This window comes from Eulemur rufifrons, chromosome 8 (genome assembly GCF_041146395.1).
Source record: "Eulemur rufifrons isolate Redbay chromosome 8, OSU_ERuf_1, whole genome shotgun sequence".
Classification (NCBI taxonomy): Eukaryota; Metazoa; Chordata; class Mammalia; order Primates; family Lemuridae; genus Eulemur; species Eulemur rufifrons.
In genome coordinates, this window is record NC_090990.1 from 71,966,743 (window position 1) to 72,110,921 (window position 144,179).

The following is a 144,179-nucleotide window of genomic DNA, read 5'->3' on the forward strand; positions in this document are numbered from 1 at the left end:
CCTCCAGGTGGTTTCCCCTTGTTTAATTTTGAATGCAGAACAGAGGCCAAATTGATTAAAACATTGCTTATAGTTGTAAATATCTTTTCAGATAATGTATTTGGGTTTTAAAAACCTGGGAGAGGGGAATTAACTCGTTAAAGGTTTGGTCTCTTTCCATACTTAGGGATCCTCATTAACACTCCATTTCTCAAAAAGCCTGAAAATAAATAGCAACAAAGAAGTGAGTTGTGATGAGTAAAAGTAAGATCTTCTGCGTAGGGTCTCCCTGGTTTGTGGCCATAGTTCTGTCTTGTATTATACGCGCAGTTTGGGAAAGTCAGTTCAATCCAACTAAAATGATACGAATGTAGCTCTGTGCCATGAGCCCAAAGGTGTTGTATTAGTTTCTATTTGTGCTGTAACAAATTTAGCAGCATAACACATCACAAATTTATTACCTTACGACACAAATTTATTATCTTACGGGGATCAGAAGTCCAAAAGATCAGTGTCACTGAGGTAAAATCAAGGTTGCTTGATTTTAAAATTCAGGGCAACATTCCCTCCTGAACTTTTGGTCCTTACTCCATTTTCAAGGCCAGTAATATAGCATCTTCAAACCTATCCCCCTTTCTCTTTCTCTGTCTCTCTCTGACCTCTTCCCCTATGGTTACATCTCCTTCTCTGACTCTGACTCTCCTGCCTCCTTCCTTCACTTAAAAGGACCCCTGTGATTACATGGAGCCCATCCACATAATCCAGGATAATCTCTTCATCTTGAGATCTTTCACCTGCACAAAGTCCTCTTTGCCATGTAAGCTAACATATTCATGAAATTTTGAGGATTAGAACATGGACATCTTTGGGAGTCATTATTTTGTCTATGACAGGTATGGACTATACATTCTTTTCTTAGTCATAGGGCCCAGATACTATCAGTCCCAGTTTATATTTTGCAGCGAAGAGTTCTAATGGGACAAGTTGGCATTCAGAGAAGCTGAAGTTAATCAAATAAAAAGCAGGTATCAGCATGCACTTTATCACATCACCAAGAGAATCAAAACAGTATGATAGTAAATTTGACTTCTTGTCATGTTGAATTCTTCTTTTGGTGCTACATTATCAGAAAGAGGCAGTATTGTTATAATGTGATTTATATAGTGCCTTCCCCTGAGTGATGAACAGAATATGCCTTGGTATCCTCAGAGAATTTAGTCTCTCTATCTCTTTTTATCCCAGCTCAGCCACTCCAGCAATATAATATCCAGCAATATAATATCTGTATGCAAGAAATAAACTAGACTCACTAAATTTAAGGATGTTCACTTAAAGAAATTCCTTTTGGAGTTTCTTTTTTTCCCCCCTCTCATTTGAAAATGCTCTTCCTTGGGTACTATAGAACCATTGACCCATATTAGATTAATTAGGTCAATTAGCCCTTATATAGTAATTACACTCTGATGGCTTTGAATAATATCGTTTTAATAAAGATATGACTTAAAAAGAGATTATTGATTTAAATTCTTGCCACATAGTAGCATTAAGAAAACATGCATTTAGCAATTTTTTCTGCAATGTGGCTTTGGGTATAGCAATGATAGTGTGTCGATAAAACTTAAGGACTTTGCTTTGATGAGTTGACTATTCACATTTACACATTGTAAAAAGCCACACAGGTATTTTCCACTTGGAGAAGCTGTTGATAACCCAGAATGCCAAGCCTAATTCAGAGCAACTACCTGTCTTCCTCTAACCTGTCAATATTAATTCCTATGTTTTAGATTCACACTAGACCCAGCACCTAACCTCGGAATCCCACCATTAGGACAATTTGAACTTTTTTGCTATCTGCTTCTCTCCAACAACATCCGCATATTTTATCGTAATAATGACAATAACTCCCAGTTAATGAGTATTTGCTAGGTTCTAGGCGTTTCACATTCATTATTCCTATTTGTTACCTTGAGTTAACTCACTAACAAATATTTGTTGAAATATTTGCTCTAAACACTAGAGATAGAGTCAAGTGGATATCCTAATCCCAATGTAATAGTTGAAGAAAGTGAGACTTAGAGGAGTTAATTGAGTAGCCCAAGGCTCTACAGTGCCTGGGTATGGCTCAGCCCACCCCATCAGGCCACTCCAGCTGCAGTATTGGAACTACTGTCTGATTTGTTTGCTATGTTTAAAAACCTACCCAACTGTTTGGGGCATAAGAATACCAGTGAAGTCAGAACCTATAAGAAAATTTAAATTGCACTTGAGGAATGAGGTTGAAAAACAGAAAACTCACAATTACTCAGAACATTGGTCCCCCTATTAGTAATTAAAGGCTTTAATTTTTTTTTTTTTTTAACTTCAGGATTCTGATGAACACACAAAACTTAGCAAAAAAAGTAGATGTACTACTGAAGAAAATACATATAAATGGAATGAGAGGTAGTTCTAGGTACAACCCTTCTGCTTCTTTCAGTCCCTAATGTTTAGATCAGATGAAGGCAATGCTAAATTGTCAGTGTGCACTGACATTAACATGTTTCATAATCTTTCATCCCTTGCATGAATAGAATAGAAAGGCTCTGTAAGTAAATTTACTCTATTGCTGAGAGCTGGACCTTTGGATGGTCTGGAATATGGAGATAGTTTTGGTTTTGTTTGCTGGTTTTTCTTTTTTTTTTAACAAGTGTTTTAAGTTTTAGGAACTTTGTAGGAATCAGAAAGTTTCATATTGGGAATATAAAAATGGTTCATTTCTGGAGAGCAGTTTGATAATTTTTTTCAATAATTTAAACGCACATTTCCAACAAAAGGCAAATAGATAAAACTGTATGTATAAGAATGCTCATTACAACATTAGTTATAACAAAAACCTGGAAATAATCTAAATATATATCAATATAATCAATAACTAAATTATGCACATCCGTGAAATAAGTTATACATAATCATGAACATTTATACTGTAGTGTTAAGTAAAAATAAAGATTAAAAAACAGATTATAATCCCACTATAAAGTGTGTGTGTGTGCGTGTGTGTGTCTGGATAGCTACATGCTAAAACATGTTAACTGTGATCACCAAGTAGTGGGATTCAGAGTGATTTTAACTTCTGTATACATTTCTGTATTATCTGAAATTTCTTCTTTTATGCTTCTTTATCCTCATCTCCTATTCAGATCACTTAATACCCCACCCCCAAACACACACATTGACAATTATTCTAATGTATTTTTTGTTAAATCTTTTTGTTTGTATGCATTCCTACAAAATGTATTTTTCTTTTTTGTACTGGTATTTTAATCTACTTAGTATCATATCCTGTTGTTTATATTTTTTCACCTAGTACTATGTTTTTCAGTTCTATGTTTCTATGTGTACACCTAGTCTATTGCATAAAACAGCTGAATTTTTTTTATAATATAGATATTGTAAACTCTAAGAATAAGCATGTGCTACTGGCATAATCAGAAAAAATACAATAAAGTTATTTTTATTGTGAAAAAAGAAAATCTTTCTTCTCATCTAAAAGCATAAAGTTGTTAATTATTATACATAATTTTATCAATGGAATTATCCAAATACGCAAATGAAGAAATATTTATTATACTGGAGAGTCCATTTTACTAAGCATCTCTACATTAAATAAGTGTTTGGATAGATGGAACTCTTTTCTATAAATATAGAAAATTCAAAGAGAAAAGAGAATATTTCTTTATGCAGACTCTAAAATGCTTGCCTTATTTTAGAAGGCAAAAATTTCAAAAGACAAAGTTATTTTGAAAGTGAAAAGCAGTGAAATGAAATTATTACAGTGTGCTCTCACTATATATTAAAAATGAAATTAAAATCATTTAAAATAAAAGAAATATGACATTGTAATGCAAACAGAAATTAAGAAAAATCCCAAAAGGATAGGAAACGGATGATGGACAGCACAGGAAAATGAAAAGACAGAGGAAGCAATAAAGCCTATTGGGAAAAACTTGAAATTTATATATTGAAAGTTCATAATTTTTAACATAAAAATCTAATAATAACTGCTAATCCCTTCCCTTTCTTTAAACTTTAATTTAAGGATAAAAATAGAACTTTACGAGTAACTTTATTCAGTCATATTTTTATAAGATAGATATCAAATACTCTCAGTAAAGATTTGTGTTTAACTATCAAACTTTTCTTCAAAACAATATTATATTCCTACATGAGAAATGTGAAAAAAAATCACATATGAGTATATATTATCGGTGAAAATGAGAGTCATATTTCAAAGCAGATGTTCCTGAAGTACTATTCCAGTGAAGAACACAAAGAACTGTTTCTTTTCTTTCTTTCTCAGGCTAGCTTTCACTGATAACGGCACAGAACCTTTATAACACAGCTCTGGAAGACAAAACCAAGTTACCCTTACTAAGAGTATTTTGTTGCAAATAGGGCCACCGTCCCACCCCCCACCCCCCAACCTCCTTTAGAATATTGGGTTTCAGAATGAAGTCATTGACCTAGGAAAAATAAACAAATAGTCTTCAGGGACCAGAGGCAGGTCAGAGAAGAAACTTAATGTACAGAAGCTTAAGTGTTAAAGCAAATAAAACAAAATACTAATCTAGGGGTTCAGGGTCAGATGGGAAGAAGAGATGTATAGTAATATTGACATGTGACCTACAAAGGGGAAAGGCCCAGCACAGTGATCAGATTACCTAGGGAGAAGGTTATAGCAGTCTTGCTTTCTCTGGAAATTTTCTCTTTTAAACTAGAAACCAAGACTGTAGGATGTGTCTTGGCTAAGAGGCCTCTTGAATTTGCCTTGGATTTTCTATCAGAAAACTCTAAAGATTAGGAAAAACATTAATTTTTATGATTTGATGAAACTTTAAAGATGTCAGAATTTCATTCTTTTTTAGGCAGAGTGACATAATGGTTATGCTAAGGATTCTTGAATCCCACAAAGTTCAAGCTTTGCAACCTTGGGCAATTTATTTAGCTTCCTCATTTATAGGATACATATGTAATAAGAGAATACATCTTATAGGATTATTGAAAGGATTAAACTAAGCCTTCTAAGGGGCTTAGGACAAGTTCTGCCACATAGTACATATTCAGTAAATTTTAGCTGGTGCTGGTAGTAGTTGTGGTGGTGAGTTAGGGAAAAAAAAAAAAGATATGTTTATCATTTGAGCATCTATCTGCCTGAGACTCAGATCTGAACTTTGATGCTGATTAGTATGTTGTATTGTTTTTGATACATTACATTGAATATGAAGACATTATTTGCTACTAATATTAAGAAATGAGACTTTCTGGGCGAAGCTGTTGGGGGGGCCTGTTGGGTGGGAGGTCATGAGGGTGTGAGGGCTTGGGGTCAGAGTTGGGGTTGGTGTGGGGGTTGGGGGGCAATGAGACTTCTTGCAAAGATCTATCACTATTAATACAGTGGGTACAAATCTCAGTCCACAAACTTAAGCATGCAAAAAAGTGTTAAGTTTTAATTTCTATTTCAAGCCTTCATTCCACTAGATGTTGGAAAAACAATCTCAGTCAACTCAAGCAATGTTCCCACCCCCCAACTCTATTACACTGGGATTACATATATGTTCTGGGGAGCTATCATCTGTTGTCAGTTGTCATCATCTGGCCATGTTACTATTTGCTGAGGCATATGTTCTGGTGCTGGCTGCCAGTCTACAAAGTTTATAGTTGTGTCCTCCTTGTGTTGGACACTAGCTTCTGTGATTTTGGGGAGAGTGAGAAAATGAATGGAACACTAAAAGACTCTGCCTCATCCCTCTACTAGCCTCTGGCTCATGAGAAATGATTCTGCTGCTTCCCCCTGCTATGCTGGGGCACAAAGCTACTCTATAAGGTTATTTCAGTTCCCCTTTTTAAGTCTAACATACTACACTGCCATCTCTACCATATTGTTTCTGTGCTGTTAGCATAGGGTGACTCTGGAGTCTTGCCCCCTTCCCAGATTAAATGGAAAAAGTGACTTTCTTTCTGTTCTTGGATCCCCAAAATTATGCAAAGGGAGGTATTTTATTATTCCTTAAGCCTACCTATCTCCACCCTACTTCAGAATGAATCCAGGAGACATCTAGGCAAGGTCCTTTTTCAGGTCCCCAGAATCTGAGCTCTTTTTCTCTGCCTTCTTTCCTTTTACAAGTCTAGAAAATCTTCAGTCTTAGGGACAAGAAAACCTGGCTTTAACCCATCAGGTGTTTTTCTAATTCTATTGTCTCAAGTCTGGATCTTGGCTTTGGAAATTTAAAAAATCAAGGATTTGAATACTCTTCTATGAGGAACGTCTACTTCATAGTCTAGCTGCCTTGATGAATAAGTCCACAGGAAAAAACCCCAAAACAAAACAATCAGCAATATTGGTTAAAACATCAAAATATATCAAAGTAGGGATGTTTTTTTTCCTTTTTATCTAAAACTACATTTTAAATACATATAAGTAAAATACTTTAATTTTTCACAATGAATAAAGTCTTCTAAATAAAATATTTTCCTTTTTTAAAAACATGAATTACTCTATGTACTATTGAAAAAAATACTTGATTTTATAATTTGCTTTCCAAATTATAAATATAAAAGCTTACATTATATGCATATAGATGATCCTTAACACCAGCCTGCCAAATGAGGATGCCTCATTGTTTTCAGTTCTTTTCCTTGCCTCTTTTTCTCCTTTAATAATCTGTCAATCCGTTCCTCAGTGATCTCTTGTTCCTCTCCAAATTTACTCCCTCCTCTTTTTATAATCCACTATCCAAAAGAATGTGTAGTTTCCTTTTCATAAAATTTGACAGTGTTTGCATGTTAAGAAGTTCAGATACTGTAACTCTTCTGTGGAGTCTAGAAAAAAACCTGAAATCAGAAACATTTGGTAATATAATTGGATGGTGATAATAATTTTTAACGTTCTTGATAACTTCAGGGGCCATATATTCTTATTGCACTTTGATCACTATTATGTGGAACATCTATGAGCCCCTGGAAATACGACATGGTCCTATTTATCTTTCCAGGACTTGTTTATGATATAATGAGTAGCATATAGCGCTGTTCAATCACTATTGAATGAAAGAATAATAAGATAGTTGGCTGTCTTGCATAGCAAAACCATTCTAATCTACCATATACTACAATATATGCTATATTTCAAAAGTATAAGTGTAGTAACAATTATGGGTAAAATTGTGTTTAGAATGAGCTATTATAGTTCATAGCTAGAAAAGAATTCCTTAACACATTTAAGGAAGAAGAGAATGAAGTACATTTTACATTTCTGATCAAAAGATAAAAAGTTTATATAAGTGAGCATTCAGATATAACCATCAATATTAGGAACTGAAGTAGGAAAACAAAAAACCAAACTGGGTTCCAGTTATGGTTGTATAAATTTTTTGCTGAGAAACTATGGAGAAGTCACTTAATATTCTGGGGGGTTCAGTTTTCCCTTCTTTAAGTTGAAGTTTTCAACTAGAATCTCTAAGGTGCTTTCATTGTACCTTTCAATTATTTCCCTTGTTTAAAAATATATCAGATAACAGAAAGAAAAAAATTACAGAAACTTTTAAAAATAAAACTTATAGTAAATCAGTCATTAAAAAAGACTTAAAATTATTTTAACTTTTTCTGATTCTAAATGGTAAAAGGTTTAAGTTTCCAAACTGATCAATATAGAAACTAAAACAAAGATGACTTTATTATGTATGTTGTTTCTAAAGAATTGAAGCCATCTACTGTCATAAGTAGGTACTTCAAGGAAAATGCTGTCAGCTTAATTTTAATTCCTTTTTAAAATAAAAATTTTATAGCTACAATACATAATATGCAAGTTCAGGTTTACACACATTTTCCCAAACCTTTCACAATAGAATACTATGAGGGTTTTCTTGTTTCTGTTTTATTTTGTTGGAGTATGTAGGAATTTATAAAGCATATGTTAGTTTAGGGAAAGGTTTCCAAATTGAAACGAAGATAGCTCTTTTGAATTATCTGCTTTTATTATGTTAATTAAAACAAAACTTTATAGAGCAGCTAAATGCCTCTCAAGCTACATTAAAAATACCCAGTTGATGCATGAGAATTATAGAGATAACTTACACAGTTGGTGAAGAAAACAACCTATACTGAAAGGCAATTAAACAAGAGCTGTATCACCATATTATATTTAAAATAGGAAATATATGTGCAGAAAACCAAGTAATCATCATTACTCTTATACTTGTCTTCTAGATTAGATTCTCTTAAAATTCTGATATTGCCTCCTTTCCTTTCCACCTTAAACAAGTGTTTCTTACACTTTAATGTGCAGTGCACATCCATCATTACCTGGGGATCTTGTTAAAATGCAGATTCTGACTCAGAAGGCCTGGGGTGAGACCTGAGACACTGACCTTCTAACCAGCTCCCAGGAGGTTCCCATGTTACTATTCTTCAGATTGAGTGGCAAAACCTTTAACTATGGGCATCCAGGATTTGAAATGACAAAAGATAAAAAATAGGTTTTTCCCTTTTGTTTTGTTCCACTAACTAAACCCCAGATGAAATTCCTTAGCTTGCTTACTTAGCTTAATTCTAAGCTTAGCTTAGCGTACTCTTCCTTGCCCTGACTACCTCCTCACTGGTGCCTTCTCTATTCCCACAAAAGGAAAAGCTGTTAAATACAGACACCTGTTACCATCTAGGATGCGGTAAGTAAATATTACCCATGTGACTCATAGGCTAGGAGTCCTCTAAAAATAGTTCCCTCTGTGCTTGATGAGAATTCTTTTCTAGAAATAGGGTCATGGAAAAGAGGGTCTGCAAGACTCTACTAAGGAGTAAATTGTGCCAAAACTTAAAATAGTGAATAATTCAGCAATCATTTTGATTTGACTTTAGCATGTATTATAGTAGAAATTGCACAAGATTTTACATTTTACTTAAGGTAATAACAAAATAGATTTATATGCTCTGACCATACACCAACTAATAGTGTTGGTGAGGAAGAGATGGGGGTAGGGGGATCTGCTTGAAAGCATGAAGTAGTACATGTAAAGGGGAGGTCTAGGATGAAATTTTTTCTATGGATGATACACATATGGAAAGTCAAGAGTTCATGTGTCAAGTCCTTATACAACTCAATGCAACTCAGATAATACAAATGAATACTGTATTATTTTCCCTCTTTTCAATGTGTCATTTAAAGTGCTGTTAAGGACCTTTTCGGGGGGGGGTGCGGTATGAACAGGTACCACTTATTGAACACATACTATACTTCCATCCCTAAACTAAAAGCTTTCTATGCAGCATCTTATTAAATTCTTACTGTATATGTATTGGCCATTATGCCCATAAGATAAGAAAATACAGCCTATTGAGGAACTTTTTAATTGAGAAGCCTTTTGAAAAAATTTGACCCAACAGAGATTTTTGTGAAAAGCTCCATTTTACGTTTAATTCTATATGAATAAATAAATCTAATATATTAAAAACTTAACAAATAGGAAAACTTAGGGCCATTATTTACTTCATGAAAAGCACAGCTAGAGACTGGACTCCTTTAAATGGTTAGTATATGTAACAGGATTTTTTCTGAGTTACATATATTTAATTTATACATAATTTTCTAGGTAAACACTTGCATAAAGTGAGACAAATCTACAAAAACATTGTTAATTTACCATACATTTTGATTACTTAGGAGGTTGTCTTAGTCTGTTTTCTATTGCCATAACAGAATATCTGAGACTGGGTAATTTATAAAGGAAAGAGGTTTATTTAGGTCATAATTCTGGAGGCCAGGAAGTCCAAGATCAGCAACCTGCATCTGGCCAGCTTCCAGTAAGAACCTTATGCTTCATCGTAACATGGCAGAGAAACAGGCATGTGCCAAAAAACCAAACATAAGAGGCAGCCTTGCTTTATAGCTTTATATAACAACCTGCTCCTACAGTAACTAAATCCAGTCTGGGAGAGAGAGAATTCACTCCCACTAGAAAGACATTAATTCCTCTTAAAGACATCACCTCCCAACACCACCACATTGGGGGCCAAGCCTCAACGTGAGTTTTGGTGGGCACAAACCATATGCAAATTACAGAATTCTGCTCTTGTTCCCCAAAGACAAGAAAACTCATGTCTTTCTCACAATGCAAAATACAAACATTCCATCCCAATAGTCCCAAGTCTTTTGGGGGGGGGAAGATTTGTTCATTAGCTTGATTTAATCATTACACACTGTAAACATAGTTCAAAACATCACATTGTACCCTATAAATATATACAATTTTTATTTATAAATTAAAATCATATCTATTTCCAAAAGTCGTAACTCAGTCCAACACCAACTTAAAAGTCCAAAGTCTCATCTGTGAGCCTGTGAAATCAAAACAAGTAATCTACAGGGCAGACAAATCTTAAAGTTAGATAATAACCTCCCTTAACTATGTCAGCATCCTCTACACACTCTGGTGGGGGTTGGGCCTCCAAGGCTTAAGGCAGCCCCGCCCCTCTGGGTTTGCTGGGTGGAGCCCATGTGGCTGCTCTCATGGGTTGGAGTTCCGAGCCTATAGCTTTCCCAGGCCGTTGCTGCCCACTACTGATGGCTCTACAATTCTGGGGTCTTAAGAGCAGCCGCACCCTGCGACTCCACTAGCCATTACCCTCGTTGGAGATCTCAGCCGTGGCTGCACCCTTGCCACAAGTTACTGCCTGGGCCCCCAGGGTTTTTGATCATCCTCCGAAATCTAGGTGGAGGAAGCCACGCCTCCACAGTTCTTGCATTCTGCAGGCTCGCAGAGTTTGTGCCACGAGGATACTGCCAAGGCTTACGCCCTCTGCAGCTTGAGCACGAGCTGCATCTGAGCCTGTTTGAGCCAAGGTGAAGTGCCACCAAGATTACGGTTGTTACCTTTTAGAGTGATGGGTTGAGCTGCACCTGAGGCCACTTGAGCAACAGCTGGAGCAGCTGAGGAGGGTTGCTCCAGAAAGCAGGGAGCAGAAGAGCCCAGGCTCAGGGTAGTGAGCCCTTTCTGCGCTCAAGCTCCTAATGTTCTCTGACTGTGATGGGAGAGGCAGCCCCACAGATCTCTGAAATGCCTTCGGGCTCTTTCTCCCATTGCCCATGAGTAGTACCTGCTCCCTTCTAGCCATATTAATCTCTTTAGCAAATGGTCTCTGGGAACTGCTCCAATGTAGTCTATATTTTATTATTACTTTATTATATATCTTAACTTCTCTACCAGAATGTAAACTAACTCCACGAGAGCAAACCAATGTTTCCATTCTTTACAGTACCAAATACAATATTTTTCACAATAAGTCACATTGAATTAAATTGCTATTTCTTTAGGGTCAGTTTGTGTATGTAAGATGAGCAGACTGTAGTGCACCAATCTTTCATTTTAATGATGTTTAAGAACCTTTAAAGGTTGTAGCATGATTGATTCAGATGAAGAAACATACCAATTGTAAAGAGGATTAAAATAAAGGAACTGGTTGCCCTTATTTTTCAACACAGAGACAAAGCCTCTTGGTTTTGTTCTAAGCTTTTTATCTAAGTTTAATACATATGATGCCTCATAAATGTTTACTAATAATAGCCTTAACAATTTCATCTGGAAGTTTCTCTTCTTCCTTACTTATCTCGCCTCTAAGGTTTTTATGCTTAAAAATTTTTTTCTAAAATGTCTTAAGTAGGCTTCAATTTCACAGAGTATCTATAAATAAATTAGATAATAAGCATTGCTTAGGGTACCTATATACTACTTATCAATAAGTAAATTTGAAATATATTTCATTGGAAAATAATAAAACATCTTTTTGCTTGGTAAAAGTCAACGTAACAAAGTTTTAGAATTCACAACATTGAAAAACAAGCCACTGTAAAAGTGATTAATGTTTCATTTATTACTGCTCAAAGTTAGATAACAATAGGTTTAAACAGATATTGAATTCTTAAAAATCTTTAGTAAAACAAAATACATGAGAACAATATTAGTGAATAATCCATTTAATAAATAGAGTGACTAACTTAGCATTTTTCCCCATACTTTTAATATCTGGATAGCTTAGCATTATTTTACTTTCACAGAATACCTTTCTTCTTAAGAAAATATACAAAAATTTTAAATTGGTTCTTGCCAAAATCCAATTAATAACCAAATAATTATTTCTGAGTGCAACTTAATTATCAGTTTATTGAAACAAAGCCACTGTAAAAGTGTTTTTCAAGAAGTACAATATAATGGGAAAATAAGTCCATCTATTTTATTACAAGAAAAGTCAACAAAACTGATCAAATTCAAGAGAAGAAAATCTGAACAAACATAAATGACTTTTTAAAAATAAAAAGCATACTTTGTGATTAGGTGTCTTTATACTTTGTCTTATTAACATAAGAAGTATTTGTGGGGGGAGGTTTTTTTAGAAAATACCATCAAATATTCCCAGAAAAGACTTCATTTCATCAGCTTCATCATCAGGATGATACCTACTGGGAGGAAAAAAGCAAAAGGAAAAATTAAAAAAAATTTTTGTAACACAATTTATTTTAAAACACACAGTAAATAGTGTAATACTAACAAACAAGCTTAAAGATTTCTGTGAGGTTAATATATCAAATGACCTTCAGTATGCATAACTTTGTAGGAAATCTATGGGAAAAATTAGACTTCATAAATTGGAAAAGGTAAGGACTGTAAAGGTATTTCTTTAAACATATTAAAAGGTAATGCCATTTAATAAAAGGGTGAACAGGTTGGTCTGAGTGCAGTGGTGTTTACAATTAACTGACCACAACCAGTTATAGTTTTCTTTGTCCCTTCTTCACTCCCACTGCTTCACTTAACTAGCCAAAAAAAAAAAAAAAAAAAAGGTGTAAACAGGTCTCTAACTCTTTAAGAAGGAGAAACTGCTCCAGAGTCTCCCTTTCTAAAATGGCTACCTGTAGTAGGGGCGCTGATTAGATTTACTCTGACTGAAATTCACTGAACCTGTTGAATTGTGAAATAACTAGCTGGCTAAAATACAACTTGAACTTTTGAAAAATTAGCTTATCTCATTTGGATTTCTGAAGTGACTTTATACTTTACACAATTAACACACTGGGTTCAAATCAGTAAAAATAAGTTTATCAGTTCAATATGATGTGTGCATTAATAGCATTAAACATATAGGTTTCCAAAAATTAGATATCTGATATTGTGAAACATCTTATGGAGCTTAGCTCACCAGCGGTCTAAAATTTCAATGTCTTTAATAAATAAAAAGTTTACGCTCTGATCTTTAAAATGAACCAAGGAAAAAGGAATGCTGAAATTTCTTTGTAAAAGGTTTTTATTGGCATAATCTTGAAATGTCCTTAAAGAGTTCTTACCCAAAATCAATTTCCTTTTTACATTCACTGTTTCTAATAAAAACATCCACTGTCTTAAAATTTGAACAATTTGATTTTTTTTCAGAGTGAGTAAAGCATAGTTTCTCAATCTCTGGTGACAGACTTTGTTGTTTCCTTTCTTGGAAATGGACCTATATTTTGAGGTAAAAAAATATCAATCATTGAAAGTTTAAGCATTCGGGCAAAATTTAAAAGTAAAAAAGTGCTTTTTCTTACGATATTTTCATTTCCAGCTTGTTGAGGTAGTTTTGTCATGGAGGATGCACCAAACTTGGACATAGCAGCATTTGATAAATAAATATCTGGCTTCTCATGTGACGAAACAAAACTAAAAATTGAAATTAATTACTTGTAAAATATGACAAACAAGAGAAACAAACTATTCTAATATGGATCATAGTGATTTTTTTAAGAAATATGATTAAAGTTTAGCACACTTATCACAAAAAATTGATGATGTTTCTTATGCTCATGGAGAACTTGGTATATTTCCTTTCCTTTAGACCAAACCATAATTTATATATTCCAAATTAGGTAAGAATACTATTTTTAAGGGACTACAGAAATAATCATTCAACAATTTTCTTTAAAATTGAGTCTTATGCTTAATTGTCCACTACCTATAATCCTGTAAACCTTTTCTAAATGCTATTTGCTTAACTTTTAATTTCCTTCCCTATTCTGGGCTCACTGTAGATAGACATTTTTAGTTATATACTTATGTGAAACTGAATACTAAAATTCACACTTAACCTTCTGTGTTAATTCACTCATTAAAACCCATTTATTATTTATTACCATAAGCCAGATATTGTACTAGGAGCTAAGTTTAAAGTGGTAAAAAAAACAAAAACAAGAAACCCTCAAGGGGTTACCATCTAGCAGAGGAGCAGACAATGAATAAAAACAAATATATATACAATTATAGGTGTTGAAATCATACAAAGGAAATGAACTGGGTAATATCATGAGAAATAACAGTGTGTAGGCATAAACCCATTTTAAAAAGATGGTCATCAATGCATCTCTGAGGAGGTGACAATTTAAGCTGACAAAAGCTAAAATGTGAAGCCGTGAAGCCATGCAAGGAGCAATGAGCAGTCAGTGGGGGTAGGGAAGAATCAGATATACTGATAGGATTGGATCTTTTTGTCTTTGACTAATAAATATGTATGTGATCAAAAAAATTAAAATAGTAAAAAGCGTATAAAAAAAGCAAGTCACCCCAGATCCTCAGGTCCCTCAGGCCTTTTTCCCATCGGCAATTTCTGATACCAATTTCTGATACCTCTGATTCTCAAAGGCTTCTTATTTAGGATCCGTTTTTATTTTATTTTTTTCTAATTTCTTTTTTTTTCTTCCCTGCAGCTGCTACCTAACTGAGACTTACTATGATCCATTTTTAAACCCACTTATCTTCTGTTAGTCACTTCTAAAATCTTCCACAATTTATTTGTAGTTTTTTAAAGGTATGGTGCACAAAACTGTTCATGTGCCTTATTGTCTTCCTACTTATTTATCTATTTTTTGTTTCTCTACACCCACAGATCTGTTTTACTTTGATGCTTATAGCTGTTTATTCTATATGACTCAGAATTAGAACCAGTGAATAAAAGTGATAAAAAGACAAATTTTAGCCAAATAGTTTTAAAAGCTATTGAATGGTCTGAGAAATCCAAACCTGGAATAAGTGGTTTTGTAGTGAACGAGCTCCTGGGTAGAGATGGCATGATTACTTGCCAGTGATGTTGAATGATAATTCAAGGATCTACTGTGGGGGAGACTAAATGATATTTAAATTATGTCCCCTTAGCTTTGGAATTCTATGAAATCTATGATTCTGTGATTCTAATGCTAATGATCAGTAAAAAGACTAATAGCAAAAATTCCAAATGACACCACAAATTTAGTATCTTTTTTTAAAGCAGAGAAATAAATAATCTTTAAGTAGAAAACTGGAAGCTAGGCCGGGCGCGGTGTCTCACGCCTGTAATCCTAGCACTCTGGGAGGCCGAGGAGGGTGGATCGCTCGAGGTCAGGAGTTCGAGACCAGCCTGAGCAAGAGTGAGACCCCGTCTCTACTAAAAATAGAAAGAAATTATATGCACAACTAAAATATATATATACAAAAAATTAGCCGGGCATGGTGGCGCATGCCTGTAGTCCCAGCTACTCGGGAGGCTGAGGCGGTAGGATCGCTTAAGCCCAGGAGTTTGAGGTTGCTGTGAGCTAGACTGACGCCACGGCACTCACTCTAGCCCAGGCAACAGAGTGAGACTCTGTCTCAAAAAAAAAAAAAAAAAGAAAAAGAAAACTGGAAGCTAAATATAATAAAAAGTTGTCAATTTTTTTTGTTTGTTTTAGAAAGTTTTAGCTTTGGCCATAATTTCTCTCCCTTGATTTCTAATCAAGTCTAATATTTCCAAACGCATTTTGTATTTCTGCAAAGATACTTCAAATTGAACATTTCTAAAATTATTGTTTTCCATTCCAAAGCTCTTATGTTTCTTATATCCTCAAATTACATCTCCATTTACCCATTGCCATTTATTCTTCCCTCTTCCTCAGCTATCATATCTTCTCAATTGCCAAACTGAATCTGCTTTATTTCAGAAAGGTTTTAAAAATCCAACCCTACTTCTCTGTTTCTATCACCTCTGCCCTAGGTTAGAACTCATCATAATCTGGTTTTCTTATTGGCCACCTTGCCTCTGGTGGTTCCACTCTCTATAATTCACTCTACATATTGCTGCTCGAATGATTTTTTCCTAATCAAATTGTTTTTCCTGTGCTTAAATATTTTGGATGGCTTCTCACTGCCTACCATACAGATCAAAAAGTAGAGGCCACTTGGCTACATCTGGCCTACAGACATTATTATCATTATTATAATTATTATTATTTGGAGGGGATACTGCAGAGTCCATCACATATTTTTGAAATAGTTGCCAAAATTTAAAAATCATGAAATACCACATAAGATTTCAGATTCCTAGCTTTTCTTGAAAAATAAGAATATTTGACAACACTAGACTCACATTTTCTGCATAGCAACAACTGGAGAAGAGTAATAGTTGTTCCTTTTATTTTTTTTATTTTTATTTTTATTTTTTTGTTGTTGTTGCCTGGGCTAGAGTGAGTGCCGTGGCGTCAGTCTAGCTCACAGCAACCTCAAACTCCTCAGCTTAAGCGATCCTACCGCCTCAGCCTCCCGAGTAGCTGGGACTACAGGCATGTGCCACCATGCCCGGCTAATTTTTTCCATATATATTTTTAGTTGGCCAGATAATTTCTTTCTATTTTAGTAGAGATGGGGTCTCGCTCTTGCTCAGGCTGGTCTCAAACTCCTGACCTCGAGCGATCCACCCGCCTCAGCCTCCCAGAGTGCTAGGATTACAGGCGTGAGCCACCGCGCCCGGCCAGTTGTTCCCTTTAGATGGGAAACTCTACAGTTGGCTTTGGCCCACCAAATCCTGAAGGCATTTGGGTTTGTGACTCCTGATTGACTAGATCCAGTACAGAGTTTACACATGATATTCAAGGCCCTTACAATCAGACCTCAGTAATCTCAGCTTTAATGGTGTGGCCATATATACCTTTACTGATCCTTGATCATGGAATGCCTTTTTAAGCCTTATCCCTTTACAGATGCTTCTTTATACCTGGAATGCCTATCTGCCTCTTTTCTATTTGTTAAACTCCTATTTAGTTTTCGAGTTATATAAAAAATGAAGATTCCTGGGCTTCAGGCCCAGAAATAAAGATTCAATAGGTCTAATGTGAGCTCTGGAATGTGCATTTTTAATATGCACCCCTAGGTGGTGTGAAAACAGCATTTTGAGAAACAAACCTCTAAGAAGGTTTAGGTTGGCTAATATCTTATAGCTTTTCTCTGACATCTAATGACTTGATCCCTCCATCTTCAATTATGAATCAAGAGGCTATAAAGTTGTAAATATTACAAACCAAAGTTCTAAAACTTGCCTGTTTGATGTTTCTCCTTGGAATTTGCTCTTTGACTCTAGTAGCTTACTTCCCCAGGTAGTTGAACCCAAAGTGTTTCCAAGGCCTACGTAAAGAGATAACATTTTGAAATAAAATGCCAGGAAACAGCTGAATGAATTCTTTCACAAGTTCTACAAGGGCTCTTGCCAACAGATACAATCTAGTTACAGAAGGAATGAATAATCCTTCTCAATCATCAAATTTAATATTTTTATGTTTTTGTAAGCATTTATTTATTTTAGACATGAGGTCTTGCTATATTGCCCATGCTGGCCTCAAACTCCGGGGCTCATACAATCCTCCCTCAGCCTCCAGAGTAGCTTAGACTATGGATGCATGCCACCATACTGGCTAATCAAATTTAATTTGCATAGAAAAATAAGGGCACAAAGCTAAGGGAATAAAACTATACAACACACAGATTACCTTATTAGTCACTATGTTAAAAGGACCTCAAACCACTTGTGATGTTGTTAAATATATATTTGATCTTTGACTCCTGTTTCTTTCCCCAGGTAGATAGTGTCAGATTGAACTGGGTTGCGGGAACACAGCTGTTGTCCACTGCAGAATTGATTGCTTGCTTGGTGTGTGGGAGAAAAAAACCCACACATTTGGTCGCAGAAGCCTTCTGTTTTGATTGTGGTGTGAAAGCAGAGGAAAAACAGTTTGTGTTTTTCCACTCACCACCATTATTTATATATATTTATATTTTAATTCATGAAAATGATCAAGTCAAAGTTTAGTCAATATTTTCAATTGTGTGCACATTATCACTTAAAGTGCTTTATATATGGGGGAAATGGCATTTATTGAGACTGATTTTCCCAGAGACAAAGCTATGCCCTGATGATTAGGCTACCTCCAAAAGATCAATACACGTTGCCTATTAACTTGCAGTGCACAATGACATTTAAGCTTGAGGTAGGGATTGGTAGTTGTCCAGTGATATACAAAACTGTGCCTAATGACCCCATACGACAGAGATTTTCCTGGCCTAGTTTGTGAATGTGGTCAAATCCTGTTTTTTCTAGGAGTATTAGCTGTTTAGGTAACTCTTAGGGCCCTGAAACAATATTTCAACTTCTAACTATTCCCTTAGAAAGATTTTTTTTTAAGAGCATGAGATGGTACAGTAAGAGGCAACTATAATTGTGGGAATAAGAGTGCACTGAGAAGGCTGAGCAACTGATTTCCTTCCGTCAGTCCTCATAGGAGAGAGTATCTCAATTTGCTATCTTTTTATACTTTAAGAGATTTTCAATTCTTAGTTTTAGTGAAATAGCGTGAATTTACCTTTAACTCAAAGAACTAAGTCCCATCATTTTGGGGTTCTATATGACTTAAATTCAATTTCCAATACAGAGGAAACAAATAGTTTCTTATTTATTTATTTATACATGAAAACTCAATATTTTGACTAGAAATAAAAGTGATTTTATTTTATTTGCAAGCAGAAGAATATTTTTAAAAATAGAATATTTTTGTCCTTTACAAATATTAGCAGACCAGGTGTGATCTTAGAATGGAGAGCAGGATAGGCTGGTTTATGTCAGAAAATTCAGTAAATAATCTGAATTTAAATAGGGTCTTTCACAAGATAGGATCAATAGAATAGGAAAAGCTCACTTGCAATATCATTATCATGGAATCACCTGACCTCTGTCCACAGTGGGGGAAAATACTCTTTGTACAAGGATCACACTTTCAGTTTTGCTAAAATTATAATCTTAACAAACTAAATCAAATCTAATTAAACAAGCTCACAAAAAAGGCAAAGAAACATAGTTCTAGGAGCTGAAATAAATAATATTCCAGGAATTTCTAATAAAATTAATTCATGCTAAAATATAATTTTACCTGACGTTTTTGTCTTTGCAGTATCAGTTGAAAAGCTAGTAACTTCTATTAAGCTTTCATCATCAAAATCATCCCAAACTTCATCTCCCAATTCAAAGTTCACATTCAAAACTTCTGAAAATGGAGAGTTGCTTTTATCTGCATCTGTCAAATTTTGGTTTCCAGATACATTAAGATTTCCATTGAATAACACTGTTTGAGGGGTTTTCTCATTTGAAGTTGTAGAATAGTTCCATCCAGAAAAATCTGTTATGTATATGTATAAAAGAGTATAGGTACTTTTTTAACCACAAGTATCATAATCTATTGATAATATCAAACACATCTTTCAACTACTAAACAGAGCTCTTGAGTAGTAGTTTTCAAAAGCATTTAAGCACTGAATATTGTATTCGGCCAATTCTATTAATTGTATTATATGTATTGATACTTGCACTAAATTTAATTTTCAATAAATTTTTTTAGACAGAATTAATTTTTCCTCTTAATTCTTATGTAAGAATAACTCTACTCCATGATTGGATTATAATAACGTCTAAAATGGTCTTGCTCCTCTGGCTTTTCTCCCTGCAAATTAATTTTTGGTATTGTTATAAAATATATTTGTCTAAAATATGTATTTATTTTTTCCCTGATAAAAAAATTCTCAGTATTATTCATTGTTTATAGCATGGGTTGAGAGCCGGACTACCTGGGTGAAAATTCCACCTCTCATTTATTATTAATAGTTGTATGATCTTAGACAAATTGTTCAAATTTCATGACTCTGCTAATGGGTGTGATAATAGTACCAACCTCAAAAGATTGTCATGGAAACTAAATGTCTTTATTTGCAGTTTTGCATAGTAGTATAATAACAAATGTTTAATAACTGTCTCTTCAAAAAGTATATGCATATGTATACATACATGTTTATTATAAACTGTACTGATATATAGGATGTGTAGCACACAATTTGTAAGTAATAATAAAATATATAGTATGCTTAAATGTAAATATCATATATCTAATTGATTCTTGCTGAATGTTTTCATTGAATTTTGCTACTCTTCTATCTGTAGTCAACCTATGGTCGCAACCAACAAATGTAGTTCTCACATGAATGTTGTTTGATATTCTTGTTGACTTTAACAAATAAGATGAAAATAAAACAACAAAGACATATGTTGGGCCTTCACTCATACATCACTGACTTTAGCAACTTCTTTGCTGAATTTGATAGTAGTTATTAAATACTAGAAGAATATTCCCTCAATTTTTTGTGTTATTCACAATGTGATGGCTATATTAACAACACACTGTTAAGTTTAATCTACACTATTAACATTTTATCCATCACTTTCTTAAGTCTAAACAATTAACAAAACAATAAATCAAACCCTGATTGGTAGTGTTTGCTGATTACCATGATATAAATACTCCCCCATAACTGACGTCAAGCTACTGTGACATAATGAGAAGTTGGGAAGAAATGCACAGAAGCACTCTATTATACAGTATTTCCACCACATAGATAAATAACCTCAAGAACACAGATAACAGTAAAATGTGGTAGAACAATTAGGAAATGATGAAGGTTAAATATTTTTGCCTCTGTTTTTAACATAATTTATAAAATTAAATTTTTAATAATGGCTGAAAGATTCCTAAAAATTTAACAATCATCTCTCATAAGCCAGTAGAATCTTGCTCAAGTACACGACTACATTTCTTCCACTTTAAATATCCTCTATCATCTTCTTCACCTATCCAAATCCTACTTTATCCTTTAACTGTACCTACAACATTAGTCCACATTATTCTACTTTTGTATGTTGATACATACACTCACACAATATGGTATATAATGAAAATGGAAGTAGGTACAGAGTGCAATGGGAATGCAGAGGAAAGAGGAACTAAACCTGAAATGGGAGTGAGACAGACTCCTTTAGGGTGATAACACATGAAGGAACAGCAGTAGGAATTTGAGCTTGGTAGAGCCGTAGTTGTGGAGCAGGGCAAGAAAGAAAGGCAAGCTATTCCATAAGGGAGAATATCGTGTAAAATACATAGCAGTATGAGAGATCAGACATTGGGAAACTATAAGTTTTCAGGATTTCTGGAGCACAAAGTAGAAGAAGGCAGGGCCCATTGCAACTGCACAGGTAGTTAAGTGCCAGGTCATGTTCAACCTTGTTTGCCATATTAAGGAGATTTTTGGTTTTTTGTTACAGGCAAAGGGTAACTATTGCAGATGTCTTAGCAAAAGATTTACGTGACCACATATGCCTGTCAGATCACTCGAAATAGTTATGGATTGAAGGATAATGAGACTAGAAGCAGAGAGAAAAGTAAGAAAGTTATTGCAATAAATGAGAGATGAATTCTTAGGCTAGAGTATCAGTAGAAATGATTGAGAGGAAATAACAGATATGAGAGGTCTGTAGGAGGTAAAATAATTAAGATTTGGTGATTAATTATACATGGGGTGAGATATTTAGGATGACTCTTTTTCTGCCTTTAGCAGCTTAGAAAAGAAGAGAGTTTATTCATTGAGCTAAGGGAGAAAGAGAGGGAACAGAGTGAGGTATAAAGAACATAGAGTTCAGATGCTAACATGTTAACTTTTAGGTGGATATGCCCAGGAAGGTGATTATATAGTTGAATTTGGAGTTAGACAGAAAGATCTAGAAGGGAGACACAGATTTAGAAATCACCAGAACAGAGTTAGTGATTGAAGACATCAGCTTGGGTGATACTGTCTCAGAAAAGTTTTTGAAGTGAGAAGAATAAAGAAGCAAAAACACCACCACCAACAACAAAAGAAGCCTTTTGCAACATCAAGAAAAAGAAAAGCCCAAGCAGTGGAGAAGTAGTGGAAGAACCAATAGAATGGTTTAATTGAAACCAAAGGAGACATTTCCAAAAGGAAGGAAAGACCAGAAGTATCAAATACTATTAAATACAAAGGTCAAAGAGAATAAAAGTTGAAAATGGTTCACTGAATTCAGGACTTAAGAGCTCACTAAATGGCCAGAGCAAAAGCAGTTTCAAAGGAGTGATGGAGACAAAACCCAAATTTTAATGAAGAGTGTCTATGATGTAAGGAAGTGAGCATATTGAGTGCAAATTGCTCTTTCAAGAATTTTTGTTTTGATGAGAAAGCAAGAGATAGAGGATATAGGGACTCTAGAATTCTGTTTTTTGTCTGCCTGGCATGCTTTTCCTTCTTTTGGGAGGAGTACCCTCCTTTTCCTTTGGAGGAACTATGTCTACCATTCCATGTGATCTTGATGAGGCCATCATCCATAGCACTCTACCTTCCCTGGGGCTACAAGGATAAAATGACCCAATCCCCAAGCTATAAGGGATTGATTAAGGAATGAACTCATGACTAAAATGAGGCCAGTTTGAATGAATCCTGGTCTGCCAAAGTGAACAGGGAAGACTGCTTTTTTCCACTGAAGCTGCTAAACTGGGAAGAGGTAAGTTAGGGGTTATCGGGCATGTGAGAAAGCCTATTTAAAAAATAAAGCCAATTAGCAACAAGCACAGCTAAAAGATTAAGAGAAAGCCAGAGGCATGATGAGATTACTTGAATGCCTTGATCTAGCCAAGACTAAAGCCAGATACATGTCTGGACTTTTCAGTTTACATGAGACAATCAGTTTCCTTTTTTTGTGCTTAAGTCACTTTGAGTAGAATTTGTATCACTTATAATCATAAAGGTCATGACTAGCAAGATGGGAAGACAGAGCTGAAGAAAGAAGAGGCTTGAGCATGTTTATATGCTAAAGAGAAAGATACAATAGAGAGAAGAAAATGGAAATATGGGAAAGAGAAGAGGGATAACTGGTCTTCTAAAGTCCCAGGGAAGACAGGATTGGGTAGTATTAAGATTAAAGGGAGAGAGATAAACCTTGAATAGAAGAAAAGATAATTCTTCTTTTAAGACAAATAGAGGTTTAAGTGTGGATGGAGAGACAGAGAATTATATAGTTGGGGGTGGAAAGTTGAAAGAGTTCATATACTATTTGTTCAATTTTCAATTCTCTACTGATAACTAAAAGTCAATTTCTTTTTATAGAAATGGCTTTGGACTGGGAATCAAGAGATATGGAATCTATTTCTGGCCCTGCCATTAATTAGATATGTGATTTTTGGGCAAGTCATTTAATCTCTTGGAGTCTTAGCTTCTTTCACTATCAAATGAGAAATTGCACAAAGGTCCCTTCCAATTTAAATTTCATGATTCAACATATTTTCTCATATAATTTCTGACATTTTTTTCTTCCCCCCCTTCTTTAAACTGGAATAGAGATGATAAAAATTGCCATGTTTTTCTTAAAACATTCTCAAAAGTAGTATTTGAATATATTTCAAGTATGTTTTACCACCAAAGACTAATCCGTGAAAAGTATTATAAATATACCCAATTACTACTACTAACAGTACCAGATATTGTGCTGAGAGCTTCACATAAATTTTCTCATTTAATCCTAAAATCCTTAAAATATAACCAGATGAGAGAATTTAGACTACATGGTTAAGTATACTATGAACAAAGTTACAATAAATGGCAGAGGTAGGACTTGGATCTAGACAGATTGTTTCCAGATCCTGTGAACTTAACTGCTATACTATATGGCTCCTTTAAAAAAAAGCGGGGGAGCCCAGTCGGTAAAATAAGGATATAGTTATTTCTGGGGATTAAAGTAACTAGGTGGAACTTTACTATCATAATATAAATTGGTTTGGAATCGTGGGTGGAAAAGAAATAAAAGTTGGAAAACTATATAAAAACAACACAAAAGTAAACAGAGGGAAAGATAGTCTGATACGGAGAAGAACAGGGAATGGAGCAGTAGTATAAGGAAGGAATAAGTTAGAGGGCTACCGGTTGATGGGAGACAACAATAAGAGGGTTGACTGTTTTACTCCTATCTACTTCGTAATGATATTCAGGCTTTTAACAAGTTAAATAAATCCTCTGATTCTCCAGGTGAGATTAGGGAACTTTTTTTAATCTCACATGGGGCCATGGTATCATAAGAGGTGGTAGATACTCCAGTCTTTGTCTCCCTAAGATCTTAGATTATGACAAGAGGAAGCATAAAGTGACAGCATGAAGAAAAGAGTGGCAACAGAAGCCAATGCCAATAATATGAAATTATTTCTATACATAGCCACTTGAACAAACAACTCAATGGCCAGAATTATTTATCACATGTTTAACAGATTGGCTAGTAACAGTGTGATCCAGGGAAATGATGCTATTAATGGTAGGAACCAGAATAATGATAAACCAGGTACAGTGTTTAATTTACAGGCATTATCTCATTAATTTAATGACAGACACAAAAAGTAAATCTAGATGACACACTAGCTATATCCCACAACCTAGGTTATATTCTCATGTTGTCATAGAAATTATAAGAATCATAGGTTTAAGAACTAGAGAGATATTAAAGATCACTCAATTCAATCAATTCAATTCCTTCATTTTAAAGATAAGACTAAGGCCCAAAGAGGTTAAATAATTTGCCCAAAGTCACAAAGCTGTTTTGTAAAAATAGACGAATTTTATGAACATAAAATTATCTTAAATAATTCTAAAGATATATTAAAGTAATAGTTCAGCATTTTAACACTCTGTATACTCACGGATCCCTTATTTTCTCAGTTTTTCCTCATATTATCTTTAAATTAAAATAGTCAACACTATGTAAAAAATAGATTATTTAAAAAAAAAAAACTGTGACAGACATTGTGGGACCATCTAAAATAACAGACCCAAGAATTTAAAATTGGTTCAATAACCCAAGAGAAAAATGTTGCCAAGTTAATAATTATAATATTTTCAGATGTTGGTTTTTCAATCACATTACTCACCAATTCAAAGTAATAATAAACCATATTTTCTGTCAGGTCAATATCAATGGTAATTTACCTTTGTCTGGATATTCAGATGGTTCTTGTTGGACTTCTCCACAGATTTCATGTTGATCCCACTGGTCCATTATCGGCAATTCAGGTACATTTAAATATTGTGATCTTTATAAAGAAAAATAAGACCATAAAAATGTTAAAGAAAATATTAAAATTAATCTTGCCTTGAAAACTACTTATTAATATAAACAGAAGAAAGTGTTTTATCCATTCAACATTTCTATGATAAACTGTACCCAGCCTGGGTAACAAAGGGTAAAAATAAATGTTTAATGGAGGTGACCAATTCTTAGTCATCTTTACATGCCTCCAATAGATATCTGCTGTCTGTGTATAGCCTTTAAAAATTTATTGCTAATGCTACTCTCAGTTAGATATCAAAAGCTGGCATCTCTAGAAGCAGTGCTGGCATCCATTTTGACTGGTCAGTTCCTATTCTGTACTAGTTGTTAAATATATTGAACAGCATCTTTGCATATAGAATGCCCTTCTCTAGAAGGGAAATTATATATACTACTGTCTTCTAGGCAACATGATACAAGAAAAGAACACTGAGTTACCATCTAAGGCTTTCTGCTTGCTAACTCAGAATATGAACTTCAGTTTTTTTCACCTATAAAATAGGATAAAAATGTCTCATTTTATAAGCCAGGTTGTTGTTAAAGTCAAAAAAGATAATGCATAAAAGTATAATTTTTAAATTATAAATCTGAGGCATCAATAATATGGACTGAGCCCCCGAATGGAAAGGTTAGATTTTGTATACCAACATGATTTCCCTTTTGGAAGTATACTCTTATCACTTAGTTTACATTCTCTATCAAGACAGAACCTGAGAGAATAAACATATAAGTAGTTTCCTAGGAAAGAGATGATTTAATGAATGTTAAAGTATTCTGTAACTGTAGCGTTCTAAATAAATTGAGGGTGTCAAAGATACTGAAATCTTTATGATGTCATTGCTTCATTATGGAACTAAATGATAACTGTGATTTGAGGGTAGCCAGCGACCATCTTTCCCTGAATAAGTGATTATATGAAGGAAAAAAAAGTTTATAATGAATATTTTACTTTAGATATTAACATTATATTTGTACCTTGATATTCTTGGAAGGGAAGCTTTTGGAGTAAAACCAAACTCTTTAAGGTCCACATTTTGAGATTTATTCATTTGTATCTATTAATGAAAAAAAATAAGATCAACTATCAATTTCACATCAAGATTTTTTAACAAATGAGCCAAACAGCAAAATTCCTGCTGATACATAAAGTCAAAAACTCAGTGAATTAGGAGAAACTCAGGCTGGTTCTTAGATATTTTTCTCAGGTCCTTCTTCTTAAATGTTGGCATTCTTTATGGTTCTTGACTAGGCCTTCTTTCTCTTCTCACTCTACATGTTCTCAAAGATCTCATCTACTCCCATGGCTTCAATTATCAACAAAATGTGAAAGACTCTCAAATCTATTACTATATTTCTAGTTCAGATCTCTCTCCTGATTTTCAAACAATTATATCCAACTATCTGTGGATATAGACATCTTGCTGGCCTCCAAATTCAGTATTTCCCAAATTAAACTTAACCTGTCTACTCCTCCAAACTTGCTTTTCCTTCAGAGTTCCTACTCTAGTGAGGACCAGCTTTTCTCCCAGTTGCTCAAGCCAGAAAGCTGGGCATCATTTTTGATGACTTCTTCAACCTCGCCTCTCATAACCAATGAAGTACCAAGGTAGTTGATTCTACCTCTGAAAAATATTTTAAACCTAGTAACCAACCTCCATTGCTATTGCCACTACCCTACACTAGGCCATCATTCTGCTTGGATTATTGCAAAAACCACCTAATGAATCCCTATGTTCTTATTTTATCATCTTCTAATCCCTTCTCTACATTGCAGCCAGACTGAACTTTATAAAGTACAATTGTAATCATGTCACCGATTAAAGCCCTTCAGTGGCTTCCCAATACTTTCAGGATAGTCTAAATCCTTAAGACAGCAACAAGGTGTGCATGATCTAGCTCCTGCTTACCTCTTCAGCCTCATCTCTCTCTACTTCTGTACTTGTAACTGAACTCTAGACATATTCTATTACTTCAGTTCCCTTAAAGATATGCTCTCTCTCTCTCTGCACCCCCCCCCCAATTTCTCTCTATTTCTCTCCCTTTCTCTCTCTATCACCTCTGGACCTTTGCATAATCTCTATGTCTGGAATATTTTTCTATCCCTCCCCACCACCATTCTAGTGCCTGCCCTTCCATACATACTTGGTTTATACTTCAGGTCTCAGTCATATCTATTAGTAATCCTTTCTTGGCCCATCAAATGTGGATTGAGTACATTTTCTATCTAAACTCAAGTATCTTACACTTCTTTCGCAGAATCATTTATCACACTATATTGAAAAGGCCTGTTTACTTATTTGTATCTTTCACTAGACTATAAATTCTATGAGGATTGGGAATAAAACTGTTTTATTCATCACTATATCTTAGAACCTTGGCATATTCTCCGTGCTCTATGAATATGGAAAGACAGCAGGAAGAATATGGAAGCCAAAAAGGAAGGAAAGAAGGAAGGAAGGAAGGAAGGAAGGGAGGGAGGGAGGGAGGGAGGGAGGGAGGAAGGGAGGGGAGGGGAGGGGGAAAGGGAAAATTTGTGCTAGTAAAAAATTATCTCAGAGAAGGTGGTGATCATTTCAAATCTCATGCCTCACCCTGTTTCTCAACATTTCTTTTGTTTTGGCCTCATGACTTGGAATCTTCATTTCTTATAAAAGCCCTAGAAAGGGACAATTCTAGATATAATGACTTAGGCTTAAGATAAGTCTGCTTGTTTCTAGCCTATCAACTAGCAGGAACTCTCATTCCTTCAGCACTTGGAAGGAAGGCTCTTGGTCAGTACTTATCTAGGTGCAAGAATCAAAATCAACTTCAGATTTTCCAGCCAGTTCAGCACAGATGAAGCCAGGAAAGGGCAATAGGGTCTAGTTTCAGTTGCTGAACCAAACCAAGCAACATATCCCTCTCCTTTTCCCTCTTCTCTGGTTTAAAAAACAAACAAACAAACAAAAAAACCACAAAAAAACCCAAAGTCTAATGAGGGAGGGGCTGCATAACTATGTTCTAAAAGTAGATTAACAGATTGATTATGAATAATGGTCATATTCCTATTCAAGCCCACAAATAATTCTAAAGTACACTGTGGATATTTAACTAATTGATACATAGAACAAAGAATATTGATATACATTTAGTTACAGAACAAAGGGACAAATGTTATTAAAACTAACCCTCAGACGTTTAGCTGGAGGAAGAGCTGAAACAGCATTCCTGTTTCTTAAATCAGATAAATACGAAGAAATTGTTGACTCTTTAATTTCTGACTTCTGTGCAACTCCAGTTTTACCTATAAAAAGAAATTTTAGATATTTTAGGTTAAACTTTAGGTATTGTTCATATAAAGCCAAATTTCTTCAAAATTTCAAATCTAATATTTACTTTTTTTCAGACTACCCGCAAAAGAAAATTATTTGAGAGTTATACATTGCATAATATAAATCTCATACATATTATTGATAATTACGATGTCATCTCTATTCATGAGTTGAAAGACCTTTCAATTTTTAACACTTAAAATAAACTTATTTTATGGAACTCACAGCACTCATGTCCACATGTATGTTTATTTTTACAGTGATGATTGCAGTCTCGGTTCCCAGGTTTTTTGCAAGGAGTCATTCCTAAATTAACATAAGAAAAACAAACCTATTTGTTATGACATATATTATTGTGAATTTAATATAATTAATTTTATCTAGTCTCTTTTCTTTCAGATAGTACAAAAGGATTATGATTTTCAGACTTCCTCAAATGTTAACCCATGTAATTTTTTTTTGTTTTTTGAGACAGGATTTTGCTATGTTGCCTAGGTTAGAGTAGAGTGGCTATTCACAGGTGCTATCATCACACACTACAGCCTCAAACTCCTAGGCTCAAGTGATCCTCCTTCCTTAGCCTCCAAAGTGGCTGGGATTACAGGTGTGTTACACCATGCCCAGCTCTACCCATGTAATTTAAAAAAGATATTTCTGATAAGTTAGTCCCTGCCCCACTATTAGTCCCATCCACAGCTTTACACAAGGAACACCTAGCCACCTACAAGCTTCTCTTAACCTCTCTGGTATAAATAGAGACAAATATGGCCACATATCAGTAACTTTTGTCCTAAGTGAGGTACGAACGAAGGTAGAGTTTTAAAATTTTTATCCTGCTTTATACTTAAGCCTGAAAAATGTGGAAAGAAGCAAATCTCATGGTCCTTTGATTGTACTACTGATATGAGTTAGTAAATAGGATGCCATATATATTTAAGAAATGTTAGAAGTAAGTACCTTAGAGATCTAAAAAATTTGCTAAATGAATTCACAGAAGAGATTGTTTCTAGCTTGACTCTTTGAAGCTAGAATTAAAATATCCAAATATATAATTCTTCATTTATTATATATATATATTTTTTTTGATTGGCAAATAATAGTTGCCCATATTGATGGGGTACATAATTATGTTTCAACACATATATGGTATAGTGACTAGATCAGGGTAATTAGCATATCCATCATCTCAAATGTTTATCCCTCCTTTGTGTTGGGAACATTCAATATCCTCCTTCTAGTTATTTGAAACTGTATATTATTAACTATAGTCATCCTATAGTGGTATAGAACACTAGAACTTATTCCTCCTGTCTAGCTATAATTTTGTATCTTATCAAATCTCTCCCTCTCCCTTTCTTCCCCCTACCTTTCCCAGCCTCTTATAGCCTCTGTTCTACTTTTTACTTCCCTGAGATCAACTTTTTTTACCTTCCACAAATGAGTGAGAACATGTGGTGTTTAATTTTTAACTTTCTATTCCTGGTTTATTTCACTTAACAAAATGGCCTCCAGTTCCATCCATGTTGCTGTGAATGATAGGATTTCATCCTTTTTATGACTGCATAGTATTTCGTGGTGTATACATACCACATTTTCCTTATCCATTCATCTGTTGTTGGATACCTAGGTTGATTCCGTATCTTGGCTATTGTGAATAGTGCTGCAGTAAACCCTGGGGATGCAGATGTCTCTCTGATGTAATAATTTCCTTTCCTTTGAATAAATTCCCCAGTAGTGTGATTGCTCAATCATATGACAGTTCTATTTGTAGTTTTTTGAGGGACCTCCATATTGTTTTCCATAGTGGATATACTAGTTTGCATTCCCAGCAGAGTGTATGAGAGCTCCCTTTTCTCCACATCCTTGACAGCATTTGTTATTTTTTGTCTTTTTGATAATAGCCATCCTAACTATGGTGAGATAATGATACTTCATTGTGGTTTTGATTTGCATTTCCCTGATGATCAGTGATTTTGAGCATTTTTTTTCACATATTTCTTGGCCATTTGTATGCTTTCTTTTGAGAAATGTGTGTTCAGATCATTTGCCCATTTTTAAATCAGATTATTTGTTTCTTGCCCCTGTTGAGATATTTCAGTTCTGTATATATTCTGGATATTAATTTCTGGATGGATGAGTAGTTTGCAAATATTTTCTGCCATTTTGTAGTTGTCTTTTCACTCTGTTGATTATTTCCTTTGCTGTGCAGAAGCTTCTTAATTTTAGATGATACCATTTGTTTATATTTGCTTTTGTTACTTGTGCTTTTGAGGTCTTATTCCTAAAATCTTTTCCCAGTCCTGAAGCATTTCCACAACGTTTTCATTTAGTTGCTTGCTTTATCATCTCAGGTCTTACATTTAGGTCCTTGATCCATTTTGAGTTGATTTTTGTATAGGGTGAGAGGTGGGCATTTAGTTTCATTCTTCTGCATATGGATATCCATATTTTTCAGCACCATTTATTGAAGACTGTCTTTTCCCTACTGAGAGTTCTTGGCACCTTTGTAGAGATGTGGATGAATTTCTGGGTCCTCTGTTCAGTTCCATTGGTCTATCTAACTGTTTTTATGCCAGTACCATGCTATGTTGTTACTATAGCTTTGTAGTACATTTTGAGGTCTGGAAGTGTGAGATCTCCAACTTTGTTCTTTTTGCTCAAGATTGCTTTAGCTATTTAGGTCTTTTGTGGTTCCACACAAATTTTAAGATTTTTTTCTATTTCTGTAAGGAATGTCACTGGTATTTTGATAAGCAATGCACTAAATCTGTAAATTGCTTTGCATAGTACTGTCATTTTAACAATATTAATTCTGATCCATGAGCATGGGATGTCTTTCCATTTGTTTGCATTCTCTTCAATTTCTTTCATCAGTGTTTTCTAGTTTCCCTTGTAGATGTTTTTCACCTCCTTGACTAAATTTATTCCTAGGTTTTTTGTTTTGCTTCATTTTGTGTTTTTTTGTATTTTCTTTTCTTTTCTTTTTTTTTTTTTTTTTTTTGACTTTTGTAAATGGGATTGCCTTCCTGATATCTTTTTCAGCTAGTTTGTTGTTCATGTATAGAAACACTACTAGCTTTTTATATTAATTTTGTATCCTACAACTTTAATGTATTCATTTATCAATTCTAAGAGGATTTTTGTTATTTAGGTTTTTTAATAATATATAAGAGATCATGTCACCTGCAAATAGGGATAATTTGACTTCCTCTTTTCCAATTTGGATGCCCTTTATTTCTTTCTCTTACTTAATTGCTGTGGCTAAGACTTTCAGTACTATATCTTGAATAAGAGTGGTGAGACTAGGCATCCTTACTTACCTTGTTCCAGCTTTTAGATGTTAGCTGTGGGTTTGTCATATATGGCCTTCATTATGTTGAGGTACTTTCTGTACCTAATTTATTAAGAGTTTTTATCATGAAGTGATATTGAATTTTATCAAAAGCTTTTTCTGCATCTATTGAGATGATCATATGCTTTTTGCCCTTCGTTCTATTTACATGATATATGATGTTTATTGATTTGCGTATGTTGAACCATTCTTGAATTCCTGGCTTAAATACCACTTGATAATACCATATTATTTTTTTTGATGTGTTGTTGGATTATGTTTGCTAGTAATGTGTTGAGAATCTTAGTATCTATGTTCATCAAGGATATTGGCCAGTAGTTTTTTGTTTTTTTTTTTTTTTTTTTTGGTTGCATTCTTGTCTGGTTTTGGTTGCAAGGTAATGCTGGCCTCATAGAATGAGTTAGGAAGAACTTTCTCTGCCTCAATTTTTTGGAATAGTTTGAGAAGAACTAGCATTAATTCTTCTTTAAAAGTTCAGCAGAATTCAGCAGTAAAGCCATCAGTCCTAGGCTTTTCTTTGTTGGAAGACTTTTTATTGCTGATTCACTTTCATGATTTATTATTGATTTGTTCATATCTATTTCTTCTTGGTTTTCTATTTCTTCTTGGTTCAATCTTGGTAGGATGTGTCCAGGAATTTATCCATTTTCTCTAAGTTTTTGAATTTATTGGCACATAGTTGTTCATAGTAGTATCTAATAATCTTTTGTATTTCTGTGGTATCCACTGTGATGTCTTCTTTTTCATCTCTGATTTTACTTATTTGAGTCTTCTTTTTTCCTAGTCTAGCTAATGGCTTGTGGATTTTTTTTTTTTATCTTGTGAAAAAAACAACTTTTTGTTTCATTGATTTTTTGTATTCTTTTTGTCTCAATTTCACTTTTCTGCTCTAATCTTTATTATTGGTCCACTTCTACTAATTTTGGGTTTGGTTTGTTCTTGTTTTTCTAGTTCTTTCAGTTTTTAATTTTTCTGAGACTTGTTTTGTTTCCTAACATATGGTCAATCCTGGAGAATGTACCATGTGCTGATGAAAAGAATGCGTATTCTGTAGCAGTTGGGTGAAATGTTCTGTAAATGTTTGTTAGAATCATTTGATCTATAGTAAAGATTAAACCCAATGTTTCTTTGTTGATTGTCTCTCTAGATGATCTGTCCAATGCTAAGAGTGGGGTGTTGAAGTCTCTACCTTTATTATATTGGCATCTATCTCTCCCTGTAGATCTAATAAAATTTGCTCTATATATCTGGCTGTTCTGGTGTTGGGTGCATATATATTTGCAGTTGTTATATTCTCTTGCTGAATCGATCCCTTTATTATTATATAATGTCCTTCTTCATCTCTTTTTACAGATTTTAACTTGAAGTCTGTTCAAAGTATAGTTACTCCTGCTGCTTTGGGTTTCCATTTGCATGGAGTATCTTTTACCATCCTTTCACTATCAGTCTATGTGTATCTTTGAAAGTGAGGTGAATTTCTTATAGGCAGCATATAGTTGGGTATTTTTTAAAAATACATTCAGCCAATCTATATCTTTTAAATGATGAATTTAATCCATTTACATTCAAGGTTATTTTTGATAGGTGAGGACTTTTATTGATTGTTTCTGGTTGTTTTGCATATCTTCTGTTTCCTTATTTACTCTCTTATTTTTTATTTTTGCAGTTGGGTGGTTTTCTGTAGTGGTAAGGTTTGATTCCTTTCTCTTTCTCCTTTGTACCAATGAGGATTTTTCTTTGTTTTATTTTTATAAATAGGGTCTCACTGCCACCCAGGCTGGAGTGCAATGGTGGTGTGATCACAGCTCACTGTAGCCTCAAAGAGTGCAATGGTGTGATCATAGCTCACTGCAGCCTCAAACTCCTTGTACCAATTTTATAGTTTTGCATGTTTTCATGATGGTGATTATCATCTTTTCACTTCCTGATGTAAGACTCCTTTAAGTATTTCTTATAGGTCTAGTCTAGTAGTGATGAATTCCCTCAGATTTTCCTTGTTTGTGAAAGATTTTATTTCGCCTTCATTTATGAAAGACAGTTTTGCTGTGTAAATATTCTTGGCTGATGGTTTTTTTTCATTCAGCACTTTGAATATATCATCCAATACTCTCCTGGCTTATAATGTTTCTGCTGAGAAATCTGCTGTTACTCTAATGAGGATTCCCTTATATGTGACTTGGCACTTTTCTCTTGCTGCTTTTAAAATTCTTTCTTTGTCTTTGACTTTTGACAATTTGATTATTGTGTGCCACAGAGAGAACCTGTTTGGTTTGAATATATTTGGGTTTTTTGAGCTTTCTGGACCTGGATGTCCATCTCTCTCCCAAGACTTGGGAAGTTTTCTGCTATTATTTCCTTAAATATGTTTTCCTCACTTTTTCCCTTCTCTTCTCCTTCTTGAACACCAATAATGTGAATATTTGTTTGCTTAATGGTGTCCTATAAATCCAGTATGCTTTCTTCAGTCATTTTTGTTCTTTTTTCTTTCTTCTTCTGCTTTTTTTCTTTTTTGTCTGACTATGTTATTTCAAAAGGCCTGTCTTCAAGTTCAGAAACTTCAAAAATTCTTTCTTCTGCTTGGTCTAATATGTTGTTGTAGCCCTCAATTGCATTTTTTATTTCATTCATTGAATTCTGCAGCTATAGGATTTCTGTTTGGTTCTTTTTTTTTTTTTAATTAAGACATAACAATATATCACATTTATTTATTATTGTACATTAATTTTTATTAAAGCAATATAGTTTTTACTTTTTATTTTAATTATTATGGGCACTTAATAGTTGTATATATTTATGGAATACATGTGATGTTTTGATACAGGTATACAATGTGCAATAATCAAATCAGGGTATTGGAGTATCTATCATCTCAATTATTTATCATTTCTTTGTGTTAAGAACATTTTAATTCTACTCTCTTAGTCATTTAAAAATACACAATAAATTATTGTTGACTATAGTCACCCTGTTGTGCTATTAAATATTAGATGTTGTTCATTCTATCTAACTATATTTCTGCACCCATTAACCATCCCAATTTTATTCTTCCCTCCCACCACCCTTCCCAGCTTCTAGTAACCATCATTCTACTTTCTATCTCCATGAGATCAATTGTTTTAATTTTTAGCTCCCAGATATGACTGAGAACATGCATAATTTGTTTTTCTGTGCTTGGCTTATTTCACTTAACACAATGTTCTCCAGTTCCATCCAAGTTGTTGCAAATGACAGGATTTCATTTTTTTATGGCTAAATAATATTCTATAGTGTTGGCTCATGCCTGTGATCCAGCACTTTGGGAGGCCAAGGTGGGAGAACTGCTTGAAGCCAGAAATTTGAGACCAGCTTGGGCAACATAGTGAGATCCCATCTCTACAAAAAAAATTTTTAAAGTTAGCCAGGTGTGGCAGCACACTCCTATATTCCCAGGAGGCCGAGGTGGGAGGATCACTTCAGTGCAGGAGTTTGAGGTCATAGTGTGTTATGATTATGCCACTGCACTCCAGCGTGGGGGACAGAGCAAGACCTCCTCTCTTAAAAAAAAAAAAGTTTAATTATTCCATTGTGTAGATGTACATTTTTTATCCATTCATCTGTTGATGGACACTTAGGTTGACTCCAAATCTTGGCTGTTGTGAATAGTGCTGCAATAAATATGAGAGTGTAGATATCTGTTTGTTATACTGATTTCCTTTCTTTTGAATATATACCTAGCAGTAGGATTACTGGGTCATATGGTAGTCCTATTTTTAGTTTTGTGAAGAACCTCCATCCATACTGTTCTCCATAGTGGTTGTACTAATTTACATTCCTACCAACAGTGTATGAGGGTTCCCTTTTCTCCACATCCTCACAAGCATTTCTTATTGCCTGCCATTTGGATAAAAGCCATTTTAACTGGAGTGAGATGATATGTCATTGTAGTTTTGATTTGCATTTCTCTGATGACTAATGACATGGAACATTTTTTCATGTTCCTGTTGTCCATTTGTAGGTTTTTTTTTTTTTTATTTGAGAAAGATCTATTCAGATCTTTTGCTCATTTTTTAACTGGATTATTTGATTTTTTTTCTATTGAGTTGTTTGAACTCATTTTATATGCTATTTACTAATCTCTTGTCAAATGGGTAGTTTGTAAATATTTTCTCCCATTCTACGAGTTGTCTCTTCAGTTCATTGATTGTTTCCTTTGCTGTGCAGAAGCTGTTTAGCTTGATGTGATCTCATTTGTCCAATATTGCTTCAGTTGCCTGTGCTTTTGAGATATTACTAAAGAATACCTTTGCCCAAACCAATGTCCTGGAACATTTCCCCAATGTTTTCTTTTAGTAGTTTCATCATTTCAGGTCTTAGATTTAAGTCTTTAATCCATTTTTATTTCATTTTTGTATATGGCAAGAGATAGGGATCTAGTTTCATTCTTCTGCATACAGAGATCCAGTTTTTCCAGTATCATTTATTGAAAATACTGTCCTTTCCCCAATGTATGTTCTTGGCACCTTGAGTTCACTAAAGAAGTGTGGATTTTTTCTGGGTACTCTATGCTGTTACATCGGTCTATGGGTCTGTTTTTATGCCAGTATCATGCTGTTTTGATTACTATAGCTCTGTAGTATACTTCACAGTCAGGTAACGTGATTCCTCCAGTTTTATTCTTTTTGCTCAAGATTGCTTTGGCTATTCCTGGTCTTTTGTGTTTCTATATAAATTTTGGGATTATTTTTCCTATTTCTGTGAAAAATGTCATTGGTATGTTGATAGGGATTGCACTGAATCTGTAAATTGCTTTGGGTAGTATGGACATTTAAAAAATATTTATCCTTAGAATCCATGAGCATGGATTATCTTTCCTTATTTTTGTGTCCACTTCAATTTCTTTCATCAATGTTATATGGTTTTCATTGTGGAGATTTTTCACTTCTTTGGTTGAGTTTATTCCTCAGTATTTTATTTTATTTGTAGTTATTACAAATGGGATTATTTTCTTGGTTTCTTTTTCAGATTGTTTGCTGTTGACATTTAGAGATGCTACTGATTTTGGTATGTTGATTATTCAGCAACTCTACTTAATTTGTCTTTCAGTTCTAATAGTTTTTTGGTGGAGTCTTTAGGTTTTTCTAACTATAAGATCATACCATCTGCAAACAAGGATAATTTGTCTTCTTCCTTTCCAATTTGGATGCCCTTTATTTTTTCTCTTGTCTGACTATTCTAGCTAAAACTCCCAGTACTATATTGAATAAGAGTGGTGAAAATGAGCGTCCTTGTCTTGTTCTAGATCTTTAAGAAAAGGCTTTCAGTTTTTCTCCATTCAGTATGATACTAGCTGTGAGTCTGTCATATATGGCTTTTATTGTGCTGAGATATGTTCCTTCTATATCCACTTTTTTTTAAGTTTTTATCATGAAGGGATGTTGAATTTTATTAATGCTTTTTCAGGATCAATTGAAATGATCACATGGTTTTTGTCCTTCATTCAGTTGATATGATGTATCACACTGATTTATTTGCATATGTTGAAACATTTTCGCATTCCTGGGATGAATCCCACTTGATCATGATGAATAATCTTTTAAATGAGTTGTCGAATTTGGTTTTCTAGTATTTTGTTGAAGATTTTTGCATCTATGTTCATCAGAGATGTTTCCTATAGTTTTCTTTTTGTGTGTGTATCTCTGTCTGGTTTTGGTATCAGGGTGATACTGGCCTCATAGAATGAGTTTGGGAGTATTCCCTTCTCCTCAGTGTTTTGGAATAGTTTCAGTAGGATCAATATTAGTTCTTCTTTAAATGTTTGCTAGAATTAAGCTGGGAAGTCATCAGCTCCTGGGCTTTTCTTTGACGGGAGATTTTGTATTATTATTTCTATCTCATGAGATAGAAATTAGTCTATTCAGGTTTTGGATGTCTTCATGGTTCAATCTTGGTAGGTTGTATGTGTCTAGAAATTTATCCATTTCTTCTAGGTTTTCCAATATATTGGCATATAGTTGCTCATAGTTGTCTCTAATGATCCTTTGAATTTCTGTGGTAGCAATTGTAAGGTCTCCTTTTTCATCTCTCATTTTATTTATATGGGTCTTCTCTCTTTTTGCTTAGTCTGGCTAAAGGTCTGGCAATTTTGTTTATCTTTTCAGAAAATTACTTTCCATCTTGTTGATGTTTTGTATTTTTTTGTTACAATTTCATTCATTTCTTCTCTGATCTCTAATAAATATTTCTTTTCTTCTACTAATTTTGTGTTTGGTTTGCTCTTGTTTTTCTAGTTCTTTAAGATGCATCATTAGGTTGTTTATTTGAAGTTTTCCTACTTTTTGATGTTGCTATAAACTTGTTGCTATAAATCTTCCTGTTAGTACTGCTTTTTCTATACCCCACAGGTTTTAGTATGTGTTTTCATTTTCATTTGCTTCAAGAAATTTTTAAATTTTCTTCTTAATTGCTTCTTTGACCCACTGGTCATTCAGAAACATACTGTTTAATTTCCATGTGTTTGTATACTTTCCAAAGTTTCTCTTGTTATTGATATCTAGTTTTATTCCATGTGGTCAGAGAAAATACTTGATATGATTTCAGTTTTTTTTTTTTAATTGTTAAGACTTGTTTTGTGGCCTAACATATGGTCTATCCTTTTTTTTTTTTTTTTTTTTTTTTGAGACAGAGTCTCACTCTGTTGCCCAGGCTAGAGTGAGTGCCGTGGCGTCTGCCTAGCTCACAGCAACCTCAAACTCCTGAGCTCAAGCGATCCTCCTGTCTCAGCCTCCCGAGTAGCTGGGACTACAGGCATGCACCACCATGCCCGGCTAATTTTTTCTATATATATTTTTAGCTGTCCATATAATTTCTTTCTATTTTTAGTAGAGATGGGGTCTCACTCTTGCTCAGGCTGGTCTCGAACTCCTGAGCTCAAATGATCCGCCCACCTCGGCCTCCCAGAGTGCTGGGATTACAGGCGTGAGCCACCGCGCCCGGCCTCGTCTATCCTTGAGAATAATCAATGTACTGAGGAAAAGAATGTGTATTCTTCAGCTATTTAATGAAATGTTCTGTAAATATCTATTTGGTCCATTTGGTCTATAGTGCAGATTAAGTCTGATGTTTCTTTATTGATTTTTCTGTCTGATCTGTCCAATGCTGAAAGTGAGGTGTCAAGGTCTCTAGCTATTATTGGATTGGAGTCTATCTTTCTCTTTACTTCTAATAATACTTGCTTTGTATATCTGGGTGCTCCAGTGTTGGGTGCATATATATTTAGAAATGTTATATCCTCTTGTTGAATTGACCCCTTTATCATTATATAATGACTTTCCTTTTCTCTTTTACAGTTTTTGTCTTGAAAGTTATTTTATTTGATAGAAGTATAACTACTTTTGCTCTTTTTTTGGTTTCCATTTGCACGGAATATTTTTTTTCCATCCCTTTATTTTCAGTCTGTGTGTGTCTTTATAGGTGAAATGAGTTTCTTGTAGGCAGCATATATTTGAGTCTTGTTTTTTTAATCCATTCAGCCACTCTATCTATTTTGATTGGAGAGTTTAGTCTATTTATATTCAATGTTATTATTGATAGGTAAGGACTTTCTACTGCTATGTTGTTATTTTATTTCTGATTGTTTTTGTGGTCCTCTCTTCCTTCCTTCCTGTCTTCCTTTGTGTAAATGTGATTTTCTCTGGTAGTGTGTTTTAATTTCTTCCTTTTTTATTTTCTGTGTATATGTTGTAGAATTTTTTGATTTGAGGTTACCATGAGCTTGCAAAAAAGAAATCTTATAACCAATTATTTCAAACTGATGACAACTCTAATTAGGAAAAGCAAGCAAACAAGCAAGTAAAGAGAAAGCTATAAAAACTCTATATTTTTACTCCACCCCCACCCTGTTTTTTTACTTTTTGTTTCTATTTATACCTTTTTATACTATATATCTCTTAAAAAAATTGTTTCAGTTGTTACTTTTGGCAGGTTTGTTTTTTAGTCTTCCTAATCAAGATATGAGTGGTTTACACACTGTAATAACAGTGATACAATATTATGTATTTATCTGTGTACTTACTGTGAGCTTTATACCTTTGGATGATTTCTTATTGTTCATGAACATACTTTTATTTCAGATTGAAGAACTCCCTTTAGCATTTCTTATAGGGCAGGTCTGTTGTTGACAAAATCCCTCAGCTTTTGTTTGTCTGGGAAAGTCTTTATTTCTCCTTAATATTTGAAGGATTTTTTTTATTTTTGCGGATATATTATTCTAGGATTAAACATTTTTTCCCTCAGAACTTTGAATATCTTATGCCACTCTCCTGGCCTATAAGGTTTCCACTGAGAAGTCTGTTGCTAGAATGTATTGGAGCCCCTTTATATGTTGTTTTTCTCTTGCAGCTCTTAGGATCCTTTCTTCATATGTGTGACCGTTGAGAGTTTGATTATTAAATGCCTTGAGGTAGTCTTATTTGGGTTAAATCTGCTTGGCGTTCTATGACCTTCCTGTACCTGAATATTGATATCTTTCTCTAAGTTTGGAAAGTTCTCTGTTATTGTTTCTTTGAATAAACTTTCTACCCCAATCTCTTTCTACCTCCTCTTTATGACCAATGAATACCTCTTAGATTTGCTCTTTTGAGGATATTTTCTAGATCTTGTGGGCATGCTTCATTCTTGTTTATTCTTTTTTCTCTTCTGCCTGTATAATTTCACATAGCCTGTCTTCAAGCTTACTAATTCTTTCTTCTGCTTAATAAATTCTGCAGTTGACAGACTCTGACGCAATTTTCTATTTGTCAATTAAATTTTTCAGCTCCAGAATTCCTGCTTGATTTTTTTTTATTATTATTTCAATATCTTTTGTTAAATTTCTCTGATAGGATTCTGAATTCCTTCTCTGAGGTTGTCTCGAAGTTCATTGAGCTTCCTCAAAAGAGCTATTTTGAATTCTCTGTTTGAAAGGTCACATATCTCCATCACTCCAGGATTGGGCACTGATGCCTTATTTGGTTTGTTTGGTGAGGTCATGATTTTCTGGATGTTCTTGATGGTTGTGGATGTTCATCAATATCTGGGCATTGAAGAGTTAGGTATTTATTCTAATCTTCACAGTATGCGCTTGTTTGCACCCATCCTTCTTGAGAAATCTTTCCAAGCATTCAAAGGGAATCGAATGTTGTAATCTAAATCTTTGGTCACTGTAGTCATGTTAGCACTAGGAGGCACCCTAAGACCAATAACACTGCAATCTTGCTGACTCCTGGTGGTACTACCATATGGTGCTGATTTTTGGTTCTAATGAAGGTGCTTTCTTGCGTGGATGGTTGTTCAATTTGGTCTTCCTGCAATGGGATGATCATTGGAGGGTTCTATTTGGTCATGTTGCTCCCCCTGCACATGCCTTTTAAACTAGCAATTCTACTTCCACAAAATTCCATCCTCTCCCATCTGTTCAATGATTTGATGTGCAATTTCTTCTATGGTTGCCATGATCTAAATGCCAAAATGTCTGGCACCTCTCCACCACACTAACTCCTGCATCAGGCACCAACCTGACAGTCCCACTGCACCAGCTGCTGGATTGGGTAGGGGTGGCACTCTAGGAGAAGTTGGAGAAAGCTAAAGGGAGGAGGAATCAAGGATAAGGAGGGGAGGATGCCTTCTGGGTTTGTGAATTCATGACCCCTCCCCTGTTTGGTTCTTTTTTAATGATATCTATCTCTTCATTGAATTTCTCATTCAAATCATGAATTGTTTTCCTGATTTTGTTGAATTATCTATCTGCATACTCTTTTATCTCACTGAGTTTCCTTAAGATTATTATTTTGAATTCTTTTTCTGATGTTTCATATATTTCCTTATGATTGGGGTCTGTTACTGGAATTACTGTTTTCCTGCCTTTGTTGGTGACATTTCCTTGCTTTTTTATGGTTGATATGTCTCTACATTGATTTATACATATCTGGTAGAAAAGTCACCTCATTCAATTTTATGGAGTAAGTTTTGTAAGGCAAGACTTATTCATATGAATGGGTCTTGTTGTATTGGTCCAGTGGAGTATGTTGGCCTTGGTTCTAGGTGGACAAAATAGTGTAGAAATTCCATGTAGTTTCTTCAGCTGTGATCCACACTAGTGCCATGTGTGAGGCTTCTGAGTGGCCTAGGCTGAGAGAATTTGTGGTGACAGTGGTACAGCTTTGCGAAGGGTGGGCCCTCCAGGCCGTTTCTCAGGTTGGGGGTACATGTGTTTACACGGTGGGTCAGCAACTTGGGGTCTGGCTTGCTGGGGTTGGGGCCAGGAGGCTGTTACTCTGGCTGGAAGCATGGGCACATGGCTGCTCAGCTGGTGTGGGGGTGTACCCACCAGTGGCAACCCACAGGGCTGTTTCTCAGACTTGGCATGCAGGCACATGGCTGCTCAAGTGGCCTGGGGGCTTGTCAGTTGGGGGCGACCCACAGGAATGTTTCTTGGGTCTGGGACACAGCTGCATGGCTGCTTGGTTGACCTGGGGAGGCATTTGCTGAGGGTAGCCCACAGGCTGTTTCTCCAGCTCAGAAAATGAGCACACAGCTGCTCAGCTGACCTGGGAGTGTGTCTGCCAGGGGTGGCCCATAGGACTGTTTCTCAGGACTAGGATGCAGGCATATAGCTGCTCAGCTGGCCAGGGGTTGTGTCTACTCTGGGTGGCCCACTGGGCTATTTCTCGGGTCCAGGATGTGGGTGCACAGCTGCTCAGTCATCTTGGGGACATTTCTGTCAGGGGCAGCCCATGGAGCTGCTTTTCAGGCTCTGATTAAGAGCACAGGGTCATTAGGCCAGTCAGGGGCTTGTCTGCAGGGGATGGGGCACCTCAGGGTTGTTTCTTAGAACCTGGGTACAGGCATATAGATGCTCTGCCAGCCCAGAAGTATGTCAGGTGGTCGGTGGCTTGAGGGCTTCTTTCACTCAGGAGAGTGCATGTAGCAGTTTTGCTGGCTCAAGGGTAGGTTCACCCTGGGCAAGACTGCCAGACTGTTCCTCTGGCTGGAAGTGAGGGCAGCAGGAGTTGGTTTCCCTGCTGTGCAGGTCTAGTGTCACAACCATTCCTGGCTCCAGGCTCTGTGCTGCTGGGGTTCTGACACTCAGCCACAGGTATGGGCTTGGTGGAATGAAGATGCAGCCCTAGTGCTACAGAGGTGCAGTGGCTACTGGCTCCCAGAGGAGAGCACACTTCAGAGGTGGCTCTGGTCTCAAGATGGTGTTGTGCTGCAGCAGCTTGGCTCACAGAGGATGAGTAGCCAGTGGAGAATGCATACCTTCTGTTCCTAATCTAGGGCAATGCAGCTGAATGAATTCCTGGCAGCTCTCTAAACTGGGAGACTGTGGGTTTCAGGTTTCATAAGTGTTTACAGTGGCAATGGAGGCTGATGCATATCTTCTGTTTACCTTCCCCCACCCGCTGCCCTGCAACAGGAAGTCCCTCCTGACTCCTGGTAGATCTGATCTGAGTGGGGGAGATGGGGTTGCAGAAGCTGGTGCCTGCATGCTGCTCTCCTGAACTTATGATCACCAAAGGTGTGTCTCCACTCCCCTGCTGCATTCCAGCACTCCCCCTTTCTACACCCCAATCAAATTTTAGCTGTTTATTCATTACCTTGGTCCTTTTGTTTTCTTGGATTTTTTTTCACTTCTCTGTGGTCCTGGGAACTGTCTGATCTTCATATTTAAGTTACAAAATATTTCTGGTGATAGTCTCCAGCTGTATATTTGTTTGGGTTTTTTGGATGTGGGGAGCAATGAAGGTAGTTTGCTTCTATGTCACCATTTTGGAACTGGAATCTTCCATTCATTATATTTTTTACGTAGGTTTTTTCTTTTTTTTTTTTTTTTTTTTGAGACAGAGTCTCACTCTCTTGCCTGGGCTAGAGTGCCATGGCGTCAGCCTAGCTCACAGCAACCTCAAACTCCTGGGCTCAAGTGATCCTCCTGCCTCAGCCTCCCAAGTAGCTGGGACTACAGGCAAGCACCACCATGCCCGGCTAATTTTTTCTATTTTTAGTTGTTTGGCTAATTTCTTTCTATTCTTAGTAGAGATAGGGTGTCGCTCTTGCTCAGGCTGGTCTTGAACTCCTGACCTCAAGCGATCCTCCCGCCTCAGCCTCCCAGAGTGCTAAGATTACAGGGGTGAGCCACTGCGCCCAGTCCATAGGTTTTTTCTTGATCTAAGCTCTCACTAGTAACATGGGAGAGATGTTTGAACTGGCCTTTGAAGGACAGACAGACTCTGTATGAGAGTAAGACCAGGGAAGACATAACAGGTAGAGGGCATGATACCCAAAGGCAGCAAATTACAGATTGCAGAAGCTGAAATCAGCTTATTTTTGCTGAAGCATAGATACTAAGTGAAATAGAAATGTTGGAGACAGTGAAGAACTTTGAAAATCTTTGCATTTCTTGGTCCTTTACTCTTCATTTTCAGTGACATTGTTCAATCAACCTTTTCCAAATCATGGCACATTTAGACAATGATAATATCTGTGTAGCAGCCTGGGGTAAACGGATGAGGCTGCTCACCATATGAGGCAACTGGCTTGGTCCTTTTGAGGGCCAAGCAGATCAATGTATTGGATACTGATAAAGTAATAATAAAAAAAAAATCCCTGTCAACTGGAAGCTGACAGCTAAACCACAGTGTTTCCAACTAAACAAACAATTTTATAAACAATACCCAGATGAAGCCACTCTGTGACCATAGTAAAAGAAGACAGAGATAAGACTACCAAGTAATTATTTCTGAAACTAGTGAAAAGAACACACAAGAACCACAAAAATAATGAAATATCCCCCTCTTCTGGCTAATACAGATGACTACTATTTTTTAAATCCTCCTACCACCAAGATAAAATGTACTTTGCAAAATAACCAATATCTCACTTTCTGAGAGCACCCAATCTAGAATTGACCTCAGCTTTCCCTAAAACTTCCTAAGCGTCACCCAGCATAAGCTGAAATCCTATGATAAGCTCCTCTCAATTCCCTGAGATGACTCATAGTTCTGCTGGTATTGTGCTCTTTTTTGTTGCAGCACATTAAATAAACCTAACTTTCCTCAAATACAAGTGTGTTCCTAGTGGTCTTTGGCTGAAAGGCTTTGACATTATACTTTGTAAAATGGGCCATGACTTAGTAGTCGAGAAGTTTTGCCCGAAGTCATGACCTTAATAACCTCTTACTTAGACTCTAACTGGTTTCTTTGAATCCAGTCGTCTGTGCTACAATTTATTCTATACATTGTTAGTTAATCTTCTTAAAGTTTAATGCTGATCAAATCATTTGCTCACTTAGAAATTTCAGTTACATCCTACTGCCAGTAAAATTAATTCCATATTCAAGGTCCTCCAGAATCTAATTCTAGCCTTCCTTTCTAGTGCCCATATTAACCCTACACCCATCAAACCACATTCAATTGCCATTCTTCAAATAGTTTCATGCCTTGTTATGACCGGATCTTTGATATTACCTGACTTCTTAGAAGACTCTCAATTCTTTGTCTATCAGAGAGGACTGTCAACTTTCAAAGCCAACTCAAATGGCACCTCTACCCTGGAGATCTATCATGATCACCTCAACCGAAGTAATTTCTCTCTCCTTTGGGCCCTTATGGCATTTTCTCTGTGTCTTTTGCTTACTGTATGCTACCTTATATTTAATGTATTTACAGGAAAATACAGTGGAGAAGTATAGGGCACACTAGAGTAAGAAAACCTGAGTTCTAATATGGGCTCTTGTTTATCTGGAAAAAAAAAGATACCTGTTCTGTTTATCTCAAAGAAATGAAAAGATAAAATGAAATTAAGCACGTACAAACATTTTTAAAGTGTTAAGTGATAAAGTAATATATTAATGTATTATCTCTACTATATTAATTCAAGATTATACAGATAATTATAAAATTAAAATTGTTCTGAGTGCTATGATGGAGAGGTACACTATGCTATGCTATAACAGGGGGAAATGTCCTGATCAGGAATGTTGGGCTGAGGACTGAAGAAAGAGTAGGAGTTAACCTGGTAAAGAGGTAGGAGGAAGGATATTTCAGGCAGAGGGGATCGCATATGCTAAAGCTCTTTGACAAGAGAAAGCATGGCACATTGGAGAAACTAAAAGGTGGTCAGTGTGGCTGATGCTCAGTAAGACAGAGTGCATAACATGAGACTGTAGTGGCAATAAAGGCAGCCTCTGTCTGTAAGGAAACAGCTCCATTAAGGCACCATGGCAATTGCATGTCTCCACAGAGGCCATGTAAGTAAGGCTCAACTGTTGGCAGAATGCCCTGTGATCCTCCTTGAACATGGAAAGATAGGTAGTCTTGTGAGATACTTCAGAGGCCATTTCTCATTTGCCTCCTTACCTTGCAGGAGGCCCCCTATCTTGCATGAGGCTGCCATGAGACAGTTTCTAATCTGCTTACCTGATTCCAGTAAGGGACTTTCTACTTTGCCCCTTTCTCAAGTACAGCTGCAGGCAATAAAATTGCTTTGCTGTAGCCTACAGTTCACTGCTCAAAAACAAAGCAACCCACCACTCATGCTGTCTGTCATCTGTCCCCTCTAGTTTGGTGTCATGATGTGGAATTAGGGATGCAAGTAGCTGTACCATGCTGATCTTGCTCTGCTGTCTGTGTAAGTAATAAACTGTCTAAATCCATTTGGGTTTCTTGTGTCCTTACCAGCCAAATCTATGAAAGTAAGGCAAGACTACATAGCAGCTGCCACCACATTGCTGCTTAGGGACTGGCTGACCACGAGACAATGTGGAACCTTGTAGGGGATGCTAATGATTTAGAATCTAAGAGCCATGGGAAGCCACTGAAGTGTTTTAACCACAGAGGAGGCATAATCATATTTACATTTTGAAAAACATCACTCTATGGATTGTAATAAGGAGAATGGATTTGAGATAGAACAGAATGGATGCAAGAAAACTTATTAAGAGGCTACTCTAGCAGTTTAGGCAAGAAACTGATGGTAATTCAGATTAGAGTGATGGTGGTAATGCAGTTAGAAAGAATGTACTGATTTGGGAGATATATAGAAGGTAGAATTATTTTTAATGAAGAATCAAATGGAGTGCTTTTCTTTCCTGAGCAGCATTTTGCTTTCCCTGAAGTTTTATAGCCTTCCTTTTAGTCCAGCAATATCTACCTTAAGTTCCTTTAAGTTCATTCACTATTTCAAGGATAAAAGCAAATACATGGAAAAACCTCATTCATTTATTACCACCCCCCCTTCCTTAAACTCTCTATTCTTCCCCTAATGCCATCTAGGCCTGTCCTATAGCTGTCATCGCGGAACTTCCTTTCATTAAGTTCCTGGGCTGAATCTACAATACCTGGATTTCTTGACTTTTTCTTTCTTGGCTAACTCCCTTTGTTTTAGTGGTGCTCATCCTCCAGCAACTGCCTAAGAAGGGATGTTTGAGAGTAAAACTTTCTGAATCTTTGAATGTATTAAGATATCATTTTACCTTCACATTTACCTAATAGTTTGGCTGGGCATAAAACAAATCATTTATCTCCTGGAATTTTTAGTCCATTGACTTTTAGCATCCACTGTTGCTGATAAAAAGTCCATTGCAACTTTGATTTTTGTTCCTTATAAGCATTTATAATTTTCTCTCTATCCACAACGTTCTGAAATGTTGCAATTATGCCTTGTGTGTAGATCTTCTTTCACTCACCCTAACTAGCATTAAGTAAGCCTTTTTCATGTACAGATTTATGTCTCATTTCAGGTCTAGAAAATTTTATGAAATTATTTCTTCTGATTTGTTTATTCTTTCTGTTTTTTTTTTCTTTTTCTTTATTTTATTCTTTTCATCTCCTGTCCTAAAATAATGCAAGCATGTTCTTTCTTTCTGGAACATTTATTAGTCAGAGATCAGGCTCCTAAATTTCTCCCTTTGTCTCTTATATTCCCTGTCTTCTTGTCTTTTTGCTTTTATGTAGATGTACTTATTTTATATTCTAGCCCTCCAGTTATTTTTTTTTCCAATTATAGTTTTTACTTTCCTGTGCTTACTCTTGTTCTTTTTTTTTTTTTTTTTATGGCATCCTATTCTGTTTTATGGTTGCAATTTAATCTTTAATTTCTCTGAGGTTACTAATTAAAATTTTATATTAAGTTTTATTACATTCTTGAATTATCCTGTTGCTCTTTCATACACTTCTTGTTTACTTATTTTGGACTTTCACACATTCCACATTTTCCTCAAATATCTGGTAATCCTTGGTTATCTGAATATAAGGTAGTCCTATTATATCCTCATTTCACATATGAGAAAATTAATTTGTACAGAGGTTAAATTACATGCTCAAGACTATGCTGTTAATAAGCAGAAAATTTGAGATTTTAATTTAGGTAGTCTAATTCCAGAGCCTGGTCTCTCAACCATTCTGCCTCCCTAGTTATACTAGCTGCCTTACTTCTCCTGAAAGGATTCATTTCATTTATTTAGGGAAGGAATATATTGTTTTTGAGACTAGGAGGAAATCCTTTGCAAGTTGTTTTGCCATAAAGGATAAAGAGTTGCCTTCATGTCTCAAACCCACCAACTTCTAAAAAGATGCATTTCTAAGTGTTGCCACAAGATGGTGCACAATGACTATACACATTTGCTCCCAGTGGCGACAACTAACTAGGATCTGGTAATCTAACAGTAGAGATTCTGAAGCCTCCCCCAAAATTTCAAGGCAAAGTTGGCAAGTCTTGTCAGGAAATGAGAACTGTAAGTATGCAAGTTTGTTTAGGATACTAGCATATGGATATTAGCTAAGTGACAAGAACTTTTTCCTGTATTTCTGTTACAAATGGAACTTAGAAAATACAAGTGTTCCGCCTAGTCCACCCTACTCCCTACATCCTGAGAATTGTCTGAAATTGTCTTATTAGCAAATACAAGCTTACAGAGATTGATAATTATTAACAGAAGGATAAGGTTCTCAGAGAAAATTAACTTAAGCTGTATTCTTAGGGGTACTTTAAAGTTAGCAGATCCCATATCACTATCATAATCTGAGATGCATGTATTTTCATACTTTTGCCACATATTATATTAATTTACATGTTTATGAAGCCCCAAGTTCCAAGTATTTAAAGTAAATTTATTAAAGATACCAACTAGAAATATATTGAAAGAAAATATTTAAAATTATTTTAACAGGGTCCTCCATCTTTCTTCTTTTTTTTCAAGATTGATTTAGCCATTCTAGGCCCTTTGCCTTTCCATATGAATTTTAGCAGCAGCCTGTGAATTTCTGCAAAAAAACACAGCTGGAATTTGATAGGGATTGTGTTGAATTCGTGGGTTAATTTGTCATCTTAACAATATCAACTCTTTCAATCCAATACATGAACACAACATGTCTTTCCATTTATTTAGATCCTCTTTAATTTCTGTCAGTAGTATTTTATAATTTTCAGCATTCATTTCTTATGCTTTTTTTGTTAAATTTATTCCTAAATATTTTACTCTTTTTGATTCTATTGCACAATTGTTTTTTATATTGATTGTATTCAGTGATATTTCTGAATTTATATATTAATTCTAATAGTGTGTATAGAGTCTTTTGCATTTTCTAGGTACATAACCATGTTGCTTGCAAATGGTGACAATTTCTTTCTTCCCAATCCTATCTCTCTTTTCCTTTTTTTATATTATGGTATTGACTACAACTTCTAGCACAATGTTGAATAAAAGTAGTAGTAGAGAGGATTCTTGGATCATTCTCCATCAATAGGAAAGTTTTAAATATTTTACTATTGAGTATGACATTTGTCATAGGTTTTTATGGACACACTATAATATTTAACAAGTTTCCTTCCATTTCTAGTTTTCTACGAGTTTTTAAAAAATAATAAGTATTGAATTTTGTCAAACATTTTTGACATCTATCAGGAGGATCACATGGTTTTCTCCTCATTTTTTCTGTTAATGTAGTAAATTATATTGAATTTCTGAATGCTAAGCCACTTTGCATACATGGAATAAGTCACACTTAATTGTGCTATATTGTGCTTTTTAAATATATGGCTGGATTCAGCTTGCTAATATTTTGTTAATGACTTTTGGCTCTATGTCCATTAGATATAGATTGCTGAATAATTTCCCATTCTTTTAATGCCCTTCTCAGGTTTTGAAATCAAGGTCATACTGGCCTCATTAAAAAAATAAGAACATTAGAAAATATTCATTCTTTTTCTATTCTCCAGAAAAGTTTGGGTAAGTTTGATATTATTTCTTCCTAATTGTTTGAGAAAATTTACAAATGAAGTCATCCAAACCTTGGGTTTTCATTGTGGAAAGATTTTTAATACTTGCTTCAATTTTATAACCAGTATCAGACTAGTCAGATTTTCATTTCTTCTGTCAGTTTTGGTAAAGTTTTGCTTCTCAAGAAATTTTTTTATTTTAACCCTAAACATGTCAAATTTATTGTTGTAAAGTTGTTAATGTTTTTAGTAACTTTTTGACATCTGTACAATCTGTAGTGATAGCCCCTTTTTCATTCTTGATATTGTTAATTTGTGTTTTCTCTTTTTCTCAATCAGTCTTCACAGGGGTTTCTTAATTTTTCTTTTCAAAGAACCAAATCTTAGCTTTGTTGATTTTTCTCTGTTGTACATTTATAGTCTATATTTCATTGATTTCTGCTTTTATCTTTATTTTTTCTTTCTTGCTAAATTCTTTATGTTTGATATGGTATAATCTTGAGATGAAAGCTTCTTCTTTATGCTTTTTGCATTTACTTTCAAATATATTTTAAACCCTGTAAGTAATTTCAATTATTGTTTTACATAGTCAATTTATATTTAGCCATGTATATTTACCCTTTCTACTGTTCTTCATTCCCTCCGTGATTCCCATGTGTTTATCTGGGATCATCTTCCTCTAAGGAACTCCCTTTAGTATTTATATTAATGCAGGCTGATAAATTTACTAGTAGTGATAAAGTTAGTTATTTTTCTTCTGTCTTTATTTTACTTTCTTTTTTTTATTTATTGAGGTAAAATATACATATATAATATACCATCTGTACCATTTTACAGTTCAGTATTAATAAATACATTTATATTCTTTTTTCTTGCATTCATCTCCTCCTCCTTCCTCCCCTTTCTGGCCTCTGGTAACCACCAATCTACTCTCTATCTTCATGATATTCATTTTCTAGCTCCCAAATATGAGCAAGATTTAACATAATGGCTTCCAGTTCCATCCATGTTGCTGCAAATGACAGGATTTCATTGTTTTTAAGGCTGAATAATATTCCATTTGTATATATACCACATTTTCTTTATCTGTTCATCTGTTGATGGGTGCTTAAGTTGATTCCACATTTTGGCTATTGTGAATGGTGCTGCAATAAACAGGGGAGTACAGATATCTCTTTGATATATTGATTTCCTTTGTTTTGGATACATACTCAATAGTGGAAATGCAGGATCATATGGTAGTTCTACTTTTAGTTTTTTGAGGAACCTCATACTCTTCTCCATAATGGCTATACTAATTTACATTTTCAGCAACAGTATATGAGGGTTTCCCTTTCTCTACATTCTATCCAGCATCTGCTACTGCCTGTCTTTTTGATATAAGCCATTCTAACTGGTGTGAAATTGTATCTCATTGTATTTTTGATTTTCATTTCTCTGATGACTAATGATGTTGAGTGCTTTTTCATACACCTATTGCCCATTTGTATGGCTTCTTTTGAGAAATATCTGTTCAGATCTTTTTAAAATCAGACTATTATTATTTGCTATTGATCTGTTTGAGCTCCTTATATACTTTGGTTATTAATCTCTTGTCAAATGGATAGTTTGCAAATATTTTCTCTCTTTCTGTGGGTTGTCTCTTCACTTTGTTGATTGTTTCCATTGCTATCCAGAAGCTTTTTAGCTTGATGTAATCCTAATTGTCTATTTTTGCTTTGGTTGCCTATTGTTTTTGAGGTCTTACACAAAAAACTTTGCCCAGACCAATGTCCTGGAGCATTTCCCCAATGTTTTCTTCTAGCAGTTTCATAGTTTTGGGCCTTAGATTTAAGTCTTTAATCCATATTGATTTGATTTTTGTGTATGATAAGAGATAGGAGTTTAGTTTCATTCTTCAACATATAGTTATTCAATTTTCCCAGCACTATTTATTGAGAAGACTGTCCTTTCCCCATTGTATGTTCTTGGCCCCTTTGTCAAAGATAAGTTGGCTGTAAATGTGTGGATTTGTATCTGGGTTTTCTATTCTGTTCCACTGGTCTATGTGTCTGTTTTTATACCAGTATCATGCTGTTTTGGTTATTATAGCTTTAGTAAATTTTGAAGTCAGGCAGTGTGATGCCTCCAGCTTTGTTCTTTTCGCTCAGTATTGCTTTGGCTATTCAGGGTCTTCTGTGGTTCCATATAAATTTTAGGATTTGTTTTTCTATTTCTATGAAAAATGTCATTGGTATTTTGACAGGGATTGCACTGAATATGTAAATTGCTTTGGGTAAATATTGTCATTTTAACAATATTATTTCTTCCAATCCATGAGCATAGAGTCTCTTTCCATTTTCTTGTGTCCTCTTCTATTTCTTTCATCAGAGTTTTATAGTTTTATTTGTATAGATCTTTTACTTCTTTGGTTAGATTGATTCCTAGTATTTTATATTTTTAGCTGTTATAAATGGGATTGTTTTCTTGATTTCTCTTTAGGCTAGTTCGCTGTTGGCATTTATAAATGCTACTGATCTTTGTATGTTGACTTTTTTATCGTACAACTTTACTGAACTCATTTATCAGTTCTAACAGTTTTTGGTGGAGTCTTTAGGTATTTCTAGGTATAAGATCATTTTGTCTGTGAATAAAACTAATTTTACTTCTTCCTTTCCAATTTGGATGCCCTTTACTTCTTCCTCTTGCCTAAATGCTCTGGCCAGGACTTCCAGCGTTATGTTGAATAACAGCAGTGAAAATGGGCATTTTTGTCTCGTTCCACTCCTTAGTGGAAAGGCCTTCAATTTTCCCTATAGCTATGTTAGCTATGATTTGTAACATATGGCCTTTATTGTTTTGAGGTACGTTCCTTCTGTATCCATTTTTATGAGGGTTTTTATCATAAAAGATGTTGAATTTTATCAAATGCTTTTTCAGTATCTATTTAGATGATCATATAGTTTTTGTTCTTGATTCTGTTCACGTGATGTAACACGTTTATTGATTTGCATATGCTGAACCATTCTTGCATCCCTGGGATGAGTCCCATTTGATTATGGTGAATGATCTTTTTAATGAGTTATTGAATTCAGTTTGCTAGTGATTTTGTTGAGGATTTTTGCATCAGATTTGTTCATCAGAGATATTGGCCTGTAGTTTTCTTTTTTTGTTGTGTTCTTCTCTGGTTTTGATATCAGGGGAATCCTGGCCTCATGGAATGAGTTTGGAAGTACTCCTTCCTCTTCAGTTTTTATGAAAAGTTTGAGTAGGATTGGTATCAGTTCTTTAAATGTTTGGTAGAATTCAGTAGTGAATCCATCAGGTCCTAGGCTTTTCTTTGATAGGAGACTTTTAATCATGGCTTTCATCTCATTACTTGTTATTGGTTTGTTGAGATTTTCTACTTTTTCATGGTTACATCTTGGTAGGCTGAATGTGGTCAGGAACTTATCCATTTCTTCTAGGTTTTCTAATTTGGTGGCATATAGTTGTTCACAATAGTGTCTAGTAATTCCTTGTATTTTTTAGGTCTCAGTTATTATGTCTCCTTTTTCATTTCTGATATTATTTGAGTCCCCTCTCTTTTTCTTAGGTTAGCTAAAAGTTTATTGATTTAGTTTATCTTTTCAAAAAATTAACTTTTCATTTTGTTCTTCTGTATTTTTATAGTCTCAATTTCATTTATTTCTCCTCTGATCTTTATTATTTCTTTCCTTTTACTAATTTTGCATTTGGTTTGTTCTTGCTCTTCTAGTTCCTTCAGGTGCATCATTATTATTATTTGAAGTCTTTGTATATTTTGATAGAGGTGTTTATTGCTATAAACTTCTCTCTTAGGACAGCTTTTTACTGTATCCCATAGTTTTTTTGGTATATTGTATTTCTATTTTCATTTGTTTAAAAAATTTTTACACTTTCTTCTTAATTTCTTCATTGACCATTGGTCATTCAGAAGCATGTTGTTTAATTTCCATGCGTTTGTGTATTTTCCAAGGTTCCTCTTGTTATTGATTTCTAGTTTTATTCCAATGTGGTAGGAAAAGATATGTGATGTGATTTCTATTTTTTAAAGTTTGTTCAGACTTGTTTTGTTTCCTAGGCTATGGTCTATTCTGGAGAGTGTTCCATGTGCTGATGAAAAAAATGTGTATTCTGCAGTAGTTGGGTGAAATGTTCTGTAAATGTCTCAGGTCTATTAGATCTAGTGTGCAGTTGAACTCCACTGTTTCTTTGTTGATTTTCTGTTTGGATGATCTATTGCTGACAGTGGGGTGTTAAAGTCCCCTACTATTATTGTATGGCAGTCTATCTCTCCCTTTAGATCTATTATTGTTTGCTTTATATACTTGGGAGCTCTGGTGTTGGGTGCATAGATATTTATAATTGTTATATCCTCTTGCTGAATTGACCCCTTTATTCTATCATGATCTTCTTTGTGTTTTTTTAGTCTTTGATTGGAGCATCAATCAGTACTCCTGTTCTTTTCTGGTTTGCAGCTGCATGAAACATCTTTTTCCACATTTTCACTTTCAGTCTATGTGTGTCTTTATAGGTGAAGTGGGTTTCTTAAAGGCTGCATATAGTTGGGGCTTGTTTCTTTATCCATTCAGCCACTCTATGCCTTTTAGTTGGAGAACACTATTACATCATTCAATGTTATTATTGATAAGTAAGAACTTACTACTGCCACATTTTTGCTTGATTTCTGGTTGTCTTGAGATTCCTTGCTTCCTTTCTTCCTTTCTTTGTGGTTAAGTGACTACCACTAGTAATATGTTTTAATTTGCTGAATTTTATTTTTAGTGGATCTATTATAGGTGTTTGCACTGTGGTTACCATGAGGCTTACAGAAAATATAGACATAAGATGCTATTTTAAAAGATGATAATTTATCTTGGATCACAAATAAATAAAAACTAAGGCAAAAAAACCCTAAAAAAACAACAACAAAAAACTCTATACTTTAACTCCACCCCCTCCATTTTGACTTTTAGTTGACTCAACCTACTTTTTTTATATTATCTTTCTCCTTGTAGACTGCTGTAGCTATTATTGTTTTTGATAGGTTTGTCTTTTGGGCTTCATACTAAAGTTATTAGTGGATTGCACACCACAAATACAGTAATAGATTATTCTGGGTTTGTCTGTGTACTTAATCTTACCAGTGGGTTTTATACTTTGAAAAGTTTTCTTTTAAACATTATTGTTTTGTTTTCTTTCTTTCAGACTATAGAACTCCCTTTAGCATTTCTTGTGAGACCAGCCTGGTGTTGGTAAATTCCCTCAGCTTTTGTTTGCCTCAGAAAGACTTTACCCCTTGTTCAAATTAGAATGATAATTTTGCTGGATATAATATTCTTGGATGCCTGTTTTTTGTTTTTGTTTTTTTTCTTTGAGAACTTTGAAATGATGTTCCACTCCCTCCTGGCCTGTTTGGCTTTTGTTGAAAAGTCTGTTACCAGATGAATTGGAGCTCCTTTATATGTTATTTGCTTCTTTTCTCTTGCTGCTTGTAGGATCCTCTCTTTGTCCTTGACCTTTGAGAGTTTAGTTTTCATATGCCTTGAGGTGGTCTTATTTGAGTTGAATCTGTTTGGTGTTCTAAGCTCTTCTTGTACCTGGATATTTATATCTTTCTCAATTTTTTTGAAAGTTTTCTGTTATTATTTCTTGAATAAGTTTTCTACCTTTGGCTCTTACTCAGCCCCCTCTTGAACACCAATAATTCTTAGATTTGGTCCTTTGAGGTAATTTTCTATATCTTGTAGGTGGTTTTCATTCCTTTTCATTCTTTTTTCTTTTTTCTCCTCTGATGGTGTATTTTCAAATAGCTGATTTTGGAACTCACTGATTTTTTCCCTTGCTTGGTCCAGTCTACTGTTCAGATCCTCTAAAGAGTTCTTCAGTTCAGCAAATGTATTTCTCAATTCTAAGATTACCTTTTGATTCATTTTTAGTATTTCAATCTCTTTGCTAAGTTTCTCTCATGAATTTCTGAATTGCTTTTCTGTGTTATCTTGGAGATCACCAAGTTTCATTAAAACTACTATTTTGGCCGGGCACGGTGGCTCATGCCTGTAATCCTAGCACTCTGGGAGGCCGAGGTGGGTGGATCGCTCGAGGTCAGGAGTTCAAGACCAGCCTGAGCAAGAGCGAGACCCCGTCTGTACTAAAAATAGAAAGAAATTATCTGGCCAACTGAAAATATATATAGAAAAATTAGCCAGGCATGGTGGTGCATGCCTGTAGTCCCAGCTACTTGGGAGGTTGAGGCAGTAGGATCGCTTGAGCCCAGGAGTTTGAGGTTGCTGTGAGCTAGGCTGACGCCACGGCACTCACTCTAGCCCAGGCAACAAAGTGAGACTCTGTCTCAAAAAAAAAAAACCAAAAAACTACTATTTTGAATCCTTGGTCAGAGAGCTCACAAATTGCCTTCTCATTAAGGACAGTAACTTGATTTTTGCTTTGTCCTTTTGGGGAGATCCTGGTTCCCTGTTTGCTGTTGTTTCTTGTGGGTATACATCTATGTCTTTGCATTGAAGGATTAGTTATTTATTCCATTTTTCTCTGTTTGGCTTGTTTTGGTTTTTATTGAATATACTTGCTTAGCAAGTCTTTGCCAATAGGTTGCTGCCTCCTTCTCAGCTCTAGGTGGTGTCTTACCCTAGGTTCTCCTCAGCTCTATTACTAGTAAATGGTCAGAGCACTGCCTGTCCCAAATGGAGGAGGTCTCAAAGCGATTATCGTAGCAGTGTGGGAAGGCTGCCTACGGTTTTGTGCCCAGAGGATCCGTGGAGCTCCTACAGGATGGTGCTGCTGAACAGCCACTCTGATTTGGTATCTCCTTTAGCTGAGTTACAGAGCAGAGTTTCCAGGGCTGGGGATGGTAGTCCTACCTCCCCCTCTGTCTCCACTTGTCCTCTCCCTTCAGGCAGTCTTGATGCCTCCTGTGGGTTAAGGCGAGGATAGGTCTTCTGCCAGGGAACCCAAGAAGGTGGGGGAGCCAGTTGACAACCTCAATTTCACTTTTTTTGGTGTAGAAACCACGAGTTGGAGGGAGATTTTCCATGCAATTGGTGTCAGACAAAATGGGGGGAGGGGAGTCATGGATGTAGAATTCTAATTCTCCTGCCATCTGCTCAGAGTTTTTCTACTCTGTGGCCCTGGAAACTGTCTCACCTTCATACTTGAACTCTGGGATGTTGCTGGAGAAAATCTTAGCACTATATATTTGCTTTTGGTTTTCTGTGGGTGGGCAAGGAGTAAAGCCAACTTGCTTCTATGCCACCGTTTTTGATATGCACATTCCCTCCATTTCACTTTCATTCTGAAGGATATGTTCCACTGGGCATAGAAATCTAGGTTGGCAATATTTTGAAACAAATTATGTTATCTTCTGGTTTCCATCATTATTGTTGAAAAGTAGCTATCAGTTTCACTATTGCTCTTTTGAAGGTAATGTACAGTTTTTATATGTCTGATTTTAATATTTTCAGCAGTTTTGCTACCATGTGCCCAGCTGTGGTTTTCTGTGTATTTATCTCTGTTTGGATTTACCAAAATTTGGAATCTATTGGTTTATGTCTTTCATTATTTTGCAATGTGCTCAGCCATTGTCTTTTTGAATGTTACTTTTGTCCCATTCTCTCTCTCTAGTCTGCTTCTGAGACTTTAATTATATATATATGAGACCTTTCCTTGAGTATGTTCTTTTGTGTTCTTTCCATTCTCTTATCTCTGGGCTTCGGTTTGGATATTTTCTATTGATATGCCTTACAGCCCACAAATTTTATATTTGGTTATATCCAATCTAATGTTAAACCTGCTCAACTAGTTCTTCATTTCAGATATTGTACTTTTTCAATCCTAGAAAGTTTATTTAAATCTCTGTATAGATTTCAATTTTCTGGTTAAAATTTTCTATCCTTTCATACATTTGGTCTATTTTTCCTCTATTTTCTTGAAAATATTAATCATAATTACTTTAGTCTTTTTTTTCTTTTTTAGAGACAGGGCCAGCCTTGCTATGTTGTTCCAGCTGGAGTGCAGTGGCTATTCACAGGTGGTATCATAGCATCCTATAGCCTCAAACTTCTCAGCTGAAATGATCCTCCTGCCTCAGCTTCCCAAGCAGCTGGGACAACAGGAGTATACCCACTGTGCCTGGATTCTTTTCTTTATATAGTTGATTATCAGTCATATGGTCTTGTCTTCTTGTAGGTTTCATAATTTTTTATCATATGACAGATATTGTGTCTGTAGTTTACAGATTATGTTATATTTCAACAGAGGGATTTTCCCTTTTCCTTTGTCAAGTAAACATGGTGAGTGGCTGATCATGTAAATCCCTTTATAGGGCATAGCTTATCTAGGCTTTTAATTAAGAACTTGTGGGTCCTTGACTCCTCAGCCCTGGCTGGAATGGTTCCCCCTTCTATAGAACTTTAGTTGCTTTAGTTGTTACTGCTTCCAAAAATCTCTGATGCCCTATAAATTTTTATAACTTATGTAAGTTTTTAAAGTTGCAGCCAAGGAAGCATTGGCCTGCCACAAACTACTATATCTTACCCAGAAATGGAAGCTCTTCTGTCTTCTTCAGAGAGGAAGGGGATGAGTATTCATGGGCTCACAGAATAGTTCTAAATGTGTTCTTCCTACCACCATTCACTGCAGTTACTATCTATCATAACTAATGATACTATTCAGAGAGCATGACTATTTAGGTTACTTTGGTAGGAGCTGCTGCTCTCACATTCTCCAGAACCTGTTAACTGCTTCCCTTAACTGGGCAAAAACAGTGAAATAGAATCACGTGCATGAGAAAAAATTGCATGGTAGATTGCCTATGCCTCAAGTGTTAACAATATTTAGTGTGGGTTTTGTAGATTTAACTAAAGAATCATGTTTTAATAATATTTTATACTATTACAAAACAAAATTAATTTTTAAAAGCTATCCCTAAAAATATAAAATAAAATAAAACAAAAGAATGTTTACATGTATCAAGTTGGTGGCATGGTCACATGCAGAGGACTTAATCCAAGTGATTTTAAAACATATTAATTTGACTATACATGCCTAGTAAGATATAGTCTAAGAAAAAAATACCTGCACGATAATTCTTAAGTTTTAGTAATCATATTAAGAGTGACAGAGTTTGGTGGTATTATTCTTGGACTGTTTATTGTGTGTATAATATGTACAAATGACAGAAAATTAGTGACATTCTATTATTTTTGGAGCCACTGAGAACCAAATTTCTCAGCAGGATAGAAAGCATACAGATAATTGGGTTTAAGTATAAATCCTATAGCCCTAAATGTGATTTAGACATGTAAGTATGAATTCATGATGTATTCTATATTTTAAAACAAAGCAATCAACATATTTCCAAACTCTGTACATGAAAAAAATCTAAGACATTACGATCACTCGATGGCAATGGGCTCCTCTGGGACACAGAATGTAGTCTCAGAAAACTACTATCATTAAAACAAACCAAGGCTCCTTGGAGAAAAGGCTTATTATACATCTGAAGCTAGAAATACACAAGATGAATCTAGAACAGCATATCACCCTGCACAGTAGGGAAGCTGTCAAAACTACTAGAAACAAGTCAAAAAGACTCAGGAGCCAATGTAATATATCTATATGGTATCATGATGGTATATCTACATTTATGAGACAATTTAAACACTGACTCAATATTGGATAATATTAAATAATTTTTAACGTATAAAAGTAATATAGTTTGTATAAAAGTAATATGGCTTTCTTAAAAAAAAACCCCTTACCATTTGCAAATATATAATGAAACATTTACAGAGGAAATAATATGATATCTGAGATTTGCTTCAAAATATGGAAGGGGAAAATTGAAGAAAGGTATAGATGAAACACTATTAGCCATAAATTGATCATTATTTAGGGCAGATAATGAGTACATTAGGGTTCATGATACACTTCTGTCTACTTTTGTGTATATTCGAAAATTCCCATAATAAAAAAATTAATTTATTTTCACTCTGGTTTGTCTTAACAAATCTGTAGATTCTTATACATCACTTATTCTTCCCTAGACAATGGCCATAACAATGGAGTGGGTATCAAAAAGGGAAAATGTATATAAAAAGGCTAATCAAATAATCTGTGCTACAAATATCATCCCAATTTGACAAATATTAACTATAAGAAAGAATCTCTACTAAATACTCTTAATGCAATTATTATGAAACCTAAATATCTAACCCCCGAGTAGCCACAATCTGAGTGAAGCAGTACTATAACCCTGATATTCTTCCCTAGCCATATCTCTGCTTTAATATAAAATAGGAATTAATAGAGCTATTTACCTTTATTGGGTCCTGCTACAGTAGATCTATCTGAATATTTAGAATGGGCAATCTCTGTTTCTGATTTTCTTCGCATAATTATTTGATTTCCAAACCTCTTGGGTCCTAAGTAAAAGACTGTAAATTTCTGCTGAATATCAAGTCCAACTGGAGGGGAAAAAAAGTATACAAATGTTTCTTTATGTCATGTAAGTCCATACATGAGACCATTTATTTCTTTTTATATCTCTTATATTTTTATGAGCTAAGAAGTCCAGGAAATTAAAATATTTTTAAATTAAAAATAGGACAAATAAAAAATTATAAATCCATCATTGTAAAAATAAAAATCTTTCTACAATAAGTAAAATTTAACTATCTTTGGAAAAAATCTATAAATGAACAGATAAAATGTTAACTATATCATCCTGGTGCATGCTATCTTTTCCATATCTAAATACATGAAACATCCTTTAAAGTTTATTCATATTATCTAAATATATTATTTTTACATAATACCATTTTTACTGTTTTTCTATATCAGGATAAAGGAAAGATCTTTACATTCATGTTTTCATTACTTCAGTTAACTTACCAAATTCAGAACTAATTAGGTTTATGCTAAGATCTTCAGATTTAAGAGCTCTCTTCACATCAATCTTTTTGGCCCAATTTCCATCTTTTAGCAAAACAGAATCCCTGAAAAATAGTAATGTATAATTTCAATAGTGACCCAAACCACTAAATAAAATAACATATTAATCTTCAACGGCTGATTACTCCTAAGATAGGTCCTCACTAGAAGTAAAGTGAAATCAATTATTGAAAACTATTTTCCCCAAGATCTAAGGAGAGCAAATAAAGTGACAATGGAGCTATCTTGACCTTAATTTTCTTAACTACAGGTGATTCCAAGTTGCACTGACTCATTTCAGGCTTACCTGGAATGTAAAGTTGCTATCAATAACACATGAACTTGCCCCTGAATCACTACCACTTTAAACTGGCTACACATAAGTTACTTGTATTTGTGAGAACAACTTCAACAGTATCTTTCAAATTGATATGAAATCGTTTGTATCTAATAACATTACAAACAAACCAGCAACAAATTTTGATTAAACTTATTTTAGTCTCATACAGTCAGGACTATCACTAGATTTCGCAGTCACAGAGTACAAAGATTTGTACCATAGCATATTCTCTAGAAGTGTGCCATGGTTAGTTGCAGGAGGGCAGTTACCAGTGAAAGGGATATTCTATTAGTCACTGCAGTCCCTTTAGGAACCTTGCATATGATTTTTTAGGAAAGTATCTTCTAGTATAGCGGCAGCAATTAGGAGAGTCCTATTTCAGAGTCACTGCTGTTCCTGAACTTACACGAATAGTAACATAGTTAGGAGCATAGGTTCTGGAGTCGGAATATTTGGATTCAAATCTAGACTTTGCTATTAACTAGCTATATGACCATGATTAAGGTTTGATTAAGCATAAATCAAACTGATTAAACTCTTTATCTCAATTTCCTCCTCTACAAAATGTGCAGGATGATAGCACCTGTCTCATACAAATATTAAAACAATTCAATACTTGGAACCTACTAAGTGATCAAAAATATTAGCTATGTCTATAATTGACATCTTTAGAGTTTCCTTATGACATCCTGGGAAAAAATAATAGTATTTGGAAAAATGCTGAAGTAAAAATTATAAAATGGCATACTAGACAACTAGGTATAAAGGAGGGTACTTCGTTTATATATTTGACCTGGTTGCCTGGATTCCACAATGGACCTATAGTAGTTTATTAGATTTTAGTTTGGAGATACAAGATATATTTTGAAGTGAGTAGGAGAAAGACTACATCCAAACAGTAGTAAAACCATGGAATGACTAGAGAAAAACAGTGAAATAAAGAAGACCTCTTGAAGGTCATCTATTCACTTGTTTCAGACCATGGTGATAGATTTTATACTTTGTTCATTTGAGTATGAAATATAACAGTTTAAAACAACAGACCCAATGTTAATACCTTCTTTAATAGACAAATAGAAAAACTAACCCATTATTATCTCAGGAAAATATAATTTAATTGATCCCACAGTGATTTTTTTATTCTTTTTTTAGTGGAATTTTTTATAGTATATGCTTAGAAATAAAATCCAAACATTAGAAATTTCACACTTACATAATTTTGTGCTTAAAATAAACTACTTGATTATCTGCATCACCTATGATTAAGGTAACGTAGTGAGAATCCGGTGCTGTTCTTTTAGTTTGTAGCTGCTCAAAGTTTCTTAATATAATGGTCACTAATATTTCTGCTATGGTATCATTATATCTTGCAATCTTTAAAAAAGGATAGGAATAAAAAGTGTTAAAAAATAACCTTACTACTCATATTCAGCTCCAAGACTAGTTATAGGTAGCTTTATTCCTAAAAAGACAATTAAAATATCTAAAAAACAGAAAATATTTACCTGTTCCACTTCAAGTTTATATTTTGGTAGAAACATCACGGTTTCTTTTATCTGGGTTCCAAAAGGGGGATGTCTATTTAGAATCTAAAAATATTTACATCATTATATTTTTACCACAATACTTGAAATTCTTTTGTAAAATAATTTTTTTAGAATCAAGTTTCCCAAAACCTTGATAAGTTAAAATATTTATGACTATGAGAATTAAAATAATTTTTAATAGAAATAAAGATATAAAAGTTAGGCTTTAGAATTTAGATTAGAATTTAGAATTCAGGTAACATTAGGAATAAGTGAATACTAAATACCAGTTCAAGTTCCCTTGCATCTGTTTCTTCTATTTTTTTAAAGGAAATCAAACCAGCATTTACCATTGCATTTGACAGAGTTATACCTGTGGAAAATTAATCAAATAGCAATTTAAAAATAATCCACTTTAAATGAAATCTATACATAAATATTTAACAACTAAGTAAAAAAAATTTTTTTAAAGATCTAGTCAAATAATTAACTTTTAACGTTTTTAAAAAAGTTTTCAGTTGGATTGCTTGGGTTGTGACATTATCCAATTATTCATATTTATTTTTTCAAGCTGAAATGAAATATCCATTTGCTTTATAAAAGAAAGAGGAACTCTCTAGTCCACATACTGACTTAACCCTTAGTTTTACTATACATCATCCACAGGGCAAGTACCAAGAGCTATGTGCTTTTATACTCATGTTTGAAAGAAAGGCAACATGATTCAAAAATCATGCTTAAATGAAGCAAAGGAATATTGCTTCATGAGGCTGTGGCTCTCTGAACATTTCTGTCTTAGAAATATAGTCCTCTCTGTTTCTGTACCGAAATCTGTACCCAAAACTCTTCTGCCTAACACTTCCTATGCCTTTCCATTGCATTTAAGATGAAGTGGCAATTTCCTTACTGTGGCCAAATTTCCTTATCTATATGACTTGACCACAGGCTACCTCTCTCATCTAATTTCCTTACCACTCTCCTCTTGCTGACGACTCCCCAGCCACACTGGCTTTTATTTTGCTCCTTAAATATAGCAAGTTAATTTTCATCTTTGGAACTTTTCTGTTTCCTTATACTTTCAGAAGCTGGAATTTAAAATTCTTACATGCTTATGAATGAATTTACCCAAATCTCAAAATAAAAGATACTGTCAGAAGTATAAAATTCTAAAATATTACCACCTTGTCTAAGGCACATATATTATTCATAATGGTATGACATCCTATTTCCTTATATGTTTAACTGTTCTTGCAATTTCTCTTACTCATTCCTAAGACATAGCTTCTAGTATTCATAATTCCTTAATGTTCATTTCCACTTTCCCTCAAAACTTTCCCTGACTTTTAACTTTTTAGTTTATAGTCACTATTAAAAATCAATTTGTATTTCATTATTTTTTTCACGACACTCAGTAAGAACTCAGATTTGCTTCTTGTTTGGATTCTCTCGCTTTTCTATTGTATGATTTTTTTTTTTCTGGGAAATCTTTGCTTCTTTCTCTTCTGCTGTACTGAGTATGTGTGAGGAATAGGTTAGTGTTCAACAATCTGTAAGGGACAGAATGCAAAGGATGCTCAGACTGATGATATTCTAGAAAGTCAGAAAGATTGGCTTTTTCAAGTATAACAAAACGTGTTAGTAATCATTTAACCAAATTTCAAAATTTTCTGTAAGTTGCTGTTTTCTAAATGTTATATGGAACCTCCTTCCCAATTTAGAACTCTCACCTTTGTGTGTGGGATGGGTTTGGCATTTGGTTTGCCAGGACTTCTCTAGGAAGGTGAGCCTTTCCATCAGGAATCTCTCCCCTATTTTGACCTTACTTTCACCAGCCAATCCCTACCTTCACGTCAGCTCCCAGGACTTCCTAATTCAGCCCTCTGCTATTCCACTAATTTCAAATTTCATGGAAATAAAAAGTAGGACTTCCTTACAAAACAGTTGGCAATCTTTGTTCAAATAAATAACACGACAACCCCTAACAACTCATTACATAATTTTTTAACATTCCCAAGATGCATACAAAACTGTAAAACTAACAAGGCTATTAGTCATGGGATAACAACTCTTTTTTAGAATTCTAGCTATCTAAGAAGGAGTAGGGTCACAAAGTCAAAGGTACCAAACTGGAAAACCCACAGTCCTTCAGTCAGATCTAAGTCATTATAAATGGCACCCCTCAAGTTTTTCAACACACACCCTACAAGAGGTCTCTAAGACAAAATAATCAGGCACAACCTTTTGTCTACAGAATCTCTATGATGATCAGTACTAATATCCTACTATTATTGAAAACAAAAAAAAGTTAACATATAAATCAGTGACATAATTTTCCACAGTGAATTAGGAATGGCTGGGACTTCTAGCTCTGTACCTTGTCATTGAAATCAAAATAAAATATTAGTCATAAAAGTGGAACAGAGAGCATCACATAGTCACCTAGCTACTAAAATAAAATTTCACTCTTGGTATGAGAACAAATTTTAAAATGAGAGTATTAATTTTTATTAGGTCTTTCATGTGCCATTCAGTTGATTTCAAATGGAATCTTTTAAGCAGGAGCAAATGAAAATAAGATTTTCATTAAGGTACCTTATTTAGGCCTACTAACACATGTTTTCCTTAAAGGTCTATAATCATCAAAGAGTAATTTTCCTAACAGTAAAATACAAAATAAATTACAGACATTGCCAAACTGCCTGCCTGTATTCAGTACTTACCAATTTTTTCCAGCTGTTTGGATACATGCAGAGAGTTTTCCCAAAGTTTACACCTAAAACATTTCGCTAAAATCAAACTATTCAATAGTACAGCAAACTTCTTTTCTTGAGCGGCCACAAAATCTGACAACCCTAAAAAAAAAAGTTTCCAATATTAAATCTAGTATACTAGTTTACTGGAAAAATATTGAAAATCCACTAATCCTATAACATACATCTTGTAATTCGGGAGCCATTTCTGAAAATCTTCGAGGTATCTTGTGTCAAAGCAAAATCTTGTATGGGAATGCATCCTAGTTGGGCCTGAATAAGACTGAGGCAAAGAAGAAATTTCATTATTTCCTTTTAAAAGTTAACTATCTCACAGTATTTGACATCACTGATTGAAGTATTCCTTCTTAAAATTTTTCTCTGCCTTGATTTCTGTGACACTACATGATTCTATATCTTGCATAATTATTGTTGCAAGTCAACAATAAAACTTCATTCCTTTTTTTGCAACCCTAAAAGTTTAGTGCTTGTTTTTTTACTCTTCTTTATTCATTCAATCTCTCTCTCAAAAATTGCATTTCTTCTCAAGACTTTCCTTATAATCTCTAGACTGATAAATTCCAAATGCTTATAAAACACTTTCACTTAGACTGTTACTTTAATCACAACACATCTAAAATTGTTGTCATATTTTCCTCTAATACAGTTCTGTCTTTTGGCTCTATTATTTCTTTTAAAGGTATTATAGAAAAACAGTACAATTTGTTTTATCAATAAATATTTATCAAGTGCTTATTGAGTGCCAGTTACAGTGTTAGATACTGAGAATTCTGTTCAACATATGGTCTGTAGCATATTACTTGGTTATTTGAAATCAGCATTGCTTGGCTATTAAATTTGAGGTGATAGTTATAAGAGAAGAGAAAAGATGCTAGTGTCTATTGTGCCTACTACATCCCAGGTTCTTTGCTACCTGTTTCGTCTCTTTATTTACCTAATCCGATACTGATATGCAAATTGCCCATGGTTCTAACTAAAATTATTAGACATATTAGACATATATTACACTCTTGGGGTCCCCTGATACGACCAAAACAGTCAGGTGTACAAAGAGAAAGGGTAGAATAATTATATTTCATAGCTTAGTTTTAGCAGAGGATATGTGAAAATAGAAACAATCAATTCACTTCTCAGAATTAGGTATGTAGAGCTGAAACTTAGACTACTTACTTCTTTTAGCTATAGTACATGCTTCTGAAAATCATGTTAAATCATCTTTTAAGAAATGGTTATAAAGTTACACAGATTATATTAACAAAGAAAGAACTGATGGAAAAATGTGGATGGGGTGCTTTTAAATATTGGATAAATAAAACTCCTTGTGAAGTTACCTAGGGATAATGAATGTGGGGTATGTATAAAATTGCTAGAGAAAAAATAAGACTTTTGAAGTAATATTTATTTATATTTGACACCAATAAGCGTTATTGTAAGGATTAAGTAGGATAAGGTATTGACTCGGTTAGAATTAGGTCCAACCATAATGAGACCATATTGGTTTAAATACAAAGGGTTTATTCTCTCGTGTTGAAGAAATCCAGAGTTAGGCAATCCAGGGCTTGGTATGGTGGCTCCATATCACATCCTATGAGTTCACTGACAAATACTAGTTAAAGAAAACAGAACAGGTGCTAAGAGGGAAGACCTAGGAATTAAAGCTATGAAAAAATTTTAAAAGGCTTCAATTAAAAAGACACAAACTTGAAGGATGAAATTCTAAAATTAAGAGGATTAACTTCTACTGGGAGAAGAACAGATCTGAAATTCAGCAAAGTAACAGGGATATGAGAGAGTTATGAAAGTGGTAACTGTTAGCCATTATCACCTACCCAAAGACTATAAATTTTGGATTAAGAGAAGAGCCCCCCTGACACACAAACTCTCTCTCTTCTTGGCTATGCTCAAATACAATACACAAAGGTGGGAAATTATAATGGGAATCTAAATTATGATATGTATAAAAACAATTATATAGTCACCAATATTTATTTTAAAGAGTTGGGTTTAAAAAAAAATTTTTTTTTTACTTATTTTTTAGAGATGGGGTTTTGCTCTATTGCCAAGGCTGGAGTACAGTGGCACAATAGCTCACTACAGCCTCAAACTCCTGGGATTAAGCAATCCTCCTGCCTCAACCTACCCAGTAGATGGGATTATAGGCACATGCCACCAAGCCCAGCTAATTTCTTCCTTTTTTTAGAGACAGAGTCTTGTAACAACTTTTAAATCTGACAGCCCTAATCAAAAGAATGTATTACCTAATTTAAGGCTAAGTTAATGGAAGCACAGAAATTGCAAATAAAGTGTTTCCAAGAAAACAAATGTGGAAAGATACCTGGATTTACTTTGACTCAATAATTGATGCAACAGAATACACTGGAAAAAACATGGAGAAAACTAAGAGCTCTAATTCTGCAATAGTTCTAGCTTAGTCTTCCATATAGCAACATAACCTTAGACAAGTCACAACTTACCTGGACATTACTTCATTTGTAAAATGAGAGATCTGGGCTATATGATCTCTAAGTTCACTATGATCTCTAAGGATATTTGAATTTTTAGAGGAAATAACAGCTAAGAAACTTAGTAACTTCTGTGTCACAAACTATAGATCTGCCTGATAAGTTGTCTACAACAGTGAGAAGATTGCTTTGTAGACTTCAAGGTATTTGGGACATAAAATTCAATGAGATGTTAGGAAGTATCCCAACGAAAGAATGATCTCCTCTAGTTAAAGAAGAAAAAGAAATTCTTTGGCTTATTGGTTTTACTGAGCCACATAAAAAAAAATCATTTCACCTTAATCTCATAATTTAAATCATAAAGTTCTAACACTAATACTTAAGTACTTAGAAAACCAAGCACTTAGCATAGCAGAAAAGATTATCATTGCATTTGTAACTGCAAACTGGGTAAAAGTCACTACAAGTTACAAGCGCAACCTTAGTTTACTTTTTCAATTACTACTCCTCTATACAAACCCCCATTTTGGGCAGAATAGTCAACCACTGGCATATATGCACTCCTTCATTTATGTGTTTGCTTTTACTATTTGTCTTTCCCAGAATGCCACTACCATTCAATAGACATTTATTACATGGGTTTTCATTCTGTCCATTATTTTTATATGTATGACTCTCATTCAAGCTAACTTGAAAGCTCTTGCTGATGAGAAGCATAAAAAGTATGCCTTCTGTCATCCACCTTGCCTCAACAGAACACACTCTCAATAAATGTTTGTTGACAAAAAATATTCACAAGTCATCAATCTTAATTAAAGTCCAAGAGTTCTAGGAAATTGATTTGATATTTACATTCTGACTCCTTATTTTTATGTAAGTATGTTATTTTTTGTACTAAGGAAAACAAATTTAAGATATTCTTTAAAACTAAAAAAATAAAACACTTCATAAACATGAATCATGAACCAGTAAACCAGTAGTCAGTATTTTAAGACATTTAAAAATTATCTTTACCAATTTACTTTCATTTCTCTTGTTTTAATTCTTCCTTCCATTGGAAATCTATAAAAACACACAGCAATACTTTTATTATTATTTATTTTAACTAAAACCTCTTAAAAATTATTTAAAACATATGTAACTTCTGTACCTGATAGTTACTCGATTTCGGTCTTTGTTCAAAGTATTCAGTGTTTTCTTTTCATTTATTCTTAACTGTATATCTAGAAATTCCTTGCAGCCGGCTATCATTGTGACCTATAAAATTTCAGCATTTGTCCATTTAAGGAAATTCATTTTTTATTTATTTCCTCTCATCTTCTTTCTCCAAATTTATTTGTTTTTCATGCTTCCTTGAGCTATCACAGTTTCATCAATTGATACAAGAGTTAAAAACTTGCTTTATACATTTTGCTTCTCTAAGGGTTCATTCATTCACTAACAAATGCTTATAAGCACCTGTTACATGCCAGACATTGTGTTAGACACTGGGACTATACCATTAAGATTATGAATATTAACAAGACAGAATTTAAAATATTCAGTTCAGTGTCTACCACATAGTAATAAGCACTCAATAAACATTGCTTTTCTTACTAATACTTCTATCATTATTCACTCTTCTACAGTTTGCAAATCATTACTTCAATTAAGGTTAATTTAGTAATAAAAAGAATGCTTTAGCTATTTTGAAATTTGGATTCTAAAGCCTAGTTCTGCCAGATGACTAGACAAAGCACTCTCTGTGCTTTGATTTCCCACACATATAAAATGGAGCTAACACTTGTTTTAATTATACACTTACTGAACTCAAGATCAGATGAGTTAATGTTAATAAAGATTTCTCTATTCTTGAGTTATTCTTAGTTAAGAATAATATGTACATGAAAATACAAACTATCTACTTTTCATCAATTTTTGTTCATGTGGCTCCTTAATAGAACTGAAATTCTGTTGTGCAATTTCTAATATAATAATCTTATCAAAGTAATCAACTTAGATATTTTAAATAAAAATGAATAGTTTAAATTTGAAAATAAATAATTTCTTTTATAAATATCTTGTTTTATATTCACTTCCCTGGTAAAAGGAGAAAGGACCAATACAGTTATCAGGTACTAACAATATGCCTGTTGTTCTGTTCACTGCTGTAGGTGCAAAGTTGCCTCCACTGTTGATATTTTAGCATAACCTCTTATTAAATATTATTTCCATTTTCTCCATAATCAGTTCTTTTTTTCTGGGCCATCAAAAGAACTATTTTATTTCCACTGTAATTGCTATTCTGATCAAAAGATTTAGGGAGGGGTTACAAGTACATGACACACATGCTCCAACTCACTCTCTTTCTCTCATGGCAAACTTTCCTAAATATATCATGCCACACTGTCTTGGAATCTTTCTTACATATTACATTTGGTAGCTACTACCAAGGTAATCAACATTATTATGTAAGTTGTAAAGTAGCTGCCATACCTACTTTGGATATGTATATAAATTTTCTTAGCTCTGATAAGAGATGACAACTGAAAATATTACATAATATATTCTAAGGAGGAACATTCCATATCTCATGATCAAAGGTATACTGGGGGAAATATGAACATTCTTAGACATGCTTTGCTTTCTGCTCATTCATTCTTAAATTATATGATATACAAATTAGTTCTTTCTCCAACATTATTTTATACTATATTATTATTATTTATTTTCTACTGAAAATTAATTTACCAGATCTGATAAAGTTTCTTTTCCACTGAGTGTACAAAATTTCTTCACTGTCTCAAATGTAATATAATACCAAGCCATCAATCTTCCTGCCTCTGTGAGAAAAGATGGAAAAATAAAACATTTTCCCCATCAGCTGAAACCTTAACATCTACTCTGTGCCTGTAATAATACCAGGCACAAAAGATACACCAAAAAGTGTAAAAGATGCAATCTCTGGAACTTATAGATTGGCTAGGAAGATAATTATATGGGAAATAGCTAGAGGACAAAATTCAGTTAATGAAAATATTTACATACAAACTTAAGTACAGAGGAAATTAAAGCTAAAAGAATGGTCTGTGTGGGATGGCCTAGTATAGGCAATGATTCGTGAGAAGGGTTTGAAAAGTGACTAATATGCCTTAGCAGAGAGGAAATAAAGCTATTATGATCTTGGGAAAAATCTTATTTATCAAAAGAGTAAAGTTAAAAAGACTATCATTAGGCCGGGCACGGTGGCTCACGCCTGTAATCCTAGCACTCTGGGAGGCGGAGGCGGGCAGATCATTTGAGCTCAGGAGTTCAAGACCAGCCTGAGCAAGAGCAAGACCCCATCTCTACTAAAAAAATAGAAAGAAATTATCTGGACAACTAAAAATATATAGAAAAAATTAGCTGGGCATGGTGGCACATGCCTGTAGTCCCAGCTACTCGGGAGGCTGAGGCAGAAGGATTGCTTGGGCCCAGGAGTCTGAGATTGCTGTGAGCTAGGCTGACACCACGGCACTCTACCCCAGGCAACAGAGTGAGACTCTGTCTCAAAAAAAAAAAAGACTATCATTAGAATACTGTAATAAGGGATATGGCTTGAAAAACATATGACTTGATAGTGATTATGAGTTCAAGTCAAATTGTCTTGGTTAGAATCCTTGCTCCTCCACTTATTCGGTAGGTAGGTAATCATGTGCAAGTTACTTTATCAGTTTCTTAATATAATGTGCAGATAATAAAAGTACTACCTCAGAAGTTTTTTGTGAAGAAGACTAAATGCAATTTAAAAAATAGATATATAGTACATAGCATGGTGCCTAACAGTTAAATGTTGCCTATTTTTATTATTAAAACATTATGAATGATAGAACAGAGAGGCCCTGAAAGAGTCTTTAAATGATATTAAAGGAGTTTAGATTCTGGATTTGATCTGTAACATAACAGAGAACCACTTAAAATTCTTGAGCAATATTTCAATTAAACTAGAGCTTGAAAATAAGTTGCTTTGGAAATAGAACAGCAAGTTGGTTGTAGGTAGGGGGAGTGGCGGACTGAAGGTAAGTAATCGATGCAATGGAATTTATTTAAGAAGTTAGTGAATTCAATTATAAATTGTCTAAAAACATTCCAAAGAATTCCAAGCCTTGTGAACACACAGAAAACATATGAGAAGAGTAAAGTAGCATGCTACTTCTCAAGGAAAGGGCTACCATTTATCTATGTGCTACATGTTTTGCTAAAGAAAAAAGGTTTTTGGCATTCCAGAAAAGCTGTAGGCATCAAGGGTATGGTACAATAGAAAGAACAATCAGGGACAAAGAAGTAGGAAGGCCACTTTAAAGCCACTTTCTAAATTAGCAGCCATGTGAATATGTTCAGCTGAAATGTGGATAATGAAGTAGTTCATAAAAGGGAGTTGCTGAGAGAAATATGTGAGATATCAAGAATATGGTTACCAAGGGAACTAGTACATTAACCCTTAGTGTATATTTAAAGATGGTCCTCTTACCCTAGATGTTTATAAATGAATGTATCTCCCTACTCAGGAAAATGAAAGGTTTAAAGAAAAGATTTGATACTTGTTGGCTTATCAGTAGGGAAGAAGCTTTCTTAGGTAAGATATGAAAAAAAAAAAAAACCCCTAGAAAGGAAATCATAAAAAAAAAAAACAGTCAAAGTACAAGGAATCAAATGAAATAAAAAAGATTACAAGTTAAGAGAGGAAATAAAGAAACAATTTGCTATGAATATAGCCATTGAATGAAGAATATTTTCATAGTAGGAAATTCAGGATATTTCAAAGTAAAGTACATAAAATATAGTAGGGGGAGAGCACGTAGGCCACGAGAATGCACTTTTCAGACCTCCTATTTCAAGAAGTATCAATGACTGCTGGCCCCAGCTGCTGTGCTCTGAATCCATCACCATATTTATACAGAGATCACACTTTCCTGAGATGCTCCCAACCAAGGACTGAGCATGGCAAGGATACTAAGGTAGACCTATCAGACAAGAAACTCCCCTGATGGGTGAATTTGGCTTGAAGATGCCCTATCAGCTTTGCCAAATTTTCTTAGGACTGCATTGAAGGCTAAAACTTTACTTCTTTCTTCTTTCCTTCCTTTTCTCCCTTTCCTTCAAAGAGGTAAGATCTACATCCCAGTTTAATGGCTTTCATAGCCTCTTGCAGGTATCACCTATTTTCAGAAGGTTAATCCTTCTTAAATTCACCCTAGAACTTGGCCTTTTGAGGCCTTCTCCCAGTATACACTACCAGGAAAAATAAACAAAAACCTTGATTTGAATATAAACTTACAGATGAAAATACCTAGATACTTGAGTATGACAACCATGATCTAAAAAGCAAAAACTGTACAAAACAGAATTATTGGAACATACAGAGTAAGAACTCATATACAAAACTAAAAGAGACAAAAGAAAATATTAGTAATATGAAGGAAAAAGAAGTCATAAAAAGAATTAATTAGAAATACTATGGAAGAACTTGTATCTACATTAGTGACAGGCTAAGAAATTATGAACCAATCCTCCTGCTAAAGGCAACTAAAACAGCTACATCAAATAAAAGTATCTTCTATAAAGCATCAAAGAACTAAGAAAATATTTATCTGAGAGATGTCTTAAACCCAAAGAGATAAAATTAAAATACCTAGGCTTTACTCCTAAAAATTGAGGTTTATAAGTTTTGGTGGGGTTAATTAATTGTATTTTTAACATAACAGCACCTCAGTTGATTTTGATAGCAAGTAGTCAACCCAACACACTTTAATAAAGTAGGTATGTGATGAGGAATATTTTCAGCTCGAAGATTGGATTGTCCTTTTGGTGTTTCATGACTGCGTGGATATGGAATGACTGATGAATCAAAGAGAAACCAAAGGTATCAAATATTTTATAGTGATCTTAAGCTTGGCAAAAGTGTTAGTGAGAATAATAGACAAATAAAAATATATTTTCTTAGCCTCGGACAAAAGAGAGCAACAACTCCTGTAACAGTAAAATGTTTTTATATTCATTATCCCATTTGATCATCACAACAACCCAAAAAGGTAAGTAGGACATGTGTAATAATATATTTCTATTTCTCAGATGAATAACTTAAGGCCCAATTAGCATAAGGTCACAGTCAACAAGTAGTAGAACTGGGACTAAAATCCAGGTATATGGAACTCAAATTCTATGTTCATTCTGCTTCATAGTATTCCAGGTCAAACTAACTCTTAAATGCTTCTGGGTGTCAAGTTTCATGTCATATATGTAAGTGAAGATTTCCAATAGAAAACTGAGGATCAAATTTTGTAGCAAAGGTGAGGGACCATGATCAAAACTACAATTTTGAATTCATTTACATAATGACCACAGATCTAGCAATCAAGGTAATTTATGTTTTCAAAGAAATGAGCACAAACTCGGAATAAAGATCCAAGGCCTGAAATTTTAAGAAGCCCATAGTAAGGAAAAAAGGTCAGCAAAGAAAGATTGATTAAACAAGCAAAATGAGAATCAAAAGAATAGAGTGTTAAGAATAAAAAATTAATCGGTAGTACTCACTGATGACTAAGAAGAAAACATGTTATTATAGATCATTTCTTAGGTATGTTTAAAGACAGGAGGAATAGTATCAGTGGACTCAAAAAGTACCACAGAGAAGAAATGATAGTGGGAATAGGATTCTTGATGAGAGTGAAAGTATCTAGGAATAAAGAAGTTTACAGTAAGTGATTCTTATGCCCCCTCTAGTGAAACACCCTAGAATACACAGAAGATAATTCTCACAAACAAAATTAGGCCTATCACAATAAGGACCAGGGAAGAAGGGGAAAAAATGTTACTAATCTAGGGCTGAGAGTCCAGGCAGTAAGTTGTTTTAAAAAGTTAACTTTATATTAAATACAAATAAAAACATGATACAAAATCATACATTTCTATAGTATGCTTACAAATATGTAAAAACATATTTAAAAATGTAAGGGTAAATGATAAACGTTAAGAGATTCTGAATTTTTAAAAAAAATTTCTATAATTCCTAACTTTAATACAGTAAAATACCTTTACTTTCTTTTCTTTTTTTTTTTTTTTTTTTTTGATACAGAGTCTCACTCTGTTGCCCTGGCTAGAGTGCCTAGCTCACAGCAACCTCAAACTCCTCAGCTCAAGCAATCCTCCTGCCTCAGCCTCCTGAGTAGCTGGGACTATAGCACATGCCACCATGCCCAGCTAATTTTTTCTGTTTTTAGTTGCCCTGATAATTTTTTTTCTATTTTTAATAGAGGTGGGATCTTGCTTTTGCTCAGTCTGGTCTCAAACTCCTGACCTCAAGTGATCCTCCCAGAGTGCTAGGATTATAGGCGTGAGCCACCACACCTGGCCAGTACCTTTTCTTAAAAGGATTAATTAGAATAAAGAAGTCAATATTTTCCTAAAAAAACTTATAATCATGAGTGCTAAAAACATTCTTTCCCTCTTCCACTATACGCTCTAAATAGAACTTAGAGAGAGAGAAGGAGTGACATGGTTTAGGACACGCTACCCTGAAATATGGCACCTTGGGATACTGAATATATCAAGCTAAAGGAATTTGAGAAATGGCACATGCAAGGACTTTCTGACCTTCCCCTGAAGAGGTCATAAAACCCATATGTGAGAGGTGCCTCCCTGTAAGAGGAGGAAAGGAGCATCTTTATCCCTAAAGATAAAGGACACAGCAAGGAATCTGAATGAAGATGCTTTGCCAAGTTTCTCCTACTTTATTGCACTTAGTTCATATCCCCTTTGTACTACCATATTTCTCCATGAATTTCCACACTTTGTCAAACCTAGCATAAAAACAGGTTTAACTACGTCTTTGGGTCTTCATTTCCTTGTGAAGGCTCCCATGTCATGTAAAACTTAGACAAATTTGTATGCTTTTCTCTTGTTAATCTGTCTTTTGTTACAGAGGCCCCAGCCACTCAATCTAAAATGGGTAGAAGGAAAAGATTTTCCCTCACCTTATAGAAGCCTAAGTAACCATCCAGATAATCAATGGTTGAATATTTAAGGACTAGTAAAAGGATATCTATAATAGTTATAATATGTCTAAAGCAACCCCAAAATTGGAGCATTTCAATCCTCTGCTAAAAGTTACCAAAATCAGTGAAGACAAATTGTGTGCCTGTCAAAAAGAATCTCTATAATTTTTTAAGTAGGACTTATAAATTTATTATGCCTTATGGTTAATAATAATGATACCTTGTTGAGAACTGAGATCACAATTTAGTTTTACCATAATCTAAATTTTAGTAGAACAAATCATTAATTTAGTCTTAAGTAAGCAATGGTTAAATTTACTAACAATGTAGGAAATTACCAGTTGGTTTGAAATTAACATCTTCATCCATCTTTATTAAGTCCAGGGATGATAAATCATTCAGATTCTTCAAACATAATTCTGTTCAATTATAGAAAACACATTTTAGTTTTAGTAGAATAGGAATGTGGGGCAAAATAAAATTTTATTATTAAACATGCTAAAGTTGTGTTACTGTGTAATTGTTCTGGGAAGAACCACAATCCCTAGGTAAGTAGTAAGAAAAACCTCATTTAAACAAGAGCTAACTAATATGCTAAAAAGGTTTTTTAATAGTAATAATAATGCAAATAATAAAAATACATTTAATAAGTGATAAAATAACATTTGCAACTTGGAACATTTTAATGATATACATGTATTACCTCATTTAATCCTCAAAATAATACAATAAGGTAGGCATTAACTTTATTTTCATATACAGGTTAGGAAACTAAGTAACTTGCTCCAGGTCTGTCCTCCATTATGGCAGTGGTTTTCTTTTTCTTTTCTTTTTTCTTTAAACTTCTATCAAAGATATATATCACAAAGTATAAAGAGTTAAAGTTCTACAAAGATTATTTCAAAAACCACCAGTCTTTTTCTTCCTCCCTGTTTGCCACTTTCTTGAGGCAGCAACTTAAAACTGTTTTAGCTGAGCTTTTAGTATTTACTTTCATTTCTCTGAATATACTACCTGGAAGGAACCTCCAAATAGGAAGCAACACTAGTTCACACTCACTAACGACCAGGATCAGAGCAATTATAGTAATCTGCTGTTTAGTAGTTCTCTCTCTGCCCCATGCTACAGCCCAGGAGATAAAAGGTAGTTCAGAGCAGACAATGGAATTATCACAACCTGTTCAATACTAAATAGGGTAGTGGCTCTCAAAAAAGTCATTAGAAGGCAAGGTTCTTTGGGAAATACTTGAGTTTAAGCAACATTATTTAGGCAGCCTGATAGTTTTAAGTGTTTGGTTAAGTAAAGCTTTTGAAGTATTTTCTAGTAATAATTTTCTTATTACCCACTATTAAGTCAGTTCATTATCCACTATTCAGTCAGTTAATCAATGAAGAATGCTTACTATACTATATGATGAGCACTATTCTAAGCTCTAGGTTTACAGCAGTGAACAAGACAAGGTTCCTCTTCTATAGAACTTATATTTTACTGAAGAAAGCAATCAATATACAAACAAATAATAAAGTTCAGGTATTGAAAGGTACTATGAAGAAAAATAAACCTGAGGAAATACCAAGAAAATGATAGAGTTTTTTAAGCTTTTAACTAAAGCTTATATGTATTTCTGTATATGCTATATAATTTCTGATCTAGAATAAAGATAGTCACCCTAATTTTCAAAATAAACATATCACCTTTTCCAAGAACAAGAAAAACAGTAACAACAACATCATGGAAATAATTTATCTTCCTCTCAGTAAAGGTGGATTTATATAAGATAGTACAGGAAGACCTCTCTAAAAAGTCAATATTTGAACAGAGACCTGTATGAAATGAAGGTGCATATCATGCAAGAAGTGTTCCAAAAATAAAGAACAGAGAGTGCCAAGAACCTGATGTGGAAACAAATTTGGCATGTTTAGTGAGAGTAGAAGAAAAGGGGGGAAAAACTGACTAGAGATGAAGTCAGAGAAATAGGCAAGAAAATATTAAGTTGGACTTTGTAGGCTTTCGTGAAAGTTTGCATTTTATTCTAAGAGCGATGGAGGAGCTATTAGAGGATATTGAGCAAGAAAGTATAATCAAGTTTAGGGAACAGCATATGCTATGCAAAGGACCCTACCTGAGGGATTTAAGGCAGATCTCCAAGGATAGTGACAAGGCTCATAAAATGCTAACTCAAAGTACTTTGAACTAAAGGAGACTGGGAGGGCCTCAGAAGCAAGGTCAGTCTGACCTTCACCTGCCTTTCTGTGTGAAACCTAGTCATAAAGGAATTCTCTGACCTACCTTGCCTGAAAGTAGGTAAGGAATGGTCCTGCCCATACCTAAGGGGAAGGAATGCTACATGGAGAGGCCAAGAAGAACCTGAACAAACAGACCTTGCTAAATCTCTCCATATTACCATTAGATTGCACCCTTTTTGTTCAATCATGTTTCTCCACAACTATCTATTTCTTCCATTACACTTAGCACAGAAACACATAGTTCTCCCTGAGTCTTTGAGTGTTCGTTTCTGAAGGCTCTTGTATCACATAAAATTTTGACTAAATAAATTTGTCATGCTTTTCTCTTGTTAATCTGTCTTTTGTTATAGGGTTGTCGGCTGTGAACTGGACGACAGGTGAGGAAAAGATAGTACTTTTTTTTCTCCACTACAATACCAAAACCTTATGTGCAGTTATACCATAAATTTAGCTATTCTTTTTTATAAGGCAAAACTTAGCTACTCCTTTAATGACTGAAGATAAGGCAAATATGAACTGTTATTCTGTTAAATTTAACAAAAGATGAAACATTAAAGATATCAGCAAGATACCTCTTGGACTAATTTTTTGAATGTATTTGATAATTATTACCAAAATATATGCTTTAATTTTTTTAATTCCATTATAAAATTGGTCAGTAAATAGAATACAACTATTTCATCGGTCTGTATCTCAACAGCAGCATTATGAATATATGTTATTGCTTATCACCATGTTTCAGCAACATATTTATTCTTTATCAAGGCTATTTTACTGCTTTATCCTTATCTCTGCATTTTTACTTGCCATACATGTATATCCATGCAGAGAATAAATCAAAATTGGCTAAATATTTTTAGTGGATCTAACATTTTTTCTTTTACTGGAGAAAGACTCTCAACACAATAAAGAGGGAGAAATTTCTAATCCTAATACTAAGTGATTAACTAAATAATAAAACTGGGGTTTGATAGGAATACATTATTGCCACAGGTTGAGATAAGAAGCCCATAATCAAGCCAAGCTTATATTCTCAAACTAGAAAAGAAAATACAAATAATATGTATCTATAAGCAACATTTTTAAAGACCAAGGAGATTTTAAAAATAAAAAACTAATAAACCAAGTTAACATATTATACAAAGAAAGATACTCTGATAGAATTAATAAACAGATTAATTCAGCAAAAAAGTGCATGTGCCAAACTTTATTTATGCATGAAAAAAATTCACATTTTTTTCTGCACACGTTTCCTTTAAAAAAATAATTTACAAAAGAGTATTCTTACTTTCATAACTAATTTTTATCATTAAAATTTATAGAATAAAATTTTTTGAAGAAAATGCATCTAACCTTGTAATTTTGCTTCAATTCCATCTTTGTTCAATCCAGATGCAAAACCTATATGAGTCACAAAAATTCATAAAAAATAAAATAGAATGGACTTAATTCATCTTTATAGGCTCAGTTTACACTCCAGTTAACTAGAAAAGAGTAGTTTAATTGAATTTTATATAGGAAAAAACACCATTGTATCGAGATCAAACAAGGCTTAAATATCTATAGAAAACAACCACTGTTTTAAAATCCTTTCAACATTATTTGGGTATCTTTTGCCCATTTTATTGTATAACAGTGACTAGGAATTCTCTATTTTAACAAGAATAGTGTGGAGTAAATTCCTAATGTTTTACACATAGCAAATATCTGTCAAGTGATTAATATTTTCTAACGGACTTTCATTATAAAATGGATGTTCCTATGAAAACATGTTTGGTAATAAAACCATTTTGTGCTATTTACCAAAGTTGAAACTACACATGCTTTATAACACAATAATTTCACTCCTAGAACATACCCACAGATATACATGTACATGTATATCAGAAGACATATATAACAATGTTCACAGCAGCATTATTTAAAATTAAGAATTTCCTTTCATCAAAAGATTCCTTAAGAAAATGAATAGTCAAGCCACAGACTGGGAGAAGAGATCTTACTATATATATGTGACAAAAGACTCATTAGAATATATAAAAAATTCTTATATATTAATAATAAAAATATAAACAACCTAATTTAAAAATGGATGAGATGTGAATGGGGCACTTCACCAAACAAGATATACAAATGGCTAATAAACATATGAAAAGATCCTTAGTGCTGGTACTCATCAAGGAAATGCAAAAAGAAACCACAGAGAAACTACTACACACACAAGAATGGCTGGAATTTAAAAAACTGACAAAATTAACAGTTGTCAAACGCAGGTGGGCCTCTCTAGAACTCTCATACATTGCTGTTGAAAGTACAAATCAGTTCAACTGTATTTTGGGGTATCCACTAAAGCTAAACATAGTTCATAGGCCTACCCCATGAACTAGCAATTTTACTCCTAGCTATATATTCAGGAAAAATGAATGCCTACGTCCATCAAAAGATGTATAGAAGAATGGTCACAGTAGTTTTATTCATTATAGTCAAAAACTGGAAATGACCCACAAGAGAATGGATGATTAAGTTGTGGTATATTCATATAACTGGATATTGCATATAACTGGATATTGGGACAATAACAAAGAACAAACTACTACTAATGCACCCACTTATATACATGAATCTCATAGACATTATGTTGAGCTAAAAAAAAAACAGACACAAAAGAGTAAATACTGTATAATTCTATTTATATTCAAAAATAGATTAGCTAACCTATGGTAACAGAAGTCAGAACAGTATTTACTTCTGGAGGTGGATATCAACAGAGAAGGTGCATGAGGAACGTCTGGAAAATATTCTACATCTTGATTTGGGCTGAGGTTACATGTGTGTCTGTGGGTGTGTATACACACATACGTAAAACTTCATTGGTCTTTATACCTAAGATTTGTGCAATTTATTGTATGTCAGTGATTTTTCAATATAAAAAAAAAGTAACTACAAAAAATAAAGTAACCAAGAGAAGGAAGAAATGCAAATTAAAACATAAAAAGATACCATTAATCACACATAATATTGGTAAAAATACACAAGTATATACCCTGAAGGTAAGGCTGAAGAAACAGAAAGAGTATGGCACCCTTGAACACTGCTGGTGGCTATGTAAGCCACTAAGGTAGCAATTTAGCAATAGCTATCAAATTTATAAATGCATATATCCTTTAGTGCAGTAATTCCATTTCTAAGGATTTATCATACAGATAAATTCACAAGTGAAAAATGCAAGGGTTTTTTTGTTGTCGCATTGTTTGTAAAAGCAAACAATTATAAAAAGTATAAATGTCTATCAATTGGGGATGATTTAAATAATATATTTAAATATTATTGATGATTTAAATAATAATTTAAATGATACATGGGTAAAATGGAATATTATTTAGCTATTTAAAAAGCTTCCAAGATATATTAAGAAAAAAAGAATGCGCAGAACAGTAAAATAATCATGGTTTAAAAAATATGCCCACAAATTCTTTGATATTCTGCCCTCTAAGAGGTGAACCTAATTCTTCTTGCCTTCAGGTGGCCAGGACTTAGTGACTTGCTTCTAAAAAATAGAATAAAGCAGAAGCGATAATGTGTAACTTTGGACACGAGGTTATAAAAAGACACTGCAGCTTCTGACTTAATCTGTCTGTCTGTCTCTCTCAGATCATTCATCCTAGGGAAAGTCACCTGTCATACCATGAGGAAAGGTCCACCTGGAGAAAAAGCAAGGCCTCTTGCCAACAGCCAGCAAGAAACTGAGGCCCTAACAACTCTGTGAGTAAGCCTTCTTAGAAGTGAATCCTGAAGTCTTAGGAAAGCTTTCAGATGACTGTTGCCCTAAATAACATCTTGTTGCAATCTCAAGAAAGACTCTGACCCAGAACTACCTAGCTAGACGTTCCCAGATTCCTAACCCACATAAGCTGTGTGAGATAATAAATGCTGGTTGTTTCAAGGTTCTAAGTTTTTGGGTTGTCACAAAGTAATAGAAAATGAATAAAGTATGCCATTATTTGTGTTTAAAAAGTGGAAAAATAAAATTACATTTTCTTATTTTTTATTTGTTTTTATATACAAAAAAGGAAGATTATAAAAAAAGGCATACCAATAATTATAGAACTGAGAGAGGGAAATGGGAGAAATAGTAACTGAACAACTGTGAGGATGGCATAGAAGACTTCATATGTTCTTATACTTTATGATTTTTGAACTAAGTAAATATATTACCTAGTTGAAATATAAATTTTTAAATGATATAGATAGTCTTTTACTAAAGGCTTATATTATCCTTATAAGATCTGAAAGTTTAGAATCTGAATGGTATTATAATGAATCATCTTTTAATCTGATATTCAACAACCCCACGTATTTTTATTTTATAACCTGTACCACATAAAAAAACTCTCTAGAAGCAACAACCAGATGTATGTTGGCTTTAGGAGCAGGATAAAAATTCCAGCAGCAATAGTAGTAATATATACTTTGATTTCTTATAAACTGAAAAATGAACAGTCACAAATTCACAATAAGTGAGTGGTTAAACACTAATTAACTTATTTTAAGTGATTTAGGCATTTTTGCTATTTTTATCGAAGTTAATTTTTTTCTACTAGGTCTATTTTTAATGCTGCTGATTTCAAACCTTATTGAAAGAATAAAAATAAAATGGATAAAGATTTCTCACTTTTGTCTATTCTTGCCTCTGAATGTTTTTGTGACTGTTGTTACCTTTTGTTCCCGTTATCTAATAGTTTCTGTAATCTATTCTAAAACCTATTAGCATAAATACAGTCCTACTTGGCTTGAAAAAATTACTACTTTTCCAAGTGAAAATAACAAACCATAATGAGATGGATTTTTCAAGGCTCTGATATAAAGCAAGGTTGATCGTATCCATTCCAAAGCAATATTCACATCTGTGATGGTATGCAAAACTATTTCTGCATTTAAATGCTCAATGAGATGTCTGTGCAAACTAATGGGGAAAAAAAAAAAAAAACTCTGCATTACTAATATGCATTTCAATGCCATAACTTTGACTTTTTAAACTTTAATAATATATAATATACTCATTTCTATTTTAATGATTCATGAAATATAACTTAATTTCTAAAAATATAAAAGAAAACCTTAAAAAGTTTGATTTTTTAAAAGGCACGAGATTTCTCTCTACTTCATGGCTCCAAAAAACAGATTATTGCTTTAAAAAAGAATGGAGGGTGAATTATATTCTATTTTCTCCAAAAGAAAATAAATCAAATACTTTACTAAAAGGCCCCAGATTGCCTCTTTTTTTTTTTTTTTTTTTTTTGAGATAGGGTCTTGCTCTGTTGCCGAGGCTAGAATGTAGTGTCATTACCATAACTCACTGCAACCTCAAACTCCTGGCTCAAGCAATCCTCCTACCTCAGCCTCTCGAGTAGTTGCAACTACAAATGCACTGATTTTTATTTTTTTAATTTTTTTTTGTAAAGATGAGGTCTTACTCTGTTGCTCAGGCTGGTCTCAAACTCCTGGCCTCAAGCAATCCTCCCACCTTGGCCTCCCTAAGTGCTTGGATTACAGTGTGAGCCACCACGCCTGGCCCTCTCTCTCTTATTATTAACCAATTTTTAAAGATGTGAAAATGATATTTCTCCTCTTATTACAAATCAGTAATTACAAATTTATATAATTTAATATATTAATATAAGTTATAATAATTAATAAGGCCTTATTACAAATTAGGCCTTTTTATAAAGAAGGATATACACCACTGAATAAAACTATTATCTTCTTAAAAGGAACTATGAAATTCCCTAAAAAGATACAAAATTTCTAGGTTAATTGTTGAAAACTTTTAAGAAAATGGTCTTTAATAATCTCCAAATCAAAATTCCTTTTAATATGTTAAAAGGAAAAACATAGGCTATATTAACATTATTATCTTTTTGGAATATTTTCTGTATTACCTGCTTTCTACAGTGTCACTACAAGCTAACATTTGAATGTACTTCTCTTTTGTACTTAACCGGGTCATAATAACTGCAGTAGCTGTAGTGTCAAACTAGGAAAAAAACAGAGAAATTTAATAAAGAGCACATCTTGGTACCAGTTCTCTCCAATAACTCGAGACTTTCATTTTGTATTAAACAGTCCCCTGGCCTTAAATAACAGTTCAAAAGGCCTTTAAAAAGTTTCTGAATTTGAATTTTAACTGAAAGTTTAATTAAAAAATCTTCCAAGAGTATAGCTGTAAATACTACTTTGGTTTCAATGTAACATAATTTTGGCCAATGTTAAAATCAAAACAAACTTTGGTAACTGAATAAGAGTTGTAAGATTTGGGTAGTTTACATACAATCTGATTTAGTCTATAAAATTATAAATTTATATAATATAACATTTTGATTCTCTTTGAAAAGATATTCTTCTTGAATGTTCCTTAGTACCTATATATAGAATGACTTCTTCATTCAGGCATTTGTCAGAGGAGTATGTTTTGAAATATATATGGGCTGGCTTTTAATTGTGACAATACCTGGGGACCACTATTGGTATTTAGTTCTAGGACCTAGGGATGCTATTAATACATGTTCTGTAATGCACATGGCAGTCGTACACAACGAAAAATTGCACCATCCAAAACGACAAGAGCATCCCCATTCAGAATAAAAAACAAAACAAAACAAAATAAAAAAACTCAAAACCAAAAAGATCTTTAACAGCATACCCATTCATAATAAACCCATCCCCTCATCAGCCAATGAGAGCATAGAGGGAATGGAGGAAGTATGTCTCAGTTGGTGGGTCTCGCTTTAGTTTTATTCCTCTATTAAGGTAGATTTTCTCTGTTACGTTACTTTTAAACCTAATCTAATTAAGAAATGCTAATCAAAAAAATACACAAAAATGATTTTTTGGTTTTACCATGTCTGTAAAACAAGTTATAAAAAGCAAAGTTACTGACACTTACTTGAGGTCGACCAGCTCTACCAATCATCTGTAGAATATCTGTTTCACTGTACTCTTCAAACATTCCTCCAACGTAATGCAGTGTAGATTTTATAACTACTAGGTGAGCAGGCAAATTTACTCCCATAGCTAAAGTACTGGTAGTAACTGCATCAGAATAATACATAGTAATTTCAAGTCATATCACTTCAGGAAGACATTTTCTTATAAAAGATATATTCTTATAAATGCCATAAAAATTCATATATAAGAAATTTAGAAAAGAAGGAAGAAGAAAGAACATTATAATCTAAAATAACAAACTTTAAAACAAAAAACCTATTAAATTCTTATTTTTCAAATTGCATTATGTTCAATAACATGAAAAAGAACTGAACATCTGCCAAAGAATCTACTGTAGCATGTACAGGCATGGGTAATTACACAATTTTAGATTCTTGGAAGAAAGTCAGAAACAAGTCAGGATATTTACGCTTTTTAAATTTTTTCTTAAAAATAATTTTCCAAAATATTTTATAATATGTTTTACTTACAAAGAACTGGTAAATCTCCAACAGTAAAAGCTCCTTCAACTACTTTTCTATCTGACAGCTCCATACCAGCATGATGATAAGCAACACCATGTATTAAGAAATCTATAATAAAAATATATCACTTATTGGTTACTGTTAATATTTCATTAGTAATTGACTCCTTTTATCTGTATCTAAAAATGCTATTCAAAAATTATTTCTAAACCTACCTCTCAGTTTTGAATCTCTTATGGAATATGCATACTTCTGTAACCTATTTAAAAATACCATAAAATTATTGGGTTATTCCCAGTAACATCAGAAAACCATGAAATAGTTTATTAATTATTTTAAAATTTAGAGATATCAAAAGATTTTCATATTATCATCTGAAAACTATCTTTAAGAAGTAGAGAATATCTAACTTTCATATTCAGAAGTCCCTAACTTATCAGCTATAACATTAAAGCTTACTCCTTAAATCAAGAATTTAGAAAACTCATTTTTCCACAGGAAAAAAACATTATTTATAATGTTTTTATATCACCATTTATGGTTAAATCACCATTTATGGTGATTACGTTCACGGGTCAGAATGTAAAAGTCTATTCCCATAATTTACCTAAAAAATATTTGTAAGGAATAACAATTTTTAAAACTCTATTACATCACTAATAAGCCAAAAAAGATGGAAATGAAAAACAGTTTTTATTGTGCTCTGAAATATGGCACATAAAGAAGACTAGGTTAGGAAGAAGCAAGAAGGCTAAGAAGAGGTGCCTGACTCTCATCCTCATACACCAAAAAGGACCAAAACAATGAATAAACAACTAACTGCATTTTGACCAGAGAGACTAAAGGAAAGTGTCAGGGTACAGCAAGGGAATAGTAGAAACACTGAAGTACAGAAACTCTGAATGGCCACATAGGGAAGGGAAGAAAACACCTTTCTTCTATCATCTTATCCCCTAGTCAGGATCAGCTAGAAACCAGGAGGAAAAAGGTAAGCAGGTCCCCTCAGCAACCCCCATCACCTCCATGGACATTTGCAGTCTTAGCTACTGGAGAATCCTGCAGTCTTCACAGGGCTGAGCTCAGCTTAGGGAGCTGCCTGTAGTTCATACAGATGTACTACTCCAGAGAAGGAGCTTACATTGTGTCCTGCTCCCCATGGCCCAAGCTGCTACTACACAACACCATCTTGAAAGTGGAGCCACTGTTAGGGTGCCTCCTGATCCAGGGGCCAATAGCCACTGCATCTCTTCATCCCTGAAACTCTGTTATCATCACACCATGCTAACACATAGTAGTACACAATCCCCCAACCAAGCTGCTGCAGCTCCCTACTCCCTTGGGCTAAGTTACTTCAGAGGCAGTCTACCTACCCCAGTCCATTTGCAGCTGTGGCCCACATCCACCCCTCTACTACTCAGAGCCTAGGCCAACAGAGCAGCCACCCCTGGCCCCTCTGCCCTCCAACCAGCCTGGTGACCAACTCACATGGTAATTGAAGTGCCTAGCAGAGCAGCTGTGCCCCCAGTGCCCATGCCAACAAGGTGTACTATACCCCTTGGGGATCAAGAGCCCTAGCCCAGTGGAACAGTCACACCCCAGGTACCCCAACATTTGGGGGACAAGGAGAATGAATTTAACCAAGTAGGTAAAAGACTTGTACACTGACACCTATAAAATATTGATGAAAGAAATTGAAGAAGACAAAAATAAATGGAAAGATATCCCATGTTCATGGATTGAAAGAATTAATATTGTTAAAATGTCCATACTACCGAAAGCACTATACAGATTCAACAGAATCCCTATCAAAATTCCAATAGCATTGTTCACAGAAATAGAATAAACAATCCTAAAATTCATATGGAACCACAATAAACCCCAATAAGCCACACAGAATTGAGAAAGAAAAACAAGGTTAGAGGCACCACACTTCCCAATTTAAAATTATACAAACAAAGCTATAGTAACCAAAACAGTATGGTACTAGCATAAAAACAGAAATGTAGACCAATAGAACAGAATAGAAAGTCCATAAATAAGTCTAAACATGTAAAATCAATTAATTTTTGACAAAGGCACAAAGAGGACACAATAGGGAAGATAATTTCTTTAATAAATGGTGCTAGGAAAACTGGATTTCCACATGAAAAAGAATGAAATTAGATCCTTATATTATGTACAAAAATCAACACAAAAAATGGATAAAAGACCTAAATGTAAGACCAAGAGCCATAAAACTCCTAGAAGAGAACAGGAAAAGCTCCTTGATTTTGGCCTTGGCAATGATTTTTTTTTTTTTTTTGGATACCAAAAGCTCAGGCTACAAAAGCAAAAATAAATAAATGGGACTACAACAAACCAAAAAGTTTCTGCATAGCAAAGGAAATAATCAACAAAATGAAAAGGCAGTCTATGAACTGGGAAAAAATATTTGCAAACCACATCTCTAATAAGGAGTTAATGTCCAAAAGTTATAAAGAACTTTTACAACTCAATAGCACAAAAACAAATAACCTAATTAAAAAATGAACTAAGGACCTCAACAGACATTTCTCCAAAGAAGACATAAAAATGGCCAATAGGTAAGTGAAAAGGTGCTCATCATCACTAAACATCAGGAAATGCAAATTAAAACCATTATGAGATAACACCTCACACCTGTTAGGATGGTTATTATCAAAAGACAAGAGAGAACAAATGTTGGCAAGGGTACGGAGTAAAGCGAACCCTAGCACACTGTTGGTGAGAATGCATATTGGTGTATTCATTATGGAAAGCAGGATGGAGGTTTTTAGATATTAAAAATAGAATTACCACACAACTGACCTAGCAATCTTTTCTCTGGGTATATAAAAGGAGATGAAATCATTACCTCATAAAGATATCTGCACTCCCATGTTCATTGCAGTACTATTCACAATAGCCAAGATATGGAAACAATCTAAGTGTCCACTGATGGACGAATGAGTAAAGAAAATGTGGTATATATACACAAGGGAGTTTATTCAGCCTTAAAAAAGAATGAGATCCTGCCATTTGCCATAACATGGATGGACTTGGAGGATGTTATGCTACAATACTAAGTGAAATAAGCCAGACACACAAAGAAAAATATGACATAATCTCACTTATATGTGAAATCTTAAAAAAAAAAAAGTCAAATATAGAGATGGAGAATAAAACAGTGGTTACGAAAGTGAAGTGGAGGCAGGGGATAAAATGGGGAGATGTAAGTCAAAGGATACGAAGTAGCAGATATGTAGGATAAACAAGTCTAGAGATCTAATGTACAACATGAAGACTACAGTTCATAAAAATCACACTAGATTAGAGATTCATGTTAAATAAGTAAATATCAGCTGCTTTTATTAAAAAAGTAACTATATGAGATGAGAGGTATGTTCATTTGCTTCACTCTTCACTATAGTAACTATTTCACTATCTATATGTACCCTATAACATCATGTTGTAAACCTCAAATATGCACTATAATATTTATCTTAGAAAACTAGGTTAATTTAGAGGAGGAAGTTAAGAAAGTTTCTTGACAATCTGAAAAGAAATTCTGAGTACTTTCAAAGATTTTAGAAGTTGCTAAGCTTGGTTCATAAATATATCTAGGAACTCTCAAATTTGTGTTTTTCCATTTCCTTGTTGCAGATCTGACATTAAGAGGCATTATTTTTACATGACTCATGATTTTTTTTAAGGATTCACAATAGAATGAAGAAAAGGCAAGAGGAAAGGGCATGTTTACTATTAAACACAAACTCTGTGCTACATACTGTTAGAGATCTTAGAAATGCTGCCTTATTTAATTATCACAATAAGATGGTGAGATAGTGATTCCCACATATCTAACGTTGATTAAGAAACTAAAGCTGACCGAAGTTAAGTAATACGCCCAGTGGTACACAGCTAGTAAAAGTGGCAACACTGTAATTCAAATCTGGGTCTCTAACTTCAATATGTTTCTAATACCAGAATTTTCTTCCTGAAGAAAGCATGAATAAAAAAAAAAAATGAAGAAAGAAAAAATAAGGGGCAAAGAGTGAAAAAATGAGAGTTAAAGGAGAGAAAAATATTCCTTGAGTAACTAGGTAAAAGTGAGAAATGAGAAAAGGAATTAAGGTAAATGCTTTCTGCAAGAAAATGATTATCTGAAACAAAATTAGCTAATCTATGTGCAGCAGAGAACAGGAAAAAGGGAGAGGATAAAATGTAAATTAGTTTAAAGGGATCTTATAGCCTATCTATTTCAGTTCCCTACTCATATAGGTAAGTTTAGTTCAAAAATGTTAATTATTTTTTTTTTGAGACAGAGTCTCACTCTGTTGCCCGGGCTAGAGTGAGTGCCGTGGCGTCAGCCTAGCTCACAGCAACCTCAAACTCCTGGGCTTAAGCGATCCTACTGCCTCAGCCTCCCGAGTAGCTGGGACTACAGGCATGCGCCACCATGCCCGGCTAATTTTTTGTATATATATATTTTAGTTGTCCATATAATTTCTTTCTATTTTTAGTAGAGACGGGGTCTCACTCTTGCTCAGGCTGGTCTCGAACTCCTGACCTCGAGCGATCCACCTGCCTCGGCCTCCCAGAGTGCTAGGATTACAGGCGTGAGCCACCACGCCCGGCCAAAAATGTTAATTATTAAGTATTCACCTTAGGAGGCTACACAGTTATTCTATGTGAATGATCCCACCATTACACAAAGAATACCATAAGTCTTTCAAAACTGCCTTCAGAGTTACTTTATTAGCAAGAAAATAAGCCTCATTACTTGATATCCACATTTTGTTTCTGACTAAAAGTGACATAGCCCAACTCGATCACCTAGTTTATTCGCCCAATAAGTAAAAGGCTCCAAATTGCTTATAGCTAATTATAACCTCTCTACCCTATATCTATGCTTTTAAAAACTTCCAGTTTTACTTTTATTCTGTTACTAGTTTTATAATGAACTGGCCAATCTGTTTTTGAAACCCCATCTTTGTTAAACAACATTTAGAAAATTAATAGTCAATGTTATAAAACCATGAACAGCTAGTATGAAAACTCAATCATTATTTTGTGAGCATTAATTTCATTTTCTCCTTTTCTGTCTACCTCTCAGACCTCATCTATTAACACTTTTAGGCTGTAAGCTTTTTGTTGGTTTTTCTCACTCTCTCTGGGTCTCTTATTGTATCTTACTGCTTAATCTTGCTTTGTTGATATGTATAATAAAAGAACTACTCTACATGCTTCACACTCCAGACATTTTTTTCATATGGCAGTAACCAAGGTTACTTAGCAGGTTAAATCCTTGAAATGGAAGTAAAAGTATGAAAATAGTGTCTAGAGTGTGAATAGGTACCTATGTTTGTAATTCTTTAATGGACAAAATGGCCAGAGATCCATTCTTTTAGTGGATAGAAAGCCAAAGAATGTAAAACAACAACAACAAGAACAACAAAACCCATTCATTTCCTCTTGGCTTGGTACATGTCTTTGGTTGACAAACGACCAAAGATGGTGGCAAAGGAACAAACTGGTAATTGGAAAGCTGATCTGACCCAAAATGGAAAGAAGTACATCCCCCCACCATACAAAATTAGACAGACAAATCATTATCTGCTCATATCCACATGTAATTATCCAATCCAATTTTAGTCCAAGGTCTACCACTAAATATATTTACTCATTCCGAGAAGTTGTTATTAATAACAATAAGCTAACATTCATTAAGTAGTAACTATATACTAGCACTCTGCTGAGACCTGCTAAGATTGAGTGGTAAATAAGATGAACATAAGTCCCCATTTCTTCAAGAAATTTATACTCTAATGAATAGAACAGATAATAAAATAACAATTAAACAAAAGGATACTACAATTATACTAATAGTAAATGCTATTGTTACCAAAAGCTCAGCACTTGTCCCAGAGGCCACATCAAAAGAACGAGGACAAGTGGTTTGAGTAGAAGGAGTGAGTAGTTTATTAATTTGCTGGCAAATGAGGAGGTTGGCAGACTCCCATCTTAAAGTACCAACATTCTGCTTCTGAGAAGGAATACAGAGCTTTTAAAGGGGAGGTTTTCAGCTTTAGGCTATTGCTGTTCAACTATAGCTGATAGTTCTGACTCATCCCATTTTGGCTAAGACAATCTCTCCTGACGTCCACCTGGACAATTCCCTTGAGCCATCTCCTGTGGTACAAAAAACAAAGGGCACTGCCCTAACCCTCCTGACCACTGGCCTGAGACAGGGATGCAGGTTTTAATTCCAAAGGAGTGGGGGAGGTTTTAGAGAAAGAAAACATTTTTACTCTTTTTCAGGCCATTCTCCCTGTTACACTAATAAATAAAAGTAAAGGGTGTTTATAAAAGTAAATAAAGGGAAACTGACAGTCATGGAAAACTGATATTAAAGGCAAGACTTGAAAAATTAATAGGAGTTAGGTAAAAAGCATTCCAGGTAAAGAAAATATGATGTAGGACAAACCTTTATAGGGTAACAGTTTGGTGTATTCATAGAACAGAGAGGCCAATATGGCTTGACCGTAGTGAGTAAAATGGGAACATGACCATAATGAGTCTGGAGAATTTGTTAGGCATCACATTATACAGGTAATTCCTGGCCACACTAAGGATTTAGGATGTTATTCTAAGGACAATAAGAAGCTATTAAAGGGTTTTAGGCAGGAAACTGACATATTTAGATGTGCCATTTTAAACAATCATTCTGCTATATAGAGAATAAAGTGGGATAAGAGGGTGTATACAGTCGACAGAGAAAAGAATACAGCCCAGGCAAGAGATTAAGTGACTTGAATTAGGGAGGTGACAGTGCTGATGGAGACAAAATGACATATTTGAGTTACATTTAGAAGTAAGGATAAAAAGGACTTGGTAATTGATTGCCTACGGGGTAGAAGATGAAGGAGATTACCAATGATAGATTTCTGCCATTAACAACTAGAGAGATGATATATAATTAAGATGGGGAACACTGAAGGAAGAGGTGGTTTAAGAGAAAAATCAAGGTTCTATTCTGGACACAATGAGTTTGAGAAGCCCATTAAGATATACAATTGGATGTTAGTTAAACAGATGGACTATAGGTCTGGAGTTCAGTAGAGAGGTCTGGGCTGACGGTATAACTTTGGGAATTCATAGACATACATAAATACTATATAAACCGCACATGAGTAGATACAAACACCTCGGAGTGGGGAATTAGAAAGAATGAACCTCAGACAGAACCCCCCAGAATGTCAACATTTAAAAGCTGGGTAAAAGAGGTGAAAAGGGGACTAAGAATGAGCGGGCTGTAAAGTGGGGTGAAAATTGGTAGATGATGATCATGGAAGTACAGAGTCCAGAGTGTTAAAGTGAGGTAGAAGTGGTCAAATGCATTAGAGATTCCTGAGAGATTAATTAGCAAGACCAGCTTTAGTGAAAGATTATACTAGACGCTGGACTGAAAGTAGGTAAAAAAAAAATGAAGATAGCAGTCTGGATAATCTTTATCTTTCATGAAATCTGGCTATGAAATAAAGATTTATCATAGCTGCATTAAAATTCATTATCTCAATCCTCAAAATTGCTATTATCCTTATTTTATGGATGAGGAAACTGAGTGTTGGACACGTCGAGTAACTTGCCCAAGGTTAAGGGATGAGGCTCATTTTCTTTTCTCATCTTCATGATCCCTAAAAGTCCTTCTATAACACTTCCATGAAAATATGAAAAACTATACCTCTGTTTCTGTTCCACAGCCATAATAAATTTAGCATCTTTCACAAGAACAGAAGCAGCCTGTTGTACACCTTTCCTTGTTGCACAAAACTGAAAATAAATTAATAATTTTTTACAATCATATTAAAACTCTGAATATTACACTAAAAAATAAACAACCAACAATCCATACCACAAGTGTTGGTTTCTGATCAGAGTATGTTTGTATAACACTGGCAATTTTGTAGTTCAAGGTTAAATCAAACTTAAATTCAGTTTGGTTACTACTGCAGGGAAATCCAAGGACCACTTTCCGAAGTTTCACTGGTCTATGGCTTTCATCCATTTTTAGACAAACAGCAGGTCTTTCACCATCTGAAAGCCATTCTGCAATCTTTAAAAAACAGAAATATGTGTATTAAAATTTTTTCCAGTAAAATTCTATGGATAAAAATAACCCAATTATAGACCACTTTAAAGTCAAGGTACAACAGTATTTAATCAAGTAGTCTTTTTCAATATTACATACTATTCCATTAATACCATTCTATTGATATATTGGTAAATACTACCAATAGCAGCATTTCAAGATTATACCCACTTGTCACCATGGTAAACTTCTAATTATTATTGTTTTCTTATATTTTTTGTATATTACAATAAATATTATTACAATAAATATTATCGTAATATTTCTTATATTTATGAGTCCACAGTAAAATTAAAAATTGATTTTGTCATAGAAATCAAATTTCTCACTATCATTATAACTTTTTCGTTATTTTTCAAAACTATGCCTTGAAATAGCTGACACTCCTTTTGTGTTGTCTTAAACACTAGCTGAATAGTATCAAGGTAGTGGTTGGCTAAAGTTGGCAAGGGTTGACAATTTTTAAGCAAACAACAAATAAACACTTGAGAGATGGCAGTGAGATTCAATGCTAGAGTCACTAGTTAGTTTCTGGAGCTGTGACACACAATTCTTATCTTCACATACCCTGGTTAATAATCAGGCTCCATGCCCTGCTCTAAAATTGGCCATTGCTTTGACAGAAAGAAGACTGATTAATGAGTTTCTTGTTGCATAGAAAGTAAATGTTAAAATATTCTCAAGGTTATCAGGGGGAGGGATAAGATCACACAAGAATTTACAGTTTGAGGAGAGCAGAAGGCCAAGGATAAAGACCTTAATTTAGGGAAAAATTGAAGAAGACCTAAAGAAAGAGATGGAGAAACAGCATTTACAGAAGTAATGATTACCACAAAGGGGAAGAGAGCTTCCAGAATTAGAGGACATTGGTATGCAATAACTGCTTACAAATCAGTAAAAAAAAATTTAGTATACTAATGTGAAAAAAGAGCAAAAGGCATGACGTTGCAAGCTGCAAAAAAAGAACTTACAGCAGTTGATAAATATATTAAAAATATTTGCTTCAGTAGAAATCAAAGAAGTGAACATTTTAAAAATAAGATACTATGTTAAACAATAAACTTGACAAATTATTTTAAAATAATAATTTTATTGTTATACTATCTAGTGTTAGGATATAGGGAAATGTCAGTAGAAATGTAAATGAATGCAACATTTATTGAAGGCAGTGTGTCCTTAGAGTTTTATATATCCTTTGATTCAGTAATTTTATTCTAGAATTTCAAAGATATATTAATTTTAGCACTGTTTGTAATAGCAAAAACTGGAAATAATAATCTTCATTATTATGGTATTAGATAAATGATAATAAAACCACAAAAATAGCATTGAAGAATATTTAATGATATGGAAATGTTTATAGGTAAAATGCAAACCAAAAAAGAGTGTATACATTATGATTCCACGTACACATGTGCAAGGACAAACACTGGGATTTAGTCTTGTTTTAATAAACTTTAAATTTTTCTATATTATTCTTGAATATGAAGAAAAGCTATCATCTTAAGAACAAGAAAATGATTGTGCCAAATTAAAGATAAAGACAAAATTTTTCATTGAAATAGACAATATAGCAGCTATTTGTGAAAATAGTTTCTAAGAAGTAGTAGGGGGAAAAAAAGCAATATTATAGTAGGCTGAGAAGCAAGTAGGAGTGAGAAATTAGAGACTATTTTTTTCAAAAAGTTTACTTAAAAATTGAAGAAAACATTAAGTCATATATTCATTATGGAAAGTGTAATATTGCACCCAAATTTTTTCTTTACATGTCCATGGAGCCCATTAATGATGAGATCCTCCTCAAGGACAGGGTCCCCGTTATGTTTTCACTCTTGTATCCATTATTAGTGCTTACAATGCCAAGCATATAGAATTGGGTAAGTAGCAATCATCTAAGCAATTATTTTTATTTTCTATTTTACTTTGCTATACAACTTGTGTCAGGGGCTTACAATGACCATGACATATTAGTCAAGTTATTATGCGGTGTCTGAAACGCATGAAATTAAGATTTTAGATACTAGCAAATAATAGACTTCCATGAAATGTTTTATTCAACCTGATCTACCAAATTTTATGGATTTAATACTGTCATATCTATATGATTTAGCCATAATTTTCTACAACATACTTTCTGATTAAATTTGTTAGGTAACTGAAAGAAAAAAAAACAAACCTCACTTTTCTTTAAGATCAAAATGATTAAAAATCCCACAAGTCATTAAAAACCTTGTAGACTAAAATTCTAACTTACATCCTCAGCATTTGGAATTGTTGCAGATACAGCTACAAATCTCACTGGAATAATAGTGCTAATATTTTTTAAAGTCTGAGATACAGACTGTACAGTTTTCATTCTGCTGACTACAACTTCAAGAGTTGGACCACGATTTTCGTCTTTTACAACATGTACCTAAGCAGGAAATCAAGAAAAAATCATCAGTTATTGAACTAAAAACCTATTTAATCAATTAAAATATGCAATAGTATTTTTTTTTTTTTTTTTTTGAGACGGAGTCTCACTCTGTTGCCCAGGATAGAGTGTGGTGGTGTCAGCCTAGCTCACAGCAACCTCAGACTCCTGGGCTCAAGCAATCCTCCTGCCTCAGCCTCCCAAGTAGCTGCGACTACAGGCATGTGCCACCATGCCCGGCTAATTTTTTTTTATATATATATTTTTTAGTTGTCCAGCTAATTTCTTTCTATTTTTTTAGTAGAGATGGTGTCTAGCTCTTGCTCAGGCTGGTCTCGAACTCCTCTGCTCAAATGATCCACCCACCTCAGCCTCCCAGAGTGCTAGGATTACAGGCATGAGCCACTGTGCCCAGCCAAAATATGCAATAGTATTAACATTCTTCCTTTAGAAAATGAGTATTTTCCACTTGAAGGGATAAAACAAACATATAGTTAGGTTGAAAATCTCTTGCTTCTTTCCATCCATTTAATCATCTTTTTATGTTTATCTCTGAAAATGAATCACGCGTTCACTACCTCATCAATGAGAAACAGTCGAACCAGCTGGACCAAAGAGTTATCTCTCCATTTCCTAGTCATGCTATCCCATTTTTCCTAAAGAAAGAAAGTAAGTAGTTAAAGTAATAAGGAATTATAATAAATATTAAGCTAAAATAAAATTTTTAACATGACATATTACAAATAATGGGCAATGTTTTGGTTGATGCCTTAAAAGTATCCTGAAAAACATTTAAAGATGAAAAAAGATTTAAGGAATTTTAACAGTCCTACTGGGCCCTCAATTGTTTTTAAGTTGAACTACAATATACTCAAAGTTTTATTACCTATTTTTAAGTGCAAGGCCATGCCTCTACAGTATATAATACTTGGGTAAAAAAGAATATAAGCAATAAATATGATTATACATTATCCAGAATAACAAATTGCCTATTTTTTGTCCATTTTTCTTATTTGGTCATTTGTCTTTTACTTCTTGATTTATAGGTATTCTTTTTGAACCCTAAATACTAGCTACTTTTTATATTTGTTTATATTGCAATGTTTCTAGTTTATGTTTTTTTTAATTTTTCTTCTTGGTGAAGAAACATAGATATTTTCTAACAAACCAAGGAAATAATAAAGTATAAAGAATACCTACTGGAGTTGTCATAATAATATGAGCATGCTGAATCTCAAATAGGTCATCCATTACTGTATCTCCAGTGAGTTCTTTACAATTCAGTCCTATTGGTCCAAATTTCTCTTTCCAGTCATCAAAACGCTGACTACACAGGGCTTTTATTGGTGCCACTGTAAAAATGTGAGATATTTATTTTGAACATTAGTGAAATTTTAAAATTATTTTCACAAACTTTGGTAATAAAATTAGGGTAAAAACATACATCTAGGTATTGCCTAATATTAATAAATTAAAAGTTAATAATACAGGCATATTGTTTAGAAATATAAAAGTAATAACCAAAAAGAAAACTAACAATAGAAGTGATTGCTCAAGCAAGTGTAATTAAGAGTGGAGAAAAGTAGAAGATTATTGCTTTTCATTACAAGCCCTTTTGTAATATTTTATTTTTTTAAACCATATGCATATATAACTTTGATGAAAAATTTTAAAAATATATATACCTAAGAAAGGAGAGCAGAGGTTCCTATACAAATTTCTAGAATTACAAAATGTTTGGTTTTATTTGTTTGTTGTGCTTGCCTTTTTACAAATAAGTATGTAAAAGTCAAGTTCTCAATTCAAATATTATTCTTTATCTATAATGCTGGGAAAATGTGTTTTAAATTTAATGTAATAGACAGGACCAATTGTGGTATATTTTTATTAAAAATGTATGGAAAACCAAGTAATAATTCCTACGGCCTAAAATTGAATTTACTTTTTCATTTTGTTTCAATGGTTTTTCATTATTATAATTAATCATCACTCTTACAATATATAAATACTTACTGTAAACAATTTTAATATTCGACCATGGCAATGGTACTTCCACTAACAATCTTGTTATAGCTAGTTCAAACACTACAGTTTTTCCAGAACCAGTTGGAGCACAAATCACAAAATTCCTATCTGTGTAAAGGAGCTAAAAAATAAAATTTAATCAATCATGTAATATATAGAATTTTTCAAACACATTCTCAATTCATTTAAAAAAAAATGCCTTAGGAAGAGTATAAGAAATAGTAGTTCAAGCATTTTTACCTCTAAAATCATTAAAATTGTAACCTTGCTCAGACCCTCCACCCTCAAAAAATAACATTATTAATATTTTATCCTGGTATTTTACTTGTCAAAGTAATATGCTAGACCTAGAAGAAAACTATTCCTTTAGCTTCCTGAAAAATTCTAATCTATATAAACACAATTGAATCCACCTATGAAAAGCACATGCATTCATTTAACAAATATTTTCTGAGCTCCTATAATATACTAAACACTGAGTGCAGCACTGGGGACATAAAGATGTGATCCAGTCCCCGCCCTCAAAGAAGACACAATCGAGTGAGAAGAGGCAGATAAGTAAATAATTATAGTAAAATACTTACATCATCAAAGGCTTTGGACTGTATATAGTTGAAATATGGGAATTCTTTGAAAATACTTCTAAATTTTGCTGCTTAGAATAATATTAAGGAGTCAATATTTCAGAATTTTAAAAATTAGTTACTTTTAATTTAAAAATTCAGTTAAACTGACATTAATTCTGACAATATTTAATAATGAGGCTTTAATATTTGCTATTTTGGCAACTTAAGAATTAACAGAAATTATTCTAGCCTCCAGTCACACTCTATATTGTGAAAAGAACCTGTAAAGTTCCTAAGAGGAAAACAAGAGGGTTACATAACGGTTACAATTTGAGAGTTCAATATGATGGAAGAGTTACAAATACATATAGGCAAGTATACCATAACTACACTTCTAGTTTATCTTTTCCACAATAGTGCTTTTTTTTAATTCACCTTGGTTAGGTCACTTGATTTTTATCTCCTCTTTAATGTTCAGAATTTCACTTATTAACTATTCATTGTGCCCCATTAGCTGATGTGCATTACTGAATCCCTTTGTTTTTGATACTTTAGTTGTGTTAAGTGGTGGATTTAATGGTACTGGCTCGACAGGAAGAATTTAAATCATCCTTCCTCTATAAGAAAGTTCAAAAATATTAATAGATAAGAAGAATAAACTGTCCCCTCTCCAAGACGAGGGTCTATTGCCAGCTTGGAATATATTTGTACTTATATGGTATTCATTTTATGATATGTCAACTACATTTATTGAGCACTATATGCAAAATAGATTTCTAGATTTAGAAAACTGTGGGAAGCTGTAAAGAAAGAAGAAAATGAGTTCCTATAATTGAGAAGCTGTTATAATCTATTAGATGTAAGACAGTTAATATATCTGAGAACAAAAATACACAGTTTGTTTAAACAATTACATTTTTACAAAGATATACAAGAACTGATGAATTGCTGTAGTAATCCTGTTAAAATTTAGATCATATGACTTCTCTGCTCAAATTTCCCTATTTCTCTTAAAGCATATGGCTACAAGGCCCTACATGATCTCCTCTCCACATTGCCACTCCCCGCATCCTCCCTCACCTTAATCTCTCTGACTTCATGTCCTACTACTCTCCCCTGACTCACCTCCTCTAGCTATATGGGACTCTTGTTCTTCAAAAACATCAGCCATGTTCCTGCCATAAGGCCCTCTCTGTCTGCCTAAACTGTCCTGCCTCCATATTTCCTTGGCTCTTTCACCTCCTTTAATTGATGAAATCTGAGCTTCTCAAGAAGGCCTACCCTAAGTACTCTATTTAATTCTATACCTGTGCCCTGAATCTCAACATTCCCAATTTAATCCCCTTACCCTCCTCTACTATTATATTTTCTTTTCCCATAATATTCATCACCTTCTAAAGTACTATGTGACTTATTTATGTACTGTTACAATCGTTCAGATCTATTGTCTTACCCACCCTTATCCCAAGAATGTTAGCTCCTCAATGGCAAGGATTTATTGCTTTCTCAGGTGACACATCCCAAATACCTAGAACAGTACCTACACAGAATAAGAACTTAGTTAATATAGGTTAGCATTTATCCAGTAATTAATTTCATTTTACTTTCTGTTGTGCAGAGTGTCAGAATATTTCTGCCAAAACAAGAAAAGTAATTTTGAGTTTGTAAATCCATCAGCTTTTGAAGGAATCTCATTTTTCCTTCAAAATATGTCTCTTTCTATAAAATATTTATTTGTAACAAGCTTACAAGTGGGCCAACATGCTGGGTTTTCTCTCATTAGATAGTCCCACATCAATTTATATTCACAAAAATGAATCTTTGATTCAGAGTAGATGCAGAATCAGGTTTCCAGCTCATGAGAAAACTCAAATACTAACATCATTTATCATCACTATCAAGATTTAAAATCAAATTTTTCCTTTTGTCCAACAAACTCTCAGCAGTGTCACTGCAATTATATGTTATAATGGAGAAAATGTCTGTGGAACTGAAAATGACAAGAGTACTGTGGCAAGATCAATCTGACAAAACTTCTAATGTCCTGAGGATTCCAATACAGTAAAATATTTTAAAAGAATCAGAAAATAAGTTGTGTCCAGGTAACCCACAAACTCTCAAACTACCATGAATAGCATTTAGTCTTCCACTTTAAATACATACTTGGAAACAATAAGGTATAGTACAAAGAGTTTGACAGCAAAGGAACTTTTTGGACAATAAATCAATGGACACAAGTGTAGGCAGTAGTCTTAACTAACAAAGACAGCTGAACAACAGAACCACTTCGGCTGTGCTAATAGGGCATAAAGGCAGTCCCCCAGCCCCTTGGCTTGCCACTTTCCAGGAGTCCTTTATCACTTTGACGGGACTCCTTGGTCTGCGGAAAATGTTCTGTCTTGGCATGCTTAGACTGTAAGATTTGGGGTTCTTTGTTTTGTATTTTGTTTATGATTATATGCATCTTATATTTCCCTGAAAACTAAATAAAGTTTTTGGCTTTTTTAACTGATCAAAAAAAAAAAAAAGGCAGTGTCATATTATAGAACGGCTTCCGGTAAAGGATAAGAAGACTCCCCATCATACAGATAATTAAATAATCTTTAACTGCTTACTGCTAATCTATTTTTTTTTTTTTCTTTGATCACCAGAGAAAAGGAAGTGCGGCAGGATTAAGATACCATGTTGAACAAAGTGCTAGAGACTGGCTATGTCTACAGTTATATCATCACATGTAATTCTCTTATTGTCTCCTCCCCCCATTTTAACTCAATTATCTGCATTAGAGGCAACTTTTCATAAATGGTCAGGCAAATATTTTCTAACCATAATTCAGAACGATCTCAGATGATCCCCAAAGTACCCAAGATTAGAGTCACTGGTGCCTAGATTTCTCTAGCTCATCTGCCCAATATCTGGAATTTGCTTTCTGTTTTTTCAATTAGACCATAACTTTTGTGGATTCTAGAGTATTCCCTACTGTTGAGTGACTATTTCCATATTCCTAGTGCATAGTTTTGATGATATAACTTGACCTACTCAAAAATATTATGTAGTTTCTCCTCATTGCTTAATAGATTTATTAAAAATAAAAACAAGCTGGGCATGTTGGCTCATGGCTATAATCTCAGCACTTTGGAAGGCAGGAGGATCAGTTGAGGCCAGGATTTCCAGACCAACCTGGGCATCATGCAAGATGATCTCATCTCTACAAAAAATAATAAAAATTTTTAAATAAGTAATAAAAATAAGATACTAAGAGAATAGATCTTAAGTATTCTCACCACAAAAAGAAAATGGTAACTATGTAAGGTAATAGATACATTAATTAGCTTGATTGTGGTAATCATTTTCACAATGTGTACATATAACAAAACATGGGCCGGGCGCGGTGGCTCACGCCTGTAATCCTAGCACTCTGGGAGGCCGAGGTGGGAGGATCGTTTGAGCTCAGGAGTTCGAGACCAGCCTAAGCAAGAGCGAGACCCCATCTCTACTAAAAATAGAAAGAAATTATATGGACAGCTAAAAATATATATAGAAAAAAATTAGCCGGGCATGGTGGTGCATGCCTGTAGTCCCAGCTACTCGGGAGGCTGAGACAGGAGGATCCCTTGAGCTCAGGAGTTTGAGGTTGCTGTGAGCTAGGCTGACGCCACGGCACTCACTCTAGCCCGGGCAACAGAGTGAGACTCTGTCTCAAAAAAAAACAAACAAACAACAACAAAAAAAAAAAACATCATGTTGTATATCTTACATATATGCAATTTTTTAGAGATAAGGGAATTTTAATGATTTCTACCATTACTGACTACTCACTACATCTCCAACACTGTACTAAGCACTCTGTATATATTCACAGCAACTCTATAAGTCCCATTACTTCTTACCCTCATCTTCAGATAAGAAAAATGATGCACAATATATAATTTTTATTTGTCAAATACACCTCAATAAAGCTGAGGAAAAATTAAAAATAAAAACCAAAAAACCTTGACCTTGGTATTCATGGCAATAAATGATCTGGTCCTAAGATACCTATCTAACCTTATTTCCTATTACTTCTTTAATCATATCTTTTACTTCAGCCAAACTGGACTGCTTAGACATTCCACATTTTACATCACCCTTGCTCATGGCTACTCCTTTGCCAGAACCACTTCCTTACTTTATTTGCCTTCCAGTGTCTTTAGAGATAGGACGATAAATAAGGCAAGATCCTGGCCTTCAAAGAGTTCATAGGTCATGGGGAAACAGTCACATAAATGGCCGGTGAATTAAAACAGAATAAGTACACTGTTATAGATATATGGGGTATTAAAGAAGCAAAGAGGATGTTACCTCCAGAACACACATACATACTCAACATATTTACACTGGAAATACCCAGACATGTAAATTGTATTATATGTCTAAACTCCAAATTAGGTTCTTTCAAAAATATTAGATTTGTAAAAATGTCCCTAATCTACAAAATGTTCCATTCCCATCCATTTCCCCTACCCGGTTTAACCCAACATGGCTGTTCTTACCCAAAGTATAAGAAATTATCTGTATCTATTTGTAAATAAATATGCTCAGAGTTCTGCCAATAATACAAATATGATTTGGGTGCTTATCTTGTCATAGACTGATAAACAGTACATAAATTGCCACCAGTTTACAGACCACACTTTGAGTAGCACTATTACATACATTTATCTTTTATATGATCCAAAAGATTCACTTTTTCCTCTTTTTCTTTGTCAACCAAAATAAACAAATAGAAACACAAACAGAATGTTTAAAAATTATTATTTCACAAATATAAAGCAGCTGTTGTAAATAATTTAAAGGATACGAATTTCTGTCACAGCCTTCAAGGAACTTAAACCATTTTCTGTGATCCCTAAAAAAAAAAAAAAAAAAAAAATCCTACATATTTATATATTTTTAACCTTTTCCATAAAAACTGCCTCAATAGGACTTGTATAACTTTTTATTGAGAGCGAAATTAAAAGTATTTTTTAACACACAGCTAAAAATATTTTTAACACATAGTACAGCTAAAAATAATGCAACATAATAAAGAAATGCAGAAATTGTACATAACTTTCTCAAATTTACTATATTTTTGTATTTTTCCCTATGCTAAAAATGCAAATTAGTTTGTACTTTTATAAAACCAACTGAAAAAAAAAAACAAGTAATTACCTCGACTGTCATGAGGCTGGGAAGCAACTGAAAAAGATGGTGCTTTGAATATGGTTTCTCCAATTTCAGAAGCAGAAAAAGCATCATTTGCTATAAACACATTTGCAGAATATTGAGGTTTCTGTCTACTATTGCTATAGTTTCTTGATTTCCCTTTGTTCATTTCTGTTTGCGCAATTTTCACTGAACCAATGTGAGAGTCCAAGTTTGCACTGTCATTGGAATAAGCACTTCCATGTATATCATCAGATATTTTAAATAATCTACAAAAAAAACCAACACGTTTTTCACTTGTTAACAGTTGCTTAGAACATGAAAAGCTAGCATAAAATTGGCCCCTTTAAAAATACTCATAGATTATAGTTTATTCAAACAAAAAAATTAATCATTCTCCTAAAATATGACTTGCTAAGTTTACCACAGAATTATGTCTTTTCACTTCCCTGAAACTCAGATAAATCTATTTGTGGTATCCAGCCTCCAAACTGGCCCCAATGATCTTCACCTGATCCTCATCCTTTTGCAATCTCCTACAAATTGAATTGCTGAATTAGGATTGGTCTGTGTAATTAGTAGAGTACTGTAGATGTGCAGGTGTGTGATTTCCAAGGCTAGGTTATAAAAGACATTGTCCCTTCCACATGATCTGTTAGATCTCTCATTCTGTAGGGACCTAGCCACCATGTCAGAAGAACATTCAAGCAACTCTGTGAGAGGCCCAAGTGGTGAGGTACTGTCAACAACCAGCACAAACTTGCCAGCCAAGGAGGATGAATCACACTGAAAACAGATCCTAGAGTACCTGTCAAGCTTTCAAATGACTGCAGCCTGGCTAATGTTTTGATTGTAGCCTCCTTCTGGGAGGCCCCCAACATCTTTGCACATTCTCATTCTCTGGCCCTAAGCCAGAACTACTAGTTAAGTTGTTCCTAAATTCCTAACCCATAGAATCTGTGAGAAATAAATGTTTATTGTTGTTTTAAGCCGCTAAGTTTTGGAATAATTTGTTACACAATAGATAACTAATGTACCATTTAAAGTCAGGAAAGTGCTTAAGAGAGAGATAAAAAAGCCACTAAATATAGTTACAGTAAAAGAGACTTCTATTCACCTAGTAGTAGTTAAATTTAATTGAAGTAATTCAAGTTATAGAAATACATTAACATACTTATTTTAAATTTATAGGAATATATTAACATATTTGTCATGAATTAAAAGTTGTCAGCAACTGCATTTGGCTCCAAAGAAGCTACCTAATAAAACATATATGTATTTCCTAGCCAATCAAATCAGTGTTGTATGTCCTCCCCCAAAAAGCAAGGGACGTAAATGAAGTATATTAGCAGATCAAGTCACCCCAAACACTATCCAATAACCATTTTAGTGTAAGAAACACTTCTTTGCAAAGTTCTAGAAAATAAGGAAACACCATCTTTATGACTACATTATATTCAACTGATAAGGAGACAATCTATCAAAGTAATTTGTTCATAATAGCTCTAAGGGATAAAGTAAGAATTAAGGTTCCTAATACAACACTCACATTTTATAGAATAAGTAATGGGGATGAAAGCAGGTATCAGTCTTACAGAATTCTGTAAGGAGTGACACCCAAACAAGAACTGTGCAAATACAGAACACATTCTAAATTATTTTTACTATTAATCTCAATGACATGTTTTTGTATTAGAATTAGTCTTTCAAAAAACTAGATACAAAAATGTAATTTAGAACAAACTCTGTAGAGTTGTAGCCTCCAATGCCAGCAGTTCTATCTTTGAAGACAGAAAATTCAAAAGCAGATGGTTGGTGAATGATATAGAATTCAATTACAAAATGGTATTGGGTACAAGGAAAACATTTATGCTATAGGATGACTCCTAGCTATATGTTGTGATATTGGGTAAAACATGGACTTTGGAATCAGACAAAACTTGGATTTAAGTCCAATGAGGGTGCCATGATAATCAATAGGGAAAGAATAGTCTTTTTGACAAATAGTACTAGAACAACTGATTATGTGCAAAAAGAATGAAGGTGGACTGCAGTTCATCCTATATACAAATAATAACTCAATAGGGCATAGGTCAAAATATATGAGCTAAAACCATAAAACTCAGAAGAAAACATAAGAGTAATCTTCATGACCTTGGATTAGACAACAGTTTCTTAGATATGACACAAAAAATATAAGCAATCAAAGTAATACCAAATAGATATGACACTAGAGCAAAAGCATAAAAATTAGATAAACTGGACTTTATCAAAATTTAAAACTTTTGTACTGCAAAAGACACCATCAAAAAAGTGAAAAACAATCCACAGAATGGGAGAAAACATTTGCAAAATATAGAGCTGATTAGAGATTTTTATTGAGAATATTTAAAAGACTGTTTACAACTCAACAATAAAAATAGCCCAATTAAAAAATAGACAAAGGATTTGAATAGACATTACTCCAAAGAAGAAATACAAATAAATGGCCAATAATCACATGAAAAGATGGTCAACATTGATGGATTGGATGTTTATGTCCTCACCAAATTCATATGTTGAAGCTCTAATCCCCAACGTATCTGGAGGTGGGGCCTCTGGGAGGTAATTAGGTTTAATGAGGTAATGAGGGTAGCTCCCTATGATGGAATTAATGCCCTTACAAAAAGAGGACAAGATATGAGATCTCTCTCTGTGCATGCACCAAAGAAAGACCACGTGAGAACATAACCAGGAAGATGGTCCTCACCAAAAACCCAACCATGCTGGCACCCTGATTTCTGACTTCCAGCCTCCAGAACCATGAGAAATAAATGTTTGTTATTTACACCATCCAGTCTATGGTATTTCTATATAGCAGCCCAAACTAATTAAGACAATTAGTCATTAGGAAAATGCAAATCAATAGCACAATGAGATACCTCTTCACACACTTATTAGGATGACTATAAGCAAAAAGACAACAAGAAGAAATTGGAACCCCCATATATTGCTGATGGGATTGGAAAGTGGTATAGCCACTTTGGGAAACAATTTGGCAGTTCCTCAAAAAAGTTAAATATAGACTTACCATATGACCCAGCAATTCTACTTCTAGGTATATTTCCAAAAAAACTGAAAACATATATTCACACATAAACTTGTACACAAATGTTCATAGCAACATTATTCACAATAGCCAAAAAGTAGAAACAACCCAAATATCCATAAACTGATAAATGGATTAAATAAATGTGATATATCCATTCAATGGACTATTATTCAGCCATAAAAAGGAATGAAGTACTAATACATGACACAACATGGATGAACCTTGAAAATGTTATGCTAAATGAAGGAAGCCAGATACAAACAGCCAGATATTGTATGATTCAATTTATACGAAATGTCTACAATCTATAGAGACAGAAAGTAGATTAGTGGTTGCCAAGTGCTAGGAGGAGGAAGGAATGGAGAGAAACTACATATTACTTATTAATATGTAGTTTCTTTTGCGAGTAATAAAAATGTTTTAAAATGAGATAATAGTGATGGCTGCACAACTATGTGAATATTATAAAAATCAGTGAATTGTACACTTCAAAAGGGTGAATTTTATGATATGTGGATTATATCTTAATAAATCTGGTATAAAAAATTATAGACCTCAACCTCAACTGGGCCCTTTACAGTGTCCAGCAATCCTACCATTATTCTAATTACATTGTTTTCCCATTCTCCATTTCTTCCACTCTTCTCATTCTTGCTCAATACCCTCACTTTTTCCCTCAGACACCACAGATAACCTCATCTCTCATGTCATAGAGAAAACAAAAACTATCAACTAGACTTTTTCTGATCCTGAACCCATATATACAACTGTTTAGACTATTTTTAAGTGTCTAAAATCAACATGTCCAAAGCTGTACTCATCACCTTCCCCAAAACCTGTTCTTCCTTTATAGTTCTCTGTATCATAAAAGGGCATTACTGTCCTTAATCATTCTGGCTTAAACCAGAAACCCAGAAGTTAGATCTCATATCCAATAATCATTTAAGTCTTGTGGAATTCTACCTCCTAAATAATTCTAGACTTCTCCCATTCCTGCTACCACAGTCCTACATCAGGCTACCATTTTCTCCTACCTAGACTAATAAAATAACCTTTAAAGTGGCTCTTCATAATATATTTTAATTCCCTTCTAATTCAACCTCCATACTGGGGCCAAAATGAACTTTTAAAGTAAACAAAATCTAATGTCACTCCTCCCCCTTAAAACCCAGTGCTTTAGGAAAATGGTTCTCAAACTTTAGTGTGCGTAACAATCAAATGGAAATTTTATTAAAAATGAAGATCCCTGTGTCCCAACTGTACTGTGGTGGTATCATTTGTAGTAGACAAAATGGTTAAATATTACAATTATGGTTATTTTGTGGGTAGGACTAGGACTGTGGTAGCAGGAATGGAGAGAGTCCAGAATTATTTAAGAGAGAGACTGTAATCCTGGCACTTTGGGAGGCCAAAGGGGGGCAGATCGTTTGAGCTCAGGAGTTCGAGACCAGCCTGAGCAAGAGCGAGACCCCTTCTCTACTAAAAAAATAGAAAGAAATTAGCTGGACAACTAAAAACATATAGAAAAAATTAGCCGGGCAGTGCCAGCTAGTCGGGAGGCTGAGGCAGAAGGATTGCTTAAGCCCAGGAGTTTGAGGTTGCTGTGAGCTAGGCTGACGCCACGGCACTCTAGCCTGGGCAACATAGTAAGACTCTGTCTCAAAAAAAAAATTAAAAAAAAAAAAGGAGACAGAATTTTGCTATTTTTCTCATTCAGAGTCTGCCATATTTAATACTCTTGGATGTATATATATTCAACTTTATTCATTGAATATTATTTATTTCATTTAATTAATTACCTTTTCCGGAATGCTGATATGCTCTCTCCTTTATCTTCTGCAAAATTAACTAATTTTGTATCATCAGGAACAGTTTGCTCAGGTGCTATCTCACTGCCAATATGATTTTTATGTTTCTGACAAAAACTATATGTCAACTTGCCAGCAACATGTGATAAGTCATTGTTAACTACCCCTCCTAAATTTAGATCATCTTGTTCATATTTATTAGAAGGGAAGGCAAATTGGATTTTTTGTGTTGGTGAAATATAATTTGTATCTTCTTTAGTTATCTTTAAATTTGATGTTAACATTTTTGGTCTTTTTTCTTGACCTACAAAAGAGGAATATGTTATTACATGTTCTCCATGAAAATAACTTTCAAAATCATGAAAAAATTCAATAAAAATTTTCAAAAGAGTTTACCAGTTAAATATGAAAGCCAAAAGACAAGTATTAATACAATAACAAAATAAGACCATATATGGTTTTAAAATACAGGTGATTGTTACCCTTATGGTATATTACATCGCTGAAGAACACTCAAATTAATTCAGAATTATTGGCCGGGCGCGGTGGCTCACGCCTGTAATCCTAGCACTCTGGGAGGCCGAGGCGGGTGGATTGCTCAAGGTCAGGAGTTCGAGACCAGCCTGAGCGAGACCCCGTCTCTACTAAAAATAGAAAGACATTATATGGACACCTAAAAATCTATATAGAAAAAATTAGCCGGGCATAGTGGCGCATGCCTGTAGTCCCAGCTACTCGGGAGGCTGAGGCAGTAGGATCGCTTAAGCCCAGGAGTTTGAGGTTGCTGTGAGCTAAGCTGACGCCACGGCACTCACTCTAGCCTGGGCAACAAAGTGAGACTCTGTCTCAACAAAAAAAAAAAAAATTCAGAATTATTGAAAATAAATTTTAAATTTATGTACAACCTATATTATAAAATAGGTTTAATTCCTGACCCATAATTTAATAACACAATTATAATATTTATTTAATCTACTATAATTATGAAGATTTTAAAATTTATATAAATAATTTACACACAAAAATACGATGGCCAATGAATCATATAAAATGCTACTGAATATGATCCAGTATTAAAATATATGACACAGTGCTTTTTAAGTTTGTAATCTTGCTTTTAAAATCAAGATAAAGGAACGTCTTCATCACAGTGACAGAATTTCAAAAGTTTCTTTACAGAGACTTTAAAAGAATCTTTGGGAGGTTTAGTGGGAGTTTGGAGGCCTTATTATGGCTTAAATTTGCTTTAGCATCTATGTGTATATAAAATACTATATGTATACTATATGTGTTAAATATACTCTTGTATATTTATCTATACAAGAGCATATTTATCTATAAAACATATATGTAAATCAAGAAGCTTAATAAAATGTATATGTATGAACCTGTGACCAAATTTAAAAATTAAAATTTTACCAATATTACATTAGATCACAATATATTGTTTGTTCTTGTTTTTGAGCTTTATAAAGATGGTATCAAACTATATATAATCTTCTCCATCTTGCTTTTGTCACTCAATATATTTCAGGGATCTGGTTACCTTTAGTAAAGGGTAAGGCAAACCTAACAGTGGTGATTAAATTTTAATAGCAAGAGGAAAACAATATTCACAGAACATTAGTCAAAACAAGTGTGTGTGATACCTTATCGTGCATAAATATGCATACATATGTATGTGTACGTATGTATGAAGAAGGAAAATCTTTTGGATTTTAAGATTTGGTGAGCATTATTATGAATAAGAAGTCTCTGACTTTCATTTTATTATATTTCATTAAAATAAAGGAATTTTTATCATTTTACATAATGATTGTACATATTTCTCAGATATATGTGATACTTTGATATAATGTGTAATGATCAAATCAGGGCTTTTTAATATTGACATGAACTACATGGGTTTAGCTTCATAACAAATAATATGTGCTAACTTACATAATAGTTTATAACTTTCTATTTCTTCTTCTAATTCCTGAGTGTCTGGAATTTCTGAAATCAGTGGAGCAGGAGGGAGAAACCAATCCAATGACTTTTCATTGTCTGGATAGCTATATAAAATATAAAAATGTGAATATGTATGTTAATAAAGATATAACATCAGAAACTGTGTATTTATTAAACATTACTCAATTACTGAATCTTGGATAAACATTCTGTAAACTAACTTTCTGTCAGCACTTTGATTTATCCCTACACAGCAGCACTCTCAACATTTTTTCCTTTATGTGTCATAGGATTAAGGATACTGCTATGTGAGAGATATGCTACCTAAATAATGGCGATAACTCCATCTCCTTTTCTCCAATTCAAATTCTAGTAAGAGGAATCTTAAATCTACTCCCATATTTAAAAAACAGTAGTAAATCATTCTCAAACTTTAGCATTTTAACTATTACAAGTAACAAATTACTTATCACAACTAATCATGGGTCATCAATGTGTAAATGACACCGTTACTGGTATTCTAGAGTATTCCTACAACATTATTACAAATTAACGTCATAACCCAAATATTCTTGGTCTAGAACCATCTACAACCCACAGAAAATCTGAGAAACCAGTTGAAATTGGAAATCCCTTTATAACCCTACAGTAATTGATAAGATTTTTGCCACCCTGTTGGCATCTTTACCCCTCCTTATTTTTCAGCTGTGATCCTATCAATTAATATTGCTTTAATGGTTCTTTTCCAATCAGAGTTGACTTGTCCTTCATTAGGACAAAAAAATTAGTGTTAGGTGACAGGAAATAAAGTTGAGAAGAGTACTATATATTCTATCTATACCAAGTCCCAAAGATTTTATGAATTATTTCTTATCTCTTCACTTAGGACGTTAACCACTCTAAAGTGAGAGACTTAGTCTTTTATTTTTCTGTCTCCTGTAGTACTTAGCACATAGCTACCATGGCTATATTTTCCAAATAAAAAATCTACAACACATATCTGACAATGTCTGGCAGAATGTCTGCCAATAGGCCAGATTATTTAAAATTTTGTCAGAGGGTTCCCAATATCACCCCCAGTTCAATGATTCCCTAGGATGATTCATAGGACTCTACATATAGTCCTACTCATGGCTATGGGGCAAAGCCCAAGGGAAAGCAGACACAAGCTTTCAAGGGTCTCTCCCAGAAAAGTCACAAAAGATGTACTTAATTCTCCCTGTAATAAGTTGTGACAACACTCGTAAAATATTGCCAAAAAGGGAAGCTCATTAGGGACTCAATGCCCAATGTTTTATTAGGGGCTCATCATGCAAGCAACCCCTGTCTGGCACCTACCTAAATTTCAGAATCCCGAAAGAAAAGCAAGTGTTCAGCAGCAACCATATTATTTGTATAAACAGTTTACACACAGTAAGCCACTGTTATCAGTTAATGGTGGGAATCTTCCTGAAATCTAAGTTCTCAGACTCCAGCCATAGGCCAGCCTTCAAGTAGAACTTTTCAAGAATAGCAGTTTAGGCCTGCTATGTTAACTCTTTTCTGCACATGAACTATTCCAGAAGATCCAAGAAAGAGGATAATAGCTCTACTATTCAGCCTCCTGATGATTTCCCAATTTTTTTCCAGAGGTGCCATTATTCTCCCAGTCACCCAGGATCCAAACTATAGTATAATCTTTTTTACTCACTATATCCAGACACATATCAAGTTTTACTGTATCTTCCTTATAATGCTTCTTGAATTCATCATTTCCTTTATATTTCCACTGCCACTATCATAATCAAGGCTCTAATCAAGTTATATCTGGTTGAGAGCAATAGTATCTTAATTGCCCTCACTGCCTCCAGGCTTTATCTCTAGTATATTTTACACATTTTTACCACATTCATTTAGAATTGTTTTCATCATATTACTCCAAATTCTTCAGTGGCTTCCAAAGAATGCCAAACTTCCTGGTGGCCTTAGACCACTTATAGTTTTAACTCTCCTATACTCACCTTATAGTCCAGGCCAAACTGAACTACTTGCTGTATATCAAATAGATAATACATCCTGTCTCTTCTCAACTTAGTTCAAAGATATTCACTTTATTTTGCTTGCCCCTGTGCCCTGCCCCACCCCCCATACTACGTATAGTAGTTCCACTATTTTATTCATTCATTAATCCAGTAATAATTATTTACTGAGTACTATGTGCCAGGCACTGTTCTAGACACTAGAGTTTATATTCATTGAAAGTCCAACTCAAATCCTAACTTTTCCAAGATATCTGCCTAGGTTCCCAAAGATTTTTCTCCCTTCTCTCTTATTCTTCTTTTTTTTTTTTTTCTTTTGAGACAAGATCTCACTCTGTCACACAGGCTACAGTGCAGTGGCATCATCATAGCTCACTGCAATCTCAAACTCCTGGGCTCAAGCAATCCTCCTGCTTCAGCCTCCTGAATAGCTGGGACTACAGGTGTGGGAGCTACCACGCCCAGCTAATTTTTCTATTTTCTGTAGAGATGAGGTCTCTCTCTTTCTCAGGCTGGTCTCGAACTCCTGGCCTCAATCAATCCTTCTGCCTTGGCCTTCCAAAGTGCTAGGATTACAGGCGTGAGCCACCACAACCGGCCACCATTCCCTCTTACAGACTGAATCTATATTTATTATAGTCCACCCTGTATTGTTGGGAGAGGGGCATGTAGAGAGATGAGAGATGATACAGATATATAGATAGATAGATAGATAGATATCTAATACCTCCTCTAGATTGTAAACACTTAACAGTTTGTTTTTATTTCCATTTACATCAGTGGTACTTAGCACAGTGTTTTATATAATTAGCTATACTATTCAATAACTGTTGATTTAAGGCCATGACTGTTAAGACATAGAGAATTATGTCCAAGATCCTTATTCTGGCATTTAACGCCCACCACAACCTACCCTTACTCTACTTACTTTTCTAACTTTATGTCCCAGTGTTTTTCCTTTATGAATTGTCTACCCTAGGAAACTTCTCTATACACTATTCTGTAAACATACCGTGAACTGTCCCATCTCATTCTTTTTGTCATGCTATAACACTGTGCCTTCAAACGCCAACTTCCTCTCTCCCTATCGCAATTAGCAAATCCTTCAAAGCCTGCTGAAGTCTCCCCCTATTACCCCAAAGCCTGACCTGATCATGTAGCCAAAGATGACTTTTCTTCCAAATCTGAAATTTCATTTCATGAACATATGCTTATCATTTGCTTTGTACATATTGTTGACTTTGTATTGTTAGAAAGATAACCTTTGAATATGTTCCAAAATTTGCATAGGCCAGTTCTGATTAACACCTGTTGCCCCAGTTGGATGTACTCTTTCCCTCTCAAAAGTGTCCCAGTCTAGATGATGAATTACATGGTTACATTATTTATTAATGACCTTTCCATATGGGTGTTTAATCTCCTATACTATATTTTAATGTTTTTGAAGTAAAAGTCTATTTCATCCTTTTTATATCCCTTTCATCATTCAATCAATATTTGAATAAATAAAAGAATAAATGAGGCAATAAATATGCTTCATTAAAATATGATAATACTACAGAATACATAGAAAATTCAGAATTGAGAGCAATTCACATGTGAAAATCCATAAAAGCCAGTATTTAACAGACTACCTACTCTCTATTCTTGTTTCCTTTGGTCTCCTATCTTATTTCCACCCCTACTTCCTGCCTGCACTGAATTTCCTATCACAATTGGCCTTTGGCACATTGCCCATTCTGTTTCCAAAAGGTACCATCATTCCTTGTCCTGAGCTACTCTTTGACTATTATTTCCAGTCTTTACCTTGGCCAAAAATAATTTGAACAAACCAGAAATACAAATAAATGGAAGCCAAAGTAAAAATCTATTCTATTTAAAAAATTATAACATTCAAAATGTTAAACTTCAGTTATTCCCTTATATCTGAATTCCATGTTTACCAAATATATAACTGAAACATCATTCTGTAGATCCTTCATTTTTTATTTACCAGAGAGAAAATTAAAACTCCCTAAAATTGGAGAAAATAATCTTTTAAAAATACACTATGTTATCATTCTTTAAGACAGACTTACTTTTCAACTTCACCTGGTTTTTCAAAAAACAAATTTTCCAAAGAAAATAAGCAGTTATTTGATTTCAGCATTGTTGAAAACTGGACTTTGTCATAAATCTACAAAACATAAAAAAGTAATTTATATATTATTTAAAAGTATGTAGCAAAATATTTTTTAGATAGGAAAACTATAATTATTAATTTCCCACAATGTCCTATAAAATATAACCACAGACCATCCTCTCAGTTTTATCTTCTACAACTTCCTCCAAAATTCCTGAATATTCAAACACATTGTTCTATGTTCTCCACTCATTCATGTATTTTCATACTTGCACCCCTCTCTTCATAAGACACTAATGCTTAGAATATGTTTTCTTCTATTCTCCATCTGACAAATTCCCATCCATCCTTTAAGGTATAGGTCAAATGTCATTTCTTCTTCAAAGGCTTCTGTGAATTTGTCCTCTTCCCGAAGACAGAATTAATCATTCTTTTGACTCTAAATATGTTGTTCATACCATTATTTTTGAGTTAAGATAGTACATTTTATTGTAATGTGTATACCTCTAACAATACACCATATACATATGCAGGGATTTGCTTCAAAATAAATGGGGAAAGGCAGAGAGAGAAGTACTGATGAAATAATATTGGCAATGAGTTGATAATTGCTAAAGCTATGTAATAGGTACATGGGATTCATTATAATATTGTTTACTTTTTGCATGTGTTTGTACTCTCCCAAAATAAAAAATTTACAGGCTTAACATATTATGCATACTTATATTCATATTACATAATACATATACTACATATACTACATGTTTACATTCTTTTTAAAAAGATAATTTTTACATTCACAAATGTTATCTAAATGTAAAGGATAAAAACGTCCAACATTGGCTACCTAGGAATATAACAAAAATCCAGGGCTGAACAAAGACTCAAATGTCATAGGAGACCATTTTTACAGATACATACATTGCTCCCTTCACATTGCAATTACTTCTCCCTGCACATCAACACTACATCCCAATTTTTTTCTAAATTCTGAAACATGACAGAACATTCTATATGAAAAAAACATGAAATAAAATGCACAAATCATAAACCATAAATCACATTTCTATTTCTTCTGTAATAGTTAATGCACTGCAAATTTGTCCTCAGGATAGAAACTAAAATCAAAGAAACTATATTAGCGCCATCTTGTGGAGAAACGCACATTACTGTGTCAGATAATGTCTGTTCAATTTTGAATCCTCCCTGATGTAGAAGTAAGATACAAGCGGGAGTCATGCGGCAACGGAGAAATGTTTTCACCCGCACCCCTTGGCAAAATGCTACTGGTAAGAAGACTAAATCTGTATCTACTTTAGGACTGTTTCCCCCTTCCATCTGTTTAATTTAATCACTCTCTTAATTTTTCTCAGTTTATTAATCAATCACCAACAAAGAAATAGTAAAAAGAAAAAATGAAACAAATTAGTGTGGTTCTAAAAATGTCTAAAACAATTTAACTGTATCAGAAAAATAGAAACCTAGTATAAAAGGACAAGAGATATAGAAGGGAGTCATTCAAAAATATGCCAACAGAGTCCTTAACATCTTTCTTTAAGTAAATAATTTCAGAACTTGAAAACAACTGAAAAAGTATAAATGAAAATACTAATCATGTTTTTATATTGTTCACAAAGTAACAAATATAATGTTCCCTTTCTAGTTTTAGGAAAACTGTATGTTTTTAAACAACAACAAAAACAAACCTTTTTCTAAATTAAAATTCACCAGACCACTTTTATATATGGCTTTGCTACCTCAGAATTTAAGGAGAAAATCTTTAGGCTAACATTTACATACTTGAATTCTTTATTCTAAAAGAAACTGCAAATAAGACCATAAAACTACAAATTTAAATTATTTGGGAAAATGTTATAATTGAAAAACCTATATAAACAGCAAATATTTTCAAAAGAACTTTTGATTTCTAGTTCTAGCATATACAAGAATACAATCTGTTTTGGTTCGGAACAAAATTATGTAAGTATTTTAATTCTGATGGACGGCTATGAAAAAAAATCACTTAACTAATATTGTTCATCCCCTTATCCTACATTATTTTTCTTCATAATGAGTTGATTACTGACATTATGTTATGTTTAGTTGCTAACTATCTTTCTCCTCTGAAAGCAAGCAGGGACTTTGGCTCACTAATGTATTCCAATAACCCAGAACAGTGCCTGGCAAATAGTAGATGGTCCATAAGTATTCACTGTGGAATAAATGTATGAGCAATAATCAGTTTATAAAAATAATTTTCCATTAATTCTGAAACTTAAAATTTTACCCTCCAAAACTCTAATGTTCAGTTTAAAAATGTGAATTTTTTTCTAGTTCAGGATTGATGTCATCCAATCATGAAGGTTCTTGGCACTTTCATTATGTCAATAATTTGGCACTTTTATTATGTAAATAATTTTTTTTTTTAAATACAGGCCCTAAAAGAGATCTTCCTGCATTTCAGGACAAGTTTGTGATGTGAAGGGATGCTAAATTTTGAATTAATGAAATTTAAATTCTAGGTTTAGATTCAGATTGTCTAAATTTCTTCATGTTAGATTATTTATTACAAAGTTCTAGTTTCAGCATGTGGTACAAAATTACATTGCAAAACAAAATAAACAATATCTTCCCCAAGTGGCTTTAAGTGTCCGTTCCGCTCTAACTAGTCACTTTTAAAATACTTAAACCTATTTTTGTGACTACATAATTTGATGCCTTTGGAGCCCACCTGCACCTTCTTTAATTATATTAATGACAATTTAGCATTTTCTTTCTCATAATCCTTACTTGTATAAAATTTCAGATCTATTAGTTGTTCCTTACAATTTTTACTCTCAGAAACATACTTCTTATTTCAAAAGTGCAGAAACAGTTATAAATAAATTATTGATTTGCTAGCTGGGGAGACCAACATTCACCGGATTAACCGACCATCACACATGACTGTAGAGAATTTGACAAAGTAAGGGAATGGGAACAAGTTATTCCAAGAGGCTCGAGCAGGGAAAGGACTACACAATCCTCAGAGCCCCAGATCTCACTCCTCCTCCTCAGGTACGACGGGGCAGGGGAAGGGTCTGGCCTGGAACCGAATGAGGACCTAAAACAAAAATATCCCCGTGGATTTCCTCGTGCATACCCTAAATCCAAGCAAGCCCACCCAGACTCCTACCCGCAAGGCAGAAGCCTTAGGGCCCCCTGTGTGGCTCAAGTCCCCAGCGCTGGGGCCGGTCACTCCACGCCCAGATCGCAGTTCCCATCGCCGTAAAACAAGACGGCTAGAACGGATGCGCAAGTCGCACCAGCTCTCCTTCAGGGGGTGGCACACACCTGAACACAAACAAACACAAGAGACTCCGGGAGTCACCAGAACGAAACCCCACTCAGCCAGCTCTGTGGGAGTCCCACCCGAGCCGGGGCCGGGCCCGCCCCGCGCCGGAAGTCGCCTCAGGCCTCGCGGCGTTCTGACTGGAAACGCGGCTGAGGAGCCGAGCGCGGGCCAGGGGCTGGGGCCGGCTGGTCGACGAGAAATCGCGCCCGTCCGCCGCCTGCGGGGCAGACAGCTCCAGAGGCCGACCACTGCCTCGGCGGCCGGACCCGGGCCCCATCTCCCCGCGAGGGTTCGGCCCCGCTCCCTACCTTCCCCGCGGGGCGTGCGGGCCCTGTCCTCACCTCCCCGCCGGCAGCTCGGAGGCCGGCCGAGCGCCGATTCACCAGCCCCTCGCAGGACCCCCAGCCTGGCTAAGCCGAGCTCCAAGCAATGGATCGCCCGGGCCCCCAACCTCTCCTTTTTTCTCTGAAAGTTTATAATTGGTTTGGAATATATCACTCGCAGGATACTATCTATTTTCATTAAATAAAGCTCTTAATCCTGGGTTTTAAGGATCTACCAAGTGATATCTCTTCCCTAACCAAGCCTGTTTCTCTACCGCCGCCCCCTCCAACAACCGCCTTCCAAACATACCCCAACCTCCCTTTCTCCTAGAAATTAGCCAAGCCTCAGTTTTGGGGCTTCCATTCTCTTATTACCTTAAAAAATGTTTTACTGTATTACTTATTAAAACCTCACAATGTCCGTATTACTGATGAACTTATTTCAGAAACAAAATTAAATTTCAGAAATAAATATTTTAAAATGCAATGACGTTTAAAGATGTTTAGCAAACATGAATTTACAAAAGCAGCAATAATGTGTTCTTACGGTATAAACGTGAACAAACTATAAAAGTTACCCTTTTAAGTTTAACAGAATTGTTCTCTGAAAACTGGTAGGGAATGTTTCGTAGAGGGTAAAATAATAACTAATCAATGATGCCTTTCTTGCAGGCATATTTATCCTTTCTATCGGAAATCCCCCACCTCTGACATCAGGGCCCTCATATTGCTATCTGACTGCCCTATCCATATTCCTATTCTCGATTTTCTTTGCAGCTTTACTGTTCATTAGCTCTATGACCTTGGAAAAGACCCAACCTTTAAGTCTTAGTTCTTCATTCTCAATGATACTATTGAGAATAAGCCCTAACTCACAGATATTGTTGCAAGGATTAAATAAAAAAGTATTTATAATAATCCTACCAAATGCTCAGTAATATTAATTTCTTTCACCTTCTCTGAAATATAAAATTATTCCAGTAATTTGATAAATCAATTATTTTGATAATGATAAAATTATAAGTCTTGAGTCTTTGGGGGAAAATAATGAATATTTTGACTGCATAAACTATTCATAACAAAAAGGCTAAATTATCATTCCTCTCAAAGGTAAAGGAGAGGAAATATATTTTCCATATACTTCATAGAGGAAAATATCTTAACAAAAGAGAATGCATTTGTTATAGACTGAATGTTTGTGAACCCCCCAATATGCTGAAATTAATGTGTTGAAAACTAATCCCCAATGTGATGGTATTTAGAGGTAGGACCTTTGGAAAATAATTAGTTCATATCAGTGGAACCTTCATGAGTAGGATTAGTGCCAGTATAAGAAGCCAGAGAGCTAGCATGCTTTTTTTCTGCCATGTTGTTAAGTTCGTCTGTGTAGATGTGCACTGGTCCCCCGGTTCCCAGTGTCAAGAATGAGTACTGGTATCAAGTTGAGCCAATGGTGGAATGATCACAAACACAGAGCAACTTAATACAGTTTATCATATAAAAGAAAGAATGAAAGTAAAGGAAGCTACACAAAAGGAAAGTAAGTTCCATAGAGTGGAATGGGTCAGTCTCCAGGAGTGGAGAAAGAGGCTGGAGGCTGAGCACCAGTTGTCTTTTATAAGCCCACTAGCTTGTCTACCTATCCCCTGGCAGGTTTGGTTGCCATTTCTGGCCTTTGGGGGTAACTGACAGGTTGGTGTTATATAACAGATCACATGACAGGTTGCATAACAGGATAGGTTATATAACAGTTTCCCTTCCTGCACATGCATCTTTTCTAGTATTTTCCGCAAAGCTCCACCCATGTTATGCTAATTAGATGGTAATGACCTCTAAGTCAGTTAAAGGTTACCAGGACCTTTTTACCATGTATGTTTCTACCAGGGAACTGTTCCTAGCTACAGTTCAGTTCCGCTCTCCACCCTTAGCCACTCCCTTGCCACCTGTTTACCCTTCACCAGACCTAACAATGTGAGGATACAAGACAGCCAAGAAACAGGCCCTCACCAGATACCAGATCTGCCTGCACTGTAATGTTGGACTTCCCAAACTCCAGCACTGTGAGAAAGAAATGTGTGTAGTTTAAGCCACCAGCCTATGGTGATTTGTGATAGCAGCCCAAACTAAGCATTTGAATGATAGAATTATGGGATTCAGGAATAGACTGGTATAGAGGGACTTAAAAGCACACAGTAAGAAATGGCTACCATGTTCATAAACAAAACCATTCATTCATTCATGCATTTATTCAAGAATGCAGTAGGGATTCTGTAGAGCCTTGCCTCTCCCCAAAAATAATGAAAATGTCTGTCAAGCTTCAGTTTTTCAAAAAACGTTAGGACAGTGATGGAGTTACTAAAAATCCCATGGGGGGTGGGAAAGAAACACCTTGGTTTTTAGTAATGTTGCCACGTTTCTCAAGAAAACATTTTAATACTAAAGATTTAATTTTATAACCAATGCACCAATGTTATAACCAATCCTTCAAATTAAATGACATAACTAACATTTGAAATAGAAAATCATCCAGATCAACTTCTGGCATGACCAAATAAGGAGCTCCACTAACTCATTTCCCAGTGAAACTGGTGAAAATTATGGGAAAATGACTATTTATATCCTCTGAAAATGGTCCTAAGGGCAAACAGCAAAAGAATAGACTTCTTTTCAAGAAAAATCTATAACAATTTGGTAAGAATGGCAAGTCTGTGGTGTTTGTTTGATTCAAGACTGCTTCTTTCCTCCCTGGTCCCAGGTTAGCAAGGCAGAAACTCCATTCCGGACTGCTGCAGCCAACAACACAGAACTCTCTCTTTCCCCAGCTCCCACCTACAGGGTAGGAGGGCTTCGCTTCGCTTCTCTTCTCTTCTCCTTTCCTTTCTTTTCTTTTCTTTTCTTTTCCTTTCTTTTCTTCTCTTCCTTTTCTTTCTTTTTTTATTGTGGTAAAATAAGCATAATATTTATCATTTTAACCATACGTAAGTGTGTAATTCAGTCAAAAACACTCACAATGTTGTATAACCATCACCCTTATCCATATCCCAAACTTTTTCATTATCCCCAACAAGAATTTTCTACCCATTAAACAATAACTTCTATTCCCCCTTCCCCAGCTCCTGGTAACATCTATTCTACCTTCTATCTATATGAGTTTGCCTATCCTAAGTACTTCATATAAGTGGAATAATACAGTATTTGTCCTTCTGTTTCTGGCTTATTTCACTTAGCATAATGTTTTCAAGATTCATTCATGTTATAGCATGTGTCAGAATTTTACTCTTTTTCAAGGCTAAATAATATTCCACTGTATGTATACACTACATTTTGTTTATCCATTTGTTATCCTGGTCCATGGACATTTGAGTTGTTTTCACCTTTTGGTTATTGTGAATAATGCTGCTATGAACATTGGTGTGTAAATATCTGCTCAAGTCCCTACTTTTTTTTTTTTTTTTTTTGAGACATAGTCTCACTCTGTCACCCCAGCTAGAGTGCAGTGGCATTGTCATAGCTCACTGGGCAACTTCAAACTCCTGGGATCAAGCAATCCTCCTGCCTCAGCCTCCAGAGTAGCTAATTTTTTCTATTTTCTGTAGAAATGGGGGTCTCACTCTTGCTCAGACTGGTCTCGAACTCCTCAGTTCAAACAATCCTCTTGCCTTGGCCTCCCAGAGTGCTAGGGTTATAGGCATGAGCCACTGTGCCCAGCCCCTACTTTTAATTCCTTTGGATATATACCTAGGGATGGAATTGCTGGGTCATATGGTAGGTCTGTATTTAACATTTTGAAAAACACAAACTATTTTCCACGGTGGCTGCTCTACTTTTCATTCCCACTAATAAGGCACAAGATTTCCAATTTTACCACATTCTTGTCAGCACTTGTTATTTTCCACTTTTAAAATTATAGCCATCATAGTAGGTATGAAGTGGTATCTGATTTGCATCTCCCTGATGATTAAATGTGTTAAGCATCTTTTTATGTGCTTAATGGTCATTTCACTACCATCATTACAGATGTGCCTATTCAAGTCCTTTGCCAATTTGAAGGGGTTATTTAATCTTTTCATTGTTGATTTGTAGTTCTTTTTATATTCTGGATATTAATCACTTGTCAGATATATGATTTGCAAATCTTTTCTGCCATTTAGCAGGTTGTCTTTTTGCTTTCTTTGCACTCTTTGATGCACTAAAGTTCTTAATGCTGATGAAGTCCAACTTATCTATTTTTTCTTTTGTTCCCTGTGCTTTTGGTGGCATATCCATGAAGTTGTTGTCCAATCCAATATCATGAAGATTTTCTCCAATATTTTCTTCTAAGAGTTTATAATTTTTAGCTCTTATGTTTAGGTCTTTGATCTATTCTGGGTTAATGATAAATCAACAAGGAATATTCATGTGTATTACGGTTAAAGAAGGGCGCCATTTCAAATAAAAAGTAGAGGAGTTTAGTTTCCATAAAGACCGGGAGAGCTTAAAAGACAAATAATAGGTGTTCATGACAGAGGAGCAAAATAGATTTCTACTAATAGAACTGATATCAGGCGTTCTGGTTCATATTTCCAATATAAACAAAATATTCTCTACTTTGTAACCTCCACTTCTTTTAAACTCTGATTAGTCAGCAGGAGTTGATATTGAAAAATTAGTGTTGCTGGTTCCAGAGAAACAGGAACCAAAAGGTGTTGAGGTTTCAGGACTATTTTTCTGTGGGTGACAGCCAGAAATGTGTTGTTATTTATGGTCAGATTTGGATAAGAAAAGGTAAGATCATTTGGGAACAATCTGAAAATTACAGAATTAATGTCAAGAAAAGAAAAGAAAAGAAAAGAAAAAGGGAAATAAAGATAATCTGGTATGATGGGATTCTTGGTGGAAAAGAAAAGTTTAGGGAGTTAGGCACAATTCTTCGTGGAAGAGTCCAATGTTATCTATGCATTTTGTAGGTACTTAAATAGCAAACAGAGGACTGAATGAAGCACAAATCAAAGAATATTTGTTCTTTAGGAAAAGATTTATTAAGTATCTATGTAACCAAGAAAATAATAAACATAAATTGATTAGAAAGTAATTCCTTGGGTTCCAGCTGGCTAAGGAGGATGTTTAATGATGTTGCAGAAGACTCTGATACTCATATTTAGGACATCTGTTTCTATTTTTTTCTTTAAGCAAAAATTGACTCCTTCCACCAAAATGGATTTAAAATATCTTCTGTTCTCCAAAGCCAAGAATGTTGATCCTAATGGGACTGCCAGACAGAGTGGTCCAATTAGACTCAGAACCAAAGCATCATACAGCCACAGCCAGCCACAGTGTATTACAAAGAATATAAGCCTTCCATAAAAATCAGTTGATAAAGATTCAGCATTCATTGTCTGTTCTTTGGACTTGATTGTATAAGTAGAATGTAAAATGTGGTAATACTAATAAGAATTATTTTCTAATTAAAAATTAATATCAGTTTTTTCAGGAGGAATAAGTAGAGACTGGTAACCAGCATATGTGTGTTAAGGTTAATTGTATTTAGGCTTGTGAAGTAAACATACACACTTCTCATTGCAGTTATACTAGGTTTAGTCATTCTTAGCAAAAGTTTTTGCCATTATTATGAAGTCCCTAGATAAATAGAAATTAATAGTCCCATCATACCAGACTATCTTTATTTCCTTTTTTCTTTTCAGACATTAATTGTATAATTTTCAGTTTGTTCCCAAATGATCTCACCTTTTCTTGTCCAAATCTGATCATTCTTTCACATGGTTAGTATCTGAATGGGGTAAATCTTAGTTGATTACTATAATCAAGATTCTAGCATCCAGAATCTTATATAATCTTGTATAAGATTATCTTACTGAAACATGGAACACATTATATCTCCAAAAAAGATTATTTAAAGAAACTCTTAAAAGCCACTGACACACATTTTAAAAAGATATTTAAATGTCAGGAGTCAGAGTATAAAGCAGACTTTAGAAACAGGTATTTTTGTTTTGTTTTGTTTTATTTTTTATCGCAGGCCAAAAATATAATTGGCCTGTTATAATATGATCAAGGATTAATTAATATTGTTATATATGTTATTTAGAAATAAGATAGTTTCTAAAGATGATATAATTTTGTAGTTAATCAAGAGATCTTGCAATGCTACAAATAACCAGTTAAGATACTAAACAGATTGGGGTGTGGTCAGAATAATAGAAATAAGAAACACTATGAAACAATAGAAATAATGCATTTGCTTAGAATTCTTTCCAGGAAAGGGGAGGGGAGGTGATGAATGATGCTATTGTAACTGGAAGATATAAATAATTATTTGTTTGTGATATATGTTGGGTAAAGATGCATTTAAGCATGGGCTCTCCCATGTTTAAATCTGTCAAAGCATTGAGAAAACACAGTACATATAATAGTATTTATTTTAACATTTTGGGTGACCCTTGGAACAAAGTTGGGAGTGATGTATCCATGTCTGCCCAGAGTCTGGAGCCACCCCGAAGGGAAACAGACACATTGGCTTTCACACAACAGCTACCACCATCAATAATTACCAGAAAAGGGAAGGGGCTAAATTTGAAGATGTTCTCTAGAAATTCTGGCTGCTCAGGACTCTCACCAGTCCTGAGATAGTTTTCTGGAGGAGAGTAGGCATGTTGATGTGCACAAGGAATAAAAGTAGATCAGTGCTAAGGTGAGGGTTCCCTTAGTCCCCATGCTAGGTAGGCATCCTAAGGAAGACACATTCATATCCAGGGAGCAGCAGATAGTGCAAGCAGCAGCAAGAGAAGTGGCCGCAACCAGGCTGTGGAGGAGAGGCAGCTAAGCGATACTCACAGATCACTCCCTGGGCCTGGCCACACAGTGCCTTACAGAGTCAAGGGTCCTACCTCGGGAGACATCTCCTAGCCTCAGACCAACACATTGTCAGAACAGAGGCAGTGATACAGGCAGCAGAACTGTCACCATGGCTGCAGTGGCAACTCTAGAAGTAGAAGTGACATAAGCCAGGAAAGTAAGCCTGCCTTATGAAAAGTATATGCTATTGATGTTGGTTAATCATTTGATTGCTAAAGCCAGGAGAGTTTATCAAATTCTTTCCCCTAGTTGTCAGCAGGGAAACAGGAGGGATTATTAGGTGGGAGTGTCAGAGAAGCTAGGATTCTAACAATTAGGGGGCATGGGCTCAGAGTGATAATTTTTTTCATGGTCTTCGGTGGGGAAAGCGTTACCTGCATTATTACCTTGCTTTGTCTAACTCAGGTTAGTGGCCTATGAAACACCAGTGTCTCAAAATTTATATAGCACTCTATGGTTTACAAGCATTTTCTCATTAATGGTTGGGAAAATTTTTCTGAGAATTCATATAAATGGTATGTGTGCTTACCTGAGTGAGTGGGTGAGAGGGTAAATGCAACGTGTGTGTGTGTGTGTGTCACGGGGAGGGGAGGAAAATGCAGTGGAACCAAGCAGATGGAGAATAGATTATATATTTAAGGAGAAGGAACATTGTTCTTCCATTAGTAAATACAGTGCAGATTAAAGCAAGTCCAGGTGAAAGTATCTGTCCAGGAACACACCCCAGAAGTGAAGGCCGAAGACTTAAGAAAAGACATGGAAATTAAGTGGGAAGTGAAAACCTCATAAGCCCAGAAAACAAGTAAGATAAGAGAGTGATTAATATGAAAGCTAAATGAGTTAATGTGTATCGTTAGAAGTTTTTCAGATACTTGTGGAGTAAAAGAGCTATCAAATTTTAAGGTGTCATTGAACATTTGGAGTTTTATTCACCTATTCTACGTGTTTCTTAATTAACAGACACTTAAAATTTGCTCTCCTAGAAAAAAAAAAATCATAGCATTAACTCTAAGAAGTGCTGCCAAAGCCCACAACTGCTCACACTGTCTATTCCATCCACTCATGTAGGAATGAGCAAGTAGCCAGGAGGAAACTTCTTTTTCCAGCAGGATGTTTTATATCTCAAATCATTTGGGGAAGTTTTGAAAAAATAAGTTATTTTGTAGGCTATATGCTGTAATACTGGAGAGTTTAAACATTTTTTTTCTTGGATAAAAGTACCATCCACATGATTTTGCTGCAATTTTCCGCTAAACTAGGAAATACCCTAGAGTTGAATATTCGACATCTAATACAGTGATTTTGCCTGAATTTCCCTTTATATGGTCTCCAGCTCTTTCTACAAACCACTATTTCCTTTGAACAGCAGTTGCCACTGATTTTTATTGTTGCTATTTAAATGTTAAACAATTAGAAAAAGTATACTTTAAAAACCTCTGGCTTTTAACAAGTTCTCATTTTATTTGTAACATCTACTATTATCTGGAGTAAAGTACAACAAAGATTTTTTCTTTCAACTTCACTCCAAAGTGGCATCTTTCTTAACATATTCGTATACACAAATCACATAAAAATATGTATTGTAAAACATCATCTGCACAGCTCTGAAATTTTCAAATATTTTACTTCTCCTAACCTAGCATCTGAGCTGCCATGTGTTTTGAATTTTTCCAACTCATTGGAAATTGTATAGCAAGTCACAAACCTGCATGGTCTAAAGCACATGATTGGATTGCTTCTCAGCCTTTTGGCTAAGATCAAATGTAGTATTAATATCTGTTCTCATCAGTTTAAAGCATATAACTGGAAAATCTCTAACATCAGAAGTTAGGGGTTATTGATATACATACAAATAGAAAAATGTACATTCTTCCAAATACAAATCTGATAAAAAGCTTAACAATTCTTTTCAAGTTACACCAAAAAATATTTTTAAGCCTCAGTCACTTGTAAACAGAATGTCTCAGTTGATTTATATTTCCTAATTAAGAACATTTTTCAGAAGTCTCTTACCTATACGTTCATTTCTGGATGCTAAAAATGAATAAACTCTCAAGCTAAATAATAATACCAACTCCTTCATTATACCGAGAAATCTACAGTGATTGATTTCCTTAAGATCAAAAAAGAAGTCATCAGCAGAGCCAGAGAACTCAAATTTCCCTATGCCTGGTCCTCCGCTCTTTCGAAAAACCGTATTAGTGCCCTTGAATAAGACTTAGCAAATAATACCTGGAGTATTGCATTCAGTTTTAGATGATTCATTTTATAAAAACTGTTGGCAAACTAAAGTGCGTGCAAAGGTGGGAAAAGAGAAAAATTAAAGAGCCTGGGACTTAAAGAGTACCTATAGAAACAGGCTGGAGGATTGGGGAGGGGTACTATATAATATGGAGAAGAAAAGACTAAGAGGAAATAACTGGCTCTTTTCAAATATTTGACGGACTCTTGCAGTGGAATAAATATACTTTGTTCATGCTTTTATGGGCATGGTTTCAGAAGGAAGAACCAGGACCACTGAATTATAGTTGTTACTAAATGAGAAATAGATTTCAGCTATGAAGAAGGCTATAAAACAGGCCTTACTATTTTTTAATAAAATGTATTGATAAATAATGTATATATAATAAACTGCATCTATTTAAAAGATACAATTCAATGAGTTATAACAGTAGTATATATCTGTGAAATCACCACCTTAATAAAAAATACTGAACATTTGTGGGACCCCCAAAATTCTTCATTTCCTTTACAGTCAATTGCTTTATCTGCCCTTGACCCCAGGCAACCACTGATCTGCTTTTTATCACTGTAAAGTAGTTTGCATTTTATATAAACAGAATCATATATCATATACTCTTTTGTGTCTGGTTTCTTTCACTCAGCCTAACGATTTTCAGATTCATCATTATTGTTTTTTATATCAATAGTTCATTCCTTTTGCTGAATATTGTTCAATACAGTTCAGTACTATTTGGGGAATAATATTTCTGTATGAATATACTACATTTTGTTTATCCATTCACTGTTTGATGAGTATTTGAGATGTTTCCAATTTGGGGTTATAGTGAGTAAGGCAGCTATAAATATTTATGTAAAAATGCTTATGTGGTCATATGTTTCCATTTCTCTTGGCTATATACCTAGGAGTAGGATGAATAAATTGTATATAGTTGAGTGTTTACCTTTTTAAAAAAGTTTCATATTGTTTTCCAAATTGGTTGTACCATTTTATATTCCCATCACCTGTGTTTGAATTCCAGTTAATCTTCTGCCTTGTCACACTTGTTATTATCAGTCTTTTTCATTTTACCCCTTCTAATGGATGTAATGGTATCTTGGTATGATTTTAATTTGCATTTTCCTGATGACTAATAAAGTTGAGCATCTTTTCATGTACTCAAGATATCTTTTATGGGACGCTGAGTTGTCTTCTTTTTGTTGAGTTGAAGTCTTTATTTATTCTGAATACCAGTTCATCCTTTGTCAGATATATGACAGAGAATATTTTCTCCCATTCTGTGGATTGCCTTTTCCTTTTCTTAATAGTATCTTTCAAAGAGAAAATATTTCATTTTGATAACATCCAGTTCACAAATTTTTTCTCTCATGATTCATGCTTTTTGTGTCCTAAGAAATCTTTGCCCATCAAGCTGGCAATGTGACATAGGCAAAGATTTTCTTCTATTTTATTTTCTAGTAGTTTTACAATTTTAGCTTTTATCTTTAGGTCTATCATACATTTGAGTCAATTGTACATATTATGTGAGGTAAGAGTAGATGTTCTTTTTGTTGTTGTTTCCTTGTGGATATCCAGTTTTTCCAGCAGTGTTTGTCGATTTTTCTTTCCCCATTGAATTGCTTTGGCAATTTTGCACATCAATTGACCATATATGTGTGGTTCTATTTCTGGACTCTAATCCCATTAATGTATGTATCTATTTTTTTTTACCTTATTTGTATATTTATATTTAAAGTGCATCTTTATAAAGTACATCCTTGTAGTCAGCAAATAGTTAAGTCTGCTTCTTAACCTTGTGATAATCTTTGTTTCTTCATTGGAATGTTTAGTCTATTTACATTTAATGTAATTATTAATATGGTTGGATTCAGGTCTACTATTTTATTAATTTTCTGTTTATCATCTTACTTTTTTGTTTCTCTGTTCTCCCTTTCCTGCCTTCTTTCAGATTATTTAAATATTTTTTAGATTTTTTATCTTGTCTCTTTGCTTTTTAATCATACCTCTTCACAATTTTTTAAGTAGTTGTTCTAGGTATTGCAATATATATCCTTAAATTTTTCATAGCCTAGAGTTAATATAGTACTTTGCAGCTATATAAGTCTATTTATCCCCATTCCTGCCATTCTTTATATTATAGTTATTCTATGTATTATTTCTACATATGCTTTAAAATCGTCAAGACAATGTTCTAATTTTGCTTTAAAAATTAAATATATTTTAAAGAAAGTAATAGAAAAAATAGTTTTCTACATTTACCCATATATTTAGCATTTCCCATGCTTCTCATTTCTTCCTAGGAGCCAAGTTTCCCTTTGGTACCATCTCCTTTCAATTTGAAAAATTTCCTTTAGTTATGGGTCTAGTGGGGACAAATTTCCTTAGGTTCTTTATTGGAAACTATCTTTATTCTACCTTCATTCTTCAAGAGAAGTTTCACTGGATGTAGAATTCCAGGTTGACACATTTTTGTTTTGTTTGCACTTTGAAGATGTTATTCCATTGTATTATGATTAGTATGGTTTCTCATAAGAAGTTTGTGATCATTTGGATCATTGTAATCTTATATTTAATGTGTCATTTTTCTCTGACATAATGTTTTCTTTTATCTTTGGTTATCAGCAGTTTGACTATAACATACTTAGGCTTATATTTCTTCAAATTTATACTGTTTGAGATTCACTAAGCTTCCTGAATCTACAAACTTACATACATCTTCAAATTTGAGTAGTTTTCTGTCATTTCTTCTAATATATTTGTCTGCCCAATTTTTTCTCTTCTCTTCTTCTGGACTCCAAATAATGTATGTTAGACTTTTTGTTTTTGTCTCACAGGTCCCTGAGAATCTGTTAATTATTTTTCCAATCTTTTTTCCCTTTCTCTTCTTCAGATTTAATAATTTCTATTGATCCATCTTCCAATTTACTGACTCTTTCCTCTGTCATCTTCATTCTGATATATCTAATGGAAATTCATTTTAGAAATTTTATTTTTTATTTATAAAATTTCTTTTTTGGAGGACATGTCCACTTCTGAGAAAACAGAATACACATACTGTTCCCCATTTCTCCCACTAAGTACAACTAAAACCCTTGATATAAAATAGACATAAAGAGGAAATCCTAGTAAGAGAAAGAAATGAAAGGCATCGCAATTGGAAAGGAAGAAGTCAAACTATTCCTGTTTGCAGATGACATGATCGTATATATGGAAAACCCTGAATATTCCATCAAAAAACTATTAGAACCAATAGGCAGATTCAGTAAAGTTGCAGGATACAAAATCAACATACAAAATTCAGTAGTGTTTCTATATGCTAACAGTGAACTATGTGAAAAAGAAATCAAGAAAATGATCTCATTTACAAGAGCTACAAAAAATAAGATATCCAATAATAAATTTAATCAAGGTGGTGAAAGATTTCTACACTGAAAACTATAAAACACTGATGAAAAAAATTGAAGACACAAGTAAATGGAAAGATATCCCATGTTCAAGGATGGAAAGAATTAATATTGTTGAAATGTTCATACTGCACAAAGGAATATACAGATTTAATGCAATCCCAATAAAAATTCCAATGACATTCTTCACAGAAATAGAAAAAAACAATCCTAAAATTTGTATGGAACCACCAAAGATCCTGAATAACCAAAGAAATGTTGAACAACAACAACAACAACAAAAAAAAAAAAGCTGGCTTCAAAGCATACTACAAAGATGTAGTAACCAAAATAGCAAGGTCATGGCATAAAAACAGACACATAGACCAAAGGAACAGAATAGAGAGCCCAGAAATAAATCGACTTATCTACAGCCAAATGATTCTGACAAAGTTGCTAAAAACATACATTTGGAAAAGGATAGTCTCTTCAATAAATGGTGCTTAGAAAATTGGTTATCTATATGCAGAAGAATGAAATGTAACTTCTATCTTTCACCGTACACAACTCAAAATTAAAGATTTAAATGTAAGACCCAAGACTACAAAACTATTAGAAGAAAACGTAGAGGAACTGCTTCAAGACATTTGACTGGTCAAGAATTTTTTGGCTATGACTCCAAAAGCACAGGCAATAAAAGCAAAAATAGACAAATTGGATTATATCAAACTAAAAAGCTTATGCACAGCAAAAGAAACAATCAATAGAGTAAGGAGACAACCTACAGAATGGAAGAAAATATTCACAAACTATATATCTGATATGGGTTTAATAACCAGCATATCTAAGAAACTCAACTCAATAGCAAAAAAAAAAACCCAAATAACCTGATTCAAAAAAGGACAAAAGATCTGAATAGACATCACTCAAAAGAAGAGATACAAATGGCCAACAGGTATATGAAAAAAACGTTCAACATCACTAATCATCAGGGAAATGCAAATCAAAACCACTATGAGATAATACTTTACTCCGGTTAGAATGGTTATAATCACAAAGACAAAAGATAAGTGTTGGCAAGAATATGGAGAAAAGGGAACACTTGCACACTATTGGTGGGAATGTAAATTAGTACAACCATTATGGAAAACAGTATGGAAGTTCCTTAATAAATTAAAACTAGAACTGCCATATTATCCAGCAAATCCCTTTAGTTGGTATACATCTAATGGAAATGAAATCAGTATGTTGAAGAGATATTTACATTCCCATATTTACTGCAGCACTATTCACAATAGTCAAGATATGGAATCAACCTAAGTGTCCATCAGTGGATGAATGGAGAAAGGATATCTGGTATATATACACAATTGAATACTATTCAATCATAAAAAAGGGAATGAAATCCTGTCATTTGTGACAACATGGATGAACCCAGAAGACATTACGATTAGTTAAATAAGCCAGGCACAGAAAGATAAATACTGCATGATCTCACTCACATGTGGAATCTAAAAAATTGATCTCATGGAAGTAGAGAATAGAACAGTGGTTTCCAGAAACTAAGGAAGAGACATGGGGAATGGGGAGAAATTGGTCAATGGGTACAAAGTTACAATGAGATAGGAAGAATAAGTTCTGGTGTTCTATGCACAGTAGGATGACTATAGTTAATAATGTATTGTATATTTCAAAATAGTTAGAAGAGAGGATTTTGAATGTTCTCACTGCAGAGAAATGATAAATGTTTGAGGTAACAGATATGCTAATTTCCCTGATTTGATCATTACACAATATATACATGTATCGAAACATCACATTATACTCCATAAATATATACAATTAGTACATGTCCATTAAAATTTTAAAAAGTAAACTTAAGAAGATTTTGAATCTTGTCATAAGAAGCTAAGAAGAAGGCAGACCAGCTAGGGACCTCAGGACCCAAAGAACAACACAGCGGTGAATTCTGGGGTTTTCTTTTTGCCTCATCTATCCCAGACGTGGAGCAGAAGAAGCCAGCAAACCAGAAACACCAACAGACACATAACAAAAAAACAGCTCCAACAAAAGTCTACTTTCTCCAGCCAAATAATCTGGAAAGGTCAGACTAGTAAGACAGAAAACTTTCAGAAAATAACCATGCAACCCCAGCCAAATACCACAGAAAAAATTTGGCCATATTGCCACACACACTAGCAAAGACTGAGTGGGGAACCTAAATGTTCACCCTTGCCAGGTTATAACTAGACCCCGCCAGCCCCTGCCATGGTGGTGTCTGAGAGTTCTGAGTAGGAAGCTAGGACTTTCATATCCTCCAGGCGGTAATTGGCTCCCCACCCCATCCTGCCTTTCTTGTGTCAATGAAGACCAGGATTGGCTCTTGGATTTCTACCCCCAAATGGCAGTAAAGAGGCATCCAGTCTCCTCCCCATGTAATAGTGTCAGAGGACACCTGTGGAAAGTCAAGGCTTTCACCACCACCTAGCCACGGTGAAGCCCCCTCATGTTGTCAGTAGAGACCACCTGGGGAGTAGTAACAAGTACTCTTTGCCCTCTCAGCAAGAAAAGTATCTGTGGAGGTCAAGTGGGGGCTGGAACTCCCATCCTCGCCTAGCAGTAATGAGGTGCTCCCCTCTTCAGGTGTCAACTGAGGCTGAGTGGGAAACCTGGACTTCTACACCAGAAATGAGACAGCAACCCTCCTACCCCCACCAGAATAATGTCAGAGGAAGCCAGCTAAAATAGAAGATTAAAATGAGATCCAGAATCTCATCATATAGTACCCAAACTGTCCAGGTTTACATTAAAAAATCACTTTGTATCAAGAACCAGAAAGATCTCAAACTGAGTGAAAAAAATGACAATCAATAGATGTCAATACTGAGATAATAGATTTGTTAGGATTATCTGATAAAGATTTTAAAGAAGCTATAGGAAAAATGCTTCAGCAAGAAATTCAATCATGTTTGAAACAAATGAAAAATAAAAAGTCACACCAAACAGAAGATACAAGTGGAAATTTTAGAACTGAAAAATGCAATAACTGAAATAAGAAACTCAATGAGTGGGCTCAACAGCAGAGAACAGAGGAAAGAATCAGTGAACTGGAAGACAGAACAATAGAAAGTACTCAATCAGAACAGCAGAAAGTATATTGAAAAAAAAAAACGAATAGAGTATGAGGAACCAAAGGAACTACAATAAGTCCTCACTTAACATCGTTGATAGGCTCTTGGAAACTGCGACTTTAATAAGTGAAATGATGCATAATGAAAACAATTTTTTTTCTTATCAATGTTATAACGAAGCATTGTTGAATGAAATGGTGCTATTTGAGGACCTGCTGTCCCACTGGTCTTTTCACTTAAAGTTGCAGTTTCCAAGAAGAACCTATCCTGATGACATTAAGTAAAGACTTACTATATAACAAAAGGTCTAGCATTTGGGTAATAAGAATTCCAGAAAGAGAGGTGAAAGAAGACAGAGCTAAAAAAGTAATTGCAGAAATAATGGCTGAAAAATTCTCAAATTTAGCAAAGGACATAAACCTACATATTCAAGAAGGCAAGCCAATCCCAGACAGGATAAATTCCAAGAAATTCATGCCAAGATACACCACAGCCAAACTTTTGAAAACTAAAGACAAAGAAAAAAAATCTTGAAAGCAGCAAGAGAGAAATGACACATAATCTATAGGTGGAAAACAATTTGAATGACAGCAGGTTTCTCATCAAAAACCTTGAAAGCCAGAAGTACATGGCATAATGTTTTTCAAGTACTGAAAGAAAAGAACTATAAATTAGTAATTCTGTATCCAGTGAGAATATCATCTTAAATTGGAGGAAGTATGATAAAACAGCAGTCCCCAACCTTTTTGGCATGAGGGACGGGTTTCATGGGAGACAATTTTTCCACGGACCGGGGGATGGGGGCTGGTTTTGGGATGATTCAAGCACATTACATTTATTGTACAGTCAAACCTCTCTGCTAATGTGATCTGTATTTGCAGCCGCTCCCCTGTGCTAGCAAAACCGCCTCAGCTCCACCTCAGATCATCAGGCGTTAGATTCTCATAAGGAGCACACAACCTAGATCCCTCGCATGTGCAGTTTACTGTAGGGTTCTCACTCCTATGAGAATCTAACGCCCCCTCTGATCCGACAAGAGGCAGAGCTCAGGCGGTGATGCCACCGATGGGGGCAGCTGTAAACACAGATGAAGCTTCCCTCAATGCCCTGCCGCTCACCTCCTGCTGTGCGGCCCCCTTCCTATCAGGCCACAGACCAGAGCCAGTCCACAGCCCAGGGGCTGGGGACCACAGTGGTAGAGGATGCAAGATGTAGCAATTTGTCTGGGAGGAACATTCTCATGGCGGTGACACCCCTCACTCTCTTGCAGCCCTAGTTGCCCAGGGATGCTTCCCCTGGGTTCTCCAACCTGTAATGTGGCAGGCTTCTAAGGAAGTTGTAGCTGCCCCCATGCCACCTGCCTTCACTGTGACTGCAACAGGCCTCGAGGGTAAAACACATCCAAAAAATGGGAAAGTTTGTTCTGGTTGCATGTTCCAAGTTTTGCCTCCATAATCTGTCTGCCTCTGTTCAGTCTCCAGGACCCTCAGGTAATCATGTTTTTTTCTAGATTCTGTCCAGAGTTTTATAGTTGATATTTGTGGGAGGAATGGTTTGTTTAGACTCTCGATTCTCTGTACCAGAAGCAAATCAGGACTTATTTTAAATCTTATATATTACTAAAATATTGGGGCCAGTTAGTGAATTTCATGTATACACCAAGATCGGTATAAAACTTTCTTAAGATATAGTGAATGGCAACCCAAGACAAGAATGTAAGATTATCTTTCAGTAGTTACTCTATGTACTTGAAATCACAAAAATCTCATATTCTATACTAACACGCCTACACTTTCAGTGTGTTAGTATGAACTTTTAAAATAAAATTTTCAGTATCATTGCTTTATAAAGTTACTATAAGAAAGAACTTGTACCTTCATTTCTTTGTAATAAATAAACCTCTCCCAATAGTCAAAGTGTTTGCTTATTTATAATTAACAATTTGACTTATGAAAGGAGGGGAGAGAAAATCTTAAAGATATAGACTTAGAAATCTTGGCTGTTTAAAAATAAGTCAGAATTTGGGATAAAAATTATCTGAAACTATAAAGTACACTGGTAGTTTCAAAAAAAATTACAATTTTCAAAATTTGAGAATATTTTACAATAAATGGTGTATATAACTCTGGCATGAAGGAAGTTCACCTATATATTGCCTTAATAATATATGTAAAATAACTGTAATGATTCTGTTTAACTACCTCTATCCTTCCTGGATGGATACTGCCAGATATCCACCAAAATCCATTTTTCCCATTTCCATATAACCAAAGTTATAACTGGGCTTATCTTGTTAGGAACAGCATCTGTGACTCCTACTTGCAGTTAAGTGTAGCCACATGACTGAGTTCCTGCCAATAAAATGTGATGAAAGTGAAGTGTGTCACTTCTGGCTTAGACATTAATATACATTCTCTTTCCCACCAGCTAGAAGCCACAGTGACCCAGTTTTGACCATGCAAATAACAACAGTGCCCCAGGGATGACATTGCAACAGAATGGGTGGAACATGAGTCCTTCAATGATCACAAGGAAAGGAGAACACTCACAATAGATTATTACAAGAGAAGAGCAGAACTTTACCTTCTTTAAAAAGCCGAGCTAATGTTAAGTGTCTTTGTTTCAGCAGACTAACCTTATTCTAACTAAGACATCTTGGATTTGGTCTCAGCTCTTCCAGGTGATAGGTAATAAGAGCCCGGAGAATAGTCTAAGCAGCAGAGTCTACAACTGCTCTCCCCATGCCCTTTTACACAGGGCACCATCATTCCAAGTCTAAACTTCCTTCCAGGCAGCTGTATCAGTTGATTAGGCAGTGGGACAATGTAGTTATAAATTATTGTCTACAGTAACTTTGACCAAGGTCAACATAAGAAATAACAGATACGCTTAATTCCCAGCAGCTCTCTTCAATGAGAAGACTAAAATTAACCATCTTAAAATAACTCACATTCTTCACCTCCTGACCTCATTCTCTCTGGCACAAACCCCACCCACTTCTCCCCAGTCTTCTCCCAGAAGTGAAGCTCAGAGCTCAGGAACACTATTTTTAACAATTCCAGGAGGTGCCATTCACATTGGAATCCAATTGCTGTTTCCTACACATGTTTTTCTAAATTATAATATTATTACCATTAAATATAGGTTCCATTGCCAGGGACATTGGGAGGTGGGTAAAAGCTTCAGGTTTTCTTGTGAAAATTTAACTCTTTTTGGTGAAATACATACTATGCTCTTGGCTTACCTTACTCTTGAGGGCAAAAGAATGTAAAATATTTCATAGTCCTGCTTGCTTTGTCTCTCTGTTTTCTCTGTCTCTCCTTAAAGTTTCCCTAACCTGTACAATATCTCATGATTTCACTAATTTCCCATAGTCTGCTTCAAATATGTAACCTTGATATATTCCTTCTTCCAATACTATAGTCTCCATCTCAATTTTTCTAATTAGTATCTCCTGCACAAAAACCTCATTCTCTCAAATCATGAAAGGCTGTTTCTTTTTCTAATTTCTTTGTTATGAGTTTGAATGCAAAAGAATTCCTGATTAAGATGCCATTTTGTAACTCTTTCTGTTAAAATTCCCATTCCCTGACAGCTCCTTGCTGAGCACTTCTACAGAGATCTTATGGTCTATCTTGGGTTCCAGCTGTGTGAGAGATATCTGGAGGCTCACTAAATGTGCTTGCTCTTCCTCTGTACAGAGCTTACTGCAGTTCCAAGCCCTACTGTGTTTTACAGGACCATGTGACTAATTCTTATTATATGATTAGAAGGGATGTGTCATCCTGAAGTCAAGGCAATGAAAAGAAAGCATGTCTTTTCCACTCTCTTTGTTTTTGCTCCCTGGCTGTCCAGATGGAGAAGATCCAGGAAGAACTCAAGATCCTAGAAGAAAGTGGAGCCATAAGATGAAGAAGCCTGGGTGCCTGAACTGTCATGTGGAAGGCTACCTGTCAAACATCGAAGTAGATTGATAAGTGCAATAAATAAGCATTTGTTGTTTTAAGCCATCGAGCTTTGGGAGCGGTGGGTGGGGGGTAGGAAGTGGAAGGGAGGGGAGAACGTTGTTACTAAATGGTAGTTTCATCTACCCTAACTGTTACACCAAGTATTTTTTCCTCAGTTATACCCGAATATCCTCTAATTAGGACTTTAGAATCAAAGTAATTGTGTGAAAATATTTAAATCACACAAAGGATGAATTTTAAACACTTTATGAAACATTTAACTCTAATACTTTCTACTACTAATTTTTCTTAATATGTTGCTATTCAGGTTGTAACCACCATTATCTTCTCACTAAAGAGAGAAAGAGATTTGGACAGTCTCAATTCTTAAGTAAATGTTTTAATTGACTTATAACATACATACATATAGAAAAGTACAAAAATCATGATTTTTTACAAGTGAACACCTTTGTATTATCATCCCCGATCAAGAAATAAAATGATTATCTTCCTCCAAATGTAACTTCTACAGATTATAGTTGCCTGTACTTGTACTTTATATAAATTGAATCATATAATATGTACTCTTACGTGACTGACTTCCTTTGCTCAATATTATGTTTACGATTGTTTCATGTAGTAGATTTGTTGGCTTTCATTATTATCTAGTGTTCCATTTTAAGACTATACCAAATTTGTTTAAGCATTCTTCTGCTGATGGACATTTTAATTGTTTCTATTTTGGGGCTATTACAAATCATGTTGCTATGAACATTCATATACATGTCTCTTAGTGCACTTATGAATGTATCTCTGCTTGGTTTATAACTAGGAGCAAAATCTCTGGGTCACACAATATGCACATGTTCAATTTTAGTGCATACTGCCAAGCCATTTTTCAACATGGCCATACTAATTTACACTGCCACTAGTTGCTGCCCATCCTAGCTAATTCCTGGTATTATTAACTTTTTAATGTAATCCATTTTGATAGGTCTGAAATAGTATCCCATTCTGGTTTTAATTTGTATTTCTCTTATTAATAAGGAGTCTGAGCACCTTTTCATATTTTATTGGCCATTTATGTAACTTTTAGGGGGCATATATGAAATGTCTGTCCCAGTTTTTATCTCCTCCCCCTTTCTCTTATTAATTTGTAGGCATTCTTTATATATTCCAAATATATAAAGAATGTCAGCTACATATATTGCTACAAATATCTTCTCACACTCTGTGACTTGCCTTTTCACCCTCTTAATCAGGTCTCTTGATAAACAGAAGTTCTTCATTTTAATGATGTTCATTTTATCAATATATTCCTTTTTGGTTAATGTGTGATTTTAAAAATCTCACCCTACCCCAGGTTCATAAAGATATTCTCCTATGTTATCTTCTAGAAGTATTATTGCTTTGATTTGCACAAGAACTGATTTTGTGTATTGATTTTTCATATGAATATTCAATTGATCTGGCACTATTTCTTAAAAAGACTATCTTTTCCCCCACTACACTGCAGTGATATCTTTGTCGTATATCAAAGATGAGTTTATTTCTGAACTCTATTCTGTTCCATTGGTCTGTGTGTCTGTCCTTATGCCAATACCATATTGTCTAAATTACTGCTTTAAAATAAATCTTGGTATTGGTCATGAAAGTTTACTAACTTTATTCTTCCTTTCTTTTTTACGTGTCTTCATATAAATTTTAGAATTGGATTGTCAAATTCTACCAAAACTCCTGCTGGAATTTTGATTGGCATTGCATTGAATCAATAAATTAATTTGGGGAGAATTGAAATTTTACAATATTGTTATTATCAGATGATTTCCTGTTTATTCATTTAAAAAATTTTCTTTATCTCATAAACTAGGATATAAGCTCCATGACAGCAGGAATTTTGTTTTGTTTACTGCTGTATTCCAGAACCTAAGAATACTTGGCATATTGTAGGTTCTCAATAAATATTTTTTCTGTATGATCTGAAGAGAAACCAGAGTATACTACTATTAAATTGGAACTAATTGATCAACACGCATGTGCACATAAGTAGTAAAACTCGACGGAAACCAAGCAGGTAGGAGGAAGTGGGAGGGGACAGGTAAATTCACACCTAATGGGTACAATGAACGCTATCTTGGTGATGGGTACACATATAACTGACTCAAACTGCACAAAAGCATATCATGTAAACAAAACATTTATACCCCCATAATATTCTAAATTTAAAAAAAAATTTGAAGCAGCTAATTAATGTTCTACTGGGATGCCCATTTTGTCCTCCTCTCCCTCTTTTCTTGGCCAATCCAACTTATCCTTCAGATCTGAAATCATATGCCATTTCCTCAGGGGATCCTTGCCTGGTCTCCCCAACTGAGTGAGGCTCCCTGTTATTTGTCCCATCTTGCCACCCTGTATTTCTCTTTTCAACATGTACATTCATACTGTTATATGATAATATTATTATACAATAACTATATAATTATTTAATATCAGTCTTCTATCTAGAATGTAAGCTCTGTGAGGACAAGGACAAAATCTGTCTTAATTTTTTACTTCTACACTCCCAGTACCTGGCCTGGTACTGTGCATAAGGCAGATGTCAAAAAATATTATTAAATTATTTTCTAAAAGAGGCCTAGATTCCCTCTCTCTGCTGTTTCTTAAAAATGGAAGTTATTATATTGCCAACATTTTGCTACCCTAACATCAAAAGTCTCTCTAGATGTTTTTTGATGCTTTTATCCTCTGGATTATTTGATGGACATTCTCTACCAGATTTCCTAGAGTAGGGAGGAGGTTCATTCATGGCCCCCCACCATAGGTTGGCTGAATCAGAAGACTGTGTTCTAAGTCCAAGTCTAAGTTCCTAAATTGGAACTGGAGAAGCTACGTTGCTAACAAGCTCTGCAAGTAACTGTTGCACTGGCGAGTTTGGCACCCACTCCTTTGGATCAGGTTCATGACATTGCTGCTTTATCTCTGCACTCCATAATTTTTGTAATACTGCTCTGAGTCCATTTTCTCTAATCATCCCTGCTCATGTTGTGCTCTGTTTTTAATCTCAAGGCTGCATTTTCTCTTTGGCCACTTGCCCTCTAAGGACAGCTGGAAGGCCACCGTGGCTGCCTGGGTAAGGATCTCATTAATCTCATCTTTATCTTCCTGGTCATGCTGACCACCCCAGCTACAGGGGCCACACATTGTCACAGCTCCCTGATCCAAATACAGAGACAATGCAAAGGAAATAGCCCAAGATTTGAAATCAGGAAACCAGAATGTTCATCTACACACAGTTGTTTGCTGTCTGTGTGATCTTGAAAATGTCACTTACCTCTCTTCACCTCAGGTATAATAATAATATCTGTCTTCCCTACTTCAGAGATATTATGAGGATCAAATGGCATGATATATCATGCTAAAATTTTGTAAACTGTAAGTGTATATATAAATATTAATTATAATTAATAACCTCAACCTTTCAACTCTTTGTATGATGGGAGGGACTATTTACACACTGTGATTTTTAATGAGAAGGGACATCCTTTCTAGCACTGTCTCATTCCTTCTAAGAAATAAACCAACTGGCTAATTATTGTCCCCTCTGACTTCAAAATGTACTGGCTGTACAGTCAAATATCTTAATACTTTTTGAGACTTTCTATTTCTTAGTACTCACCTGTGTGGGTTATACAAACTTGCCTTGATAAAAGTAATATTTTTCAACTAATGAAAGTAGAAAAGCCTCAAGTTGTTCTTTTGAAAAGCTAAAAGTATTGACCCATTACATGACATAGTCATTTCCCCCTCTCTAATGAACTTGAATTGTCCTTCCCCTGTAGTCTATCACCCAATCTTGTTGATTCTATCTACTAGTTCGCAATTCCTTCCCTCTACCCTGTTGCCATTGTCTTATTCAAATTTTTCTCATCGTTACTGGCTACCACTATAATTCCCTCCTAACTTGTTTAGCTGCTTTCATTTGCTATCTTCCAATTCTTCCTCTATACTGCCATCAGGAATCAGCAAACTATGGCTCGTGGGCAAAAGCCAGGCCATAAAGTTTTTCTGGAACACAGCTGCATTTATTCATTTTTGTATTATCTATTGCTGCTTTGGTGCTATGACTGAAGAAATGAGTCATTTCAACAGAAGCCATATGACCTATGTAGTGGGTTAAATGATGTCTCCTAAAGAAATATGTCCACCAAGTCCTTGGGACCTCAGAATGTTACATTATTTGGAAAAAAGGAGTTTGCAAATGTAATTAAATTAGGATCTTAAGATGAGGTCATCCTGGATTACCTAGGTGGGCCCCAAATTTAATGACAAATGTCCTTATAAGAAACACACAGAGGACACCTACAGAGCAGAAGGCAATGTAAAGATGAAGGCAGAGATTGGAGTACTGCAGCCACAAGCCAAAAAAACCAAGGAATGCCTGGAAGACACAAGGAATGTAATCTTCCCCTCATGCTTCTGGAGGGAGGGCAGCCCCTTGTGATCTAAACAAGCCTTTTTTTTTTTTTCTAAAACACATTTCATAGACCTGTCTGTTGAGAGGTATCTAAGTAGAGTCATAGTATTTGTAAACTTCCAGCCTCCATTTTCTAATCTCATTACTCTTTCATTTTCAAGTAAGAACCATAGTCTCCATTTTTAAAGTTAAGAATCACTCATGTAAGTCAAAGACCTAAAGCATCAAACTTTGGTTAGTTGAAAGTTAATGTGGATATTATCAAATTTGAGTGTGTTTGTGTGTATGTCTTCCAATTCCCTCTCTTTTAGAATACTGTCTTCTCTTGCATTTCAACAAAATTAGACTGTGATTATGTAGCTTATTTAATCAGCTTGGTGAAGAGGTTTTATAAATTTAATCAATATGATCATGAGGGTGTTTTGCTTCTTATATTTAGAAATACTTGCCTTGTATTTGTTATCATATTAGAAACATATTCACAAGGTCATATTTTTATAAATAATAGACACCGTATTTCCTAAAATCAAGAGCAATTTCCAACAAATGTGCTGCATTCAACTTTTATAGGTTTCTTTCAAGAGTTTTCTCAGGGAAAAATAGATGTTTTGCTTGGTGCTATTTTCTTGTTTAATGCAGCACAGTGTGAAATACTTAGAAAGCCTGTAGCTGAGGTTGTACAAATGCAGTTATTGTTTAAAGCTTTTAGGACATTACAATCCTAAAAATGTTAGATAATTCTCTGCAAGAAGATGCTATAGAAGTCTTAACTCCAGAGTAGGAGTCAGAAAATTATAGCTTATATCCAGACCACAAAAATTTAAAGTTGGTCACTAAACTTAGGTAAATGATAAATATTTTGCTATTTATTCCTATTATGTATAGGATACTCTTGTTTACGTTTACTTGTTAGCTTGGGTCAATAATACCAGTTTTGACATTTGAATTCCTAGAAGGCAGGATCTGATTCTGTTGAATACACTCATCTTACATTTTGGATACTAAAATATGTATATAGGAATATTTTTAAAGTCATATTATGGCAGCTTTCAAAAGTTCCTTCTGGGAAAACACTCTTTTCCCTAGCATCATCAAACACAGAAAGATAGATGGGCCATATTCAATTGAAAGTTCTCTTTTAAATAATCTTCCACTATGAAAGAATTCTGACTTCTGACCCTGCCTTACTTTTAAGGAGAAAATTTGACCTTCA

General features: G+C 34.5%; 1 protein-coding gene across 1 annotated transcript; it reads right to left on the bottom strand.

The window, feature by feature from the left end:
- Window positions 1-12,396: 12,396 nt before the first annotated feature.
- Window positions 12,397-115,307, bottom strand: HFM1 (helicase for meiosis 1). The gene is made up of 38 exons (XM_069478201.1): window positions 115,237-115,307; window positions 111,132-111,244; window positions 109,182-109,494; window positions 104,298-104,560; window positions 103,945-103,992; window positions 99,123-99,193; window positions 98,527-98,659; window positions 97,714-97,865; window positions 97,092-97,169; window positions 96,355-96,513; window positions 93,864-94,064; window positions 93,693-93,781; window positions 86,167-86,210; window positions 85,958-86,059; window positions 85,426-85,571; window positions 84,422-84,516; window positions 83,312-83,445; window positions 79,836-79,883; window positions 76,575-76,655; window positions 70,955-71,046; window positions 69,375-69,481; window positions 69,239-69,286; window positions 65,927-66,024; window positions 65,712-65,843; window positions 63,279-63,364; window positions 62,971-63,054; window positions 62,679-62,839; window positions 61,087-61,190; window positions 60,513-60,659; window positions 28,824-28,904; window positions 28,455-28,570; window positions 26,263-26,342; window positions 25,167-25,270; window positions 19,235-19,348; window positions 17,354-17,438; window positions 13,586-13,697; window positions 13,349-13,500; window positions 12,397-12,466 (listed from the first exon to the last, which is right to left on the bottom strand). The coding sequence occupies exons 1-38, from the start codon at window positions 115,305-115,307 to the stop codon at window positions 12,397-12,399; spliced, it is 4,314 nt and encodes a 1,437-aa protein (XP_069334302.1).
- Between the last annotated feature and the right edge of the window lie 28,872 nt (window positions 115,308-144,179).

Bases quoted from the DNA above. Each gene is read 5' to 3' on its own strand.
- HFM1 (XM_069478201.1), bottom strand. From the start codon at position 115,307: ATGCTGAAATCAAATAACTGCTTATTTTCTTTGGAAAATTTGTTTTTT. The intron at 109,495-111,131 runs GTAAGTTAGCAC...CCTCTTTTGTAG, and splicing joins AGAAAGTTATAAACTATTAT to GTCAAGAAAAAAGACCAAAA. The intron at 61,191-62,678 runs GTAAGTGTGAAA...ACTATTTTTCAG, and splicing joins TATTTTAAGCACAAAATTAT to GGATTCTGTTTTGCTAAAAG.